This window comes from Amblyomma mixtum, chromosome 7, assembly GCF_055824585.1.
Source record: "Amblyomma mixtum isolate Tamu chromosome 7, ASM5582458v1, whole genome shotgun sequence".
Classification (NCBI taxonomy): domain Eukaryota; kingdom Metazoa; phylum Arthropoda; class Arachnida; order Ixodida; family Ixodidae; genus Amblyomma; species Amblyomma mixtum.
In genome coordinates, this window is record NC_143018.1 from 5,452,250 (window position 1) to 5,594,815 (window position 142,566).

Genomic DNA, 142,566 nt, shown 5'->3' on the forward strand with positions numbered 1-142,566 from the left:
GCAAATGGTGACTGCGGCTGGCGCACTAGTGATGCAAAACTATCGATAGTACTATCGATACTATCGATAGTTGAGTCACCATCGAACTATCAATGGTAAAAAAGACTATCGATAGTACTATCGATACTATCGATAGCACTATCAATAGTACAATCGGTAGTACTATCGATGGTTCCATTGATAGTACTACCGATGGTACTATCGATAGTGCTATCGATACTACAATCGATATCCATTGATAGTACTATCGATAGCAGTACCGATACTAACTGTTATATATAGTACTATCGATACTATAAAATCAGCTACGCGTACTCACTGCATGCTAAAGTTGGTTTCCCGAGTGGGTGGTATGGAGGGGATGGTATGAGTAACTGACAGGACTCGCCCGTTTTCGCGGCTTCCGCGTCACCGAGCTCTGCAGATGTTCCCTATGTAAAGTTGCTGGATAAAATGTTAGCGTGCGAATGTCCTAGTTGCGAAGCATGTGTGCGAAAACCATTTCTGCAGCGGTTACGTCAGCAAGCCAGCATAACTTGGGCTGTTTGTTCTTTCATCGGATGCAGTTCCAGGTATTTTTCCGAACTGTCCCAGTTCACGTTACAGAACCACAGCTGGTCGAAATTTACCCGGAGACCTCTACTACGGCATCCCTCATAGCTTGAGTCTCTTTGGGACTTTAAGCCACATGAGACCGTCAAACCAATCAGGTATCGCAAATGTTTTGTTTATATTGCTGGCCAACAAATGCATAATACCAATATTGTTACTATCAATAGTCTTACCATCGACAGTTTCACTATCTATAGTCTTGCTATCGATAGCGGTACTATCGCTAGTAGTACTATCGATAGCAACACCATCGATAGTAATACTATCGATTCTACTATCGATAGTATTACTGTCGATCGTAGACTATCGATAATACTATCGATAGTCTATCAATAGTAGAACTATCAATAGTTTTTTTTACACTATCGATAGTTTCCAAAAACTATCGATACTATTGATAGTCAATTTTCCAATAGTTTTGCATCACTATGCAGCACGCGTTGGCTCTAAGCATACGGCTCTAATTACAGGGCCCATGGAGGGTGGAAGAAACTATACGTATCCATATTCAGGTTGAAGTTGTGGGCAGTTTGTGAGTTGTCGCGAGACTGTACGATACGTCCCTGAAATCGGGGCATTCACCTGCAGCTCTGTATCCGCTATTATGCGGAGTCACTGAGCGTGTTGGAGTCAGGTTGGTGAGAAAAAAACGCCGCGCCTGGGCATTCCGCAAAGGTTGGGCCATCCTTTGAACCACAAAGGAAGTCTTGAAGATCAGAGGAATTTGACTGGTGGTTGATTTGGTTCACGAATTCTTGAAACAAAGCACACCAATGTAGAACGAAAGAAACAGACACAGACACGGCGCTACTACAGCTGAAGTTTTATTGCACGCCTCTCACCTGATATGGGTAGCAAGGTCCATGAAGAAAAAAGGCAAGGCGGAAGTTATTAGAAAACGCGTGGCTCGTTAATCGATGTCATCGCTATGGCGCATACTCAGCTAGATATGTGACCTCTTTTTTTCGTCAGTAAAACTGACGGCTTGCTCGCACAATTTTCGCCTGCTTTTTTGATCACCAATGCTTCGATGATCTTCCCCAGTCGCTTTTTTTCCTTGTGCATCGCAAAGACACGCGCGACTCATGCCGCACTGTCATTACCTCTCCCTATTTCCCATCCCCTCTTTCCTGGAGTGCTTGGCTTCACTCGGGCTCGGAGATCATTAGTGGGCCTTGGCGGTATTAAGATCGACGTCAGCGGGTCTCGTTTGGAGCCAGCCAGCACACCTGTTTCTACTGTGCATAGCTGCGAGCAACTTCAGCGTGATTACTTTCGGGCCTGCCGCCATGGACCGGACGCACAGAGAGGACCCAGGTGAAAGCTGACTTCAATTACGGAGTTTGCCCGATTGGAGTACAGGACCAAAACCAGACCCCCTTCACAAAGTGCCTGCACGTTGTGGGTTTCTACGTGGACACAGGCCACCACCCACCGCGGGTTCGAGCTTCGCGCGAGCCAAGGGCCCCGATCAGCCGTCACCACACACACACTGGGACACCGATGCAGTGCACTCAGCCTCCGCTGGGAGGAGAGCGATTCGCCGCAAAGAAATAGGCCTCCAAGTTCACAAAGGAGACGTTTATTCACATCGTCCTTCAGCAGGTACACACGCACTCAATAGTCACCCCGTCCCGGGGGCGCGCGAGGAGCAAGGCTCCGCTGCGCGCACGAAGCGACTCGAGTAATGCGCACCGCTAGCACGCCGCTGCAGGAGAATGTCCCCGCGGCAGTGCTGTGATCTCTCTCTCGTGTCGACCGTTGGGCCGGTTGCGAGAGAGAGTGGGCATTCAACGCAAGGTACGCCTGTCAGAGGTCGCTGGACCCCGCTGGACAGGCTCGAGCCGCTGCAGGTCAGAGGACACGTGCGGGCGGGCTCGAGTAAGCACTGGTCCGAACGGCAAAGGCCGGCACGGACAAACAGTAACGTACGCACCTTACGCTGTCTCGGAGGGATCTCTCTCTCTCTGGGCCCCGCTCGGACGGTCGCGCGGCGCGCGGCCGCCCAAAGCGGGGTCCCGAATTCCCGCCAAAAGGCGCCAATGGCAAAGGCCCTTGGGGAGCCGGGGCGGAGCTGTGGCTAAATGACAGTGATTAGTCACCCAGCCGCCTCTCCACCGCCTGAGGCGGGAGCAAGGGAAAGAGGAGAAACAACGCGGGCGGCCGGCACAGCCGCGCAAAGGCGACGGCGGAAAGCCAGATTCCCACATCCCCCTCTCCTTAAATGCCCTCCTACCCATCGGCAAAGCACGCGGCCAAAATAAAGAAATCAATACACAAAAAAACTACACTTCAGTTCCAAAATAAAGAAATGAATACACAAAAAAAACTAGCTACACTTCAGTTCCAAAATAAAGAAATGAATACACAAAAAAAAACTAGCCACACTTCAGTTTCAGCCAGAACAACGTAAAAAAAAACAACGCACAGACAAAGAAAAAACAAGGCAAACAACACTTGCATACGCTTCAGTAAATCAAAACAGCTTGCAGATTATATACACGGTACACAAGGAGATGTGAATACCACTGTACAGCTGTGTTACAGGTGGATGCCAGCCTCAAAGTTCGATGGCGCGGCAAATTGGGCCGGTCGGCGACTCACCGCTCGCAGACTTCCAAGTTGAACGGGTTGGGAGGGCCGACGACTGATGGCGGTCTTCTTTCCGTTGATGTATGGTGAGTTGATGACGACGGGGCCGCGGCAGAGCACTTACCTCGCGCCCTTGGACACGACATCACGTTCGGGCACAAGAAAGTTAGTGCACCCCTTTCACGCCGGCTGAAACGGGCGAGGACGTTCGGCGGCGTCCAGATGTGTAACCTTGTCCACAGCGAGGGGTCCTTCTCATCCTCGCGCTCACGCAGAAGGACACAACGGCACAACTCACAGGCGTCGCCTTGGCTCATGGTTACGCGCGCACACAGTCACAGCCACAACCACGCATACACCGGCACGTACGCGGACGCTGGTCGGCGACAACGATCCCCCTCATCAGAAGCGTCCAGAGGCGCCGCGGCGAGGGTCAAAGGGTGCACTTTCCGCCCCCCCATCGCCCCAAACGCCCCGCCAACTTCCCCTCCATACGGGCCGCACAAAACTCGCACCGCGACACACGGCTCCTTAACGAGCCAACCACCCACAGTCGGGCCGGAAATGAGAAAAGGCGCCGTACAAACGACAGGCAAACTCTGCGCTTCAAAAGATAAGCGCAAGAGAGAGCGGCTGAAGTATACATATGTACAAGTCTGGTTAAAAAAAACTGAACGCCAACGCAGACGCATGCTACCTATGTACATCTCGGTACGTTAGAACGAAAACCGACGAACAAGCTGGAAACGAAAGTGGCTAAAAACTGACTAAACAAAACAAATAAATAAACTGATAAACACACAAGGCTGGAACTGAGCATGCTGCAAAAACAAAACAAAAATAACACACCGTGCTTCGCCTAGGTAGGGCCTGACGAGAAAGCTCGCCAGCTAGCTGAGGCTGCGTGCCTTCGGTTGCGGAAAAAGTCCGCCGTCCGGCATTAATCACACCGGTGACCGTCGCCTCAGATTGTACCGGTGCTCCGTACGCTTGCGTTCCGCAGCACCAGTTGTGCCTTTGCGCTTGCCTTTGATACCAATGGGTATCGGCGCAAGCTCGTCAGACCGTGACGCGTAGGCCTTCAGGTCTGCGATGTGGGCACGGCTGGTTTTCCCCGTAAGGGGATCCTCCAGCAGGTACGCGAGTGGCGACCAGACTCTGACCACTCGGTACGGACCAAGCCACTTGGGAGCGAGCGAGGCTGAGAACCCCTTGCTGGCATCGCTAAGAACGTGGTTGCGCTTCAGGACAAGATCACCCACCTGAAAAGTCAGGCGGCGGTGCTTGCGGTCATATTGAGCCTTCTGTTGGGCTCTGGCTGCCGCCAAACTCTGCCTTGCTCTGTTGAGAGCCCGATCAAGCCGGTCCCGAAGCGTCGACGCATAAGCAGAGCAGTCTGCCCGCGTCTGCTCATCCCCGAGCTGGCTCTGCACGACGTTTGACATCGGATTCGCCAGCTCCCTCCCGAAATTGAGGAAGGCGGGAGAGAAACCAGTTGAGCGATTCTCAGCTGTTCGGATGGCGAACGCGAACTCGCTCAAATGGTCTGCCCAATCCTTTTGACACTCGGCAAAGGCCGCCAGCATTGGCTTGAGCGTTCGGTTGATTCGCTCGGTCAAATTGGACTGGGGGTGGTAGGGTGAAGTGGTGTAGTGCTCGATTCCGAGGGAACGGCACGTGTTACCGAACACCCGAGCGGTGAAATAGGACGCATTGTCCGTGATCAGTCTTTCCGGAAAGCCGAACCGACAGAACACTTCCTGGAGTTTATCCAGCACCGCTCGTGCTGACACTTTCCGAAGGGGGTACAACTCAACCCATTTGGAAAAGTGGTCAGCGACTACCATCAGGTAAATGAACCCCTGCTTGCTCCTGGGGAAAGGCCCCATCAAATCGCAGGTGGCCATCTGCCACGGACGCACACTGTCAATCGGTTTCATCATTCCAGGCGGCTTGCCGCCCCGTGACTTCACCGCTTGACAGACATGGCAGGAACGGCAATAGCGGAAAATGTCACGCTTCATGCCGGGCCACGTCACCGATTGACTCAGTTTTGCAAAAACTTTGGAGCCACTCAGATGACCGGCCAGTGGTTCGTCATGAGAGAATCTCAACAGTGCACCCCTCAGACTTTTGGGGATAACCACCTTGAACGGGTCGATGGACTCGTCATCGGTGGCTATGTATTTCAGCACGAGCCCGTCATTGTCCAGCAAATATGAATCCCCGGGGTTCGCCGCGACACACGCTGGCTTCTGCCCCCCTGCGCCCGCTACAATACAAGTAGCGTCACGGCGCTCCGTCTCCCTGAGACCGTCGCTCACCTCGCGACAAAAGGGGTCATTTTGCTGGGCTTTCAGTAGCTCTTTACGGCTGAAAACGATTCCAGTCATCCCAGAGGGGAGCATGGTCTCGTCCCCACTCAGGTTTGCAGCCAAAATTTCCGTTCGCGTCGGCACTTCCGAGGCGCTCACGAAGAGCTTTGCCTCTCGTCCGCTTTGCGAAGCGCTGCTTGCCTGGTTAGCGGAATGGGTTAACCCGTTTGCGGGCTCCCCCTCCTTGCCGCCCGGCGGCTCGTCCGCTGTTTCGCCCCCTCCGCCTACAGGCGTCAAGGCGCCGCTGGCGAGTGGGGCACGGGATAGCGCGTCAGCTACCACGTTTGTGCTCCCCTTTCGATACTGCACAGAAAAGTCGTAATGCTGTATCAGGAGAGCCCAGCGCGCCAGCCGACCCGCAGGCTCGCGGAGCCGCATCAGCCAACTGAGCGCACTGTGGTCTGTCTGCACCACGAATTGCGTTCCATCAAGGTAGACGTCAAATTTGCGCAGTGCAAACACGATGGCGAGGCACTCCTTCTCGGTCACGGAATAATTCCTCTCCGAGGGCAGCAAGGAGCGGCTGGCAAAGGCCAGCGGTTGCAGCACGCCATCGAATTCCTGTAGGAGAACTGCTCCTAAACCCAGATCGCTCGCGTCAGTCTGGACTACGAACTGTCTGGTCAGGTCGGGTAGCCTGAGCTGCGCTGTCTCGGCAATGGCACTAGACAGGAGGCGAAAGGATCGCTCTTGCTCGGGCCCCCATCGCCACGCTGCAGTCTTTCCCAAGAGCTTGGTCAAGGGTGCCTGCACGCGGGCACAGGACGGGATGAACGACCGATAAAAATTGGCCATTCCCAGAAAGCGGCGGAGGCCGCGTACGTCCTTGGGCGCGGGAAATTCGAGTATGGCTCGAAGTTTCTCCGCATCAGGCTCAATAGAGCCCTCGCCCAGCGTGAACCCTAGTAACTGAACCCGGGTCCGCGCTATTTGGGCTTTCGCAGGATTCAAAGTCATCCCAGCAGCCCGTACCCTCTCGAGCACGTCGGCAATGTGGCCTAAGTGCTCATCGAAGGTTCGTGAATAAATCACGATATCGTCCAGGTAGCACATGGCGTGGGACCATTTCGCTTCCCCCAGGACGCGGTCCATGAGCCTCTGAAAAGTCGCAGGACCATTGCAGAGACCAAAGGGCATACGAGTGAACTCAAACAGCCCTCTGTGGCACGTGAACGCGGTCTTGGACCGGTCAGTGTCAGCCATCTGGACCTGTAGGTAACCTTTGGAGGCATCTAGCGTGGAAAAATACCGCGCGCTGCCCAGGTTTCCTACGATTGAGCTGATCGTCGGGAGCGGATAGGCATCCTTGCGAGTCAGCGCATTTAGACGGCGATAATCCACACACAAACGGTGGCTGCCATCTTTCTTAGGCACCAACACCACCGGAGACGCCCAGGCGCTGGACGAGCGGCGGATAATGTCCGCCGACAGCATCTCATCCAGCAACCCATCAATCACCTGCCTTTTCGCAAGGCTGACGGGTCTAGGGTTGCACTTCAAAGGAAGCGCGTCTCCAGTGTGGATCTTGTGGCTCACTAAAGTGGTACAGCCAGGTTGATCCGTGAAGAGCTCATCGTACTGACGCAATAGCGCTGTCAAACGAGCCTTCTGTGTGTCATCCAATGTTACCGCACAGGCGGCCAGCGAATGTGGTGCCTGGTCGTGCCGCGCCGCTCGGTCCCAAAGGGGAGGCTGAACGACGGAACGCTCGACACAAGGGCGTGGCCCTGTCCGCTGAGCGTGGCACTCTCCGAACGCCTTCACTGCGCAGGCAGATACTGATGCCGGTGGGCTAATGAACGGCTTAAGCTGGGAAAATGGTCCGTCGCGATAGCCGCCATTCGCAATGTCCACCACGATCCCGGTTTTCAGGAGAAAGTCCCGTCCGAGAATCATGGGCACACTGAGCCCTGGGAGATGGATGAAACGCGTGCGTCTCGTCCGCTCTCCCCACCTGACAGTCAGCCTCGCGGCGCCAGCCGAATGGGCTACGCCTTTCGCAAGGTTGAATGCCGTACGGCAGTCCCGCAAGCGCACAGAGTGCTTTTGCAAGTGGGACAACACCTCTTCACCGAACAAGGAAGCGCTGGCTCCCGTATCCAGTAACGCCGAAAATTCGCGGCCAGCAATGGTGACCGGAATAAACGGCGCGTGCGCATTAGCAAGGCAGCTTGCTCTGTACGCAGAGGGAATTAGCAGAGATTGGGCCGGTGGTCCCTTTACGACCGACCCCCGCCGCCGTTTCCCTGCCTCGCAGGAGGCCTGGCTACGGTGCATTCTCTTGCTAAGTGGCCCCTCTCTTGGCAGCGGAAACAGCGCACACCGCCGCGAGCTTGGTCGCGGGACAATTGCGCCTCTCCCTGCCTGGGTCCGCCCGCTGCACGACCAAAGGGTCGGCCGAGTCGGGTTTCCCCCTCCGCTGTGCGTTGGAGCGCTTGGCGCCCCTCAGCACGCGCTTCAGAAAACGGTGCAGCGCAGGCTGCCCGTCTCCCGTACGAGTAGGGATCGAGAGCTCTGTCGCTCAACTCCCATGACTCGTTTTGCCCGCTAACAGCTGCAAAGGCAGGTTGTGCGGGTGGTCGCCGGTTGGGTAAGGGCAAGGCCCCTCTCCATGCACAGCGTGGCTCAAGGGCCTCGCTTGCCGGCGGTGGCGGACGATAGGCGCGCGCGGCGAGAATGTCGCCTTGAATGCGCTTTGCCTCGGCGGCCAGCTCCTCCAAATCTCGGAATCGGCCGCCGCGCAGGTAAGCCGAAAAGGTCGGATGTGCCTGCCTGATCGTCCTTTCGACACGCTCCTCGTTCGAGGCTCTGGGCTCGGCGATTGAGAAAAGGTCTTCCATCGCACGAACATACTCTTGCAGCGACTCATCCGGAGCCTGAGTACGGAGCTCCAGCTCTCGCCGCATCCTACGCTCGTAGTCAGCGGGCAGGAATTCGCGCAGGAATGCTGCACGGAACTCCTCGAGAGTCGCTGCCCGGTGGCCGGAAAGCCGATGCCACCGAGCTGCCGTGTCAGTCAGCGCTGCGGGGATGATGTGTGCAAGCACCACCTGCTCAGTGAGACCCATAGTTCTCTGATAATGGGTGAGGGACTCAAGGAAATCCCGGGCACTGAGTAGGTCATCATACCCGCGGTATGTTGGCATGGGCAACTTGACCGCGGGGTGAGACAACTTCGGCGTGGCCAAAAGTGTCCCAACAGCCCCTGACAGCGACTGGATCATCTGGGCAGCACTGGCTAGCAGCGCCTGCGCCCCGGCCTCAGTGGAGGCTTGGGCGGGCTGCACGAACGAGGGAGGCAAGGCTCCTAGTTCGATGAGCGGCGCGGTTTCCGCAGGGAACCGGGCCAGCGCCTCGCCGTTCCCAGAGCAGAATTGACTGCTCGCGGGGCACGGCTGCTGCTGTTCGAAACTGCCGGTTGCGGCAGCGTGACACGAACTGCTTTCGCACTGGGCGGAAAGCGTGCACAGCTGAGGCATGTGACCAGCGGATGCACCGCAGGGTGCCTCCGATACAGCTCCAATGGGAGCCGCGTGGTCGACATTTTGGGTTGTGGCGCCGTAAACCCCAACGGGGGCCGCGGCCAACCACGGTGTCTGGCTATTCGAAGGAACAGCAGCCAGCGGATCAAACGACGCTACAACTCCGTAGGGAGCCGACATGTAGCTACCGAGTGCCCCGCTGGGGGTTGACATGGTGCGCAAGCGTGATCGGCAAGGCGACCTGCTCGGCTAATGTGTCATCAAAGGCGTAAGCGCCAATGACTTATCACGTTGGGCGCCAGTTGTGGGTTTCTACGTGGACACAGGCCACCACCCACCGCGGGTTCGAGCTTCGCGCGAGCCAAGGGCCCCGATCAGCCGTCACCACACACACACTGGGACACCGATGCAGTGCACTCAGCCTCCGCTGGGAGGAGAGCGATTCGCCGCAAAGAAATAGGCCTCCAAGTTCACAAAGGAGACGTTTATTCACATCGTCCTTCAGCAGGTACACACGCACTCAATAGTCACCCCGTCCCGGGGGCGCGCGAGGAGCAAGGCTCCGCTGCGCGCACGAAGCGACTCGAGTAATGCGCACCGCTAGCACGCCGCTGCAGGAGAATGTCCCCGCGGCAGTGCTGTGATCTCTCTCTCGTGTCGACCGTTGGGCCGGTTGCGAGAGAGAGTGGGCATTCAACGCAAGGTACGCCTGTCAGAGGTCGCTGGACCCCGCTGGACAGGCTCGAGCCGCTGCAGGTCAGAGGACACGTGCGGGCGGGCTCGAGTAAGCACTGGTCCGAACGGCAAAGGCCGGCACGGACAAACAGTAACGTACGCACCTTACGCTGTCTCGGAGGGATCTCTCTCTCTCTGGGCCCCGCTCGGACGGTCGCGCGGCGCGCGGCCGCCCAAAGCGGGGTCCCGAATTCCCGCCAAAAGGCGCCAATGGCAAAGGCCCTTGGGGAGCCGGGGCGGAGCTGTGGCTAAATGACAGTGATTAGTCACCCAGCCGCCTCTCCACCGCCTGAGGCGGGAGCAAGGGAAAGAGGAGAAACAACGCGGGCGGCCGGCACAGCCGCGCAAAGGCGACGGCGGAAAGCCAGATTCCCACAACGTGTAGAACGCCGCCGCCTCCTTGGGGAGACGAACGTTATCTTCCCCATTTGCCGTGACCGTGCCAGGGAACAAAGGGCCTCGTCTCCGGCTGCTCTTTGTTGTGCCAAGCACCGCGACAAGCTGGCGGGCATCATCTCCGACTCAAGCACGAGGAACCACTTTCGGCCTTTTCGTGACCTCGCTTTCCGGCCTCGAGCGGCGGGTGTCTGATTATCAGCAGATGTCAGTGACCCGCAGAAACCTTCGACTGGCCGGAGGCCATCACCTACCGCAGTCAACGCTACTTCGACAACCTTCTTTCCCTCAGACTCCACATGTGACGGGGGCGTGGCCCTAAGTGCAGTGGTGTGTTTGTGCGCACAAGTTTGTGTTGTTTGTGGTCTGGGCCCCTCCCACCCCGGCGTGGGCGTCCTCAACCTAGGGAATTTAGGGAAGGCGAACAGTATAAATGTCGAGAACGAATGCGGCAGAGCAGCTGACTTCAAGCCTCTTTTCAAGCCTCCCATAGAGCCTCTTTTGGAGCCTCACTTCAGTCTCTAGCCATGTTGTAAAAAGATGTAAATAAACCCTCTTGTAATCTTCCTCCCATCACTTAACTCTTTGACTTGGCGGCACTCATGTCCTGGTGGTGGGAATGGGTGTCGAAGCTTGACCACGGTTCCGTCAAGCGAGCAGCAGCAGCAGCAGCGAGCTAGCAACGACCCCGAACCGACCCATCTTCGCCAACAACTGGTGGCAGCGCCAACAGCGGAGAAAGCGCTCTTCTTCACTGGCCCTTAGTGCTCCAGTTTTGTAGCGAGAGCTACATTGGCCATATTCTCGCCGTTTCGCTGAGGCCGGTGCCCATATCGCGAGCTGAGTCGTTGCCTAGCAACTGCCGCAGCTGCCAGCACCGCTCGCCGCGCCATCAGGCATGACGTCAGAGGAGAAGCCGGTGAAACCGCGTTGCAACAACAGAGGAGGAACCGGCGTTGCATCGTATATATAGAAGGGGCGGCTCGGTGGGATTCGTCGGTAGATATGGAAAGTTTGAAAGGGTGTGCGCTAAATAGACGTTCACAGGAAAAAGGATAGAGACGACAGGAAAGACTTAAGTTTCGACTTAAGTTTCGAAATTAAGGTTGAGGGCAAAACTGTGCCGAAAGTTAATCAAATCAGGATCCTCGGACTCTTTGTCCAAGAGGACGGGTATAACAAAAGAACTATCAAGAAGCTCCTTCGTTATACCCGTCCTCTTGGTGCATCAAGTAGCCCTCTGTGCCTGACATGTGGTGTGCGCGAGGATCTTCAGCACTTTATCTGCCACTGCCAAATCCTTAATCTTCATCGCAAGGCACTGTTAAGTGCCTTAGGACTCCGTCGGGACGGCCCCCGTGCATCGGGAGCATGTCTTTGGACCCTGGAGGGATACGGCTTCGGCTGTACGAGGGACAAAATCATTCTTAGTTTTTCTTAAGGGCACGGGTTTAGTGGACACCCTTTGGTAATCATGCGTGTTTGTGAGTGTGTGTGTGTGTGTGTGTGTGTGCGGTACGTTTGATGTCACCTTTTTTCCTCTTGTTCTTTTTCTCTTTTTCACCCTCTTCTTCCACCCTCACCTGGAGTAGCATGCTAGGCTAATAACCAGGCAGACCTCTCATTTATTCATTAAAGTCTCTCTCTCTCTCTCATCAAGAAGCACAGAAATTACGCCGCGCAAGTAACAGGGATATTCAAGAGGGTCGCGCTCAAGGGCAGATGCCTCAAAGAACGTAACCTCCCAAAACTGACGCAGGCGTATATCATTAGCAGAATATGCTACGTCACGCCGCTCCTCGATATTAGGGGGAATGAGGAAGATGAGATCGACACACTTATTAGGCGTTGTGTCAGGTCCCTGGGCCTACCCATCGCCATGACCGTCTGTTGGAAATGGGGGTGCATAATAGTAGAACTGAACTCGCCGAGGCAGTGCGAATCGCCCAGCTCGAAAGACTGAGTGCAACGAGGGCCGGAGAATTTTGTAGTGGGTCGGCCGGAAATTCTATAGGGGCATATGCGACAAGGTAGCCCTACCGCCACGATGTCGCGAGAATATCACTGTTCCCCCGCGACATGCACTCAGTGTGCAGTGACTTCACGGATGACGTTGCTGCAAAGCGCCACTCTGAAGGGCCCGAACGTCAGGACGCCACAAGTGGCAGCATAGTAATTTCACGCGCACTCTTCCAAACAAGAAGAGGAAAAATCACGAATGAATACACTCGCAAAGAAAATCGCGCTACACATCGGTAACCGTGTGACCCGTCCTTTGCTTGTTCGTCTGGATTGGAAAATTCGACAGCAGACGCCAGATAGACTTTGCGCCGTACTCAAGCAACGACGAGTCTTGGTTCTGCGAATGTCCCGGGTGAATTGGTCCGCCGTATGTATACACTCGTATACCCGGGCGAACAAGTGCGCCGCGCACCGTTTCTGCGCTGTTTGCCTCGTGACAAGAGTCGGCCCGGGCGAGCTGCGCCCACACACCCGGCGCCAGGCTAATTAACGAGCTACGGATGCGGAGTTCGACGCCGTGGTGAGGTTACGAGAAGTCAGGGACCGCGATCCATTTCGACAGACGGTCGGCTGTCGATCGGCTGCGCGTGTTGACAGAGTGACGGTCGCCGAGAGCGGAACGAGCTTCGCGAACCGCAACCGCGCAGCAGCCCCCTCTCCTGGGCGACTGGGGCGTTCTGGCTGTCGTGTTCAAGAGTGGGGTCCTGTCGCGAGCCCAAATGAGTTCGTGAGAAGCGCCGGTACAAGAGACCAAGCGCGTGGAGATGAGATGCTGCAGGTAGAGACCAAAGGGTGGTGGTGGTGGTGAAAAACTTTAATCAAAGAGAGCTTGAGGGTTAAAAAATAAAAAAAAATAAAAAAAATAACCCTGCTGCATGGTCGGTATCCTTAGTCCGGGACACCGCATGACGAGGCCCCGTCTCGCGCCCGCTTGACCAAAGCCCTTTGGGACTCCAGTGTGGAGCAGTTGAGGAGGGCAGTCTCCCATGCCTCTCGGGTGGGGGTGGGGGAGGGGGGAAGGTGAGGATTCTGAGTACATGCCCACACCATGTGAAAGATATCGCAGATCTCTCCACAGTGCGGGCAGCGCCCATCTGTGTTCGGATCGAAGTGTTTTGCTATTGCAGGACAGAGAAGGGTTCCTGTCTGCAGGCGCCGCAGAGTTCGCTCCTCCGCCTTACTCAGCCCCTTGGCAGGTGCCGGGTAGAGACGGTGGCTGTCGCAATAATAAATTAGGATTTCGCGGAACCGCAGAAGCGGTTTATGAGCTTCTGAGCCATGAGAGCTAGGATGAGGAGCCCGGTGTGTGAGCGCTCGGGCGGCCGCATCAGCGGCCTCATTGCCTCGTAGACCCTGGTGGCCAGGAGCCCAGATCACTTTTGTGCGAGTTGGATCGGCGAGAGCGCGTCTTAGAATTTGCGAGGCCAGAGGTGATATTTCGCCTGCAAGATAATGTTCACAGGCCCGGCGAGAGTCTGTGATAACCGTTTTCGATTTTGGATCGGCGGCAGCGAGAGCTATTGCGACTTCCTCCGCTCGTGTTGAATTTGGGGCCCGAAAAGATAGCCCATCGACATTCATTCCCCGGTGGACTACGGCAGCCGTGAAGAATCCCGCGGGCGACGGCCCTGTGATGTCCACGTAATAGACGCCCTCTTTATAACCATATTGCCTCTCAAGCGTGCGAACCCGCGCTTGTCGTCTGCCTTCATGTGAAGCCATGTCCATGTTACGCGGGAGCGGAGCGACCAAGAGCATGTGGCGCCACAGCACCGGGATGTTCTCCGTCCCCTCTGGTATGCATGTGTGTTGGATGTGTAAGCGGTTTAGCAGGCGGCGCCCAGGCACCGTCTGCGATAGCCGCGTATATTGGTTCACGAGGTGGGCCTCCCGCAACTCCTGATAGGAGTTTACCACTCCCAACGCCTTCAGTTTGGCGTTGGAGGTAGCCACCGGAAGGTCCAGTGCTCGCTTTGTTGCCTTCCGGATGATGGCGTCAATGCGCTCGTCTTGTTGTTTGGTGGTGCGTAGGTACGGCACGGCGTAGAGGATCCGGCTGGTCACGAAGGCATAGGCGAGCCGTAGCGCGTCCCTGCCCCGCAGACCACCCCGCTTGTTGGAAACACGGCGGATCATGCGCCCTACCTGTTCACCTATGCTCTTTAGTTTCGCTATAGTAGAGTCCGGCCTAAGTTTGTTATTGATGAACAGACCCAGGATCCGGAGCTCCGCCACTTCTCTGATGGGACCGCCTGACAGAGATATGTGTAGAGACGTGTTGTCCTTGTGGTTTGTCCTGACGTGTAGAAGCTCTGATTTGGCGGGAGCACATTGGAGACCACAGTCGGCAACATATGCTTCGACTATGGTGGCGGCCTGCTGAAGGCGGTCCTCTATCTCCCCAAGGCTCCCCTCGGTGGTCCAGATTGTAATGTCGTCTGCGTAGAGTGCGTGTTTTATGCCATCTACCTGAGCCAGTCGGCCGGGCAGGTGCATCATGGCGATGTTGAAAAGGAGCGGTGATAACACCGCCCCCTGTGGTGTACCTCGTGTACCCATAGAGTACGGGCCGTACTCCTCGTCCTCGATCCGGAGGAGTGCCTGACGCGCAGAGAGGAAGTCTCTGACATAGGCGAAGACCTTCGCCCCGCAGTTAGTGGTGTTCAAGTTAGAGAGTATGGTGCCATGTTTAACATTGTCAAACGCCCCCTTAAGATCGAGGGCGAGAATGGCCTTGTCGTTTTGTTGCATGGCTGTGGGTCGTATTATGTCCCTGCGTAGTTGGAGTAGGACATCCTGTGCAGACATGTGCGGGCGGAACCCGAACATAGTGTCTGCAAAGAGGCCCTTACCCTCCATGTATGGAGAGAGGCGATCCCGAACCATCGTCTCCATGAGCTTTCCCACACACGAGGTTAATGAGATGGGTCTCAAGTTGTCCGTAGTCACGGCTTTACCTGCTTTGGGGATGAACGTTACAAGGGATGTTTTCCATTCGAGTGGGAGCGGACACCCATCCCAGATCTGATTTATGTATTGTAGCAAATGGAGATATGCACAGTCGGAGAGGTTCGCCAACAGTTTCACTGTTATGCGATCCCGACCCGGTGCCCCACCTCGGCGCATTTTAGCCAGGGCCGCCTTAAGGTCATGCAACCCAAAAGGGGCGTCTAAATCCTGATTTGGCTTGCCGGAGTACGTGTACTCGGGCCCAACCGGGTCGTTTGTGCGGCAGAGATACCTGTCGCACAAAGTGTCCGCAAGTTGCGCCGTCGTACCTTGGTACCCGTGCAGAGCCCGCCGGAGCTGTTTTTGCGTCTCCCCTTTCGTTTGAGAAGGGTCGATGAGGCTGCGCAAGAGACGCCAAGTCCCCTTCGAGCTCACCTGACGCGCTGCCGAGTTGCAGCGTTCTATCCAATTGGTGTCTGTGAGCTGGGCGGCATATGCCGCAGCCTGCTCCGTAAGTTGTGCAATACGAGCTCTAAGCTTGCGATTCGTCTTGTGTTTCTTCCATCGTTTTGTTAAGCTCCGGCGCGCCTCCCACAGATGCAGGAGGTGATTGTCCACTGCGGGGATCTCGTCGGTGGTGTGAAGTGTTTGCGTGTGTTGTTTCTGTATTTTGGTGACCTGTGTTGCCCACTCCGCATAGCCGTCGGAGAATAGTACCGGAGGGACGTCCTGAATTCGAAATTGGTGCCAATTGGTTATTTTCGCCTGGCCCCATTTTTTACGGGCTGCCTTCGCCAAAAGCGTGATGCGGAGAAGGCAGTGGTCGCTGCCCAGGGTATCCCCCAGGTTCTCCCATGTGGCGTTTGTAGTGTTCCTAACCAGAGATAAGTCTGGACACGTGTCACGGGTGACCGAGTTGCCCACACGTGTGGGACAAGACGGATCCGTGAGCAACGTAAGACGAAGGGTGGAGATGAGCTCCGCCAGCTTGCGTCCCCTGGATTTCTCGAAGTGATAGCCCCAATGTAGACTGGGTGCGTTGAAATCCCCAATGATCACCAGGGGTTCATTGTCAGCCGACTTGAGAGCACGATAGAAAATTTCGCTGAAAGTAACACGCGGCTTATGCGGGGGGCAATACACATTTGCCTCTAATTTTCTCGCGATTTGCAAAGAGGGCAGGGACACCGAGAAGCTCGCTCTTCATTGTTCACACTTCTCGGCATTTTATTCACCCCGGCTGTTATCCTCCACAGTACAGGTATTCATCCATGGCGCAGTGCGTTCGCAGTCTCTATTTCTTCATTGCCGTTTCGAATCTGAGGTGACGGACACATAGGACTACGGCGTGCACTTAAGACTGCTAAAGTTGGAATCCTTGTCGCGAGCTAGCCTCCAACTTGACTGGCAGCTGTATGCTATGTGTGACGAGAAATCGCATGACGCCACCCGGAACGCCGTACGACTAACGGTTGCGTCACAATTGTGAAACTAAAGTTGGGGAAAGCCATACCATTTAACGTACCGTAATTTCTGGGCAATGAAGTGGCTCTGCCCAAGAACGCCGTCCCTTCGCCTTGTCAATTTTTTCCTAGTTTACGACATTACTGGGCCTTTTTTGGTGACGTTGATGGAAGTGGACGCTGTTGGACCTCAGTCCGGTGGGTCAGCCCTGCCACCCAGAGGAAACGTCTCGACCTCCCGAGTGACGCAAGCAGCCAGCCCACCATGGTGTACTCGACCGCTAGTGATTACTCTTTGGATGACGACGGCTTCATCAGAGTCATGAGCAAAAGGGCCAAACGAACGCAGAAATGCAAGTTCCGGCAAGCAAAGCTGAATTTCTGGGGCATCGTATAAATGTAGACGGGTTGTACAATGACCAAAGACAGACAACACTGCCGTAATAGCAAAGATGCCGAAGCCAACCTGTGTAGCGGCTTTCCTGGGATTCGTGACCGCGCATTTCTTGGAACTGTTCTAGATCGAGCCGCTGCTAAAAAGGGAAGAAAGCACGCTGGCAGTGAGGGGAGAGAGAGAGAGAGAGACTCTTTAATGAAATACAGAGAATTTAGCTGGCGTTTCAGTATCGCTGGCATGCCACTCTGCGTAGGGAGGGGAATTTGGGAGATAAAGACAGAAGGAGAGCAGCGTGGCAGAGGTAAAAAAAAACGAAGATAAAATGCGGCCATGAAATGAGTACTAAGGATGCAATGGCAAGTATTGATGTAACCTATGAAATGATGGAGTGCATAGTCCGACAAATGGGCTGACGAAGTTCACTGCATGAAGAATGCATGAAGGTAACGTGCAAGTGAATTTAAAGCTTATCGAGATGTCCAATGTCTTTTAAATATGTAAATAGCGAGACAAAGCTTTTCGGACAACGAAGAGGCTGTTAGAGGAAGCGTAGTTCTTGGCGAACTATGATCCAAGTAAGCCCCTTGTCTTAGAAACCGATGCATCGTCGTGCGACGTCCGAGTAGAGTACACAGAGTAAATTGGCGAGATCGACCAATCGAAATCCGATCGCCAACTCTTTCACCAGCAGGAGGAAATTACGCGCAAACTGAAACATTGGCTACTATCTTACCAAGTTCTTGGAATATCTGCTCGGGGATCATTTCACCCTCGTCGCAAATCACACCTCTTCTGAGCCCTTCCAGCCATGGCCGCTGCCCGGATTCAGCGTTGGCCTCTCTCGCTGAACGCCTATCACTGCAAAATTCAGTTCAAGCCAGGGAAGGCGTTGATTCCTGCCGACACCCTCAGCTGCTTGCCTGTGCGGCAGGAGCTGCAGAAGATGACGCTTGTATGTTTTTCTAACCAATCACCTATAGGCTCCGGTCCGCTGTCGGCGAGTGACACGATGACTGCTGATGATAGAGACCTCGTGCAAGTTAGCGAATGGCTGGCCACGATACTTGCAACCTGCTCAGGAGCCGCGCATACATGCACGGGAAAGAAGAATTGGCGTGAAAGTTGTGTACTGGGGCTATCGAGCGGTAATTCCAATGACTGAGCGGCAAGCAGTGCTGATGCGCACCAAGGAATGATGGCTATGAAGAACCTATGAAGAACGGCTATGAAGAACCTGGTACACAGAGATGGGAACATTGAGAAGCAGGTCAACACGTGTCCAATATGCATAGTACAAGCTCCTTTGCCTTGCCCGGACAGAGAGGAGGCGTGGTCAAGAATATATGTAGATTTTGCGGGTCCTATGGAAGGTCACATGTTGATGGTTGTGGTTGGTTCTCATACGAAATGGATCGAGGTTACCGCAATGAAGTGTGCTAGTACGGCAAAAACAACTGAAGCACTGCAGGCGCTGCTAAACCGGTTCGACTTGCCGAAGACCTTTGTGACTGATGATGAGTTGAAGTTTACTAGCGAGGAGTTCAGGGCATATCAAGCGCAACGGCGTCAGTCATTCGCGGACAGCTCCCTACATACCAGTCTAACTGGCGGAAAGGCAGGTACGGTCTGTTAAGCAAGGGTGAAACAACAACATACGCGGTAGTTTGCAAGGTCGTCTAGACCACATTCTTTCTCATTAGTAGCGTACTCGCCTCCCAAACGGGAAAAGCTAGGATTCGATGCTTCTCGAGTATCAGCCAAGCTCGTGTCACAAGCTTCTGCAGGTGTGTGCTGCAGCGGCTGTGCAGGTACATCGAAAACTACGGAGCAAGTGATAAATGGTGTGAAAAATAACAAGTTGTCTGTAATTGTACATAAATGCCTTGCTCGAATTGTTTGCCTCAATCTGTCGAAAATCTGAAACAGCTGATGAGCTGCGCTCAAATTTCGCATTAGGAAGTAGCGTAATCGTCGGCATTTTTTTTTTACTTCATTTCACCGGAATTCTACATCCTTTCTCTGCGAAACTTCGCCAACGCATTCATGAAAGTGAGAGGATACGTTTGACACCTTCGGAGCCTGATTCCGTCCACTTCCGACTATTTTGGCTCATTTTTTCTGCTGCCCTGAGCCGCCAACGCGCTAAGCCTAGCGCGCGACGCACTGCTGCGCTCTCCGCCACACCTGGGGCCATCGCGGCCCGGCTTCGCCGCCTGCGCCGCTGTCGTTCGCAAACCCCCAAGGAGCCAATATGGCCCACCAAGTCGAAGGCTTCTCCATCACCCCTGCCGAGCTTGCAGCCGACTCACACTGTATGTGCCGCCGTGAAGGCGCACAGTGCAGCCGCGGCACACCAGTCCAGCGTCTCGCCCCCGCCTGCCTCTAACGCATTCAATACCTCTCCTCCACCGCCCAACATCACCTCCTGTATTGGCACTCTACGTCGTCGCGTTCCCCTCCCTTGCCTGTGAGCGCAAGACTTCAAAATCTTCTTCAGACCGGGAGGGGGCTTGACCTCCACACTACTACCAACGGAGACAGCTGCAAATCCTCTGTACCCTTGCCAACATCGACTACGTCACCGCCCGCACCGCCGACCGCGTACGGATCAATCCGTACACTAACTCCCTCACTGTCAGCACCCCATCTGAGCCGCGCGCTCGTCTCTGCCTCCGGGTCTCGGAACTCCGCTTGGTTCCCATTGCGTATACCCCCTGCGTGCCTACATAGCCGTACCCGACAACGCCCTCCGCGGCATCATATACAACGACGCAGACTCCCAAACTCAGGAAGAAACAGTCCAAGACCTCTAATCTATGAATGTCAACACCACCCACGCCATCGCGCGTCAGATGGGGCGCTCCAAATCGATCCTCGTCACATTCGTCGGTACCACCACCCTCCCCAGCACCATCGAGATTAACTGCGGGATCTACTGATGCCACCCTTTCCGAACTAAAGCTGAGGCCTGCACGAACTGATGGGCTCTAGGCCACCGCGCAGATGTCTGTACGAAGCCCCTTATCACCGCTGCGGCCAGGGCCACAAGGCAGTCGAGCCCGCAACCTGCGTCTTCAGCTGCATCTTGTGCAAGGGGGCCCACATCACAGGCTCGCGCTCGTGCAGGCATCGATTCGACTGCAACGGCCCGTCGTCACCCACAGCCACCTCCAAGCCCCAACCTCCCTCAACAATGGCTCCCACCAGGCACATCCTCAAGACCTCCCAGCCTCCCGTGGTGGTGAAGAACTTTTATTATGCGAAGCATATTACTAGAGCTACACTACAGCCCGTCGAGCGCGACGGTGGAGCTACCATTGACCTTGAGCGTGACCACGTGACACCACGTGACGACATGACGTCACAGCAGAGGAGAGATGGGCTACCGGTACTGCCGGCTCGCGCGGTCGGCCGCGGCGGTGGAGGCTCCACATCAGAGGCGCGGCGGCTGACCACGTGACAACATGACGTCACAGCAGAGGAGAGATGGGCTGTCGGCATGCCGGCTCGCGCGGTCGGCCGCGGCGGTGGAGGCTCTACATCAGAGGCGCTGCAGCTGACCACGTGACGCTACAGCAGCGGTGCGACGCGCGTCTTTCCTTTTTTTCTCTTTCCTCTGCTCTTTTAACTCTCCTCTATCTGCACGTGGCAGCGGTGGTGGCTTGGCTCGAGCCAGTAGCAGGCCCGTGCTATTTCCTTTTCATCCTTCTCTCAGTCACAACAACAACAACAATCTCCGGGAACTTACGAGGCGGCCAGGTGTTGGGATGCCGCCTAGAAGCAGGGCTGATTTGAACGAGAAGCGAAAGCTTCAGAGTGCCACAGAGACCGATGAAGAGCGGGATGAACGTCTGGATAAGCGGCGTGCTCAATATGCGGCTCGGCGACAACGTTCTACAACAACTGAAGAACAAAGCGAGGAACTTTACCAAGCCTAGCCATCAATATGCTTCGCATTTGACTAGGCTTAACCTTAGCTAAGCCTCAGCCATTTTTTATTTGAAGGCCTAAAAAGAAACGAGTCATGCAGCAGCATTGCGGGCGGCTATCGGGCTGCCGGTTGTGGCGTCCGGGCCGTGCCTAGTCGCGACATCCTCCGTCCAGGTCACCAGCCGAAGTTGGAGATTCGGCCCGGTGCTGGGCAAAACAGCCTCCCACTGCTGCGGACTGCAGGTGCCAAGAGGCAGGGGGCAAGTGTGCCGGCCAGGAGAATGAATGTGAGCGTAGTCTGTTCTTGGGCTGTCACATAAGCGGCAGGCCGGCGAGTATGCTCCGGGGTGGAGGAGGGCAAGACGTGCGGGGCTGAGAAAGGTGTGGGCCTGAAGGTGGCGCCACAAGCGCTGGTGGCGCTGGGAAAGGGATTTGTGCGGAGGGGGGAAAGTGAGAGAGAGAGGCTGTAGTGTAAAGTAATATCATGGTATGTGAGGAGCGCGTCGAGCGCATCCATTCCCGGCGGGGACGGGCTTGCTCGGTCGGTCGAATCGCGAGCGATATAATTAGCCGCCTCGTTGCCAGGATAGCCCGCGTGAGCGGGCACCCAGATGATTTGGATGGGGCGAGAGGGGACGGTATGTGAACGTAAGATGCCGTTGGCCGGGGTCCTGTCGAACCGCGTAGTTATAGACCGCATGCTTGGAGTCACTGAAAATGTATTCCGCGGAGGTCTGCGTGATGGCAAGGGCCTCGGTTTCAACAGAGGTTGAAGTGTAGACTGAGGCAGTCAGAAAGAAAAAAAAGAAACGATTTTTATTTATTTTATTTACACAAATATTTTTGTGCGCTTTGTTGTTCAAAAATAACTGGCGAACGATATAGATCGTTATACCATTACTCATTCTTTGAATGTTAACGTTTACGCGAGCAATATTCATTTCGATACCAGGGGAAACAAGCCGACGGCTAAGATATCCCGCCACGGCATGTTCACGAAGGTCAAAGCACCTGCCCGGACATTTTACCAGTGGGAATAGCGGCCGTCATTACCCAGTTCTGGAAAGTGGCTTTGTTCCGCCCTCTCCGCTCCCCCCCCCTTAGGTCCGCCACTGGCACGTTGTGATACGTTCAAATCCTCGTTCTTTCCGAAGGCAATCGAAAGTGGAATGCGTTACCAAGTGAAATTCTTAACACTGCAAATGCTGATGTCTTTTGTCACAAAGTTGAAAGTTTTTTTCGGCCAAGCAAATGAGGTTACTTGACTGTGATTGTTATCGCTGTTCCTCTTTGCTTTTTACTCATGCTGTCCCACTCCTGAATGAGCCTGAAGAAGGCTCACAGTGTTACTAAATAAATAAATAAAAACCGGCGCAAACCGAGTGTGACCCCTCTTGTCTGCCACCGCCACACCCTCCTCCTCCACTTTCCACCTTTCTCTCTTGTGCCGCTAACCCCTCCTCCATCTTTTTTCTCGCCCTCTTTGTTATTGCTGCACTTTAATCCTTCGCCGATACGCAAGCCAGGAATGGGGGCCGAAAGGTTGAGCACTAAACTGTCTGAAGCACTGCAGTTTGTTTGCGAGCACGGATGGCAGTGGGGATACCTGCAATGCTTTCCGACTTCCAGGTAAAATACTGTATTTGTCGCTTGAAAGTGGCAATCTGTCGACTTCAGTTGGTCCTCAGTGTGCCTTTAATTTAACGCATAGGCATCAAAGGCACTTACCACTGCCTGCAAACTTAACATGAACGCATGGCTCAGACTAATATTAGTTGCTTGAAGAAGGCGGCACAAATAAATTCTACCACTACATGAGGCAGCCCTGAAGTGGCAATAAGCTGCATAATTTTCTGATACCCTCAGTAAGACAAGTAATCAGCAGTAAACAACACTTTATTTTCTGTACAGCCGCTGTTTGTGCTTCGTATGCAATAACTAGGGGTTGGACTTATCAGTTTTTATTTCAGAACCCAAGTTTTTTTTTTTATTCGACGTATTTTATTTCGGATGAATGAAATACTGACTTTTTTCGGCGACTCAATGCAGTAATTCTGTGTGATCAAAGGTCAACTGAAGTCTATCTCGGTGTTTTTGTCATCATGTAATTAGCACGCAAGTGGCAGTACTACGAGCTATGTAGAAAAAATTGCTGTCGTCATTGAAAAGAGTAACTGAAGTTAAATAAGACAGCCGGCAGAAGAAAACGCAAGTTGAAGCTTACTTCTAAGAACTAGGTTGACATGTTAATTAATGTTGCGTTGTCGCCCTGTGTAAAGCACGAGGGCAGGGCACCATATGTTTTGCGTGTTGATGGCAGCGCTCGAATTGCCACCCAGCTGTCGCAGTAGCCAGAACGTACTTTTTCGTTACTCCCATGCATGGTCTTGTGTTAGTGTCCTGCATGCAGCTGATTAACCTAATTAACCGACTAACTGCTCTAAGCAGGGGATGATAGGGAACGAACAGTGGTAAGCTAGCAGGCGACGAGGTCATGCTTCTCGGTCATCAGAGGTGTGTAAGCTTGCAGAGCAATAGCTCTAATCGCACCATCGTCGCATCATGCCCCTGGCTTTCCTGCTTTTTCAAATCTGACTGAGTCTAACTCGCATTCAACAGGCAGCTATTTATGCACTGCATGCCAAAAATACTGACCCCTTTTTCGGTTAAAACCGAATTTCGAAAACTGAATTCGGCGGACTTTTATTGGTTTTTTTCGGTTTAAACCGAAATGTCCAACCCATAGCAATACTAATCAAGTTTGCAAAAGAAATCTGGCCGAAGCATTCAAGCAGGATCAGCTACAAGCATTTTAGACATGTATGGGCCATCCAGTTCATAGCCCAATTTGCGGTAGTAGTTTCGTGTGCCCACACCTGCAACAAGACAGAAAAACCATTTTCTCATTAATACCTAGTCAACAACTTTTCAATATAATCAGGTCTTGATTCTTTTCGTTTCGTTTCTCTGTCCTCGTCTTTTTGCACTAGAAATGAAGCCAGATATGTGCCATGCAAGAATGCTCTCGCATCAAAGAACCACTGCGTGTCAATCATTCTGACTGTTCTTTTCCTTTCTTTCTCACCCTTTGTGTGTGCAAGTATACCTGGCATAAGCAAGAAATAAACAGTTGGAAGTGAATGTCAAGTTGAGAAAGGCCAATTGCACATATATGGGCATCAACCTGTTAAAACTATCATGTCATACCCTTAAAGGGGCTGCGAAACACTGCTTGGGGGGATACCGGCTATACTTCAAATGGATTCTTTATGTCACGCAGATGCTGACTTAAAAAGAATTACAGGAATCGATGCACAGGAACAGGAGTTATTCAGTGGAGAAATTTGAAAATACAAGCAAACAAAACGCTGCCCTCAACTCGATTTTGGCGGGGCTTCCCACTCCTATTTCGCTCTCCCAATGACGGCACCTGGCGCAACCAATCAAAACAGCCTGCCAGAGCACGTCGCAGAAGTTTGCACTCCATGGTTGCCTGCTCTCTGTAACGCGTTCTTGCTGAGACTGGCAGCGTCGTTTCCATGCCAGAGCCCCTGGTGGAGTATTTTTATTTTACTTGCCTTGCAGGGCTTTTATCTAAGACGAAGAAGTTGTTTTTGTTGATCGAATATAAAACACCGACAGGTGACATAATGTGCGTCTATTTATTCACACAAGTTGCAGTATATTTACTGTTTGTTCAATCATCAAGCTCGCGCCAGGTGATGTCATATCCGCTGCTGAAACCCGCCACTGTGTGGGGACACCATCAGAGCCATGAATTTGTTTTTGGGAGCACATTAAAATAATAAAAAATGGAATATTTGCGGTATTACCGACACTAATAGCACCACTGTAACTCACTGTTGACGATGCCTACCCCGTGACATCGTCAACATCGCTTCATCCTCTACTTTTCAAGAACATGTAACCGATCACCTTCAGTGCTAAATAATATTCGCTGTTTTGTTTGCTCATTTCATTAAAATCCCACCCCTTATGTAATACCCCCGATACAAGGGGGCCTTTAAGGTAAATAAACTGAACTGAACTGAACTGAACTAAGATTGTGTTTCTGGGCCCCTTTAAGGCAGAGGTTAAGTGTCCCCTCCCAGAGATCTTGAACTAACGAGGTTTCACAATCTACCATGGCAGGCAACAGGATAGCTTATGGTGGCTGGGGCAAAGCACGGTGCGGGGGAAGAGCTCACCAGAGATGACGGCCAGCTTGTGCGATCCGTGTTCCTCGCGGGCAATGCGCTCTGCTTCCTCCATGAGTAGCGTTCCAAAACCCTGTTGGCCAGAGAAGAATGACCACACTGAGATGGCCTACCACTGTCCAGGGAAAAGCAGCACTGTGTGCCCAACTACACATTGTGGGTAATTTTGGCCCCGGAGATACATCATGGCATCTTTCATGGGTTAAGCCACTGTCAAAGTGGCAGAAACAGAGCAGTTTGATTAAAGCTGTTTCATTCCTTCTGCGTCCCACCTTTTTGTCAAAGGTATTGCACTCTAAGAGCAGCTACTGGCAAAAGCTTTCAAGGGACACAGGACAACTGCTGCATATACTCGCAGCAACACGGCAAGGCAAGAGACACCGTCGCATTATGAAAGGCAATGCAATGACCCGGTCACTGCCACCAGAGAAGTGCTACGCGTGTGGCTGTCAAGTGACCCCACATTGCGGCATCTCGTTTGGGAGTGCGAGGGGCTTCAGACAACGCGGAACAAGCATCGCCCCACAGCAGAGAAGTTGGGGGGGGGGGGCTACTAGTTAGTGCATATTTCCAGAAAAGGGTTGTAGTGCCTGTTCCGTCTTGCTTGCTGTGTGTTGTCCTTTTCGATGCTACAACCCTTTTCTGGAAATACGCACCAACTAGCCCCCCAACAAGTATTCAGTTAAGATCTCAGTTTATATGAATTTGTAAAGTGCAACAAGGCTGTTTCTTGGCCCAGTTGGCTGCTGATAATTTTAGCGAAAACTTAAGCGCACAAGAAGCCGCTCTTCCTGTCATCTTGTGTGGTTATGTTTGTGTCGTAAGATGCCCTGGCCTGAGCGCACTGTGTGCAACGAGCAGCAATCCAGATGTAACATACAACCTTCCACCCCACTGCACGCGCGAGCTGCGACCACAGCATCAAGCATCAAGTATTTTCTGCCTGTACGCCGCCAACTCCACAACCGCACAGCGCCGTCGTTGCGAGCCAGCGATGGCAGACGGCCGTAAGCAGACCCTACCAGCCAAAAATAGATATGCGTAAATTCTGCAAACAAATTTAGTCTCTTTTGGGCGATATACGAGTATTTTTCGTGACCCCATGAGATTCGTATGATTGAGATTCACCCCATCCATACACATCAGCCGACGTTGCCACTATAGACCACATAAAACACTGTGCTTTCACCATGCATGCATCAATGATTCTTTACATAGTATGCACTAAAGGAGAAAAACTAAAGGGAATGTGCACACTGACTGAACACAACCACAAAGACATATGCCCCAGTAGAAAGAAGCCTCTTTCGCATTTGCAAACTTCACTGGTGCAGTCACTGGCTGTGACCGCTGCTCCTGTGACCCACAAAGAAGCACTGTGAGACGGTGCCACACACCTGTGAGATTCACAGGCTTCAAGCTTAGGCGGAACTAGAGATGAGAGCTTCAAGACACTGTTGCCTAATCACTGCTCATAAAGTGATTGCACTGGGATCGGCGGGAGGTACCTCTGTGACCCAGAGCGTCCGGCTACTCAGACATTCGAGTGCCCCGAGACAGCGATGAGTGCTCAAAAGAACCAGTTGGGCACATGAGAGCACCTTGAGTAAACTAATCAAAGACCCCTTACATAAATTTGTTTACTGACGAGTGCAAGGCAGCGAAACTGGCTTTTCTATATATCTTTTACAGGAGGTGCACACAACAACAAAAACACCAAACAAAGCACACAACTATGCCACTTCCTTCATGCAACTGAGTCTAAACGTGACTCCCATTAAACCATGAGCATGCAAACCTTACTCCAACTGAATCTCTGCCTAATAAAAGAGGTGAAAGAGGCTGGGAACTGTCGTGCCAAAATGAGGATTTCATATGTAGATCAAGAAAGGGCTGAACTCCATGGCTACCTCACTATGAATAACGCCATGCATGTTTAGCAGAAAAACTGTTCTGTCCTGTTATGTTAAGGCATGCAAATTTTGGTGACCGCACACAGCTATTGCCCTCAACGACGTGGATGGTCAGTAGCTCTGCAGCTCACCTGATGTTGGAACTTCGTGGGATCCCGGGCGCTCACTGGGACAACGCTGCCATACCTGTTGCTATTGGGTCAGGGCAAGCAGCACTCAACTTGTGAACAACAAATAGGGCCTTGGTTTCACCCTTACAAAGAATAAACGGTGAACTTTTGTGCCACAATTACAGCTGCATTACCATGCACTGCAACCACAGGAAGCTGTGTCAAAGCGACATGATATTTAGTGATAGGTCATCTAATATTTTAATCATTGCTGGTGGTTAAAGGTCCCTCAACCAGTGGGAGCAGTGACTCTCCTTCACTCCTTACCTTCCTATTCTACGCTAACTGTAGTGGCACTCACTCAAGCTGCTGACCACAATCGCGATGGTGTACTACTCGCAATATTAACGTTTGGCGGGCACGCGCCACTCTCCGCCTGCAAAAGTCCTAGCATCATCACCCCCAACAAACCCAAGCCCCCGTGGCAAGGGTCAGGACATCAGGAGCAATGGGAGGCTGTACTGTACAGCTCGCTGCCAGAGATATACAGCTTCTGACAGTGGGATGGGCCCGAGGGGTCGCCAAAGCACAACAGTGCCTGGCCATCTAGAGCGACTCGAGGGCCCACCGTCATCCTGCTTCCTCTTTTCCACTCCCCCCTACCACTTGGTTCCTTCATGAACCAATAAAGTTGTTACCTACCTACCTAACTCTCCTGCCAGCTCGTCCCGTCCGAACGTTCGCTCATAACCATGCTGGTGAGTCAGACGTCCCCGATTCCTTAGCGCATTTTGTTGCCAGCTGGCGTTACTGTTGTTGCAGCAACAAATGCACTTTGCTGCCCGCTCGTTTATATAGCCTCACACGAACTGAGCAGTCTCGTTCAACTCAAGAAAGGGCTTTGTTCACTCGAACTTTGCGTTTGCACAGCTGCTCGGTACATTTCACCAGCGAGTCAAGCAATGCACCATGAGGCCCTTGTGTACGCCATTTCCCCTCCCGTGACCTACGTTAAAGGCATGCGGAGTGTGTTTCAGAAATCTTGCAGATCCAGTGGAGCCCCCCAGGCTTGCTGCCCTGAGCACATCGTCACGCTGCTGCCTGCTGCGACGAAGCTGCCTGTATCCTGTTTAGCGCATCCATCCGGGCCAGCCGCGGCGAGACTAGTCAGCAGCCACCTTCAACTGCCGTCACCCTGGTGACTACAGCAAAATCCTGGCCTGCAGTTTTCAACCGGCCTTTTCTTCATGGGCCTGCGGACACGTAGTCCACAGGCAATGCGAGTCGTCTCAGTGGAGACCTTCACGCCGCCTTCGGAATACCGTGGAAGTCTGCGTGGATGCTGTCGGTGTGACCTCTGCTGCAAGACCTGCCTCAAGTGCATGAAGACCGGGAACTCCTCCATAGCATGTACTTTCAGGCGCGTGGGTCTATTTATGGTTGGGGGGACGTAGGGACTTTGCCCCCTCGTCTTCCTCTTTGGTTGGCTTCCCCGCGATGCACCCTCCTTAGCCATTTTAATTACCTTAACTAACAAGGGAGGGTGCCAGCGTCGCAGCGCCACGAGCGCCACGGATGGTGTAATTGCTGCGCGCATGTGGAAGAGACGGTGCTCTTCGGCTCAGGATTTTGCTGCATACAAACGTGTCGACGCGGCTCCGTTCTCCGCCAGCGGGCCCACGAAGTTATAGTTCAAGCGGAAAAGCAGCGTTCCACCCTGCTTCCACACTTGCATGTGGCCTGAATAACCAGTAGCGAACTGAACCACCAAACTGAAAACGATCCTGTAGTCTCGGATTCAGGTGCAACGCGCGCACTGGAGGTCAGAATCGAAAGTTTACCCTTGTGCTACCTATTGCTTGTCCGAGGAGGTGACTCCCAGCGCGAACATGGCGGCTAAAAGGCGCGCAACTTGAAATTTTTTACGGAACCTATTTGCATACGAATCAACGACTTCCTTTTTTTGCTGCAAACAGATTGGCCCCCAAATTTACGATGGCCGTTTATCTGAAGACAGGTCGACCTAAGCCTCTAACCACAGTACACTACTCACAGGAACGGTGTAGGCCAACATTCCGCGCAGTCAAACCGTCACGAGCACATAGCAAGAATGCTCGCATCACGGGACGACGCTATTAGGTGTGGGAGGTGCTTCGATGCTAGCGCCTCCAATCCGACCGTGCCTTGATGAAGCGCCGAAACCGGAATCCGCGGCCGCGCTGCAGTGAAGCACATCTTCTCCTCTGTGGGCGTATGCTTCGGCGGCCCGCAAGCCGCACCGATAAGTTTTTGAGCTGGGAGTACTTCGCATATGAAACATCAGAATCGCTCTGCAGCGCCACTTTGCGGCTCCGAGGAGTCATCGCTTCACCGGTTTGCGGCGAAATCGAGATTGGATGTCCACGCACAGCACCCCAGCTCTTCGAATTAACCGGTCTCAATTACGTACATTAGAAATTACGGGACAGCAGAAATTCTTTCAATCATCTGGGATTTCAAATTAAAAAAGTTTGGATTATCGAGGTTTCACTGTGTTTGCTTCGATATTCGAAATTTTCAAACATTCACACAACCCTAAAAACAAGCGTAGCTTTATGGACAACTCCGTCCACTCTTTGGTCAAGGTAAAAATCGACGCTGTAGCTTTTTCTGGGCATACTGATGTTTGTTTGGCAGCAAGAGACCCATGTGCTTCCGAGGGAAACTGGATTGAAACATTTTTCTGCCCCTGGGGGGACAGTGCAGGGCAAGAAGCGATTCAGTGGGAAAGGATACACGTGCAGCTCGCGCACGAGGGAGCACCCGTCGAGCAGCTCGGGGCGGAAGGTGTCTGGCGAACACTGGCGCAGACGCAGCAGCCCCACCAGGATGTCCTGACGGGGGTCCTCGTACGACAGGAACGTCTCCCAGCCCCCATTGGCGACGTAGTCCCGACGCACCAGTTCCACCTGCACAACCAGCAACAACAGCCGCATCAAGGGACATCTCTCAGACTACACCTCACATGCAAGAACAGACCGAAAGCTGGAACGCTGAGGAAAGTTTGGGAATGAATTTACAGTCGACGGCCGAAAGTTCAGTACCCTGATTTTTCGGACATGCGTGTCCACGGAGCCAATGTATAAGAGCTCCTGAAATTTTGGACACACTGCAACCAACTGCTCAATTTTTCGGACCTTGTTCGCGCTCGCCGTCAATACCCAAGCCACCTAATGCGCACAATGCAACCTCATTAATTCAAACTGCAAGGAAGATTTTTGGTGACACTGATGTGTTGTTTCGTCATTCTGACCAGCGCATTAGAAAAATTGCTGAAGCCTTTCAATATTATATTATCCCCAATATTATCCAGAAAGATATAGGGTGCGTGAGTGCGCCATCTGTAACATTATCTGTTAGGGAAATGAAAATGCTACACAGTGGATAGCGATTCTGCGAATACACATGTGCTTTTAAAGCGGTTTTACCTTTTTTAGTACTATGAGATTGTTGACATTGCGCATGTGCGCTATTTTTTCGTGTGTGTTGTTTTCGTGTGTGTATATTATGACATGCTTCTTCCTAATATCAGTTGTAAGTTCAGTGCTGTGTGTGTCTTGTCTCCTTCTTGGTCTGTGTGTTAGTTAGTTAGTTATATTGATTTTTATGGCGCAAAAGCAACTGAGGCTATGCTGCGCCAAACACAAGGTTAGAGTTTTTGTTAATGGTGAAGCTTTTTAAAAATACTTAGAGTTTGTTTAAAACGTTGGCTTCCTTGAGAAACCTAAAAATACATGAAATGTCAACCAGTGCTCGATCACCTAAGAGTAGCATGGGGTGTAATGGGATGCTTTCCCTGTAAAATGTTGTGAAATATTTCTTTCTTAGTTCTTCTAATTTTATGCATGAAATTAAAATGTGGTTCACAGTGAGTTCAGCACCACACATTTCACAGAGAGGTTTGTTTTGTTTGGCTAGCAGAAAGTTGTGCGTGAGGTGGGTGTGTCCAATGCGGAGCCGACATAAAATAACTTCGGTAAAACGTTCTTGATGCCTACATGATTGCCATTCCCCTAAAATTGGTTTCACAGAATGTAATTTGTTGTTTACGTGATCTTGCCATGCGGCCTGCCACTTATTTCTGAGTTTACTGTTGATAAACTTTAAGCAATCCCTGTGCGGTATGCTCACTTGTTTTATTTGGCCATTCCGGGCTTGTGCAGCGCATACATCTGCTTTTTCATTAGACAGTTTTAGCTGTGCGTCCGCAAAAGCTGTGCGTACGCTACGGGCGCACCTTACGCGCAGTGCCACCCGTCCTGGCAACGACAGTTTTAGTTGGGAGGGGCTAGCGTAGCGTCCGGGAAGCGCATGATACAGTGGCGCCATCTAGCGACAGCAAGTCAAAGCTTCTCAACTGTGTGCTGAGGAAACTTTTTCCTCTTTTATTAATGGCAGTGGTGGTTGCATTCGAAAGCTTTGTTTCTTTTTTAATGTAAATCAATTGAATCAAATGAAAATATAAATGCTAGCGCAAAGTTGGAGAAGTACTTTACCGGAGGTCGTTGCTATGACGACAGTGTACGCCGTAGATAGTTAGGCTTAACACCAAGAAATTCTTCGATTTATCTAAAAAACGATGACTATTTGTCACATATATTGTTACGGAGGGGTGAGAATGCACAAAATAAAAGCGAATACAACCGTTTAGAGCGAGCTATCGCGTCGAAAAATGCAGCGGCGATGCAGTATTTGGTCCGAAGCGGGCGTGCAGGGCGCCGCCATGTTGCCAACGTTAACCACGCAAGCCACGCAAGCAACGCAACGCAAAGTCCGCTGGCTTGCGTACGTACGCAAGACGCACGGATCGCGCTTGCGTTCTGCGCATGCGCACTACGGTCCCCGCAAGCTCCTTGCGTACGCTAAGCCCTTGCGGACGCACAGCTAAAACTGTCTATTACCTACGATTCCAACATGGCTAGGAACCCAGCAGAATTTAATGTTACGTTTTTGTTTTGTGATTTTAACAATGTTATGTATGATGTTACCTATTATGGGTTCAGCAGCATTTCTGGAGTGCAGTGCTTTGAGCATACTCAGGGAATCGGTGTAAATGATGCTATTTTTGATATTCTCTCTTACTATTTTTTCCACAGCTACAAAGATGGCATAACACTCAGCAGTAAAAACCGATGCGCATTCTGGTAGTCGCATTATCTGTTTGTTTTTTCCTTGGATTACTGCACTTCCAACGTGATTTTCTGTTTTTGAGCCATCGGTATAAAATTCAATGTAAGTGTCATACTTTTCTTGTAGTGCAAAGAATTCCTGTAATATGTACTCATTTGGCGTTTGCTTTTTATCTAAATGTGTCATTGTGAGGTCACATACTGAAGGCAGGCTGTACCATGGTGGTAAATATTCATTCCTTTGTGCAATATTCGGTAGGGCATCTAGTACTGTTAGCTCTTCACATTTGTCTTCAAAGCGCAGCAGTAATGGTCTGATAGAATGTGGTTTGTTGATGAATAATCTTTTAGATGGGCACTTGGTTACAACTGGATGGCAGAGATGTTTCGGAAGAGAACGGATTTTTAAGACATATGAGCATGTAAGGGCGATTCTTCGATCCTCAAGAGCGGCTTCATTAGTTTCAACGTAAAGGCTAACTACTGGTGATGTTCTGTATGCTCCGGATGATAGGCGCAGACCAAGATTATGAATGGGGTCTAATCTTTTTAAGTAGGATGCTCTTGCCGAACCATATACTATGCACCCGTAGTCCAGCTTGGAGCGCACCAGAGAGCGATATATTTGTAAAAGGCTTGCTCTATCGGACCCCCACCGCTTCCGTGAGAGAACTTTTAATATATTGAGGGCTTGAGAAGCTTTCTTTTTAAGGTTGTTAATATGTGGTAGAAATGTGAGTTTCTTGTCGAAAGTTACGCCTAAAAATTTGTGTTCTAGTTTAATTGGTAGCGCAGTGTGATTCAAGTATAGACTGGGATCGACCTGTAGGCCTCGTCGCAATGAAAAAAGAACAGCTACTGTTTTTTGAGGAGAAAATTTAAACCCATTTATGTCTGCCCAAGCACCTAGTTTATTTAGTGTGATTTGTATTTGTCTCTCACAGGTTGATATACTGCAGGACGTGCATGCTATTTGTAGGTCATCTACATAAACTGAATACATTATGGACTTGGGTATTACTTTAGCTAAGGAATTCATTTTGACTATGAAAAGTGTCGTGCTTAGAATGCACCCCTGGGGTACGCCGTTCTCTTGGGTAAAAGTCATGGAGAGAGTTGCTCCTAGGCGGACTCGGAATATGCGGTTAGTCAGGAAGTCGTTCAAGCAGTTCAACATCCTGCCGCGGATACCTAGCTCTGCTAGGTCACGGAGGATGCCGAACTTCCACGTAGTATCGTAGGCCTTCTCCAAGTCGAAGAAGACCCCAATACAGTGCTGCTTGTGGATGAACGCCTCCCGGATGATGTTTTCCAGGCGGACAAGGTGATCTGTGGTGGAGCATGTTTTCTTAAACCCACATTGGTGTTTATCTAGTAGTTGCCGAGATTCAAGTATGAAGGTCAATCTAATGTTTATTACACTTTCGAAAGATTTAGCAATGCAGCTGGTGAGGGCTATTGGTCTGTAACTGCTAGGACTTGTTGGTGGTTTTCCGGGTTTGAGAAAAGGTATTATGACTGCTTTTTTCCACTCGTCAGGTATATTGCCAGTTATCCAGATTTTATTAAAGAATTTTAACAGTGCCTCTACAGCAGCCTCGGAGAGATGTGCAAGCATAGCGTAATGCACGTTGTCTGGTCCCGGTGCTGTCTTTTTGCCAGAAGATAGTACCTTATTTAATTCTTCTAGTGTGAGAGGCTGGTTATAATCCTCATGAACACCTGCTCCAGATGGGAATCTTTGTTTCTCAGCTATTGCTTTGTGTTTTTGAAAGGTGTTTGTGTAGTTGGATGAGCTTGAGATCTCAGCAAAATGCTCGCCCAGTATGTTGGCCTGTTCTTCTAAAGATGTTTGTGTCCCGGGTGCTGTCAAGAGAGGAAGTGTGAAAGGGGTATGGTCACCAGTAAATTTACGCACTTTTTCCCACATTTTCTTTGATGTTATTGAACTATTTATTAAGGAGACATATTTCTGCCAAGAGGTTTTCTCTGCATTTCTTCGCACATACCGCGCTCTGGCTTTTGCCTTCTTAAAGGTGAGTAGGTTCTCTGCAGTGGGATATCGACGCAGAGCGCTCCAGGCTTTCTTTTGTTGTTTTTTTGCTAATGTGCATTCTTTTGTCCACCACACTTTGTGTTTCTTTTGTGCAAGTCCTGTTGTTTGTGGTATAGCGAGTGTTGCGGCCGATATTATGCATTCAGTAAACTTCTCATTAATTTCATCTGTGCTAAGGTCGTCACAAAATTCCTTTTCCAGAGTGGCACTTTTTGTAAAAAGTGACCAGTCGGCGAGCTGAATTTTCCAGCGCCGTGGCCTTGTGGGGATGATTGGAGTGGACGATGAGAGCCTGATGATGGTAGGTAAGTGATCGCTGCCCATGGGGTCATTTAAAACATCCCATTTAAAATCGTTAAAAAGTAATGGTGATGCGAAAGCTAAATCGAGAGAGCTCATTTTTGCTGAGCTTGGACAGCAATATGTGGCTTTTCCCGTATTTAAAAGACAGACATTATTAGAAAGTATAAAATCTTCGATTGTTTGTCCTCTAGAGTCACAGCGTTCGCTTCCCCAAAACGGAGAGTGAGCGTTAAAATCGCCAACTACCAGAAATGGCTCCGGCAGTTCATCGATCAGGCCTTCTAGATCTTGGCATGTCAATGTGATGTGTGGGGGGAGGTATACGGAACATATTGTTATGGTTTTGTAGCTGATGACGCTAACCGCAACCGCCTCAAGTTTCGTTTTCAGTTTGATTTCTTGAGCCGGGACACCGCTTTGGGTGATGATTGCGACGCCTCCCGACAGTCTATTTGCATGTTCGCGATCACGTCTAAAAGTTTTATAATGTTTTAAGATATTTGAATGTTGTGGACCAAGATTGGTCTCCTGGAGACATAGGGCTAGAGGCATCACTGACCCTAGAATATGAGTTATATCACTGTAGTTCCTCAACATTCCTCTACAGTTCCATTGTATTATGAAAGCCATCTTAGTTTTGTGTTTGTACTGATTGAAAAAACTAGATCAAGTTGTTTATGGCCCCGTGACTCGGGGCCTGTCTCTTTTTGACCGATCCAGGGAGCTCCGCCGACCATCCGACGTGGACGGCAAGGGGCTGCCCGGGGTCGTGTCCATCGCCTCTGCGGAGGCACTGGACGACCGTGCAGGAGGCACATTGATTTTCGAATTTGACCTCGACCTGTGGGAAGAGGTCTTTGGGCCCGCCGACCCGGGGGTCTGCGTCCCCTCCTTTGGGGTAGGCGGAGTAGCGTGAGCTACTCCACCAGACGGCGCGGATGGCCCCACCACAGGCTCACTACGTGTGGCCTGGACAGGTGCCGAAGCCTGGTGTGGTGCGCCGCGCCCACGCACCACATCGGCGAAGTTTGTTTTTGCAGTGAAGGTGAATTTGTTTGTTTGAGAGTATTGCCTTCTTGCTTCTTTGAAAGAAATGTTTTGCGTAGTCTTGAGAGTAATGATTTCTTTCTCTTTTTTCCAGGACGGACAAGCCCTGGAGTAGGCAGCATGGTCGCCATCACAGTTTGCACACCGTAGGTTAGCAACACATTCTTCGGATTGGTGGTCCTTCGAAGAGCATTTTGCGCAAGTTTTGCGGCCGCGACAACTCTGGGAGCCGTGGCCAAATCTCTGGCAGTTGAAACATCTGCGTGGGTTGGGAATATACGGTCTTACATTTATTTTCAGGTAGCCTACTTCAATGGATTCGGGTAATGTGCTCATGTTGAATGTCAAGATCAGGTGTTTGGTGTCCACTTCTTTGCCATCCTTCCGGATCTTGATCCGGTGGACATCTATAACTTCTTGGTCAGTAAGTCCTTCGAGCATTTCCTTTTCAGAAAGGTGGACAAAATCTATTTCAGAGATGACGCCTCGTACAGTATTCAGAGACCGATGTGGGGTCACAGAGACAGGGATGTCCCCAATGGATACAATTGTTGCAACTTTTGAGTGTTGTATGCTGTCGCGCAGTTCAAGAAGTAAGTCGCCACTGGCCATTTTTGACACCTTGTAGCCAAGGCCTAAGGCATCCGTCAAGCGTTTTGAGACTTGGAATGGGGATATTATCCTTGCTTGTGTTTCTTCTGCTTTACTGTGAATGACATGAAATTTTGGAAAGGATACTTTTCTTTTCTGGAAAAAGTCATCTGCTTCGGTCCGCCCTCTCTTGAGAGAGCGATCAAGTTTTGAAAGGGGGGGAGCCATAAAAAAATGTAGTTTTTCGGTCATGGTGCCAGCCACCCACCATGGAGTCCAACAAGGGGACGCGACAGGTACTTGAAAGAAAGTCCTGCCCACGCCAGCTGTACACCTTAACTATAACCTAATATGACTCAACTCAGGGTAGTTGGTCACACACGGTTAACCCTCGCCGCCAGGAAAAAGAAAAAAACAAAGAAGAGAGGAGGATACAGGAAAGTTGTAAGAAAGGAAATAGGAAAGTGAAAAGTAGAGGGGAGGACAGGAAAAGGCGACTGCCGATTTCCCCCGGTCGGGTCAGGCCGGAGGTGCCGTCTACAGGAAGCTGGGGCCAAAGTGGTGTGTTGCTTCCGCCGAGGGGCCTTAAGGGTCCAAACGCTCGGCATCGGCTCAACCACCAGGATCCCCTTTTCCCCGGACACGGCGATGCCACGCACGGCTAAGCGCGGATGCTCGGGTCCGTGGTGACGCATTGTTCACCATCATCCCCCTGAGGGGATGTCCCTGCGGATGCTCGGGTTAACCCCGTGGTGTCGCCACTCACCAACGTCTGCATGCTGCAGACGCCTCCCTGCGGGGAGGTCTGTGTGTGTTTGCGCTGTTGAACCATCACTATGAAGATTGAAAACTTGGTCAAACAAATGAAATTCAAGCCTCAAGGGAGCCTCTTAAATTGCGGAGCTGAAGTTGTTTGCGAGTCGGGACCCATCGGTTTTGAATTCGTACTGTACTTGGACGTTGGCCACCACACGACCTTCAACAGTAGTCACAGTTCGTGGAGCTCATCTCTGCAGAGTCTTTCGTCCAGAAAACGATGGATACGAGAACTAGCAGCAGCGAAGCGCGTGGGAGGCGTGCGGCTTCACGAAGACAGCAAGCGCGGAAAATGGTGATGCTTTTCAAAGCGAGGTTGGCGTGCCTACGGCCAAACGCACCGCAACCCTGCCTTTTATATACTGTTGCCTCAATGAGAGGCATGACGCGTCTCACTAGTATACGCAAGCCACTACAGAGTGCATATCGCTGGTTGCCATGCTCATTTTGGCTCTAATCACTAGTCCTAATTATGAAGGAAAACACCAATGGAGTGCTTGCTTCGGTTGTTTGTTGGCACTTATCATTTCACAATCTTCGCCTTATTTCCCTTACATGATCCGGATCTGTGGAGACTAGCTGTCCTAAGTAGACTTATTCCCTTACCATTTCCAGCACCTCGCTACCAACTGCAAACTGCTGTTCCCTTGCGAGACGGTTGAACATTACTTTGGTTCTCTGCGTGTTAATTTTTAGACCCACCGTTTTGCTCTGCCTGTATAATTCATTGACCATGCTCTGCAATTCATCTCCTGAGTGACTTAGCAAGGCAATGTCATCAACGAATCGCAAACGACTTAGGTATTCTCCATTAACTCTTATCCCCAACTGATCGGCAGCATGTGAAGAATCGAATAGTAAAGGCTTGAGCCTACGATGCTTAGTGCACTTTGATTTGGTGCTGACAGAACATTAAGTAACAAAACTTTGAAAGCATTTTTTCTGCTTAATTTTTTATTTCAGTTTTCTTAGTGAATTCAGCAAACCCTGTCTGCCTTTCAGCGCATTTCAGCAATTGCCTCTTTTTTTTCCTACTACATTTCCAGCCGCAAACTCTATTTGCTTTGATTCAAAAATATTCGTTTCACTTCTAAACTATTCGAACAGAACTACTATTCACTTCGCATTTGTTTCGAACTGGAAACTGACTATTCACACGTGCCTAATTAAGACTTTAAATGCGATTTTACGGCTCTCTCAGGGCAGCATCCAAGTGGTGCCATTACCCACAGGATGCAAATAAAAATTAATTTGGACTGTGGGGCCTCGATATACCAATGATGCTTCCCTGCATATAACGACATAATACTGTCCAAAGGCAGAGGCTAGAATGTGTCAGAAGGGGATATGCTTTGGCTTGTTGGTTCATATTTGAAAGGTGAAAAACGTAGCGCAAAGAGACGAGGACACAGAAAGACAGACAACACATGGCGCTAACTTCCAACACTGGTTTATTTCAGAAAGGAAAGGTGGTTTTATATCGACATCAAGACCAACACGCCGCTAGCAAAGTGTATCAGCCAGATATGCGAGCTCTTTTGCCAGCAATGAAACAGAGGCGGTACTAACACAATCATCTTTCAAAAGTGATACTATTCATTCCACTTCTATGATTTCTCGTGTCATGATAGGCGTGTAATGATAGGCTTCGAGAGCATGGGTGTGACGTAGATGATATGCGTGGAAAAGGGTTGTCAGCCCACTGCCGTGGGTGTCACTGCATACCGCTTCTTGAACAATGCATGGTTCTAAAAGTGCACAATAACCGGTTGACACGAGAAATCATAGAAGCGGAATGGATATCACTTTTGAAAGATGATTGTGTGTCAGTACCCCCTCTGTTTCATTGCTGGCAAAAGAGCTCGCATATCTGGCTGATACGCTTTGCTAGCGCATGGTTTGACGGCATGTTGGTCTTGATTTCGATATAAAAACCACCTTTCCTCTCTGAAATAAACCAGTGTTGGAAGTTAGCGCCGTGTGTTGTCTGTCTTTCTGTGTCCTTGTCTCTTTGCGCTACGTTTTTACCTTTCTAGAATGTGTGGGTACCACACTCTGTCCTCACCTGATCGGGCTGCACCCTGTGATGGATCTCCTGGATGCCCACTTCACGCGTACGCACATCGCGACACCTGGTGCCGAAGTCCTTCATACGCGCCAAAGCCAGCTCCCGCAGGTTGCCATGTTCCACACCAGAGGTCACCAGAGGCATCGGGATGTCCCTGCAAAGTCATACAGTGCACACCAGCGCTGCAGAGTGACTAGTCATGACAACCATTAACACTTTAAACACCAAATATATTCCTAAAAAACGAAGCAAAATCCCCGAATATTCTCGCAATTTTTGCCGAAAATGATTGTTGTCAGGCTTAAAACACACGCTAAAGACACGAAATGAGTTGTTCATGGGCAAATACTGCCCTCTAGTGTTCAAAACTGCAACCAATGTAACTGCTGACCGTAAATCGCGATGGGAGCAGCGCAACATCAGGCTGAACGAGTGTGACTCGTCACTGGTGATTTTGGTGCAATCTCCCAAGACGAGTAGAGATCGAGGTTGGTGGTTAAAGGGCTAAACAAAACCCCTCGTAGTGCCTCGAGCTGTCATTTCTTGGTAGGTTCAGGAAATTAATGTTTTCTGTTTCTCCTTCAGTGCTCTGAGGGTGAGAGAAATGCACTGTACTCTGGAACAACTTTTCCTGGGAATGATGTGGAAACTACAGAGCTGAAATGTGCCCTCTCTTCCTATGCAGCAGAATACAGTTGTTGAATTGAATTCATTTACATGGGACATGGTGGGGACGAGATAAAAAGCCGCATTTCGCAGCTTGACTTGCAATTATTAGTTATATTGTTAATATTTGTTATTTAAAAGGCATATTTCTAACATGACTGCCAACGTTCAACATCGGAAGTCACGGAAAAAACTATTTTCTTGATTACAATCAACGTCCGCATACAAGAAGCCCCCATGATGGCACCAGCTACCCCAGCAACGCAATGAATGTGTACGCAGAGACAGGAATGTGCCAGGCCGCCATGTGCACGGTCATGCGGCCTAACTACAGTCAAACCTGGATGTAACAAACCTCCATGTAGCGAATTCCTCGACATTACGAAGTTTCAATTCCCCAACGCCACCCCCATTGAAGCGCGTGTATTTGAGATTTCCGTGTAATGAAGGTGTCGCGGCGGTTGACCTTGATTTAACGAAGTGGCTACGACATCTATACGTTAGCTAGTGCCGAGTTATTTGAAATTTGGCAGAACCACGCAAAAGTTTCATAATGCTAAAGCTCGAACTGACGTGAGAGGAAAGTCGATCATAACGAGCGACCGCAGTTGATAGAGCGTGCTGTGCTCTAGCGCCATCGGCGTATCTGCGATACTTTCTCTTTTGGTATGTCATATCACGTGACGTTACAAGAGTTCATGCTCAAAAGCAGCGAAAAATAATAGGGCATAGCAAAAAAAGAAACAAAACCAACAGTGCACAGCCATCGCTGCCACGTGGTTGCTCATGTGATTCCGACGCCGATAGCTACCGGGCGTCGGGAGCGGGGACGGCACGGAGCACCGGTGGTGCAAGGTGGGAAGTCCGTTTCCTGGACCAACAGCGAGGGAAAGACCGAGAGAGGGAACATGCGGGTGAACATGTTTTGCTTTGTGTACTTTGCTGTGTAATTTGTCACCCCCCTGAGCAATGTAACAGGTGACGGGGCCACGTCAGGCAAAAAATGAATTGCCTTTTGTCCCGTCACCTCTGACAAATCGATGTCAAAAATAAACTTCACTTCACTTCACTTCAGAAGCACATGCCTCCGCAGTAGGTCTACGACGGCAGTGCAGCCGCCGCCCCCCCCCCCCCCCCCCCCCTACTCGTAGCAACGTTGCGTGAGCCGTGGCGGAGGTGGTGGCGGCTGCTGCCGCAGTCGCACTATCAACGCGATCACGAAACGCTGCTCCGCATTTATGACATCAAGTATCAAGTAACGCTGTTTTCTGTACACATTTTCAAGGTGATTTCACCAGCATTTATTTCTTACTTTGGTTTTAATTCCGCAATGTCCTTTCAACTCTTCTCGCAAAAACTGCATGTAACGAAAACTTGGATGCAACGAAAAATCTCGAACTTTTCTCAACTTCGTTATAACCAGGTTTAAATGTATATGGCAGAATGACATAGTTAAGGACGCTCTGCCCCTGAAGCCCTCTCTTCACTGCCAGTAGAGATGCAGATGTCGCAGAAGTGCCAGGTGATCTTTGAGGGCCACTTGACAGCGTTTAATGTGTTCCTTCATTGCTTTGCCCTTCCTGCTTTTACCTGAGTAAGCCCAGAATCCTACGTCAACACAGCAGAAGTTAACACATCTCTCAGCTTCACTCAAAGGGAATGACCGGTACAAATGCAGTTTGTCACGGGCAACACTTTATGCCCCGTGAAACAATTCAGTGTCAATCCTTGGCACGCTTGGAAAGGTGCCCACACTTGCCATGTTTGGGAGAGCCGAGCACCAGTCTGAGGAATGCTTTCACTCTTCAAAAGGTTCTCACTGCAACCTGGTTTTAAGGCGGAAGCCTTTAATGCCTCATAGTTGTAAGCAGGAGTTGTCGACAGAAATGTCATGCTTTTCAATTGGTCGGAACGGTCGTGACGTCACAGTGCACGAATTTCAAACGGGGCCAATTGTACTTAGGCTAGTAACTATGCAACCAATTAAAGGGATCGTATAGTGATGCTCCAAGTAAGTGCGACTGAGTTTAGTTAATTGCTCAATTACCCAATTAACCTTTCTAGTCAGGCCAGATAAATAAAAAACCAAGCAGGAATTTGGTCGAGCTTGGGAATCGAACCCTGGTCTCCGGAGTGCGATACGAGCATGCTGAGCATGCTAGCCACTCCGCCATGCCAGCTCGATGGTTTGGAATGAACAAAGGCGTGTCTAGTAAATAGGGTGTCTTCGCTCACTCCCATCTTCCTCCCTTCCAGTTACAGGGAGGTTTAGGTGTCCACCGAGATATGAGAAACAGATACAGTTCCTTTCCTCAAAAACCAATTCTATGAACTCCCTGGCACCATTGCAAGACGCTGTCGCGTTCCACTCTTAGAGGCGAAGCTTAACATCTTAACCACACATAAGCGACCCAAGCAGCAACACTGAGCTTAAGGCTTTCGCCTCACCGCACTTTGGGTCAACCAAGTGCCCCCCTTGAATTTCTTTTGAACCTCTCCACATGAATGATAGCCTGCTGCTGTGGTATCTGGGCGCGTACATAGGCATTTTCACGGCACACTGCAACCTGTCCGTGAGCACACACCTCTGCACGCGGTAGATGCGCGTCCAGGGAGGCACCAGGGCCAGGATGCGGGCAATGAGGTCCACCAGGAATCCCGGGGGGTAACTGCGGTAACGTCCCGTCTTCCACAACTCATACAGGCCTGTGCCCCGCATCACCAGCGTAGGGTAGATTTTGAGGCCGTCCATGCGGAATGCTGGGTTCTCAAACAGCTCCTGTCCCCAGGGAGAGGTCATTTTAGAGCTCTGTTAATTACATCTAACACACTGACAATGGCAGTGTTTAAGGGGGGACGAGGGTCTTAAAAAGAAAACTTTATTAATTTAGTCATAGTTATGAAATTTTCAGGGCACATGTATTTTTGTGCGCTGATCCTAGATATATCATTTAATTTCCTGTAAAACAATTCCTTGAGCACTTATGCACTTTTTATGCAAGCATTTTGCGAAGAGTTTTGAAGAAAATTTGCTGCGGGAAACTCGCTGAAATGTATGCCATTGGGTTCTCTTGACACCAAGGAATACAATAAGGGTAAAATTGTCTTCCTGCCTATCATAGAACTTAAGTTATAGAGTTTTGAAGTTGTCGCTTCAGAAATGAGTAGGAAAGTGCGTATTCCTGTTTCTGAAGTGGCAGTTTCAGTACCCTATTACTCAAGTTCTATGAGAGCCAGGATGATAACTTTACCCTTATTGTATTCCTTGGTGTCAAGAGAGCCCAATGACATGACAGTTTCCCGCAGCAAATTTTCTTCGCAAAATACTAGCATAAAGAGTGCATAAGTGCTCAAGGAATTATTTTACACGAAATTAAATGACATATTTAGAATCAGCACACAAAAATACATAATCCCTGAAGATTTCGTAACTGTGACTTCATTAATAAAATTTTTTTTTTTTCAAGACCAGTGTCCCCCCTTAAGGTAAAACATTCGGGGCAAAACTGAGCCGACTGACTTCAGAATATCAAACATTTTAGAAAAAATAACTTTTTCACAGCTTCACCTTAGCACAACAAGTGCCCTTATCACACCTTGAAAGGAAACAAACACGCAAATCTCCTCAATGGATATCTGCTGATGCACTGACGCTTTCTGAAGAACAATGCTCAGAGCAGTCCCCAATCCCAGCTATGTCCAGACTAGTTTCAACACTGCAAACCAAACCAGAGAAATTTCCAGGGTGCTTAAACGTACTGAATACTGCCTTTACTCGTGTAATGCAACCACTTTTTTTCCAGAAAAGTTGCGATCAATTTGGGGGGACAGTTCATTACGCGGGAAAGCAAAATTTAAACTTATTTTTTGTAAGCCTAAATTGCACATACTAGTACATCCATCTGCCTCCGTCCACCCACCTGCCTGTCTGCCCTTCCATCCATTATCAAGAAAAGTGTATGTTGGACAAATCGCACCGCCAAGTCACCCGTACTCGTGCCACAGGTGTTTAGCATCGTTCGACAGGGTCAGCCAATCGCGGCAAAATAAAGTGAACTTGCTGAACACTGACCCTGAAGGTGAGGCGCGCATTTTTAAGTGAGGTAAAAAAAAAGAAAGAAAGATTCTCAACAACAATAGTGTGGGGGGGGTGGTGGCTTCATTAAGCGAGTGGGTGCATTACACAAGTATAAAAAGTACCCTTTAGGTCTACAAGCTTACACTTCAGCGAGTCGATTAGATTTAAGAACAGTGGGAGTATATGTACTGATACCATGCATATAAAACAACAGCTCATAACTAGCATTTGACTATGCCAGCCCTCGAGCAGACACTGCAGAATAAAATGTTCCACACTACCACCGTCGGCAAGCTCACATACACGTTATGTGCGCCGCCGCGATGGCTCAGTGGTTATGGTGCTCGGCTGCTGACCCGAAAGACGCGGGTTCGATCCCGGCCGTGGCGGTTAATTTCTGTGGAGGAGAAATTCTAGAGGCCTGTGTACTGTGCGATGTCAGTGCACGTTAAAGTACCCCAGGTGGTCGAAACTTCCGGAGCCTACGGCGTCTGTCATAGCCTTAGTCGCTTTGGGACGTTAAACCCCATAAACCTAACCTAACCTAACATGTTACGTGCTGATAAAGCTGTGCCACAAGCAAAACTTTCTTGGATGCTCTAATTAGCTGTGCTAATCACACCACAAAATACAGCTTGACAAACACATGAAGACTGCCAGTCATTGTGGGAATCTGCTTTTCCCTCACCCGCTGGCATCGTGACTGCATTCCCCCCGCTGCTTTCTTTGCCCTCTTCTTCCTTGACAGCGGCCGCCCCCTGCTGATAGTTGTGACATCACTCCATTTGCTCTGCTGCCATCAGTGCTACCAAGCTGGCTGTTCCCCAGTGTGCTGCTCTTTCCAGCCACAGCTGTGATCGGTCGTGTTTCAGACCGCACTACAGAGCCCACATCCACTCAGGAAAGCCAACAGAGCTGGTATGACAGAAGCCAACAGCCACAGAAACCAAGAGGCACAGGGAATTTTTTTTTAATTATTTATTTAATTTGTGGTGTTGATCAGTTTAGAATATTACTGAATATGTTATCGCTTCATGCTAATTGATTAGAAAAGCAGAAGAAAAAACAACCACATGCCGCCGGTGGGATCCGAACCCACAACCTCCGAATTACGCGTCCGGTGCTCTACCGCTGAGCTACGGCAACGGCTGTCAAATCTTCTGCTTTCGGGGGTATCTATGTTTACAAGTAACCTAACCTTGAGAGTATTCATCAGTGCCACCCACGTTCATAAGCGGCGGACGTGGAACGTCCTGAGTTACCGCAGCTGTGACGTAGAACGTCATCGAACGGAGAGGGTGGAAGCTGCGTGAGAACCCTCTTATGCTTCCTATGGCGTCAAGGCTGCCAGAACCGAGGCCCTCGCTAAGCAATTAAGCAAACAAGGGAAGGGGTATGAGGGGCTCGTTATAAATATGACAGAAGCCAATGACAGAGCTATGACAGAGCTGGTAGAAATTCATGCTCTCTGGAGGCGCAAAAGACAGAGATAGGAGAAAATGCAACTGCCCTGTGTACAAGCGCATGTTGTCTGCCCGTGTCTTGCAAAAAGCATCCACTTGTAAAGACACATTAACTGCACGAGCCACTTTCTGTCACGCAACCCTCACCACGAACTGGTCAAGGTCGCGCTCCCAGTCGACATTGGGCAGGTTGGGCATCATGTGCGCCACCACCTTGAAGCCCGCATCCTTCGCCAGCTGGAACGACTCGCACACTGCTCGCACCGTGTGGCCCCTGGAGAGAAAAGGCATCCATAAAATGCACACTATCAGCATCAAAATTTGGCAACATGGACACCACAGTCATCAATGTGCACCGTTCCAATCTATGTGCAATCTATGCCCCATCAGCCATCATTACTGACCGAGGCAAGGCGTTCGGCTCCTACGGGACATCTTATCGCTTCGCCATACAGATCGCACAACAACAGCGTATCATCCACAAACAACCAAGTTGGCAGACATTATCTCGATGTATGTCGCCGCTGAGCATAAAATGTGGGACGAGATCCTGCCGACTGTCACCTCCGCACACAACACTGCGACACAGGAAAACACCCAGTTTACCCCTTTTCATCTCGTCTAAAGCAGGGAGGTCCTCATTATGTTGGACGCAATGCTCCCATGCGGGGATGAAGTGGTCCCAGCAGAGCAAGCCCATCAGCTGGTCCATTTGCTCATCAAAGACCAGCAATCTGCTGATGCCCGACACTATAAGCTTCGGCACAAGGAAGTGCACTACAAACTGGGCGACCAGGTGTAAGAGTGGACCCCCATGGGCCGCAAGGGGTTGTGTGAAAGGCTCCTTCATTGGTATTTCGGGCCGTGCAAAGCCCTGCGCCACCTCAGCAGCGTCGACTACAACGTTGTTCCCAATTGAACTGTGACCATCAGTCATCGGCATCAGCGGCCTGAAATCGTGCATGTGGTGCATTTAAAGCTGTATCTTTTCGCATGACTGAGTGCTGCTCATGCTGTGTTTTGCACCCTAATCACCTTCCCACAAGTGCAGACTTGACTTTCCCCATCTCCCAACTAGCACGGATTGTACAGTTCAGCTCACCCCTATTTCTTTTCCTTCTTCACTTGTACATAGCTCATTTCGCATCGAGACGATGCTTTTCTAATTCGCAGGGGGGAGAAGGCCGACCTCATTCTTGGGTTCTCTCCTACGGCTGCCTGCATGGCTCCTAGGGTCATGTCAATATTCATAGAACTAATTTATAACCATCCCATGGGTTAAAGATCCGGTTGCATTTTCTGTCACTTCCTCTGTATTCAAAACATTTCGGCAATAAAACTTTCCTTCTCACTAATAAGAAAAGCTTGGTTGGCAACCCTCACTAGCCGACTCACCGGTTGGTGTCCCGAGCCACGTCTTCGTGGACGCTCTGCACCCCAATCTCCAAGCGAGTACAGCCATACTGAAGCATGTCCCTGCGAGAACAGAAGACACCCGGCAATGGTAGATTCTACTTCTACCAACCCCTACTGCCTTGCTGCTGTGTTCAGGTGAGTGGCAACATCATCATCATCAGCCTGACTACGCCCACTGCAGGGCAAAGGCCTCTCCCATGTCTCTCCAATTAACCCTGTCCTGTGCCGGTTGCGGCCACCGTATCCCCGCATACTTCTTAAACTTACCCGCCCACCTAACTTTCTGTCGCCCCCTGCTACGCTTGCCTTTTCTTGGAATCCACTCCATTACCCTCACGCGGCAACTGCACCGCTTTTTTGAGAATTTTGCGATATTCAAGGATCCAAATCTATATAGGCTGTAGGTAAAGCATGCCAAGTGTTTTTGCACTAGCATTTAAGCTAGTGGCGTAATCAATGATTGAATTTCGCGCTTCTCCTCAGTGCACCAGAGGAGTGCAGAGAAGTTCAGCGTGACATCACGGAAGGTATGATTTCAAATTACCGCTGTCGTCAGCCACACCCTGCCCTGAATCACTGGACGCTGTCAAACAAATCTCGGCAGGATTTCCCTTCGGTGGCGCTGTTTTTTTCCTTCAAAGCAGGCGTTTGTGTGTTGGAAATGTACTGATACCTTCAATGACGTCATCATGCGCCCCCCACTTGGCGTTGTGCGCTGCGGAGAAGCTTGAAGGGCGTCGGAATTTTAATCGGTTATTACTTCCCTATTTCAAGGGCTAGCCCAAAAAGACGTCCCATGCTTTACCTGCAGGTTTCACACATTCAACCCTCTTAAGCTCGTTGATTTCTGAAACCTATGCAGTTTCCCTTTAAGGACCAGCGGTTATCTTGTCTTCGCATTATGTGCCCTGCCCAAGCTAATTTCTTCCCCTTGATTTCACTAGGATGTCATTAAAGAAAGGTGCCTGCTCACCCCAGGTGCCTCTTGAGACAATAGTCGGGCCGTGTCTCGATGGTGATGCCGATGCACTTGGTGCGTGAGCGCTCGCTGTAGCGCACAGCCTCAGCCACCGAGCTGCTGCTGTGCCCAGAGAGGGCATCGTGGAGGCTGCGGATGAACCTGTCCCGGTACTCATCGGGCAGGCACATGAAGGTGCCCCCCATCACGATGAACTCCACCTTGTCCACCGAGTGGCCCAGCTGCTGCAGCTGCAGACACCAGAACAACTTGCACTGCTCTCCCGAGGGCTGTGAACCGCTTTACTGTGCTTCTTTTTCACTGCCACACACACCTGTCATGTCGGACTGCATGTGCCCTTAAAGGTGCACTGAAGAGGAATCTGAACTCGTCTTTTTGCCGCGGGAACTCGATCTACAAGTTCCGAGCATTCTTAGAAACATCGACTTATTGTCCTGTGTGGCCGATTTTCCTAATTGAATCGAATTGACGTCCGGCTCCCGCCTTTTTTTTTAAATTCTCCCTCGTACGGTGGGCGGAGTCGACCAATGCGTGGAGTGCCTTTCAGCCAGCTGTGTGGAGGCTTTGCTTTCGCTTTATTTTGTTTTTTAGGTTTCCGTGAATAAATTGTTTCATTCGCAGACAATATAGCCGCAAAATAAGCCCGCAGAAATAAAAATACGCACTGACTATTTGCTTCTACGGACTACTAAGTATTACTCCGCCGATGGAAGAGAGGCAAGCCGCCACGGGACTGGGTGAAAGGCACTCCACGTGTTGGTCGATTCTGCCCACCGTACGGGGAGAATTAAAAAAATAAAGGCGAGAGCCGGATGTTAATTCGATTTAATTAGGGAAATCGGCCACACAGAGCAATAAGTCGCAGCTTCTAAGAATGCTTGGAACGTGTAGATTGAGTTCCTGCGGCAAAAAGACGAGTTCAGATTCCTCTTCACTGCACCTTTAATATGACATTCAAGAAACCATACAACAACACTAGTAAACAGCTGAAAGCCAGACTTGAGGGCAGTGCAGTGTATTATGGACAGGAAAATGACCTTGAAACGTGAGAACTAAGTGGATTACAAAAAAAAGAAAAGTGACAAAATTGTGGGATTTAATGTGGCAAACATATAACCTGTGACCTGTTACGGCTGAAAAGTGGATTCCAAGGACAGGAAAATGGAGAGAGAAGTCATAATGAGAGATGACATAGCCAGCCGGGACTGGGCCCATGGCTAGTGCAAGACGTGGCTGATGGGAGAGCATTACAGGGGCACTTTATCTCACAGTGGACACAACCCGGATGCCCATGATGACGAAAGTCAAACTTGAGAAACTCAAACGTGGTTGTCAGATGCAACACCTCCGGGTTCCTATTCCTGTTCTGTGGATGCAAGTTCACTCACAGATACTAATTCTTTTTTAAACTGTCGCATGTTACTCATTCTTTTAATTTTGTTGTGTGGTCAATTCCATGACTGCCATTAGAAAAATGCGAAGATGTATCCCTACATGACTGACATTTGCTCAGCCTCATCTGCCATCTTTGATTCAGAAGGAGGTATTCTTGAACATATCAAAGGACAGGCCAAACTTATCACGATATGACAAGCCGAGCCCAGTTCCAGCAAAGAACACACAAGCACAATTAACAGGCCAGCATCCGCGAGCCAGAACCAGGGCAATGCCTCCTCCTTTCATGGGTGCTTCACGCATCTACAGACTATTGCAATACCACAGAGGTCAACCTGTGACAATGCAAGCGTTCCTGGACTCACCTGAGGTGGCAAGGGCCAAACCACTCTGTGCACCCTCTCAAGGCTTACCTGTTCAACACGATGCCTGGTCTGAAGGAACGGATCGTACCGGGCCCTGATGGCACGCATAGAAGTCGGCTGCGTGGAAGAACACAAAACGGTATGCACGTACTGCTCGTAGTGATGCAAAACTAAAGGGAAATTTATTATCGATAGTATCAATAGTTTCTTTTAAACTAGCGATAAAATAAAAAAACTATTGATAGTACTACTATCTGTAGTAGAATCGATAGTATTGCTACAGATAGTACTGCCATCAATAGCAAGACTATCTATAGTGCAACTGTCAATAATGTGACTGTCTATGGTAAGACTATCGACAGTAACACTACTGATAGTAACACTATTGATATAATGCATTTGTTGGCCAGCAATATAGCCAAAACATTTGCGATACCCGACTGGTTCCACGGTATTATGAGGCTTAACGTTGCAAAGAGACTCAAGCTATGAGGGATGCCGTAGTGTCTCGGGATAAATTTCGGCCAGCTGTCTAGCCAGCTGTTCTTTAACATGCACTGGCATTGCACAATACACGGGCCTTCTGCCTCCATCGAAATAGAGCCGCCATGGCCAGGGACCGACCCCGCCTCTTTCTAGACAGCAGCCAAGTACCATAACCCCCGTGCCACCACGGCAGGATTTGCAGTAACTAACTACCAGCAATACTCAATTCATGCATTATCAAATATCTTGTGGACAAATGAAATATTTAATTCCGCAGTAAAAGAACCGAAATAAGTTCATCGGTACATTCGTACTCATAAACAGCTATACCATACCAACAAATTTAGTTGTTGATTTTTTATTTCGAAATAACAAAATGCAATATATATTTGTGTAGAGCAGTTTTGCAGACTTTCAGCGGCTTCCTGTCCACTACAGCTGCACAGGTCAACTTAATTACCGTGCATCAGCCAAGCATTCTAGTGAAGGAACACAAGCATGTCAACTTTCTTGCCCTTCAGCCTGCTCCTTCTGCCTGAAATGATCTGTCCAGCGATGAGAATAAGAGCTCTGCTGGTACCGACATTGCTGGAACGCACAAGTACTTCCTAACCACTTCAGAGAGCGATGCTGTGGAGCACTGCCGAGACCTCCTAATTCTAGTGGGTTGCTCGTTCTTTCCCGTGGCTGTAGCTCCAGGTACTGGCAAACCACTGACTCTGCGTTAGAGGTTGCTGTTGAGGGCCCCTGTTGCTGTCACTCAAGGAATCGCAGAATTTGGCTTCCTGGGATTTCCGACAACTGCCAGCTCAGTTCATAGTGATGGTTCAACAGCGCAAACACACACAGACCAAGAAGGAGACAAGACACACAAAGCGCTGTGTGTGTCTTGTCTCCTTCTTGGTCTGTGTGTGTTTGCGCTGTTGAACCATCACTATGAATCTACACCAACTAGCCCAATCTGCAGTTCTTCTACAGCTTAGTTCACACCCCCAAACAAGCACTAGCGCGGTCTACATTTTTTTTAAAGAGGTAATGCCCTCTCCTTCAGTCGTGGGTCCACCATTGTTGCAAGAGATGTTAGCTGTCTTTCTTCAAAGTGTCCATTCTTTTATGCAACGAGGAGACGCATTCCCAAAAAACTTCTTGAGCTTGCCCAACTTTGAGCTGTCTGCTCTCCTTTGTTTACTGAACTGTCACATCCTCATTGCAACATGGTAGTCTAGAATGTGCGCAGTCATATCTACCTTGTGTTGGTTGGTTTATGGGGTTTAACGTCCCAAAGCGACTAAGGCTACGAAAGACGCCGTAGTGGAGGGCTCCGGAAATTTCTACCACCTGGGGTTCTTTAACATGCACTCACATGGCACAGTACACGGGCCTCGAATTCCTCCTCCAAAGAAATTCAACTGCCGCGGCCGGGATCGAGCCCGCGTCTTTCGGGCCAGCAGCCGAGCACCATAGCCACTGAGCCACCGCGGCGGCCTACCTTGTGTTCAGTGCATGGAAATGAAATGTAATCAATGCTTATCAAGCATTTTGTCGATGATGAGATTGTAAGCACGGCAGCGGTTTGCCGCTCAAACCTCGGAAGTAATTCCACTAGAATACTAGATGAGAGGGACATCTTGAAACATGAGCTAGATAAAAGTTAAATATAAGCACAAAATCACAGATTACAAAAAGCCGTTTTACATAAACATATCTATTTATGTATCATATTGTAGTGAAGGCATTTGACAGCATGATAGCTGGAACAAGAAGAACGAACGTTAACTGCTGTGCATCTTATTATTTGTAGGCTCGGGATAGCATGACATATGCACTGCGCATGTCAAATGCCTTTTTATTCTATACGCCAACCTGTATACAAGTTAACCAATTTTAAAGATAACTAGCGGGGCTGTGAGAGCACACTAGAGTTAAAATAAAATGACTACCACTTTAAACTGAGACACAAAAGCGGGACAGTTCAGAAAAATGGCTGGAACTGCATCCAATGAAAGGACAAACAGCACAACAACTTGTGCTGGCTAACACAACACCATCGTGCACTGCAGATGCCATCTTGCTGATGTAATCATTGCAGAAATGCTTTTCATACACATGCCTTGCAACTAGAACATTCATAACACTAACACTTTATTCAGTAACTTTACGTAGGGAACGTCTGCAGAGCTCAGTGACGTGTAGGCTACGAAAACGGGTGAGTCCTGTCAGTTACTCATACCATCACCTCCATACCACACACTCGGGAAACCAAGTTTAGGATGCAGTGGGTATGCATGCTTGATTTTATAGAATCAATAGTACTATATTGCCGCGTCTACAACAATAGCCGCTCGGCGGCTGTTCGGCACGCAGCTCGTGCGCCACACTGTTCGCTTCTGAAGAAGGAGAAACTGGATGTTCCACCCTGGCCATCTCGGTGTGCTGTCGCATCTTCTCGGTGTTGGCATTGCTCTGCCATCTAGACGAGGCGCTACGAGTACCAACTGCTACGTGACACTGGTGGAGGTGCGAGCTCGACGTCCCATGCCCAATACATTGCTTATTTTCAGGCTGTTGACTTCCTCTGCAAACTGCTTGGCAGTTACAATAAGGCTTACTCAACTGCAGTTTACTTCAGTATACATGGGACGGCAAGACAAAGTGTCCGGCAAGCATCAACACTATGTGGCTGCTTTCTCGTGTCACATGCTTGTTCAGTTGCTGTATAAAGGGAAACAGAAGAAGTCAAAGCTAGGGCTCACTTCAGCACAGCCAAATACGGGCTTCTGCACAGGCTTGCACACCTATCTCACTTAGTAGAATGCAAGCACGTTACTCACACCAGGCTAAACCTCAGAGCCCTCTTTTCCACTCCCCCGTGCGCATCGCGCATTCTCCAGTTAAGTCTGCTGCTTACTAACACTTTCGAACTGGCAGGTTGCAATGACTGCAATGACAGCGTCCGGCCCTCGACCCAACCGTGCGCGCTGGAACTGGACAACAGTACGAACGACCGCTTACCTCATAGCCAGTATAGGACTGCGTGGAATACTCAAAATCCGAGTCCGGGCCGCCGGGACAGTACCTGCCAAAAGACGGTTCGAAGTCATTAACTCACTACGTAGGCCAGCCACGACTGTCAGAGAAATGCTTACACGCAAATGTTCCCCGTCATGTTGATGTGAGGGCATCGGTGGGGCTTGCACATGACAGCGACAACTGCGATCTGCAAAGAATCTCGTCTTAGAACATGCGATTACTGACTGCTCAACAGCTTCTTACGCCACTGGCCGTCCGCACGGGCTTCGCCTTCAGCTTGGGCAAGAGCACCTGCGGTATAAGGATGCGTAAAATGAACGTCTAGCTCCAAGACGTCGACACTCGCTTACCTTTTTGTATTCCGGCGGCATGGCAGCGATGATGTCGACGATCTTCGGCTGCGAACTGAGCCCGTACTTGGACGAGATCTGGCACTTGATGCTGCAAGGAAAACGCGATCCGCTGCTGTGGCTACCCCACAAGCCTGCTTTTAAGTTGCGCTCACCTGTTGAGATTGACATCTTTCTGCTCTTTCTGCGCTGCGAGAAGCTCCTTAATGATCTCCGAGATTACCTTGACCTTAAGCGCTTCCTGAGAGACGCCTGTAGTACGGGCAAGGAAATCGCGTGAGCGTTGAACCGGCCGCCACAGCGGCATTGCGTTTCACGTAGCCGTTCAATACTCACCTTTCTGCTTGACAGTCATCTTGAAGTCCCACTGGTCAAAACTACAGTGTCAGAAGTTCGTCTACGCACGCAAACTAGAGAAGGAACATTCTTGTCGAAACCGTCACTACTGCCAAATGCATAACGCAGCCAACGCAGCTGCCGTCACCTTTCGTCTGTTGAGTCTTGACTGGGCACTGGGGGCCGCCATTTACAGCGACGATGGCGCCGCCCTCCGTAACCATAGAATTTCTGAAATAGAGCTCTACTCTAAGCAGTAAAACGTAAAACTTTTGACTGCACTACTACCCTTGCCTTGAGGCTAATTTATTGCCATCCGGTTTTGGCTTCAAATATTGGTTTTTAAAATGTAAATGGGTAAAAATTGCTGCGCCTGATGAACCCGCCACTACCCCACTAACCGAAAGAAAATCCTTTTAACACTCGTAACATCTATCATTGCCTCCTCTAGCATCTATCCACCTGTCCTGCCGGTTGCTATTTTCACGGTGTCCGTCGGTATAATTTTACTTAAACCACCACGTGAAAAATGAGCACATCGTTGCAGTAAATTTATTCTGAATTGCAGCTCGAAACGTGTTTTACGGTTCGCGCAGGAAGTTGTTAATCCTATTGTGAGCGTTGCTGCTGAAGATTTAAACGACGGACTATTGTGAGAAACTTGGGAGAGGTGTCTTGTTTGCGTGGTTGACAGAAGGATGCCGAACATGAAAAGTGAGTCTGGCGTTAACTTCTCGCGTTGCGCGTTCGTTTCCCTTCTTATCTGAATCGCCATCGTATTACCCTTTCGCTCGTGTGTTTTCAGAGAAACAGAGTAAGCGGGTGTCATGCCGGCAGCGCTACAAAGTGGAGAAAAAGGTAGGTTTCCATGTCTGGACGTTGGCGTCGTGGCTGACAGGGGGTGCCATTTCAGGTGCGGCAGCATCTGAAGAAGAAACGAAGGGAAGCGAAGAAAAACCCCAGCAAACGTGAGTAGTGTACCGCCGGAGTCAACTACTCTTCTCGATGAAAGAGTTTGCTTTCTCCGTGGCACTCTGCGATGAGAGAAACAGAGGGGCTGCGCCATCGTGTGCACGTCGGTTTTCATCAGTGACCGACGGTGTTGCTCCTGCACCCGCTGCCTGAAGGAGGCCTTGATCACCTTCCGTTTGAATTCTTCGTCAACCATGCTGGGGTCTGTTCTTGCAGCCGGCTGTGGCATTTTAACTACCGCGTAAAGAGTACAGCGATAAGGGAAACCGACTGGACTAGCGTGTGCCCAGGAGGTTTCCTTTTTCGCTGTCCGTTGTGTTTTCATCGTGATAGTTGCAATGCCGCAATCGCTCACTCAGCACCAAATAGCCCAACTTTCCTCCCTGCTTTTGCTCTGATAACCATTGTATGCTTGGCTTTATGGCAGTGCTTCTAGAGGGGCCTCTATGAGTTGGATTTCGGTTCCTGTGAAGGCGGATGCAGGTACACTAACGAGGCCACCTGAAAAGCATGTCGTGTGATGCTGCGCTCCTTAATGAACAGCTTGATGAACATTTTGCACCCTTTTCATTCTTTCAAACATAAATGCTCGTTCATAGATGGCATTCTGGCAATCTTGTCCGGAAAGGAAGGGAGAGATGCCTCTTTATCTGTATGAGAGGTAAGTTGTTCATAGGGCACAAAAGAGTAGCCAAGAAAACAACAGTGAATCCAAAATTTCCACCAACCCTCAGGTGTCAGGGTGGCATCCCCTTACAAGTACTGGTCTCTAGCTTATCCTCAGTAATTGCTCGCTCTGCTCCTTTTGTGTTCAGATCAGCAGTGCGAACATGAGGAGCAGGTTTAAACATGTACTCGTCAGGGAAATGCACCGTTGACCCTTTGGACTTCACACTACCTCGAAAGCTGGTAGTAACCATTGGGGCTTCATCATCATCAGCCTGACTATGCCCACTGCATGGCTAAGGCCTCTCCCATGTCTCTCCAATTAACCCTGCCGTTTGCTAGCTACGCCCACCGAATCCCCGCAAACTTCGTCTCATCTGCCCACCTAACTTTCTGCCGCCACCAGCTACGCTTGCCTTCTCTTGGAATCTGCTCCGTTACCCTTAAGGACCAACGGTTATCTTTCTTTCACATTACATGCCCTGCCCAAGCCCATTTCTTCCTCTTGATTTCAACTAGGATGTCATTAACCCGCGTTTGTTCCCTCACCCACTCTGCCCGCTTCCGATCTCTTAACGTTACACCTGTCATTTTCCTTTCCATAGCTCGCTGCGTTGTCCTTAACTTAAGCTGAACCCTCTGGGGCTTTTGTCGTTGGAAACGCAGACAAGCCCAAGGACCCGGGCATTCCGAACAGCCTTCCCTTCAAGGGGGCCATCCTCAAGGAGGCGCAGCTGCACCAGGAGATGCGCGAGGAGCAGCGGCGTCGCCAGAGAGAGGCCCGCCAGGAACAGCACGCCAAGCACCGAGACCTGGGAGAGCTGCAAGACGACGCTGCCAAGCGCCAAGCGCAGTACGAGGGTGCTGTTGTCAGCGTGAGTTCTGCATTGCCTGCTAGCTCGTGACTGCACCCGTGGCTTGTGTAACCCTCTGCCCCAATGCGAAACTGACTGGATTGCTGCATATTGTGCACAAGTGACGACAAGTCGATTAAACGTGGGCACCTTCTTTCGTCATGCTCCATGTGCTACAAAAATGGTGGCCACCGTGACATCAATGCAAACTGCCTATAAGAGTATGTCCAGTTGGGCTGAAGTAATGATGAGTTCTAAGAGACGCAAAGAATGACTGAAAGTATTTGTACAGTCGCGAGCAAAAAATATTAGCACAGATCATTGGCGATTAGAATTCGTATATCTCACCACGCGGCGCTGCGGTAAGCAGACCTGCCAAACAGGCCGTTTCCATTTTTGCAGCGTAGAGGGGGATGGCATGAAGTAAGCTTTATCAAGCGTGCACCGCCTGAGCGTTGAAGTGCCGACCCTACGTGACCGTGCTTGCGGCATTTATTTTGGCTCGGTTATCATGAGCAAAGATGGCCTCTTTTTATTACTGTTTTTTATGTCCGCGATGGTTTGTCAAACGGAAATCGCGGGAGCAATAGATAATAGCGCTGCTTTTAGCCAGTAATTTTGTTGTCCGTGCAGTCCGCTGAACCCCCCTAATACTGTAGAATGGGAACGGCCCGGCACTCTCGTTATCAGCCTCTTCGCCACCCGCAGCGCCACGCGTTGTCATTCCAGCGCTCTGGTGTTCTGTCATGTGTGCTAATCTTTTTTACCCGCGACTGTACTAAGGGAGTAATTACTCATTGACATCCACCAGAGTGCAGCCAAACGGCTACAAAGGAAAGCTATACAGCTCCCTTATTACAAATCTACTCCACCTTGGGGGATTCCCCTAAAACATTTGACCAACACTGTTCCCACTTCGAGTTATTGATCAATTCGCTCTTGCCCTACCATAAGCTTGTCGTCCCGGTTAGCTCAATTGGTAGAGCGACTGCTCCGGTGAAGCGGTGGTGCCGGGTTCTAACCTCGGACCAGGACGAATTTTTCTTTAACTACGAAGTTTCTGAGAACGCTGTGTAGTTTTCCTTTGTAGCCGTAAGGCTGCACTCGGGTGGATGTCAATGAGTAATTACTCCCTTCTTACAAATCTACTCCACCTTGCGGGATTCCCCTAAAACATTTGACCAAAGTATTTGTACGCGGCAAAGAATAAAACAGTGCCAACCAAAGACAAATGCAAAGGTATTTTGGCTCATGCATACTTGTCTCGTGAGTCTCGTTCACAAGCCAAACTTATTGTTCGCCATGTACCATCCCGACCGGACAGGCTTCCATCGAACTCTCAACTTCTAGTGTATTCGTGCACTCTTTAAAGTCTCACTGTTTTCTTCTGGCACTCACTTTCCCGGGGACTAGACAAATGAGCCATTAGCCTGGTCTCACAAGGTGCCAGTGCAACCCCATGTGACCGTTTTGCTTGTTGTGTCAGAGTCGTGGGAAAATGGTCACAGACCTGGCCGACTCATTGCATCAAGTTTTGTAGTGCGTGGGGCATTAGGTTGGGATCACACCAAACAGCAGCCCTCACTACTTGAAAAAGGGAATGTGCCGGCTTGGTGACAGCACTTTTCTTTGGTTGTGCAGGGCGTACTGCGTGACCATCTGGTGCAGACCGGTCAGGAGCACCTGCTCAAAGAGCTGGCCAACCGGACAGGGTACCAAGAGCTGCGAAAAGTCGTGGAGGCTGCTGACGTTGTCCTGCAGGTCAGTGGACCGTTGTCACTCATACTGAGAAAACCCAAGGGGGCCCACGGCAGAGTCTTGGCACTCTGCCCTCCCCCGCTCGCAGCATCTTGACGCAGTGCCAAGGTCTGTGCAGCTGCAGACTGAGGAATGCGCTAAGAAAAGCTAATGCTTGACAAAAAAAAAAAAAAAAGTAAATTCTCACCAACAAAAGTGGGGTGGGGGTTCAGAGATAGATATCCTCTTGCACTTAGTTGTTCACAAACACGCAAATGCACAGATGGCACAAATGTGCGGAAAATGCAGAAAGTACGTTTGAGACAGCCTTGAGGCTTCACGCAACTCCTCCTCATGGACTTCGCCGCACTGGTCCGTTTGTGGAGTTTTCACATCATCGCTTCAAATTATTTTATTTTTTTATGAAACTTTCAAGCTAGTTTTGGTGATAAACTCCTTTCATGTGGCCAGAATGCTATCGTTGCATCCATTATTTCACCGATAATTTTATCGTTATAGACGGTTTATTTTTGCGTAGGGGCAATGGGAGAATAAGTCTAAAGAATTTGAATGTTATTTCTGAGATTGCTATAAGTCTATTACACTGTAATAGGAGAGCTCGAAGACTTCATAGACTGAAGCTTTTTGTTGGTTTTTAACACAAGAGCATTAAAAGACAGTAGCGCAATAGGCAAACACGGACATGGTGAGGGAACAGGACGAGTGCTTTACTTGCAACAGGCTTTATTTGACTAAGATCACTTATACCGTATTTACTCGGGGTGGGGGGGAATTAACGAGTGCCCAACACCATAGGCTTACACGGGTTTTGGCCAGGGCCGTGTCGGCAGTCCGAATGACTGGGGCACGAATTAACTTGGTTTCACATCCAGAAGTTGGTTCCAAAAGGGAGGAATTTTGCGGTTCTTTGTGGTCGCTTGTTGAATTTGAAATGTTTCTTCACTGCAGAAAGTTGGTGTGTTTAGTTTCGAGCAAAATAGAGGCAGTGTCTGGTGACCGTGGACTTGTGGTACCTGCAGGTCCTCGATGCCAGGGATCCTCTGGGCACGCGCAGTCCACAGCTGGAGCAGCTGGTGCAGTCTCGGGGCAAGCGCCTGGTACTTCTGCTCAACAAGATAGGTGCGTGCACTGCTGTGTTTGGACATCCTTTGGGTGATGGTAGTGGGGAGAAATCTGTTGCGTTACCAGTCACTTATGTGTAGGTAAGGCCCTTCCAGTTAACTCTTTCCTTACCGCGGAAAAATAGCCAATTTTGAGCGTTTTAAAATAAAAACTATTTCATCAAGAGTGCACTGTGCATTGTAATTCATCAAATTTTAGCTTATTGGTTATACTTCCAAACGAAAAAAAAATGCCAGAGTTGTGCGTGCAAAACTCTTCTCCGAGCACTTGCACACTCGCTTTTCATGACGACATAGACTGGCAGTCACGTGGTTGCTCGCGACTGAACAACTGAACTGCGGGTAGTGAGCTTCTGCCCAGTCTCGGCAACTTCACCGCAATGTACTGCGGCCGGATTCAAGTAGGCGTGCACATGCCTACTTGACATTCCTGGCCGTCGCTGCCAAGAGGGGGAGACTGAGAGGGGTGGGGGAGGGGGGGCTTAAAACCAGTCACCTCAAATTACAATTCCTAGCTCAAATGCGCGCGTAGAGCCCTACTTCTCTTTTAAATGCGCATTATAACGTCATGGCTGGTAGGTCCAACGTTAAAAGCATGATTTGTTGGTAGACCATGTCATGGCCCCCTTTAAGGCCCCTCGGCAGAGGCAACGCACCTCTTTGGCGCCCGCTTCCTGTAGGCGACACCTCCGGCATGACCTGACCGGGGGAAATCAGTAGTCACCTTTTCCTGTCCTCCCCTTTATCTTTCGCTTCCCTGTCTTCTCCTTTCTTATTGACTTTTTCTAGGCAGCAAGGGTTAGCCCTGTGTGAGTAACTACCCTGATCTATTTCATATTGGGTTATAGTTGGGGTGTACAGCTGGCGTGGTCAGGGCTTGCTTCCAAGTTTCTGTCCCATCCCCTAGTCGGGCCCTATGGTGGGCAGCTGGTGCTGTAACCAAAATTTTTATGGCTTCCCTTTCGTCTCCACAAATGACTGCCCTCAGAAAAGGAGTGCGTATCAAAGCGACAGCAGAATTGTGCTGCAGAATCTGATGCATGCGGCCATCCTGGCAACATTCACTTTTTGACGAAAACAATAGCGCGACGTCCCTGACTCACAAGTGTGAATTTGCAAGTCGTGGAGGTTGCACTCTTGTTTTGGTCGAAAAGCAGCAGTCTCGCGATGTTCACATGCTGATCAATTTTCCAGACTTGCGACCTTACTCACAGGTGGTTACATGCCCTTCACGACTCTAGTGCGGACAGCTTAGTTTTGAAAGTGAAGAAGAGGCCTTCCAATAAGTGTGGACTTTAAAACAGAATGTGTTGGCCGTTGCCTTCCAGTAAAAAAAAAAAAAGCAAAATGGGACGGCCGTTAACTTTAGAACAATAAAATAGGGTAATCTAACTACCCGACTGCTTCCCGATCTCAGTGTACTGCACGTTCTGTTAACTTTCATTTATTCCAACTTCGTCGGCATCCCCATGGAACTCAAGTTTAAGGGGCCAAACACTGACTTCAACGAGTCATGAGATTATGGCGGAAATGAAAAGATTGTGCCTCAAACTCTAAGAATTGAGCACTGCGGTGTCACAGAAACGAGGATTTATAATTTTAATTTGGCATCAAAAATCGCATAAAGAGCCGTCTTGCAGCGAAACCAGTCATTGTTAGTGTAGCCCACCACATGACCACACCTCAGTAAAATATTGCTTGTTCTGAGTGCTCAGTGTTTTTTTCTTTCGGAGATGTTCATCATCTTTTATTATAGTTTACACTCTCTCCAGTCGACCGTGCACTTTTAGCTTGTGCAACTGGATGGCGCCACAGGGTTGAATTTCTCGAATGAAGCGGCAACCACGGTCTGCTAAAACTTTCATCAGCGAGGCCTATGTCACTGCGCCGTAACAGCTTTGGGTGTGGAAACTAAACTGAACACAACTCTGCACTCAAAATGTCACTACTGTCTGGCGGGTATGATTTGTATTCGGTAGTTTTTAGTACAGCAGTTTTGCTGACATGCAATCGCTTTTGCGCTCACTGATCATGGTTTCCAGCATTGGGGTACATAAAAACAGGCTCATGCACTGGTTTAAAAATCCTTGCAATAAAAAACCGTTGCAGAATTCATCACAGAGAGCAAGCTTTTCGATTTTGCCGAAAAAAACTGGGTCCTTAAAATTTAGTGTTCTATCCCTCTAACTGAGTTCATCTGAACGGGAGCTGCCCGCAGATGGCTTTGATGCCTTCATAGTTAAAGGCTGCCGGAGACAAACTTAATTTTTTTATTCATTTTTGGACAGAGCGAGATGTGAACCTCACAGTTATGTTTGGCTTTTTATTGTCCTTTTCGGACACTCGATGAATGACATCGATATCAATACTCAGTATTGGAACAGTGTACTTTTCTCCAAACTGCATCAGGGCATCAGTAAGATTTTCATCATTTTTGAGGCGGAGTTCTTTGATTTCAATGTTTTGTCATCTTGATTACTGCTTTCATTTCACTATCTCAGATTCTGCACTTTCTGGGGCTGTTCTAAGATCACTGTTTTCTTTTTTGAGTGCCTGCTGTACCTGCCTCATGTTGTCAGTGGTGGACCTAAATTCCTCAAACTTGTCATTAAAGAAGGACAGCAACTGCTTGATGTCATGCAGCGCCATTGTGGCATTAGCTTTGTGGTTTTCAAACTTTGTGGTGAGTTGTGAAAGCACCTTCGTGCTTTCTTTAACGGCTGATGATGCTTTATCGCCCATCGCAAGGAAGAGGAATCCGCTGGGCAGCGTAGGGGCGTGGTAACCACAGGCGAACTTTTTGTAGCTGACACCTGCAGAGCTGCTGGCATGTGGCTTTTCTCTGTTGTGCTGTCATTGGCAGAGAGGATCTGAACAAGTGTGCAGAACAAAATGCTGCTTTCGTATGCAGACCTGATCCCCCGGGAGAACTTGACCAAGTGGCTGCGCTACCTGCGTCGAGAGCTGCCCACTGTGGCCTTCAAGGCGTCCACCCAGTCCCAGAGGCAAAACCTGGTCAGTGTCACGCCGACAGTTTTCAAGTGGCGCATGTTACCATATACACTCACGTAAAGACCGCAGCCTTTACGTAGGAGCTGGTAATGAAAAAAAAAATGCAAACTCCTAACCAACCCTTACGAAGCTGAACGCGACAGCATTAGAAATTCTTACAACTCCGCAAGCCTCATTAGAGCAGGCATGCATCTGTCGCATGCATCTGTCTTGGAGCCTCTTTTTCTTTGAGAAACACTCCTTTGCCGCTCCTCTACCCCCAACAGCCATGTCATGCACCCTGTCACTTGACTCAGTGAGCCAACCACAGAACAGCGGAAACCTTCCGCGCATTCTGGCTGCTGCGCAGCTCACACCCTGCCGACTCCTTGGCTCTCATTGGTTGCCTGTGTTGTAACATCACAACTTTTGCCGACCAATTCTGAAATGGTGTAGCAATACACTCACTCTTCTTCCGAACATCAGCTCAAACGCTGTCGCGTTGAAAGTAATATCAGCCAAAAAGCTGGTAGGGTTTTAACATAGTTCAACCGGGTAGATGTGTGAAATCTTGCGTTGAGCCTGATTGGCTCATGGTTTGGCTTTGCTGGGTCATCGGCACGTCTGGTGGTGATATTAGACTCAGGTTAAGCTCTGATCGAGGTTAAGCTGATCTGGTCATCTGTTCACACCCAAGGTGAAGTCGATGAAGATGACCACATACAATGCAAAGCGTGAGAGTGTGTTGCAGTTTAACTGAGGCATGATCGGTTGTGGTGATAGCATAGTGCTTTCAAGCACTGACCAGCGAAGCTGATCTGTTGGTGCCATGGCAGGTTCGAATCCCATGTCGCAGCAGTATTTTATTTATTTATTCAAGGTCAAGGCTTCAGCTATGGCCCAGCTTTTGCAGCTTTGGTTGTGAAGTATAACTTTAGTGATAGCTCTAGTAGGTTAACGGCCATGTATGCTGAATTGGTTTATTCTCGACTTTGCATTCATAGATCCCTGGGAGTCCTCATACCACTCCTGGCCCAGTGGTGTGGTGGTTAAGCGATGGCCTTGCAATGGCAGGCGCAGCCCAGATTGCTTTTCCTGTGCAATTCCTCACGACCAATCATTAATTTAAATGCCACCTGCCACAGTGGTCAGTTTGCTCACAAGTCAATGGGCAGGATCTGATGATGCCACAAATTCATGTGACCTAGGTTACTTCTCTGGGGATTTTTCGCTCACGCCCCGTCGCGGTGGCTCAGTGGTTATGGTGCTCGGCTGCTGACCCTAAAGACGCGGGTGCGATCCCGGCTGCGGCGGATGAATTTCGATGGAGGCGAAATTCTAGAGGCTCGTATGCTGTGCGATGTCAGTGCACGTTAAAGAACCCCAGGTGGTCGAAATTTCCGGAGCCCTTCACTGCGGTGTCTCTCATTCTCTCATAGCCCTAGTAGCTTTGGGACGTTAACTCTTTCGCTACCGCGCCATAGGCGATCGTTCGCATATGATCGATTCAAATCGCCCGCGCAAAAAAGCTCATTTTGGAGCGTTGTGGACGTGCTCCGCCATCTAGTTAGCGAGCTCAACAACTGCTCTTTCGATTTCAGCCTTGGTTTCAGTGTTTTGACATGAGGGGGCGCCGTGAAAAATAAAACTTTGAACGGCCGCAGCAGCGCCAGCCGTAGAAAATGGCGTCCGCGTCGCCGCGCGCTCCTCGAAAGCGAAAGCTGACACGGAGCACGTCGGCCGGTTTCGGTTTCGTTTTTTGCAACGAAAGCAGCGGTTATTAGTCGGGCAACAATGTACAAACGTCGGATTTCGGTTTCGGCAGCGAGACTTCGCCTCGGGAGCCTGGAAGGTCAGCGCGTACTTGCATGTAAGTTCTGTTTTCGTTCGCTGTGTGTTTTCTGCGGTGCATACGGTTTGTAATTGATGACAGTGGTTTATTTTTGTGCTTCAGGGTCTCGACAACGTATGGCGAAGACAGTTTGCCAAATGCTCAAGGTCGTGTCGCGTTTTTCAACCAAGACGACAGCTAGGTGTCCATATCGGCACATCGCTGCGGAGCGGCGCTCGGAGATTCGCTCGACTTCTCGACTTTTTTTTTGATGCTCTTCACGGCGGAAATGATTAAGATCGTGTGCGGAAACACTAATAAATATGCATGGATGAAGATTTTCAGTAAATTCGGCGTGACGGCTCATGGGAAGACGTGAATCTGTTGGAGATTCTGATGTTCATTGGAATCATCATATACATTGGAATTGTTGACCTGCCACGACTGTATCTCTACTGAAATACCAGAATAATCTATTCTGGCCCTCTGCCATCAAAAATCATTTCTCAAAATTGGTTTTTCGCTTTTTTTGTTTGTTTGTTTTTGCACGTAACGGACCCGGATGATTCAGTGGCGGCAGCATCTATTGGCAAGACTTGGAAAGTGTCCTGGCTTTTGAACCACATCGCTAAAACTTATTTCATCTATCTTGATGTTTTAGAGCTTGCCTAAAATGCCAAATTTTATCAGCTGGCTTTCAGGGAGCAGCTCATTCAAGAAATCTTCGGGTATGATGAGGGTAAAGAAGTCCACGCCCCCAATCCTCCCATAGAATCCATTCCACACCAACCGAAAAAAATGAAAAAAAGAAGAAACTGCAAGCTCGGCTATCAGAGAACAAGGGAGGAACAAAGATAAAACCTTATGTGAAGCACTTGTCAGTCTACCTCTGCTTCACATCTTCACCTCTGATTGCTCTTCACAGTGGCACCACAGTCATGACCCCTGACTTGACAAGCCATGGAAAGTGCAGTAAATTTTTCTCATAGCTGAAACTGTGAATAATGACAGCTATAAACATGTGCAACAGTTTGTATATTCCAGTTTTCCTCTAATCAAGTTCGGGCTTAGTGCAGCCGGTAATTTTCGTTTTTGCTATATACGTTTTTTGTGTTTTTAGCAAATTTCACAAATAAATGTTCATTTACTTTGGCACACACAACTCTGGTGTTTGTTTCATTCAGAAGTGTAACTAATAAGCTACAATTTCATGCATTGCAACATGTGCTGGGTGTATTAGTTCTTGAGAAAAAAAATTTTCTTCCAGTACGCTCCAAATCATGCATTTTTCCGCGGTAGCGAAAGAGTTAAACCCCATAAACCAACCAACCAACCGATTTTTCGCTCACAACACCAAAGACGACGCCAGATGTGTTGCACAGCTGGACCCTTAATGCAAGAATTGTTTCATGTGTGCATAATTTTACCCGGTGCGTTCCACTGGGAACTAATGAACGGTAACTGTCCGCAGCATTCAGTATAATGACGGATGCATCGTCCTGCGCACTGGACTAGTTCTGCCTGGAACTGTGAACACAGAGGGCTGTAGCACTGCTAATTTGTCTTGTGTATTCATGCCAGAAAGGGCAGAATGTTATGCTGCACAGAAGGTACAGAATGGGGGCATCCACACTAGCTGCATGTTTCCTTGTGGCGATGCGGCATCTGCTAGGCTTGGGTGCCAGCGGAATGTGTGCCATAGTAGCGCGCTGTTCACCTGTTGTCGCTAGGCCTAGCATGCTTCACATCGACACCGCAGTGAAAGCGACTTACCTTCACACGATGACCTCACAAAAAAAGGAACATATAATTTGTTTCCAAAAGACCTTCAACGATGAGCCATGCGGAAAAGCAGCCCAGGTGAATGCCACCTCACACTTCACCGTGGGTCTCGCATGTGGAGCGCCACTCGAAACCATTGGCCAAAACATCATTAGAGAGTTTTAGCACCGCTGCACAGTAAGCACGGTGACTGCGACCCAATGACAAATGTGGTAGGCCTCGCAACGGTTGGCTAGTTTGCATCGGGCGCTTTGTAGGATTTGCGGTTGCTGCGCTAATTCATTGTAAAAATACGTACCGCAGAATAAAAGGGGGACGGGTAATCAATGCTCCACTCTAGTTGGTAGAATTTAATGTTATAACCCCAGCCCCGTGTGAGGGCCTCGCCCCGTCAAAGCCATGAGAAAAAAAGTGCGGCCCTTACATGAGTATACAGTCGAACCTCGCTATAACGAACATGGATACAACGAACTATCGGATATAACGAAGTGAAAGAAAAGTTTGGTTCTATAACGAAACGAAAAATTCAAAATTTGACACTGTATCGGTTATAACGTATAACGAAGCATTTTTTGTATTCACGGGGCTCAAAATGCATAAACAAGTAGGAAAAAATTTCAAAACACGCTAAATTTTGATCTTTTGAAGCGCCCGCACCTAAAATCTGTTTGAATCACCCGCGCTTCCGCACACCACGCCATCTAGGGAGAGCGAATGAATCTAGCATCAACAGCTGCCTAGCACGTGATCGAACCGACGCCCGCTCCCCGGCCACCCCCGCCGTCGCAATTTCCGACCCGCGCGCGCTATCTCTGCAGTTCAATCTGTAGACGCTGTCGCGGAATGCGTCTTAACAAACAGCAGTTTCGCTTGAAACTAAGATAAAGATATTCAGGGCAGTTGACAGCGGGCACAAGGAAAAGTCATTGCCGTGGACTTCGGTGTTGCGCCTAGCACTCTATCAACCATCTTGAGTGCAAGGCAGAAGATTGCAAACACCCACTCTGCAGGTGCTGTGAAGAATGACAGCAAGACAGGATGTTGAAGATGCCTTTTTTGCATGGTTCAAGGACGTTATAGAGCGTAACCTGCCTGTGTCTGGTGCCATCCTTCAAATGAAGGCGAGAAGTCTCACTTCCGTCTGAGGCCACAATGACTTTCATGCAAGCAGTGGCTGGTTGCAGCGGTTTAATGACCGCCATCGGATTGCTTGCCACGTCTTGTCTGGCGAAAAAGCAGCCGTTGGCGCCGAGAACTGCGAGAAGTAGGCAGAAAGCTTCTGCATGCAACTGGGAGGCAAGCGGACAGTTTCGGCGAGATAACATGGCGTCAGCTGGCGGTTCCGAATGTTACGCTCGAGGAATTCATCTGTGCAGATGACAACTTGGCTGTGGCGCCCGAACTGACCGACCAAGAAATTGCTGATCAGGTGGTTTCTGCAGATGATGCTAGAAACAGCGATGCATGTGAATATGGCAAAGTGCGAGCTCTCAGCAGCGCAGAGGCCGCTGACATGGCCAGGAAGTTGAGGGGGTACCTCGAGAACCTACCTGTGGCCAAATCAGCTGACATCGGGAAAGCGCTGCTCAGTGTTGATTTTGTCGAGAAATATAACCTGTCAAATAGTGCCGCCGAACGGAGATTACGTCGCTTTTTAAATAAATCAGTTTTTGCACCTGGCCATGCATCCCCATTTGTGAGTTCGCTCTTGCTTTCAGTACGAAATGCAAGGCGAGGTTTGATATGCTTGTACCACGCGTTAAATTAAAAAATAGTGCATTTTTTAAACCCTGTGCTGTCCATCTTAAAGTACTCTTTACTTGGGTTGATTAGCGACCTTTTCTGCGGGAATTTGAGTGCATATTCTTATAACGAATATTGGATATAACGAACGAATTTCCGCGCAAAATGCGACTTCGTTATAACGAGGTTGGACTGTATCGGTATTGGTGCTCTGCACTAGGAGTGGGCTGAAGCAATGCGGGGTGTGGCTAGCTGTGCCAAACCTTTCAGGAAAGGGTGAAACGCATTTGTAGTGTGGAAGAAGAAACAAGTGTGATTCATATTCTGGTTTTGTTAAGGTTAATAATGAAGCAGTGAATTGTGGTACTTGTTTAACCACAATAGTCAAGTAGTGAGAGGGTCTTGGGGGGAAAAAAGTAATTTATTAATGAAGTCGCAATTAGTGTGAAATCTTCTGGGAACGTGTATTTTTGCATGCTGATATCAGATATGTGATTTAATTTTATGTAAAATGAGTCCTTGTTCACTTATTTAATACGTTGATTAATTTTTTGCCGAGAGCTTTCAAGAAATTTTGCTGCAGGAAACTTCCTAAAATGTGTGGCATTAGATTCTTTTACATCGAAGAATGCAATAAGGGTAAAATTATCACCCTGCCTATCATGGAAGTTGATGGTTTGGTTTTATCGGGTTTATCGTCCCAAAACGATTCTGGCCATGAGGGATGCCGTAGTGAAGGGTTCCGAGTAACTTCGACCACCTGGGGTCCTGGGGTTCCTTAACATGCACTGGCATCGCACAGTGCACGAAAGCTCCATCGAAATGCGACCGCCGCTGCTGGGATTTGCACCCTCGTCTTTGGGGTCAGCAACAGAGGGAGCCACCGTTAAGAAGTTGAGTTGCAAGGTGTTGGAAGTTGCCACGTCAGACATGGGGAGAGAAATTTGTATTCCCGTTTCTGAAGTGGCAGCTTCAACTTCTGTAACAGGCAGGGTTTGCTGCATTCCTTGATATCAAGAGGAACTACTGGTGTGCATTTTAGCCTGCAACAGAATTTCTTCAAAAGCTCTCCGCAAAAATATGAACTAGCATATCGTTACCGGTGAACTGGTTACTGAATAAGGGAACGAATCGTGAACGAAGAAGTGGCAGTGCGCTGGACGACGACGACGTTGACAGTGGGTAGTTGGGCCCTTGGAGTCTGAGCTGAGTGCTGGCCATCTGAGAGCAGCCGCCATTATAGACTTACCGTAACGGTAATACCATAACATCCCCGTAACAATATTACACCGGTGCATAAGGGATTGTTTTACATAAAATGAAATTACATATTTGGAATCGGAGCATTGAATGACATGTTTCCTGAAGGTGCCCAAGCACAAGAAGTCATAGTGTTGGTTGTGCATTGTTGCAGTCTCAGCAGAAGGCAGCCCCCCCCAGCGTGGAGACCAGGGCCTGCCTGGGCGCCCAGCTGCTGCTGAAGCTGCTGGGGAACTACTGCCGCAACCAGGGGATCCAGGGGTGCATCACAGTCGGGGTTGTCGGTCAGTCGCACCCTCCAGCAGGGCTCTCTTGATTTCATTTCATTTCATTTATTGAAGCCCTAAGGGCCCGTGGGCATTACATAGGGCGGGGGCAAGAACAGTGTGTAACAACATATGATACCAGCTCAACAAAAACAAAAAAGTTGCGAAAAAGCGCTCGTGTTGTGTCTTCTCTCTTACTTTAGTCCTCGTTTTTGGCGCTAACTTCATCATGAAAAACAAAAAAGCAAAAAAAAAAACCATGAAAGGAGACAGTAACACAGGATCAGATTATTTGATAAAGCCGAATACATCACGTAAGACACAGATGACTCGCTAAGTCAGTGCGGAAAATTGCTCGTTCTGTGCAAGAAGCAATATTATCAGGCAGGGCATTCCATCGGGCTATTGCATCTGAAAAGGATGAATCATTCATAGTTGACGCATGGCCTTTCATGGGAGCTATGGGATGAGTGTGGTTCAGGCGAGGGGATATTCTTGATGGCGGCTGCAGCAAAGGATGCCTGTTAATAGGGCGGTAGAAAAAGGAATGAAGGAGACATAGGCGTGATATGATGCGGCGTGATTGGAGACTTGGGAAGGAAAGGGCTCGTTTTAGTGCAGTGACACTACTATCACGCGCGTACTGTGACATGATAAACCACGCAGCTCGATTTTGAACGGCTTCTAATTCATTTGTAAAGTATGCTTGCGAAGGGTGCCAGGTGGATGAGGCGTATTCATACTGTGATCATATCATATCATAGTGTGGGCCTTTCCAGATGTCATTATGCATCTCGTGGTTCATACCTAGCTGTAGCAAAGTTTCTCAAACCAGCAAAAATCTCTACTATTTTATGTCAGTAAAGGTGCATGAATAAGTTTGAAATTTTGAATGCGAATCGAATATGTTTGATATTCGGTTCATATTCGTATTCAAGTAATTGATATTCAAACATTTTTCGAATATTCGCCAGTGGTCGTATACCACCGCACCAACTTCCATAAATTCAACCTTGGCAAAACCAACAGTATCTGGGTAAATTATCCAGCAGTCAAATGAAAAGTACCAGGAAAACGATGCAAATGCATTCTTTCTGCGTCTCCAGCATTTATCTTGTGGACCGACCACATTTGGACGCTGCTAGGCTTCCCCTCATGGGAAATTCTGCAAGTGGGCTTTCACACACAAAACACCTGATGTGAACAAGATGATGTACCACCCGCTTCGAACAATCACAGCAAGAATACGGGCTGTTTTTTCTTTGATCCCTCCATAGTGTGGTACATGATGCGCGCACCCATGACATTCGTCCTATCACCTCCATAACTCTGCTAGCATGAGCTCCGCCATCTCGTTTTGGTCAACTATGATATGCGGGAAAGCCCATCTGCGGAACTTTGGGTGAGGCTTCTGAAGGGGGCAAGTCGAGGTGTCACCGCAGGACAAGCGATCGTGTAAAAGTTGCACCATGCATGGTGCATTTTAACTTGCACACCTGTTAAGGGGGGACACTGGTCTTAGACCTATTTTCCTTATTTTTAGCCCAATCCTAATAAAACTGTACTATCTAGCTCAGTTTTTTATACTGATTTCAACAATGCAATTATCTTTCGCATAAATTAGTTGGTTCCCAAGATAATTAATTTTGATTAGTCATTCATTAGTACCTCGGTGCAAAAAAACTGCTCAATAAAAAATCATTTTTAAACCACGGCTGCATAGTATGGTGAGTAAAGAGTGCAATAATCAAAGCAGTTTTTCTGTTTTGCCCTCATTAGTAATTTTACAGCACTTGGAATATCAGTGTTCAAGGTGTGAATGTAGTGCATCGGTAAACTTTGCGAAATTATAAATTTTTGAAGTGTGATTGAACAAATCTGCTTCGATTATTGCACACACTGTGCCTTCAGCTTCCCTTAGCAACTAATACAACATCTTTATCTGTCCTATATGTTGAGATATCGACATACTAAGATAGCCAGATGCCCAAAATTTTCATGCTATTAAATTGTCAGCACCTGCATAAATTCAGCCCACACGATGATCTGAATTTAATATTATGGTCAAAATGATGACTTCTTAAAGGAAAAAAGTGGTACAGTTGGAAAATAATAGCTGTAAATTCCACAAATGTCATTTTTTGAAAATCGTTTTTTTGGTCATTTTTTGGTCTCAAAGACCAGTGTCCCCCCTTAAAGGTGCACTAAAGTGAATTCTAAGTTTGTCTTTTCATCACAGAGACTATCTACACACTCCGAACATTCTTAGAAACTTCGAATTACAGTAGAACCCCACTGTTACATTTTTCGTGGGACCACAGGAAAAAAAACCTACCAGCCAGGAAACGTCATCATCATTATTATCAGCCTGACTACCCCACTGCAGGGCAAAGGCGTCTGCTGTCTCTCTCGAATTAACCCTGTCCTTTGCTAGCTGCGGCCACCGTATCCCCGCAAAATTCTTAATCTCATCCGCCCGCCTAACTTTCTGTGCTGTGCCCCCTGCTACTCTTTCCTTCTCTTGGAATCTATTCTATTACCTTTAAAGGAGTATAGACTTCTAAATTTTGGGTGCGTGTTTTCTTATGAGGCGTAAGGCATTATTATACACAGATTATCATGTGGTATCCTCCTACGCCCACTAAATAATTTATAATCGAATTTCTTTCTCGTGCTGTTTCGGTTTCAACAGCCGAACGATGGCTGTGATGTCAAAGAGAGGTTATAGGTCACGTGAGGCATGAAAACTGCTCTTCTACATGCATTGTCATTTCGGCTCTTGAGAAAGACAGGCTTCAACATTGTAGGGAATTAAAACGATGAAGTAGCCATTATATCACAATTTTTCTGTGCCTCACATGACACATAACCTCCCTTTGACATCACAGCCGTCCTTCGGCTGTTGAAACTGATACAGCGTGACAGAAAAATTCGATTATAAATTATTTATTGGTTGTAGGCGAATACCACGTGGTGATTCATGCATAGTATTGTCTTCCGCATCTCTGTGGAGAAGAAAACATGCCACCAAAATTAGGTGTCTATGCTGCTTTAAGGACCAGCGGTTATCTTGCCTTCTCATTACATGCCCTGCCCAAGCCCATTTCTTGCTCTTGATTTGTACTAGGATGTCATTAACCCGCGTTTGTTCCCTCACCCACTCCACCCGCTTCCGCATTTTTCTTTCCATAGCTCGCTGTGTTGTCCTCAACTTAAGGCGAGATGAGGGTCTTGAAAACTATTTTTTTTTTTAATCATACCTTGCTGAAACTTGGCATGCAGGTATATCTTTGAATGCTGATTCCAAATATACATTCAAATTTTAATTATCTGGAACCGATGACATGGCAAATAATATTTCCCAAATAAGTGCTTGCTTACAGGCCATTATCGTAATTTGTTAATTAAAAAAGCTAGTTTTAAAAATGTGCATCCATTTTTTAAAGGTCCACTGTGCATCCTAAAGTTAAGGAAAGGCTTAGAGAGCCGTTGTATAGGTCATGAATGAATAACAAGGTTGTGGGGGGGAACAAGGTTTGCAGTAATTTGCTTACATCTGATCTAACATCTAGTCTTTCAATCTTAATGAAAGAAAGGAAAGCTTTTGGATGTAGCTGAGGTCTTGCTGAAAATATTGATGCCAAGTTCACTAAAATCTGTTCATGCAAATGTTACCAAAACTTCTGTGAGGCAAAGGCATTTGACAAAAAAAAAAAGGAAAGTTGAGAAAATTGCATTTGAAGTTTGACCATGTTAAAAGATGAACAGTCTTACTGCGATATTTTCTAGGAATGATGACATGACCTTCCGGTTTTCAAAACTGTCTTTGCATTCTGAATACGTTAACGAAAACTGAAGATATCTCGAGCTACCTGAGACCAAGATAGTGCAGGTCATTAGGAATTCAGCAAAATTTGTGGACTCCAAATTTAGCCAAGGCGATGCCAATGCTTTTTTACCGTATAGATGCGTGTAAGGGCCGCACTTTTTTTTTCCAGATTCGAGGGCCAATTTTCGGGGTGCAGCCCATACGCGCGATGTGCGAAAAAAAAAATTTTTTTTTGAAGTAAAAACACACCAATCAGGGAATGAGCGACATTTATTCTGCGTTCAGTCATCACTGGCGGAGTATTTCGACTCTGAGCTGGTGCTGTGCTCTGGTGCATGCTCATCCCACAAGAAGCCGCGCAGCATGTCCGCTGTCAACGCATGGCTGTTGCTCCACACTTCCATCACATAAGAGAGCAGCTCCTCTTCCAGTTCGGGAAACTCACACGGCTTGCCTCGGAAAGCACGCTTTTTGCAGCTTGTGTTTCTCAGTGCATCCTTTCAGTTGCACCAGTGTCGGACACACTTCTCGTCCACGTCAAAAGAAGTCCACTATTTTTTGTCACATCCGGGATTTTGTTACGTGCAGCTTTCGTGGGAAGACTCGAAATGGTGATGAACATCAGAAACGAATGTAAGGAATATATTTAGGTGAAATCACCTGGGAAATCTTTACAGTAAATCCTCAGTACTCGAAGTCATAAACGTGGAGAACATTTTCGAACGCGGCAGCAGCCGCCACCACTTCGTACAGCGCCGCTATGGGTGGAGTGGGGGAGCCTGAGGCACCTGCTCCTTCCCGTTGTTGGGTCTGCCCGCTACCATTGCCCTGGGTAATGGACTCTTCGCATTGCTTCGCCAACATTCCTTGTGCGTCCCTGCTCCCGACACGCAAGAGCTATTGGCGCCGGAATGACGTGAGCAACTGCGCAGTGGCGGCGGGCGCACACTGCACTTGAACGAGTACCTCACACTGCACAGTAGACAAATTACATTACAGGAACAGTTGGTGTTCCTGTAATGTAATGTAATGACCCGCATAGAGTAGGACATCTCAGATCAACAGAGATTTAACAGTCAAATTGGATTGTGCCGGCAGATTCTGAAGATGATCAAGATGGCTTAGCCACGAGTCTCGTGAGCTGAAAGGAGAAGCCAATTTTTTGGAGGCACTGTGGCTGTAAAAGCAAAGCGCAGCAGACACACACGGTCACTTGGGGGGTCCTTTGGGTCACGCTTTTGCAGACATCGACATGTTTATTGCCTTCACATTCTGCTTTATTACACATCATCATCGATATTAATTGGTGACACTAATTAGTTACCCTAATTAACTAACTAACTAATGTTCTCCGGGCCCCCGCGGTGGCTCAGTGGTTATGGTGCTCGGCTGCTGACCCGAAAGACGCGGGTTCGATCCTGGCCGCGGCGGTTGAATTTCTTTGGGGGAGAAATTCTAGAGGCCCGTGTACTGTGCGATGTCAGTGCACGTTAAAGAACCCCAGGTGGTCGAACTTTCCGGAGCCCTCCACTACGGCGTCTCTCATAGCCTGAGTCGCTTTGGGACGTTAAACCCCATAAAACCAACCAAACCAACCTAACTAATGTTCTCTTTGTGCAGGCTATCCCAATGTGGGCAAGAGCAGCCTAGTCAACAGCCTGAAGAGGTCTCGGGCCTGCACGGTGGGAGCTGTGCCAGGTGTCACCAAGTGAGTTGCCAGAGCAGATCAGTGTACACGTCCAGGTGGACCGGTAGTGTTGTGGCTCCGCTGGGAAGCCCTTCATGTGTGGCCTTGCGCAGGTGCTTGCAGCGGGTGCAGCTGGACAAGCACGTGTGGCTGCTGGACAGCCCCGGTGTGGTGCTGGCCTCGGGCGATGCGATCGAGGTGGCGCTGCGTAACGCCAAGAGCCCCCAGTCCCTGGCGGACCCCGCCGCTGCTGCCAGCTCTATCCTGCGGCGGGCATCGCGCGAACAGCTCATGCTCCAGTATCGGCTGCCTGACTACGGCTCTCCTGAGGAGCTGCTGCTCATGCTGGCCAAGCGCATGGGCCGCCTGCGACGGGGTGGCCTACCCGACGCGGCTGCTGCGGCCCGCAAGGTCCTCGCCGACTGGAACTGGTATGCCACTGGGTTTCTGGGGACGTGCGTCCTTTTGAGTGCGTGGGCGCCAGTGATTGGTGTTTGTGCTTTTCAGTGGCCGCATCAAGTACTGCACGGAACCCCCTGAGAACACAGCCAGTGTGGAAGGCAGCAGTATTGTGTCAGCCCTGGGCGCAGAGTTTGACCTGGATGCGCTCACCGAAGATGAGGAACGCGAGCTGCAAGGTGTGTCTCATCGCTAGTTAGCACCTTACCATTACCATCATTATTAGCACCTTATGAGCAGAATCAAATATACCCACTGCAATAAAATGTGCGCAAATAAGCCAGAGCAGTACTTGGGAGGCCTAGAGACTTTCAAATGTCGTTTACACATAAGGGCTTAAATGCAAATGCTAGAGCACCCCATGGAAAAAGATGTATTGCATGTGCTGTAAATCTTCACACAATGCTGGGGGCCAGTTGTTTTTGAACTGTGAGGAAAGCAGCTGTTGGCAGGTGCTTTCTGTGTTCTGTGTAGGCCCGTGAGATGGTGTAACCACAAGGCACCAAGATATATATGCGTTGTGGAATAAAGCCTATCGGTCTTTGCCCACGTGGAGGTGGCTTGTGTGGTTCATGTTTGCAGCAACACACCTCTCAACATGGTATCATAACTGGGATCGCTTGGCCACTGATTCGGGCACATGACACAACATCACAGCGCCTGTGTTGCCTTATCACATCCTTATCATTTGCGCTATTTCCTTCACTCGACTATATGCACCTACTAGCGCACCAAAAAGCCCTATTGGATAACATTTCATTTACATCGGGCCTGTCTTCCCCCTTCTACATCGAAGCCCCTCTTTAAGTGCTACCCTAACTGCAGGTGCCACTTGTCGGGCCCGTCTCTATACCTTCTATCAGCACCTGTGTTGTCGGGTTACATCCTTGTCTTTTGGTCAAATGTTTTAGGAAAATCCCTCTTGGTGGGGTAGGTTTGTAATAAGGGAGTAATTACTCATTGGCATCCACTTAAGCGCAGCCATACGGCTGCAAAGGAAAACTATCCAGCTTTCTCAGAAACTTAGCAGTTAAAGAAAAATTCGTCCTGGTTTTCCAGCCACTGGAATCAAACTCGTGACATCGATACAGAAAAGGACTCCGTGATGGCTGTTTGGAAGGTGATGGTAGTGTTACCAAGCCTTGGTGATGCGCTTGCAAAAATCCATCTCAATGCACTGCAGTTTGCAAAAATTTATATTGTTTTCTAGCTCACAAAAGGGTTGTTTTTAGTGATAGTAGCATCTTTGTTTTGTTGTCATTAGCACACAGGAATTTGTCACTGCAGGCCAACTTCAATTTGTCCCTTAAGGGGGGCCCTGGTCTTGAAAAGAAAATTTTATTAATCCAGATATAGTAATGAAATTTTCAGGTCACATGTATTTTTGTGTGCTGATTTTAGATATGTCATTTAATTTCATGTAAAACAATTCCTTGAGCACTTGTGCAATTTTTATGCAAGTATTTTGGGAAAAGTTTTGAAGAAAATTTGCTGCAGGAAACTCGCTGAAATGCATGCCATTGGGTTCTCTTGACACCAAGGTATGCAATAAGGGTAAAATTATCATCATGGCTGTCATAGAACTTGAGTAATAGGGTACTGAAGCTGCCACTTCAGAAACAGGAATATACACACTTTTCTTCCCATTTCTGAAGGGACAGCTTCAAAACTCTATAGCTCAAGTTCTATGATAGCCATGATGATAATTTTGCCCTTATTGCATTCCTTGGTGTCAAGAGAACCCAATGGCATGCATTTCATTGAGTTTCCCGCAGCAAATTTTCTTCAAAACTCTCCGCAAAATACTTGCATAAAAAGTGCATAAGTGCTCAAGGGATTGTTTTACATGAAATAAAATGACATATCTAGAATCAGCGCACAAAAATACATGTGCCCTGAAAATTTCATAACTATGACCAGATTAATAAAATTTTCTTTTCAAGACCAGTGTCCCCCCTTAAATGGACAGGCCTTGGAAGAATTTCAACATTTATGCGTGTCAGGTTTTGGTGGTGACCATTTCTTCCTCCCTAGGGCTTGCCACGGTGCGCCCAATGGATGTGGTCCCTTTGGAGTCCATGGGCACCGCAGACCTGGCACCTGAAGAAGAGGGCAGTGCGTCTATGGACACAGGGCAGGTGGGTGGCTTTTGGTGCCTGTTTCGCGCCATTTTAGAGATGCAAGTAACAGCAAGAAGAAGAGCTTGTGTTGTATGTAAGCCCTGGACAACCTGCTATGACACAAATCTCACGGGGTCACGACAGACATTCGTATCATCAAAGAAACTACCGAACTCCATATTCTGAACTACTGGGAGATGCCTTCGCAGGAATTATTTACTGACAGCATTTATTTACAGCTGCACACCTCCACTGCCTGACCGACTGGCGATCACAGTGTTCGCTGTGAATAGTCCGTGTGCCACCGTCTGGTGGTAACCGTGAGAAATAGTCATCATCATCATCAGCCTGACTACGGCCACTGCAGGGCAAAGGCCTCTCCCATGTCTCTCCAATTGACCCTGTCCTTTGCCAGCTGCAGACACACTAACGCCGCAAACTTCTTAATCTCATCCACGCACCTAATTTTCTGCCGCCCCTTGCTTTGTTTGCCTTCTCTTGAAATCCACTCCGTGGCCCTTAAGGACCAGCGGTTATTTTGCCTTTGCATTACATGCCCTGCCCAAGCCCATTTCTTCCTCTTGATTTCAACTAGGGTGTCATTAACCCGCATTTGTTCCCTCACCCACTCTGCCCACTTCCTCTCTCAACTTAATGTTACAGTAAAGCTTAGCAGTACAGTAAAACCTCGTTAATTTGGCCCCCGTTAATTTGGATAATTCAGACTGCCACCAGAGTCCTGCCAAATGCCCATACAAGTTTATGGTGTCAGAAGCTCGTTTATTCGGATGCCCTGGGGCTTACTTCAGTGAATTCAGACGTGCCTCTGATAGGACATCTGGGTAAGCGGAGTTTTGTGCGGAAAATTTGTGGCCAGGCTGCTAAAAGAGGAGCCAGTAATAATCGATCGGTGCTGCCAAGAAAAGCTCCATTGCACGAGGGGAGTTTTGAATGATTGGTCGTGAGAGGTTGCGCCACCTACTGGGGCAGTGACGCATTGCTTAGCCATTGCCCCATGAGTGGTATGAGGACTCCCAGCAATCTATGAATGTAATGTAGAGAATGACCAATTCCGCATATATGGGCATGAACCCATTAAGCGATTATCGCATCCGACAGAGCTATACAACAGAGTCAGCAACAGAAAATGCTAACACATTCAAACAATCCACCAAGGATTGCTTGTTTCTTGAGAAGCCAGAATTGCCATGCCGGTTTATGCTGGTTGCATTTAAAGCCCTCTGTTCTAATTTTCTGCAGTCTTGTCTTATTCACAAAGCTGGTGACTGTTAATTGCACTACAACCCGTACAAAGTGTGGGGCGTGACATATTTGAAGGAAGAGGCAAGCTGTGTTTCTGGAGGTGGGGGATGGGGGGGGGAGGGGGGGGGGGGTTTGAAGTGGAATTGCTCATTGTTGGCACAAAGTGTAGCCAGCTCCGAAAATCAGTAGTGCTGGCAGAGAGGAAAATTTGTTGGCTTCAATCTCGCCTGCCAGGAGCCTGCTGGGCCGCAGTGGACTGCAGAAGCACAACCCAAGAAGGCGGCCAGCACCAGACCTTCCAAAAGCAGGGAAGGTGCGCTCGATTCGGGGCTGCAGCAGAACAGGGCTCGCCGGAAGGAATTCAAGAGGATGCTCAAGAAGCGGAAGCGTTCTGGTGAGCTGTGGCAGCATGCTCCTCGCCTGCATTCTTCTTCTTCTTTCCGTGCTTTTGTGCTCCCTTTGCTCAGGAATGGGAAGGGTGGGGAAGTCTAGCTTGTATGTACTTTCCTCTCCTGTGCTGGCAATCTAGCTGTGTCGTTTTTACTTCACAGTCAAACCCTGCTGTAGTGAACACACCGATAGTGCAATTTCCACCTCAGCAATGTATATTGTCACGTAGTGGTGACTGCAGTCTGGCGGACAGGAAAACAACGAGGATGTCTTGAAAGGGAACTCTTTATTTGGGCTGACTTGCGCCCGCAAAGAACTGAATCACTCGGCGGCGGCGTAGCCACAAGCGTGCTCGGCGGTCGTCGAACAGAATCCCCGCTGCTGTCGGCTGTGCGCTTTTTAAAGCTGATAGTGAACATTCGAGATAAACCTTGGGAAGTTACTAGAACATTCTGGCACAAAGTAGAATCGGCTCCGCCTGGATTCGATCAATCGAGATAAATCTAGGTGCGTCTTGCGTCACAAACGAAGCGATAAAACGGCGTGCTGGAAGCCTTGAAGCATGAACAAATAAACACAACAAACAAACGCTACAATATATTTCCAATTCCCCATCAGCAAACCATGCTAGGCAGTGCAATCGCCCTTCCCCCCTCCTTCCCTTGCACAGTGAAGAATGTTCAGGGCGAGGTTCCGCTTCAACGAAATTTTTCCGAGTGTGTGGCCGTTTTTTTTTTCGTTTTTTTTTTTTGCACATCCACATGTGCTCGTATACCTCGTTAGGTTTCACCAGAAATGGCTGCCAAAAACAGTTTGCACTTTCAGTAGCGCAGCTGACATTCCCTGCTGAATCAGAATTGATGGGCAGACATGTGTGCATAAAGTTGCAGTGTGGTTTTGCCAGTCGAGCGCTTGCGAACCGCGATCATTGGTGCAAAGCGGCTTTCGGCTTTTTCGCTCGCTTCACTGGCAAAGGCATAGCAGAAGCATTCGTTTCAGTGTGAAGCTATTGCGACAAAGGTAACTAGCGAAAACGTTCCGCGTTTTATGAAAAAAAGCAGCTAGTTCCAAAGTACTTTTTCCGAAGCCTCATTGCGGAGCACATTAGACCTAGCGACACTGAGCAAGTGGGACGCAATGATCCGCTGTTGCCCGGCAGCATGTTGTTGCAATAAGGCTACCACCGGCTAGGGTGCATTTTAGTCTCACCTTTGCATCGCGATTATTATTTTAATTTTTGTTTTTCTGTGTCTGGCGCATCTGGCCACTGACCTAATACAGGCACTGTGCGTGACCGTGGTTCTAGCCAGAGACTGATGAGAATTACATTTCGCCGGTTTGTTCGTACTGCGTGTCGCGAAACATCTTCAGAGAATCGAGGCAACTGAATTTCTGGCGTGTCGTCTAAAGCATTGATTTCGTGGCACATGTGACCGCTACAGGACGCGGAGTAACGCGGGCACACGCATGCCTTGTCGAGGCTGAAATGCCTCCAGGCAGTGTCAACACGGGTTCTTGCAGGAAGGAAGCAGGAGCACTTTTAAAACACCAAATGTAGCAGGTGTGTTTATTGTACGAACACATCCTTTTCCGAGATTTCCGGAGAACCAAGAAAATCGCTTCACTTCACCATTTTTGAAACGCTGAAATGCCAAAGCTGCCACTCCGAGCCTCAAAAATCAAGTCAGGAACAAAAGCAGCCGCTTTTCTAGAGAGAGAAAAAAATGGTTGGCGGTTTAGCATTCGTAAGCACTAAATATTGTGCGAAAGCACAGTTTTTTGCTGGTGGACACCTCCACCATGTACCTCAAAGCCCAACTGAGGTGTCCAGTGGCCCTGGGAGCCACTTATATGCGCATGCCTTTGCTTTCCTCGAAACTAGTGTTGTCTAAAGTTTTAGAGTCCACCTCTCAAAGCTTTTACGAAAAGGAAAGGCGTGTAGCTGCCTCAGTTTTTAAGTGGGTGCTGCCGCCTATTCACAGCCCGATTGAGGTTCCCAGTGAGTCACACTTGGTATCACACACATGCATAGACGCACACTTCTGAAACCTGGCGAGTGTGGCTAGAAATGTTTTCGCACTGAAAGAGGTGGTGAAAAGAAGGAAACTAGACCAATGCTGTTTTCAGTTAGGATAACATGACTGTTTTATGCCTTCACTCAGCTTACTTCATGCATAGTGCTATATATGTGTGTCCCATTTGCAATTATCTTCTCACTGCAAGGTCATTTTATTCATTGTTTTGATGTAATGCATATTTCGATGCACATAGCGTGCTCACATATCTTTTAGTGTGGAAGTGCTGCTTCACTAGCAAAGCTGGAAAACTCCAGGTATGTGGGAAGCCTAAACCCTTGGCCTTTGGCAGAGTGCCAGAGAGGGAGGCCTTGCGCAGCTGCTCTGCTCTGTCAGTGCAAAGAGCCGGTATGCCCCCCCCCCCCCCTTCCCTCCCTGGGGTGGGCAGGGTGAGAGAAGCTCGCGTTGCCACCTGTAGACCGGCTGTGGAGCTGCCTCTGTCCACACGTTCCCTCTCTGTCTGCCCACCGCTTTTGAACCTGGAAACAGACTCTTCGCCTTGCGTTGCCAGCATGCTCAGCCGTCCCCGCTCTTAACGCATAAGAGCCATCAGCGCCTAATCACGCTGCGTCCTCGTGGCAAACAAACCAGCTTTTCAGTCACTGCGTGCAAACAAGGCGCACATGTAGCATGGAAATGAAAAACAAAGAAACGGAGAAGGAGCTAATCAAGTGCTTTCGCACGTCCTACTGGATACGTTAGAACCTTACAATTTTTTTTTGGAGGCACTTCTGTTTAGATGAATTGCTGATAAGGCGAACAAATTATCTGGTTCCTTCAAGCTCAACTAAAATGGAGTCTACTGTATTTTTGAGTGGATGGCTGTATTTTTTGCGTTTTGTAAGCACGTGCCTGCCTGCAAGCTGGCAGACATGACGTCAAGCCTACCCTCAGCAGCGCCGTAGGCAAGCTGGCTTGGCAGTAAGCAGTTCGGGAATTCCTTTCCAGTCGTTCCCCTGGTTGGCGCGAGATGGCGCTACCGGTACCGTCTCTGCAAAGTGCTTCTTTTTTGGTTCGTTGTCACTGCAAATGGTGGTGATTTCCGAGTGATTCTGACTGAATTATGCACAGAGTCACCCGAAGTATACAGCCATGAGATGTAGGCAGAGAATTTTGAAGCATGGAGCCAAGGAAACAACGAAATGAACTGTACAATAAAGCAAAAACACCTCAAACGTGTTCACTTTCGTGCAGTACATGCTTGCGACAGGTAAGCTTGACGTATTGTTGGAGCTTTCACAGGCAGCCGCTAAGTGCGGTGGTTTGAGACATATTCATTAAAATAATTTCTTTCTGCTGATTTCTGTTTCAAAATACTAGTTTTGGTCTTCGGTCTTTCTAAGTGCTACAGGTATCATTTGGGCAAGAACTCCTGACAGCAAATTTTTGTTCACTAACCCTTTAAATTCTCAAATCCTTTGCCTTTATGTTTGCCATTAGTTCTTTTAATTTCTTTTAACTAAAACGAGAAGAAACTTGTACTGTAGGCAATGTGCAATTAGTGAACTCACTTTGGTGCTTTGTGCTTTTTTGTTTTTCAGATAAAGTCGCTTCTGCCCTGTCGGACTCCTTAGAATCTGCCCTTGCTGGGTTTGCGGCAAGTGGTTGAACATTGTATTAAAGTGAAATTTGGTTTCAAATGAACCTCTGCACATCCTTTGGTTCTTCATGGTGCAGCTCCTTGGGGCCATTGGTCATCTCGAAGGTAATGATTTGATTTTGATGGCAGGGTGGCAGTTTGGCCAAAGAGGCACACATGCCAGCTGCAACTAAGTAGACCGGCGCTTCCCTCTCGAGTTCACTGGGAGGATGGAGTGATGACAATGCAGGCCCAGAGGCGGGGCCACGCGGGTAGCCATACCTGTGAAGATGATGCCACTCAGTGGAGTTGCTCGCCTGCCTAAGGAGGCCACCAGCTTGGGAAGTTCCCCAATGAACAGTATTGCCTGCTGGCTATTTATTGGTGTTGCATGTGTTCTTTGCAGCCATGGCCCCACAATATCCTTTGAGCAAAAATTACAGCCATCTACCCGAAGGGTACGACGAGTGATCGGCACTAGTTTGGTTGCAAAATGATTAGACACCTTTAGCATACCGTGTACCGTATTACCGCTACCGTTACCGGAGTACCGGGAGCCCGCCCACCGCCGGTGAGCACGCGCTGATTGGTCCTGATGCTGCAGGCGCGCGCGTAGCTGCCGGGTACGTGGCGCCATCTGGCGACATCAAAAAGATTTGCGCATGCTCATTGGCTGCGCGCGGGCTCCCGGTACTCCGGTAACGGGAACACACAGCGGCAGCGTCTCATAATATGTTGGTATGACAACTATGACATGGGAACTAGGGTTAGAATGAGTGCTTTATGGTATGCGGGCATGCGCGGCGCTTTACCTTCCCTGCATCCGTGTCCCTCCTCGCAACAGAACTGATGCATCACCTGACCGTTCACGCTTCTGGGGCTGCTGCCAGTTGATAGCGCCAGGCAGTTAAACCTGGATATAACGAAGCTGAAAAAAGGCCACGGTTTTTTGTTACATCCAGGTTTTCGTTACATGCAGTTTTCGCGAGAATACCCGAAAGGGCAGTGCGGAATGGAAACCAAAATAATAAATGTAGGTGAAATCACCTTGAAAATGTTTACAGGAAACGCCATTATTCGATGCCTGATAGCGCGACTGCCGCGGCAGCCACCGCTACCTCCGCCGCGGCTTGCGTAAGGCCGCAATACATGGAGCTTTCGTACGGCTGCAAGTCGGCGAGTGGGTGCCTGACGGTACTCACTCGATGCCTGGCGTCGAGAAAAACGCCCGCCGCTGGTTCCGCCAGATATTGACGCGCGGCGTCCGGTGAGACCGGAAGCGGCAGCTGAAGCGAGCCATTCATTAGCAGCTCAGAAAGCCCATTTTTCCGGTTTGGCTGCCACTACTGCCTGCCGTCTCCAGCATGGCCGACAAACAAGCGTTTGCGGGTAGGCAGGCTGGAAACGCTGATTGGTAAAAAAAATATGACGTCATACGCGTGACGTCATAGGTCACGTGATATTTAATGACGTCATGTCCGGTTGGGGACAGCAATGTTTTCCCTAGATTTTCCCCCGCCACCGCTCGTCAGCGGACGGGGCTGCTCGCGAGGAGCCGAGAGGCGAGGAGGCAGCGTGCACTGCAGCGTTGCCTCCTCGGCGTGTCCCCGTCATGTCTTTCGACCCGCCGCGGTGGCTCAGTGGCTATGGCGCTCGGCCGCTGATCCGAAAGACGCGGGTTCGATCCCGGTCGGGGTGGTCGAATTTCGATGGAGGCTAAATTCTAGAGGCCCGTGTACTGTGCGATGTCAGTGCACGTTAAAGAACCCCAGGTGGTCGAAATTTCCGAAACCCTTTCACTACGGCGTCCCTCATAGCCTGACTCGTTTTGCGACGTTAAAACCCCAATAAACCATAAACCCATGTTCTTCAGTGCGCGCGCGAGATTAAAAAGCGCACCTGTCGCGCTGCGCTGTCACACTGCATGCCTGCTTCCGTGCATTTCTTGCGGACTCCTTTCAGTCATACTTAGCTATACTTTGACCAAAAGGCTTCTTAAACAGTTATTTCAAGTTTTATTGCTATGTATAAAGAATATGTTTGTAGCAGGTGCGTGAGCCCGAACAAAAGAAAACTGTTTTTATTCCCCTTCAGTATTCCTGCTTATCGAGACTTGAGTATTTATATGTTGCAGTACATCTTTTTTCAGGCATCACAACTGATGTTTCGATGTGTTTGGTACATATTCATCTTCAGACATTTCATGTCTGAAGATGAATTCCTCTAGCTGTTGCACAGAAGTCTGTAATTGACTTCATTGTAGCTTCATACTTGCACCATTTAAACTCTGCACATAGCTCTTTTTTCACAAAAGGAAATGTGATTAGGTTTCTGAATAGAGCTGTGCACGGGCCGCAATTTCGAACCCGCGCCCGGCCCGCGACTTTACCTACCGACAGGAAGCCCGGCCCGACACTGAAGGACCCTGAGCACGCTCGTGCTCGGCCCGACCTGCAAAGCGGCGACGACACAAAAAGAGAATTTCAGGAAAATGAGTTTATTTCAATGACATTCAAATTTTGACCTCGCATTCCAGATCACAGTTTGGGATTATACACAAGACACAACGCATAAAGGTATAGATTTATCACTCTAAATATGCAAGTTGTTCATTGATGATGGCTTGATCGAAACAAGAGCGGCGCTCTTTCATTACGAATCCTGCGGCGCTGAAATTTTTCTCGCTGCTTGAATTGGTGGCCGCAACGGCTAATACTTCCATAGCAAGAGAAACGCTTGAAGTATGAAGGGGAATGACAGACGTGGTGTCGTAAGCCATGGATGGCGTGCCACAACAGGAAGACTTTTTGACTTGTTAGAGGATAAGCGAGCAAATAAGCGACAGGGCGGCGCTATACTGCGAATGCCGATGTGGCCGCGACGTCCCTGCTTGTACTATTCACGGGAAGGCACGGTGCTGTGTTCACTTTGCTGACAAGCGATTACGGCGAAACGCAGCACTGCGCCAGAATAGTACAAGCTGAGCCGTAGTGGAGGCGCCAGTGACATTCTTCTAATGCCTTTCATGTGGTCCCCCCCCCCCCTCCTTCGCTCTCGCCCGCGACTATTGTCCGTCTCCCCGGCCGGAACCTGCCGGGTAGGCGGACAAGAGAGAAGGCTGCCGGCTCTGCGGTGCGCTGCGAGTGGCGAGTGGAAGAATTTAACCTTTTCCCGATGTGCTGCTGCAGCGCGACTCCGTGACCCCGCGACCTCGCGTGCGCCGTACGCAGCCCTGCCTCCGCTTCCCAGAACCATCCTTTCTTCTTACAAGGCGCCCAAAACTGGTTGCTTTTCCCCAACGTTGGTACTTGCTAGAACGAAAAATGCGTTTCTAGCCCCAGCTAGCTTTTTTTTTTTTTTAGCGTTTGTACTATCCTCCCGTCCTTGTACATGCCCTCCTGGATGGTCTAGACACAAATCACTTCCTGCTGTGCATGCAAGACGCCCAGCGCACCACAGCCATATTCGCACTTCCACATATATGATACATGCTTTGCCAAACTTAGAGCCTTGGGCGTTTGGTTGTGAGTAACACCGTATGGCGCGTAATGCATTCCCATCAGGCAGAATTAAAATATGAGAAAATTCATCGCAAGATATATTTCCTTGTATTCTCCAAGTAAATTACTTCTATACTAACTCCTCCCTTCTGAGGTGACCAAAAGATAAAACAACTCAGCGTGTAAAAAAGGTGAATGCAAAAATACACTACTTTTGTGCAAAATTCACAGGAAGTGCACTTAAATTGCCACAAGTGCATGGCCAATTAAGGAAAAAAAAACAAGGGCAAAGGACGGAGACGCACAACAGGAACACAGGACGACGCTGTGCTCTGTGTTCCTGTATTCTGTGTTCCGAGTTCTGTGTCCCCGTCTTTTGCGCTGGTTTTCTTTCTACAATCGTGAACCAATTAACTCGCCCAGCTCTCCACTCTACTGGACCAATAAGGCATCAAGCTTCACAGTGCATTAGTGTTATATCTTACGCTACATATTTTCGAATTGTTTTTGCTCGGCATACACGTCTTTCATTTGCTTAGGAAGAAAGCAGCGCAGTCAAGAAAGTTACTCCCTCCTGCCAGCGAAAATTAAAAAAATGCGGTTTTTTCAGCGCCAGTATAAAATCTTTGCATGCTGACGGCATGTTGAAATTTTCGTTAACGCACCGTAATAATTATCTCATGAAGCCCCAGCTCTTGTGGCCCAGGACGAAGAGTACGATGATTTATGGCAATATTTGAGGTGCATTTATGAGCCAAGTTCTTATTGCTCTAACGTTCTCCTAAGCAAATAAAACTGAAAATTGTGATAATTTTGATAATGCTTTATGGAGCTAACACTACCAGGACGTGGTAAATAAACAAAAAATAAATTCTTTGATAAAGGCCTGTACGCTGCACTTGTGCTGCTCATTTATTTCATGCTGTCCATTTTCTCAGTGCAGTGTCTTCTTTGATATGCATATTTCTGGCTCATTACATACTTTGCTTCGGTTCACAATTCTTCTTTTAGCTATATTTCATCCACTTTCCTGCCATGATCTCTATTCAAACGTAATTTGTGTAATTTTGCTTTGCCCGGGCTCCTGCAATGTTCTAATATATATGAATGATGTGAAGACCTGTTTCAAGCTGTTGCACTATAATTCAGTCTAACCTCCTCGATCACGATCACCTAAGCCTTTCCTTATCTGTTGCCATACTTTTTTATGGAAACACTTAAAAACAAAGCACCATGATCTATTTCAGTATTGTTTTATTTGCCGATCTAATTTTTTCGAAGATAACATGGGATACCAACTCCCCTTTAATGTCCCCGTTCTCGTCTCGAAGTCGCGAATTTTTAGATGTGCGCTCAGTATTCTTGTTAGTGCATTTGTGCTCACAAGGGACTATAACAGCCAACGCGGCTAATACGCTAGATTTAATCCTGACAAATCGATCTGACATAGTCTCACCTATTACATACCTGCCAGGCATCAGCGACCACTTGCTAATGCACTATGACATTAATCTAGCCACTCCGAACACTAACAAAAAGAAAAAAAAAATAATAATACGAGACTACAATGGAGCAAATTTTCAGGCGATAAATAATGAACTATTTTTTTTTATCGATGCTTTCCCATAGCTTTGGTGTCCGCTGCATTCAAACCAACTGGAGCATGTTCACAGCTATAATCACCCAACTCACAGAACAATACACTCCTGAACGCACTGCTACCACCCACTCAATAGCTCCCTAGTGTAATAATCACATTAAACGTTTATCTAACAAAAAGAAAGCCTCTACCGCATCGCAAAGTTCTCGCCAACTAGTGAGCGATCGGACTTCGTATTCAGCGGCTTCCAACATGTATGTTCAGGCGCTCAAAAGCGCTAAAAGCACTTCCACTCACATGTAACCACCAATGTCAAAAATTCTGGCGGGTCATTAATCCTTCCACCGACGATAGTTTTGCGTTATCTGACCCGTTAGGCGACGTCATCCCTTCCGACGTTCGCGTCACGATTCTTAACCGCGTAATCACTGACAACTTTACACCCATATCTAATGTATACATATGCCTACAACTCACCACTTCAACTATGTTTTCATGCCACCTATAACTGTTGCTCCTACTGGTGTGAATAAGCTTATTGATGGACTCAGTGTTCATTCCGCTCCGGGTTATGACTGCGTTACTTAAAAAGCACTGCAGCTTATTCGCCCATTATACTAACCAAACTTTTCCAGCATTGACCAGTCAACGCTGCTACTGAGTGGAAGATCGGAAAGGTGGTTAGTCTACAAATCCGGCAGCAAAGCATCCCCTATTAATTATCGTCCCATATCCCTTACCAATACTTGACCCAAAATGTTCAAACATATAATATTCACCAACCTTGTTAACTTCCTTTCATTGAACAACTTTTTATGTCAGCGCAACATTGTTTTCGAAAACTTTACTCTTGCGAAACACAGTTACACATGCATTGCACTGTATTCTAGACCTATCATCACTAACTGGCTGTATATTTCTGAATTTTTCAAAGGCTTTCGACGATGTATGTCACAACCTTTTGGCTCACAAACTAAAACATCTTAATATTGACTGTAACTTATTGAAATGGATTGAATGTCTACTTAATCGCTCACAATTAGTTATTGGTTACGGTTATAACACCTGTTTTACAGAGGTGTCTTCCGGAGTTCCACAAGGTTCAGTTCTTGGACCCTAGCTACTGTTCCTGATCTAACATTAATGATCCCCGCTCTCTTATGGATTCTCATATTCACCTATTCGCTGATGTTTGCGTCATTTTTAGAGAAATAACCAACACTAACAACCTTACATTACTTCAGTCAGTGGCGGTCACAGAGAGTGGTTTTAGGGGGAGCGGACAGACTGCTGTATATAAAAAAAGAAAAAATAGAAACAACGATTTTTCATTTTATTTGCACAAAATTTTTTTTGCGCTTTGTTATTGAAAAATAAATGGCGAAACGTATAGACGTTATACCATTATTCAATCTTTGAATGTTAACGTTTACGCGAGCAATATTCATTTCGATACCAGGGGAAACGAGTCGACGTCTGAGATAATTGCCACGACATGTCCACTAAGGTCAAAGCACCTGCCCGGACATTTCACCAGTGGGGTTAGCGGCCTTCATTTATCAGTTCTGGGAAGTGGCTTAATTTGTTCTGCCCTCAGTCCCCAAGGCGGCTGGTCGGCGCTCCTTGTCAAGCCAGAAAGGGATGGTCCCCTCGCTTGCGTCGCTGTGTCCCTGGTGGGATAAAGACATGAATGGGTGGCTCCCCCCCCCCCCCCCCCCTCCTCCCGCCGACGAGGTTGTTGGCCACCGCAACCGCAGGTAAATGGCACCGCCGTCGCCGCCGCGCCGGCGGCATGGCAAGACAACGGTGGCGGGAACTTGATTACTTTTGTATTTTGTAAATAGTGTACAAAGCTCTCCCCTGTCCTTTCTTGCTGTCGCTCCCCTCTATACTTCTCCTTACTATCCTCTCCCTTTCCCTGTCGTTTCCGCCGGCTGCAGCTCGGCTGCTTAAGATATTAGATAGCAATTGCCGCAGCCGGCAACACTCTTTTGCTTCCTTTTTTTTTTAAATAAACCACTACCACCAAGGCAGGAACACGATACCTATCAACGTGTAGAACGTGGAATTGTGTGAAATAAGACAGCCGCTAACAAGGTGAACGTACAAAGCAGGGGACTACTTGACGAGACCGCCACTGACTTCAGTGCGAAGAATGGTGAATGCAGCTATATATGAACAAATGCAAAGTCATGCGTGTATCTAGAAAAACTTCCGTCCCACCTCACTACTACATCGATAACATTTCGTTGGAATCAGCCTCATCATATAAGTGCATCGGCGTCCACATTACTTATTATCTTAACTGGTCTCTTCATACCGAGAACATAATTGAAAATGCTAATCGCATGCTTTGCTACTTACGTCGAAACTTCTTTAACGTTCCGTCCAATTTGAAACTATATACTGCTTTATCAAACACTAATACGATAAAAACTCGAGCATGCAACACGTGTATGGCACCCTGCTCATGACTTCATTAATGATCTTGAGCTGGTGCAAAATAACTCTGTGCGTTTAATCCTTGTTAACTACAACCGCACAGCTATGAAGTCTAATATCTGCCTCCCATAACTGACATCGCGTAGAAAAGTGTTTCGTATCACCCTGTTCCACAAGCTGTACCATCATCCCGCTCTTCGTGATCACCTCATCCCCCGTACAATTTCTGTATCCCGCCGCATTGATCATGATCACAAAGTTGGAAGTATGTCATGCAACAGAAAATGCTGCTCGCAGTCATTCCTGCCGCGAACCTCATGCGACTGGAACCACCTTACCGCAGAAGTTGCCGGCACTGAAAATTACGAGCAGTTCCGCGTAGCACTAGCTAACATTGTATATTCAGGCGCTGTTTAATGTTCATGTAATCAACTGTATTTTTCTCTCAGTTTTAGTATATTTACCATTCCCCCTGTGTAATGCCACTAGCCCGTTGTGCTCTAAGCAGTGCGGGCCGGGCTCTATTATTTTACTTTCCTTTTAGACAAGCCCACCCTAACATCTGTGTAATGCCACTGGCCTTGAGGGGTAAATAAATAAATAAACAAACAGAGTAATATGCAAGCCTCTCACACAACATTCACTAATATTTCTTTCTTTCTGTAATAACAATTTGTAGACAGCCTAAAGGCTCATATTTCACTGACGTGAAGGTTCATTTTTCAGTCACAGTTCCATACTGTAGAGCGCAGGATAGCGCTTGTGCTGCATAGTTATTCTTCTGTGTGTGTCATTGTAGGCGCTATTGTTTGTTTTCTCAAGTACTATGCACCGTGTATCCCAAACTGAAGTTCTTCTAAATCTTCTTTGATATTAGCAGTTGCAAATTCAAGCCTTCTGCAGGATTTGAAGGAGGCCCAAGGAGACGAGGACTAATTTTATGCATATGCAAATGTAAACAGCTAATCTATCTGTACTATTGTAACTTGCATTCTCTTTTTTGCTTTATGTGCTGTTCATATATATTTCGTGCCATAATGCTGAATGTCGTGATTTTTGTATGTATTATAGTGTAAATTGATACTGTATGTCTGCTGTCAAAGTGTTTTCTTTTTCTTTACTGTAATGCGCGATTGTAATGTTTATCTCTTATATTGTTTGGTGTACTTTCCATGTTCTTTTAAAGTACCAACTTGTTTTTCCTACGTTCAAAACTGTCATCTAATGGTCCCCTGGGCCTTGTCAAGCTGTGTGCACAGCTTTTAGCCCAGGGTGACCAGCCAGATTTTTCTGGTAAATAAAGTGCATTGACTGATTTATTAATTCATTGATATGCAACTTACAAATGATTGGAAATGAGGGGAACATGTGCACAGGGCGGAAAGCGCGTGGTCTGCCAGGAAACACTGAGGTGGCCCCGAGAAGGGCCTTTAGTAAGGGCGACATCCGTTTTGTGCCTCTTCACTAAGCAGCGACGACACGGCGTGCGCAGTCCTCGTTTTGCACGAGCTGTCGAAGCAATCCTTGGTAAAAAAAAACACGAGGGAACAAAGTCGTGCTGTGTATGCAGATGCGATCGCCTCGTGGTTCCATTCACGGCGAACAACCATCCGGCAAGCCTGGCTCTTTCGACGGATTCAGGAAACGACTGAAAAGAACAAAAGTAAGGAGCGAAGAAAGGTGCACTGCTTACAGGTTAGAACACAAAAACAAAGCTAGGCGCTGCACTCGGTTAACCCATTCAACGAGGCGTGGCGTGAGCTTTAAATCCGATTTCGACAAGGCGTGAGAAGTCGCTAAAGAAGCAAAGGCACACTGCACTGAATGAATGATATAGATAGACTAAGCGCAAGTCATAACTTCTCTAAAGCCACACTGCACTCGTTTAACCCTGCAACGAGGCCTAGCGCGGGTTCTGATGTCTGGCGCCGATTTCGACAAAGAGAGGGAACACGGCCGCGAGATTGATGCCCGCAATCTTCCAGGAAGCAATGAAGCGGCCCTGAAAAGGGCCGTTTGGAGCAGCTCTTCAACGTCAACCTACAGCGGCGTGGCGGCGAGCAGTAGGCCCAGCGTCCGCGGCGAACAATGACATCGGCTTCCGAGAAGCATATCCAGGGAACGACGCTGCAAAAAAAAAAAAAAGTTTCGTTACAAGCACCGCAATTTGGTGAGTCCTCAATGCACGAGAAAACTTGCGACAATGTAGTTCAGTCCTTACCTCAGGGTTGAGAATGCGCACCCCCGACAAGCGCGTCAGCGTAGCTGTCAAACGGCGGTCCTCAAAGCGCGCCTGATGCGGATCCTTGTAGTGCCGCGGCAAAAACTTTAAATACGAGCACGACACTAGCCACGTGCTCCTGGGGAAACGGCGAAAGCCGCAAGCAAAAACTGCACAGAAATTTCAGCTGGCTGTCGCCGCCGAGCGCACCACGCACGAACGCCATAGCTGCACACGCCTCGAAACGAGCGCGCCGAGGATCACGAAACGAATGCGGCATGCCCGCTCACCACGCACGCGCGGCGCGGCGGGTGCACCTAGCGATTCCCCAGGCGCTCTAGGGAGAGGTCGAGAAAGGCGCGCCGACGCCACGTCCGGTTGTGAACGAGGGCTAAGTCAAAAAACGTCACGGAGAAGCGCATCCCATCGACCAATCAGCGTTTCCAGCCTGCCGTCCCGCAAACGCTTCTGGCCGACAAGCCACGCAGTGATTAGGGTGGCTAGCAGTGATTTTGGCACGGAAATGTTATCGTGAAAATACACGCTACATCAGACATTAAATGTTGCTGTTTTTTAGAGAACACGGCCGAATCTTTGACCTAGTGCCTGCACTAGTAGCAGGCCAGGGCCATGTTACCACCGGCCGACCTCTCCACCTTTTCCTCATTAAAATTTCTTTCTCTCTCTCTCTCTCTCTCTCCTGCATTTCCTTCTTGAAGCGAATGTGTCGAAGAAAACCGCAGCCGGAGGTGTCCGCGGCTGAGCGGGCGCCCGAAGGTACGCAACGCCATGCATTCGAGCACGCAAAGTCATACTTATGTACGCGTGCTAAAGCAAGTACATTGGTGTCGAAGTGAGCAGTTTCGTGATTTTAGTAGAAGAGTCAGCGTGGCTGCTCTCACAGCCTTAATTGCACAGTGCTATTTGCGACTTGTGGAACACAATTGTTTTCGGGTCGAGGAACAGGCGACGTTTTCTGCCGCGCGAATACCGTGGAAAAAACTTCGCATGTATCCCGGGCCACGTGAGCAACCGCGGGGCGGCGAAAGCAACGAAGATGCGCTGACGGACGCGTTGTCTCAACTGCGGTCGCTCGTTGAGATCGTTGACGCTCCTCTCATAGTTCATGCTTTACTTTTCAGCCCAATTTCGTTACTCAGCAAAAGCTAACAGACAGTCAGCCTAGCGAATTCTTTACATCAACGTCAACCCCCTCTAGGCGTTCGTTATGTGGAGGTCTCAATTGGGGGCGGCGCTGGGGAATTGAAAAACTTCGTAATATCGAGGAATTCGCTATGTGGAGGTTCGTTACATCCAGGTTTAACTACGTGCAGTGGTCACGTGATGAAGCGCACCGACTACACGGAACTTGGGAACGGCCACGGTGTAAGTATATATTTGCCTAGGTGCTGAAACTGCGCCTGACGACGCGACCAAATTTTGTTCACAGCTCCTTGTGCTTCTCTTGAACATGGACAGATGGCGCCACGCAACGGAGGCTTGTCTACGGCCGAGCTGAAGCAGGTCGGTGCAGGTACTGCGGGATCCCTCGGTGCCGAGGCGTGTGTGCTTGTTTAAGTGCGGCAATGGGTTTTTGGTGTGCACAGAATCTCGAGGACGTTTGGGCATTTCGCCTGCATACTGCCTCCGAAGCATGGAAGCGGCCGCGCACTCTCGTTCTCGGTAGCAGACTCCGACGCTATACGCGTGTGCTCAGGGAGCAAAAGGAAGCCATCAGTACGATGCGTGCGACGTTCGCGGTGTTTTAGTGGCTGGTGCAGTGCACATTTAGCTAAGCGACGCGAAAATGCCCCTGATGCTCCTCCAGCTGAGCTCATCTTTACATCGTGAATGCTGACTGGCTGACGATCTCTGGGAAAGCTAGACCGGCATGCACGCAAAAAGATAAAATACACGAGGCTGTAAACTGGACTTGGTGGATGTTAGTATCGAAGAATTGCAGTACGCCTGCTAAAGTGGCTATGTTGCCCCTAATAATGTTCTGTCATGAAATGCCCCACCGATCTTTCTAAAGTAGTTTTCAAATTATGCACCTGCACATTTGCTATAAACATATTTTCTGCCCTTCATACTACCGTGTGTTGCACCAAAATGCACAGCGGATGCAAATCGCTGGAGGCCGACCGAAATCGGCTGTGCTACAGTGCCTTCTCGCATCTAGTGTGCTTTTGTAGGAGATTCTTCGTAAAGTTAAGAGTGATGCACATAGACTATGAGTGCTCAGGCTGCCGTTAGTAGCACCAATTGTTTTGTTTGCTGACTTTGTGACCTCCATACTTTTGAACCTGGGATAGCTCAGTGGTCAGAGTGCCCAGCTGCTGTGCTGTAAGGCACGTATTCAGTATTGGCTATGGCGACCGTGTTTCAGTGAAGTCGCACTGCACAAGGCGCGTTCTTTAATGTGCACTCACGCGAAATGGAATCCGGAGCCCTTAAGCTCAATATAGCTATAATGAGGGAAGCTATATGCTTAAGGGCTCCGGATTCCAATCAGTTGTAGTGCGTGGTATGAATGAATGGGCGTAGATAAATGTAAGACATGGTACGCGCTTAACTTTAAAAAAGATGATTGCGCCGGTCAAAAATGAAGAAGGCAAACAAAAGAATTAAGTCGTTATGAAGTGCTGAGTAATGATATAGTTTATGAAAGAGTGGTAAACGTGCAACTTTACGACGGAGACATAATTCATGAAGACCTGCGCGTTTCTTCAAGACTGTGCATGCTGGTATGACGTGCATAGTCATTGTAAACAAACGAACAGCGTGGTTCTGCAATCATTCGATGTTATTCATTAAATATGCTTGATGAGGAACCAAAATTTATAGTTGAAACACATTCAATTTTAGGTCTAATTAGTGTGGCATAAGTGCGTATTCGAAGGTGGAACAGGCTTTAAGTTACCTAATGACCGATTAACGAATGCAAGAATGAGGTTAATATGGTGGTTCCAGCTAGGTTAGGTCCGAATGAAGGTGAAAACCGAGGTACTTGCACGTGGTTACCAACTCGAGTGGAGTGTTGTTGAAGGAATATGTACGCTGCTAGAATTCGAGACGTATTCGGTTAGTAAAAGACAGAAATTTTATTTTCGAAAGATAAAGTTGCATGAGCCAGGTAGAGCACCATGCTTTCACTGAGTCGAGGTCAGATTGAAGTGCTAGGCGATTATGGTTGGAATAAATTTTATGATAAATTACACAATCGTTGGCGAAAAGCCGAGTTTCGGAAGAAATGGAGTAGGTAAATCGCTAACAAATAATAAGAAAAGTAAAGGGCCTAGCATGCTTCCTTGTGGGACGCCAGAATGTACTTGGCTTAAAGGGGCCCAGAAACACAATCTTAGTTAACTGTTTTGCCTGTTGATTGCATACAGTGAGTTATAATGGTGCTATTAGCGTCGGTAACACCGCGTATATTCCGTTTTTTAATATTTTAATGTCCCCCCAAAAACAACTTCATGGCTCTGATGGTGTCGCCACACAGTGGCGGGTTTTTAGCAGCGGATATGACATCACCTGGCGCGAGCTTGATGACCGGACAAACAGTAAATATACTGCAAATTGTGTGAATAAATATAGAAACATTTTGTCACCTGTCTGCGTTTTATATTATATCAACAAAGACAATTTGTTTGTCTTAGATAAAAGCCCTGCAAAGCAAGTAAAATAAAAATACACCACCAGGGGCGCTCTGGCATGGAAACAACGCTAGAGAGCAGGCAACCATGGAGTACAAACTTCCGCGACGTGCTCTGGCTGGCTGTTTTGATTGGTTGCGCCAGGTGCCGTCATTGGGAGAGCGAAATAGGAGTGGGAAGCCCCACCAAAATCGAGTTGAGGGCAGCGTTTTGTTTGCTTGTATTTTGAAATTTCTTCACTGAATAACTCCCGTTCCTGTGCATCGATTCCTGTAATTCTTTTTAAGTCAGCATCTGTGTGACATAAAGAACCCACCTGAAGTATAGCCGGTATTCCCCCAGGCAGTGTTTCGCAGCCCCTTTAAAGACTTATTATGGTCATTGACAGTGGTAAACTGGAACCTGGAAGAGAGCTCTTTAATCCATCCTATAACAACAGGGTGAACGTTTGGTAATAATAGGTTGTGAGGCACCCTGTCAAACGCTTTAGAAAAATCAAGAAATCTTTCTTGCCGTTCGTGTTTCCGTTCCGAGCGCTGCAGACTTCATAAAGCACTGCAGTCGTTGTCATAGCAAAAGAGGAGATATTTCTTAGCAAAAGTAGCGTCAAACATTCGTGCAAAAGCAGTATCGTACGGTCGAAGCAAAAGCAGGCAGAATACTAAACAACAAAAGCGAAAGCAAAAAAAAAAGCCCAGGCTTAGCTTGGTTAAGCCAAGAATGCGTTGCATATTGCGCGGTCTTTTTGCGCGAGGGATTGCTTGGCGGCACTCGATTTTCTCAACAGCTTTTCCTCCGTGACGTATGGATGTATGGATGAATGGATAGGAGCGCCCCCTTTGAAACGGGGCGGTGGCAACCGCCACCATATGCTCAGCCGCCCTTTTTTTTTGTTTTCCTTTATTTTTTTCCTTTACTTTTTTATGTGGTTTGGTGAAGTCAAGTCACCACGTGACGTGACGTCACCAAACCACGTGACGTAACGTCACGTGGTTTGGTGGCTGCCCGGCCGCGCCCAAGGGCTGAACTGAGTGATTGCAATATGCTACGCATAAAAAGGCTAATAACAACAAAGCCATCAGAAACAACAAACAAGACTAATTCTTTCCGGCCTGAAAAGCCTGGCAACAGCAAACGCTGGTTTCGTAACTTGATCATATCATCGGGAAAAAGCTTCGAGAAAGGTAATTCTATTGCTTCGATGAGTGACAGAAGTGCTGCTAACACATGTGCTGCCTTTGTTTATAATCAAAAGGCCTCAAGTATTCACACGCCACCTGACTACTGCCTAGAATCTTGTTGCCACTTAGCATCGGTGACGGGTTGAAACCGTGCGAGGGGGTGGCGTGCTGTCAATCACCGTGTGACAACACCCCTCTGTTCGTCTTCCCTCTCCTCTGAAAGTGGATTCGCCCTCTCCACTTTGGCACCTGCCAACCGAGGGCTTCGACGGACATGATGGTCTCTAACGGCAACGCGTTGAGAATGCACTATGCGCACTATCCTGCATAAAACGACTCCGCTGGCCACTGCTGACTTTACGGTGTATACTTCCTCATTGTGGCAAAACTTGGCCGTTGTTGCTGCACAGTGCGTGCCAATGGCTCTAGGCCGAACAAGGAAAATCTAGATGAACCGCAATCAAAATGGAAGCTTCAGGTCACGATGTCGGTTTGCGCGAAGGCTGCTTGCCGTAAAGAAATCAGTATTGAGTAAAAGGAAATGAACAAATAAGAAAATGTAAAACAAAATGAACAAACAAGAGTTCTTGGGCTCCCACTTGCAAGAATTCGGTGACAGGCGCTAGACGTGTGTGATGGCAAATGTGGAGGGATGGAGACGCGATTTCTTATTACAGTTCCGCTGGTCTGCGACTGCTTCACTTGTTTTCTGCCAGCTGTGCGCTTCATTCGAGTTGCGCTGACTGGCCCAATTCGCGATAAGCAGTAAGAAAGAGCGGCAAATCATTCCTGCATCCGTTATAACCGCACCATTCTGTCGTTTGTGACACACTGCGTCGGTATAAAAAGTGGCCTTAGTTCAAAACTGCTCATCACAGTTTCCCCGCCGAAGCACAGGCTACACCGGGCGCTTCGCTGGCAAATACCCTGCAGGTACGCATTAGGCTTTCTGTAGCAAGTATGAGGGGGGGGGGGGGGGATATATATGAGTGAAGGCAACCCTTGTAGCACCCAAGTGGGTGGTGTCATAAAAAGTGATAAAATTATTTAGCGGGAAAAACCTATTGCATTTTACGCCAAGCAGCTATTGTGCCGTCAGGACAAGTTGTGTTGCCTGCGACAGTTCAGCAGTGAACGCTTAACGCGACTGGTGTTTTGCAGCGATAGATTCACGTTGCTATGCGAAGTCAGTGCACTCTTCTTCTTCTGCAGCAACAAAAGATGGCGAGGTTCCTCGTGGTGGCCTTCATCTGTGCCATGGTGGCTTCCGGTGAGATGCGGCACTTGTTCGCAGGCAGCCGAGCCTGCGCGCATGAGCCAACTTTCCTGCACCACACATTTTTTTGCTGGCGAGGAGTGGGGCCATACGTGTCTCTCCTTCTGAAATCACATGCATACAAACTAGTCCCGCGGCAAGTTGGAGGACATTTCTCCTGTATTTTAAGGAAGCTATACGAAAGGCTGCAGGGACGCATTCTTTTCCGCGAAATTGCCCCCGTGGATTTGAGTTCACAGCGGGTGTGGAGATAGGGTGCGTCTAAGCACATATTTTGAAGGCATGGCTGGAGTAGATTTCATCCAGCGTGTGTTGAGCCGTTAGCAGAACGAACTGCCGACATGCGCACAAGGATCCCTGTGTGCGGGTGTCGCGTATATCAACCAAGGCGTTCTCACAACTAATATCCGGAGAGTTACGCTATCCGCCAAACACGCGGTAACGATTTCAGAACGACGACGCGATTCTTATCGTGAATTCTCGGGGCCAAGGGCACGGACTAAGAAAAGCTTCATTAGCTGTTAGTATATAGTTTCAGCAATCTTTAGTAATTACAACAGGGAAACTCATATTGATTTCTCAAATAGCTAAGGCCAGCTACAGGTTAAATCATCAGTTATTCTAACTAATACCTGCAGTGTTTTTTCATGTGTTTAGTCTTTATTTTGCAGCCTTTTCATTAATCCATGCACAGTAGTTGTGATTGTAACGTAAACAGGCCTCTTCGCTGTCTCCTCATCTAACTTTTATTGCAAAAGGCATGCACTTATCTATTCGCTGATATAAGGATTGTGTGTCTGAGTAATGCATGCGTTAAAAATTAACCATATTTTAACACATTGCTTTCAAATGCGAATACAAGTACACGAAAAAATTGTCACGTTCCTGATAACTTGCTAAAACATGAATTTGTTCAGCATTTAACCCTCACAAAAATTTCTTTAGACAGTCTATACACAGTCTATAGACTTCTGTCCATAAATTTTATAGGCTCTCTATAGAAAAATCCTAGAGAACAGTCTATAGGCTATACAAATCCTATAGACTGTCTATAGACAATATATAGATTTATGGTCATACACTTTTAGTAGACTTGTCTATAGACAGACTATACACAGTCTATAGACCATGAATAGAGAAAAAGAAATATCTATAAGAAAGCAATAGAGTCTGTAAGAAGCGTATAGACTGTCTATAGGCTATTTTTGTAAGGGAACAGAACAATGAGAATGCAATAATACTGATATCTTTTTGTCATGTTTCTCAGTCCATTAGAAAAGCCAAAATGGAAATAGCACAGTGTGTCTACAATTAAAGAGCCTAAGCTACGCATCACTGGGGCTTAAATGCACGTCTTCGATCTGCACAACGACAGTGGGCCACTAGCTTTATTCTAGCAGTCATTCCTGAGCTCATATTTCGATGAAAATTGCACAAGCCGGAATGAAGCAGTGCAAGCAATCCTCGTGAATTGTTTTGAGAGCCAGTCAGTGTTGACCCATAAAAAAAAAAAATGTCTGTGCAACTTCAAAGCATTCTAAAGGTGCTCGGGTGAATACAAAACAAAGTGGCTGCTTAGTACTGTGTAAGAGGTCGCACATGCCATTCTGAGTAGAGTCGGTAATCTGGCTTACAGGTAAATGCCAGAACCAGTTCGGACGGTTCGCGTGCACTCTAAACACGAATAAGCCTATGTGGGAGCAAAAAAGTGAGTAAGCTGTCCTCTAGCGCGCTCCCTATTAAAGGGAAACTGCATAGGTTTTAGAAATCAATGAGCTTAAGAGGGTCGAATGTGTAACACTTGCAGGTAAAGCATGCGAAGTCTTGTTGAGCTAGCACTTGAAATAGTGAAGTAATCGCCGATTAAAATCCCGACGCCCTTCAAGCTTCTCAGCAGCGCACAACGCGAAGTGTGGGGAGCATGATGACGTCATCGAAGGTATCGGTACATTTCCAATGTACAAACGCCTGCTTTGAAGGAAAAAACCAACGCCACTGAAGGGAAATCCTGCCGAGATTTGTTTGACAGCGTCCGGTGATTCAGGGCAGGGTGTGGCTGACGACCGCGTTAATTTTAAATCATACCTTCCGTGACGTCACGCTGAACTTCTCTGCACTCCTCCGGTGCATTGAGGAGAAGCGCGAAATTTAATCGTTGATTACGTCACTATCTTAAATGCTAGTGCAAAAACACTTGGCATGCTTTACCTATAGCCTATACAGATTTGGATCCTTGAATATCGCGAAATTCTCAAAAAAAAGTGGTGCAGTTGCCCTTAACGCTGCTCAAGCGTCTGAGTAGGTGACATAAAATGCCTACTCTTGACAACGAAGGCATATGCAAAGCATAGTGATGACGCAGCTAGAAATCTAAGGAAGCAGCACCAGAGGTTTTGAGGTTAGCAAGGCTGAAACTTCGATTAAAGTGTTCGTAACTGAACTTCGCAAGATTTGAAGGGAGAATTTGTTTCCTTTGCAAACTATACTTCTTATTTTTACAGATGAAAATCGACCCCAGGGCTGGGACAGCATACGCTGCCCCTAAAAGGGAGTACACTAGAAGACAGCCCACTGCTCTTTTACTCTACTTCCATATAGGCTAATTTGTGTTCAGAGTGTGGTGACGGCTCCTGGCTGAGGCTGGGATATATATTGACCGTGCTTAATGGTTATATCAAGCAGAATTATGGGAATATAGACAATAATACGATACTCTTGCACCGGGACCGGTTCGCTCATATACTCTCAAACCTAGAGTTAAACTCTATCAAACCGAGGAAACAGGCGCCATCTTCCGCCAGACTGCCAAAACGCTGTGGAATGCCTTTGCGCCATGCACAACAAGCGAGCTTTGTAACCTCTCGGAGTGCTTAAACATGTGCGTGTCATTCTCCTGGAATTTTCGAGAAGTCGTCTGGGCACCACTGCGTAATTGTCTACGCATGCATTAACAGCGTACGTTGTTGGGCTAGCCGGTCAATCATGGTAAATAAAAGGGGCTACTGCGCACAAATAGACACGGACAAGAAGGTAACGCGCTGCGTTTGTTGTGTTACCTTTTTGTCCGTGCATTAACATCCAGACGTAAAGAGGCAGCTGGTTTGTGCAGCGCTTTGTGCGATGTGCGCGACGTGTGTCGACAGGCGTTAAAAATTCCCACCTGTATCAAATATGGATTTCTGCGGTGCACAGAACGAAATACGAGGCAAGTACGAAAGCACGAGTAAGTACTGTGTTTGAAACGGTCGACCTAACTGCGTGGCCATCGCAGTACGCTTAGCATTGAGTGACCGTGTTATGAGAACATGCTGGTATGCTCGGAGCATTCGGGATGGGGTGAATAAACGTCCCCTTTGTGGAGTTGGAAGCCTGTTTTCTTGCTGCGAGTCACCCTGCCGCTCTCCGCCCTGCGGAGGTTGCGTGCGACGCAGCGGTGCCCTAAGCTGCAGCGTTGGTTTTCTGCGTCCACTCGTTAGCGACATCGATTTATCCGGTCGCGCTGAATAGCGCGGTGGATTGCAGTATGACGGATAGTATCCAACTTATTTGACGATCCTCCATGAGCCCATTATTGGGATCTGCCGGTGTAATGCTTCGTCGGGGTTCCCCCATTTACGTTGTTTTTGTTGTAGCTATTTACTAGTAAATAAATTAAAAAATATAAAAATGGAAGGAACAGATGTTGCTAGCCGCGGCATCTGCCATCGAAACCTGAAGCTCCTGAGCTGCGGCTATCGGGAATAAAAGGTATACCTCGGATTTCGGAATATCGCGGCTGCGCACGTTCGTATTTCGTAGCTCGCAACAAGAGCCAGCCTCGGAGGGTTTAAGATGGCTTCACCAAACCATATCAAACCTGCTATCTGTACATGTATTCCCGCATTACCGCGCAGAGTGCAGGCATGCAGATGAAAAGTTTTTAGCAGTGTTCACAGCGTTATTGAACCCTGACTCGTGATTCGATTTGGTTTTATGGGGTTTAACGCGACTCGGGCTGTGAGGGACGCCTCATCGTTTCGCGGAATTCTAACAACACATGGTTCGAAAAAATCGGATGCGAAGTTCTTGTACTCCCCGGAGGCATATTTGCCCCGGTGGTGGACTAGGGGCCTGCGAAACCCATCGGCAGTGGACACAATGGCCTCGCTGAAAGTCGCAGAATAATGAACTCCCTGCAAATTATGTCTTCAGTTACGGCGCCGTGGAGCGCTTATGTAGTGCCGTTTAGCCGCCGCTGACGTGTGGGCCCGATGTCGTGTCCCCTTCCATGGCAGCCCAGTAGTCCGCGTTCAACAAATGGCGCCTCAGCGTTTTCAAATGGCGGCGCTCAGATTTATTTCGTGCTCTGGTCTATATTTTCAGGATGAAAGCTGTGATGTCGCAGAATACAATGAAATAAATATTACGCTTAGGTGTGCATGGGTCACACATGCATATGTCCTTTCGTATCGTATAGCTTTTCAATGTTTAAAAAAAAAAGGGGGGGGGGGGGGGGATAGGGGTGCTTGTAACAGTGATTCTGGTTGCCAAAGCAGCAGGTAAAAGTGAGCATTGTCCGCACCATATACAAAATTCTGGAATGTGCTTCTGTTGCTCATTAGCAACATCTTCAGCAACATATAGCTTGTTATAATGGAGTAATTACTCATTGGCATCCACCCGAGCGCAGCCATACGGCTACAAAGGATAGCTATACAGCTTTTTCAGAAACTTCGTAGTTAAAGAAAAATTCGTCCTGGTCCGTGGTTCGAGCCCGGAACCACCGCTACACGGGCTGGAGCAGTCGCTCTACCAATTGAGCTAACCGGGACGGCAAGCTTATTGGTAGGGCGAGAGCGAATTGATCAATAACTCGAAGTGGGAACAGTGTTCCTCCAATGTTTAGGGGAAACACCCAAGGTGGAGTAAATTTGTAATAAGGGAGTAATTACTCATTGGCATCCACCCGAGCGCAGCCATACGGCTACAAAAGAAAGCTATACAGCTTTCTCAGAAACTTCGTAGTTAAGGAAAAGTTCGAAAAGAAAAGAGAAAAAAAGCTTGCCGTCCAGGTTAGCTCAATTGGTAAAGCGACTGCTCCGGTGTAGCGGTGGTTCCGGGTTCGAACCCAGGACCAGGACGAATTTTTCTTTAACTGCGAAGTTTCTGAGAAAGCTGTATAGCTTTCCTTTGTAGCCGTATGGCTGCGCTCGGGTGGATGCCAATCAGTAATTACTCCCTTATTACAAATTTACTTCACCTTGGGGGTTGCCCCTAAACATTGGACCATACAGCTTGTTATTTTATTGACAGTCTGGTTTTCAAACTGCCAAAGTTCTCTTTAGGCGTCGTCATCATCCGGACTACGCCCACTGCAAAACAAAAGCCTCGCTCATATCTCTCCAATTAACTCTCTCGTGCGCCAGCTGTGGCCGCCCTATCTCCGAAAACTTCTTAACTTGACTTTCTTCCGCCCCTTACTACACTTGCCATCTCTTGGAACGCCGCGGAATGGTGGCTGTGCTTCTCTAGTCGCGGCAGAAAACAGCCGTGCAGCCAAGATCGTTTCGCGATAGAAGGTGTGGCAGCTTTCTAACGCCAGCTTTTGCTCCATCTAATTTTGGTTCTTGGTAAAATTTATTCTACGACTCTTTCTGGCTATGTTAATCTTTGTCCGGCAGGAAAAGACGCGTTCTCCGGGGGGAAAATGAAATTTGCTCGATTCAAACTCGAGTCGTCAGCACAGAAAAGGTGTGCGTGATCGTCGCTTGGAAGTGAATGGCGTGCAGGCTAGCCTCAGAGATCCGCGAAACAATTGCCTCGATGTCTGGCAGCTTGCTTGCGGAAGCCGGTGGTGGCGACGCTTGCAAGCAGCGTTTTCAGTGAACGCACACAGCCTATTTGTCATTGGAAAGCGGTAATCTAAGGGCATAACCCCTGCGGCAGAGTAGGTGCTGCCCCAGTAGTAAAATGGCGGTTTGGGCGAGTTGGTTATGCATCTTGTAATAAAACAGCGCAAGATGCATAACCAACTCTCCCAAACTGCCATTTTACTACAGTTCATTTTTAGTTCTTGGGCCTCTTTTACATGCCAGCACCTGGACTTGTCACAACCAGCTGTTTTGTCTCCGCTCATCGCCGTGTGCATTTGCCGTGCCCGCTCAGCCTCCTACCACCTCCGTTATGGAACCTGCCCTACAGATCGGCAAGCCCTCTGTGGAATCCTACGACCATCTGTGGGCCATACCAGGGGAATGTGCAAGATTATCCGGAGCGAATATTGACGACAGGCGAGGTTTTTCAAGGACATGATTTTGTTCACAGCGCAACAAGAATGGGAAAGACGAAAAAATTACGGGAACAAGCACTGACTATCAACTAGTTTTTACTGCGAGAGGGAATTGAGGTATCTGAACTCCCACGTGCCTTCCAGAAAACTTCTGTGTTCTTGATAAGTGTTTCTGTATATACCCCTTCTGTCCTTCAATAAAAACTAGTTGATAGTCAACGCTTGTTTGTGTTACTCTTTCGTCTTTCCCGTTCTTGTTGCGCCGTGAACAAAATCATGAATACTTACCAACTCGCCCAAATTTCTGCCTTGCTTTTCAAGGACATGCTTCTGGCAAGGTGCTGCTGCGAGGATTTGAACTCAGCGTCGTGTGTGTGTTCTCTCCGTTCTTGTGATTTGTCCATGCGCTGTTTTATTACAAGATGCATGTATTCAGAACGGCTTGTGGATAACCCGCGCAGGATGCCTCCACTGCTACGCTGACCCGGCGGCAGGGACGGTGGACGAAGGTGGCCGATGGATCACGGACGCAGTGAAGAAGGGGGTCGGACTCCTGAACCAGGCCGCCCAGACCGCGGGGAAAGTGGCCGGTGTCGCGAACGACGCGCAAAGGTGCCTCGAAAACGAAGAGCGAGGAGGGATAGCGGGCGCCGTCAAAAAGGGAATGGGCCTGCTGGGACAGGCCGCCGAAACCGCGGGAAAATTTGCTGGCGCCGCGAGCAGTGCCAGAAAACTCGTCACCGACAAGTGAATACGCGCGGGAGATTTGAAGCGGCTTTGGCCATTCGGCGTAGCTCCTCCTACGGAGCTTTCGACAGTCAAAGTTTTAGACAGTCTATAGAGTGTCTATAGACTTCTGTCTATAAAGTCTATAGACTCTCTATAGACAAATCCTAGAGAACAGTATATAGGCAATACAAATGCAATAGACAGTCTGTAGACAATCTATAGACTTATGGCCATACACTTTTAGTAGACTTTTGTCTATAGACAGTCTATAGACTATGATTAAAGAAAAATCAATATCTATAGGAAGTCAATAGAGTCAATAAGAAGTCTATAGAGTGTCTATAGACCATTTTTATAAAGGTTGAGCCAAAATGTCGGCGAGCGCAAACGGTTGAGTAATGGCAGTCTTCTTGCACACCTCGGGCGTTTTTTATGTCGTGACCAATTATGCGACTGCAATGAATTCCTTCAGATAATAATTAAATGAGCAAAGTGTACTTAAACGAGAGAATGCTAAGGAGAAATTTCTCCAGTATTGTGAATATACTCCACTTTGGAGGATTGCCCTAATTAGTGGACTAATAAATATTCAGCTCAGAAAATAACTGTTACGTGCAGTTGTTTCTGTCTCCTGTGTTCTTGCTTTCCTAAAATAATTAGTGGCTTTTAAAAATAAACCTGCTTCCTTCTCTTTCGCATAACAAATGGATCTTACCTTGAGTTTGGCGCATGATAGCCTTAGTCGCTTATGTGCCAATAATCACAGTTTTCTCTTCAGACTTGCTAAACCTCTGGTCTTGGTCTTAGACACATTTGTTTTCGTGATGCCATCCTCATTTTCGAATGGCAGAAACCTGATCCCATATGACATTCCATTGGTCAGTCTTTTTTCGAAGCTCTGCAAAAATATGTTACGTCACACAGGTCCTTGTACAATTACTGTTAAGATGCTCAAGAGAGAAGCAGGGTTCAATAAAACAAGAGGCTAATTACAGTTTTCTGAAGTAGCCAAAATAACCACTGGGCACGCACGTTGCTGGCACCTATGGCTGGCACAGGCAAACGGTGTAAATATCTAACCAGCCTACACTGACTTGTTCGCAAGAACTGATCTGACAAGCTGCCGCAAGTACTCTCGCGATCAGAAGCAACTCCGTGTTGCCCTCGATGAGAGCATTCATATGTTTTGGCATCTGTGCCACTTACGGTGACCATGACGCTTGATCGGGGTGGGACGCTCAATTGTTCATCCAAGACACTCAGGGCAACATGCTACTCCTTGATTGTTGGTTGGTTTATGGGGTTTAACGTCCCAAAGCGACTGAGGCTATGAGAGACGCCGTAGTGGAGGGCTCCGGAAATTTCGACCACCTGGGGTTCTTTAACGTGCACTGACATCGCACAGTACACGGGCCTCTAGAATTCCTTCTCCAAAGAAATTCAACCGCCGCAGCTGGGATCGAACCCGCGACTTTCGGGTCAGCAGCCGAGCACTCCTTGGTTGTCATTGAAGGGTTGGCTTCGTTCATCGAAAGCGTGATGAGCTTGGACTATTAGTGATTACCTTAGTAAATACCTTGTAGGCAACGGACGGTAAGCTGATCGGTCTTAAAGTCCTTCATGTCTTTCTTATCGATTAAGATGATGTCAGCGTTCAACCAAGCTTCTGGTACGCTCGAGGCCATAAGGCATTGCGTATGCAGTGTGGCTAGTCTTCCTAGCACAATCTCCTCTCCGTCCTTCAACAGACCTTCTGTTACCTGATCTTCACAAGCTGCTTTCCCCCTTTTCCTACAAGGGGTATGACAAAGTTCACTGCCTGGTCTGGAATGAATACCCACGTGCACAGCCTTCTCTGTCTCTTCAGGGAAGTCTTGGGTCCCAGTGGCTAATCCTTGAGGCAGCCTTATATCCCTAAAGTGTGATTTTTCTTGTACTCAGTTGAAAGAAACAGCACAGAAGACAGGTGCGTGACACAACACAGGCGCTGTGTTGTCGTGTCACGTCCTTGTCTTTTGCGTCCTTTCCTTCATTTGACTTCATGCACCAAATAGCCCGCCGAAAAGCCCTATTGGATTACTTTTCTTGCACTACATGTTATTTCGGCATTGCCACTTTGCGGTCGCTTTTGAGGATCCATTTCAACCATGTACTGGACTTCCGTCGAAAAATGGGATTCAGCATGGTTTTACTTTTACTTTTACGCCCCCCTCCTCTAAACTTGCCCCTGATAGTTATGGCACTTCGCACAAGCTTAAGAATGTCTGTCTAGTTCACTGATCTGGTAAACCGGATGTTCTTGCTGCCTCTGTTTTTGGTGCAGTATAGCTGTGTTCTTTTATCTGGAAACACGCAGTATTTTTCCTGCGCATTTTTCCTGCATTTCGTTGCCCTCAATAAAGTCGACGGGACGTCATGACTGCCGACATCACCCACTGGCGTCGGAATAAACTGAAACCATGTTGAACGGGGTGGCTGCTTTATTTCCTGACGTCGAAATACTCGTGCTCTGGCTGGCCGGCTCCCCCGCTGCTGCTGTCCAGGTCGTCCACATCCTCTCGGTTGGAGCGCATCCCGGCATCGGAGCCCCCTGCGTCCATGCGACGACGGCGCCGTCCCGAGCGGCTGCGCATGCGGGCAGACACGGCACCTTTGAAGACTTTCCTTTCGTTCTGCACGGCCTCCCCATATCACAACCTTCATCAGCTCTGTCCTAGTGACCTCTGAGTACTTTTTTTGCGCCCAAGCAGATTTCCCAAGCTGGTTACTCGACACGACCACCGGTTGCCAGTTTTGGGCATTACATGTCCACCCCAGCCTTGAATCCCGTCGGAAAATAGCCAGACTGCCTTTTCCACAGGTTTTATCATTCGCCCCTGAGTCATTCACTTATCACCCCTGCACGCCACCTTTCATTTCGCATCAGCCATCCGAAAGCTGTTCACACACCTCGAGCATCCACTTCTGCGCATCTGAAATCATTCTTTGCCCAGACCGCAAGAGATTGGAACGACCTGCCCGCTGAAGCTTTCATCCATCCTGGCCTGGAATCCTTTAAATCATTCATAACTGATTTATTCAAATGATATCTATGCCCACCCCTCATGTAATACCCCTAGTAGGGCTATGAGGTACTAATAAATAAAATAATAATAAGTTGCCCGTCAGAGCTCGGGAGTGACCACCCAAATCCGCTCGATCCCATATTCTTGTACCCCTGCTAATTTAGCTAATTTATATATAGGGGCTGACTGCAGCCGATGACATAGCATGCGCCTGACTCAGGCTGGCAGTGTGCCGAATGTCTGTTCGAAGCTAACGGCAAGTATGAAGAGGCCAACATGAGCCTAACCTGTTTCAAGCCTCTAAAGTATGGAGCACTGCAGGGGACCCTCACGTGCTCAAATCACGCATTCGCTAGCCAAGTGTGCCGTAGACTTCTGACGAGCAGCGCACGCAAAGTCGGTCTTTGACAAAAGACATGACGCAACGGAAGCATGTGTGAATATCCTCTAAAGCGGATGCCGTTTGAAACAACGTGGTTAGCATCAGTTTATGGCCTTAAACCATTTGTGAAGCCCTGCACAGTAAGACACCTTCAAAACGGAAGAGGCGGATTGACCAACGTTTAAGGACAAAAGAGGCTGGAACTGAACGAGCGCTCAACGCTTGAAGCTTGCATTGGGGTGTACACCATCACACCCAACTAGCTATCACAAGGAAATACGGGGCGCGGTGAACTCATCCACCCATATCCTTAACTTCGGCTGTTTTGTGTGTCAGGGATTAATCTTAGAGCAGCCCTTCCTGAGCTCGAGGCAGTTCTCTTGTGTAATTCAGCCGCGCAAACGTTAAATTAGCCTTTACGGTTGAGAGTTTATATGCAACCGTAGCGCAGCACTGGTGACAAGCGATAGACAGTTCAGCACGTATGTAGCCTTCTAGCTGTCTGTTCATTGTTTGTCCTCAGTGGTGCGTTACACACAGTGCGTTAAAGGGCAACTGCACCACTTTTTTTTTTAAATTTCGCGATATTCAAGGATCCAAATCTATATAGGCTGTAGGTAAAGCATGCCAAGTGTTCTTGCCCTAGAATTTAAAATAGTGACGTAATAGACGATTGAATTTCGCGCTTCTCCTCAGTGCACCAGAGGAGTGCAGAGAAGTTCAGCTTGACGTCACGGAAGGTATGATTTCAAATTACGGTTGTCGTCAGCCACACCCTGCCCTGAATCATTGGACGCTGTCAAACAAATATCGGCAGGATTTCCCTTCGGTGGCGTTGGTTTTTTTCCTTCAAAGCAGGCGTTTGTACATTGGAAATGTACCGATACCTTCGATGACGTCATCATGCGCCCCCCACTTGGCGTTGTGCGCTGCGGAGAAACTTGAAGGGCATCGGGATTTTAATCGGCGATTACTTCACTATTTCAAGCGCTAGCTCAACAAGACTTGGCATGCTTTACGTGCAAGTTTCCCACATTCGACCCTCTTAAGCTCATTGATTTCTAAAACCTATGCAGTTTCCCTTTAACTCAGTGTATGCTCCCATCTCGGTTCTCGTACCGCCTGCGCGAGTTCTTGCGTCGCTGGGGCTCCTCCTGGTCCTCGTCCTGGTCCCTGCGACTTCCCCGGTCGATCCTCCTGCTTCCCCTGGCCGGGGGAGGAGGCGGCGGCGGCGGAGGCGCGGGACGCTCTTCCTCTGAGCCGTTGTCGTCTTCGTCGTCGTCCGCCGGATCCGCGGCCGGCGGCTTCCCGCGGGCGTCGACGGCGAAGCTGCGCTGCTTGAAGGCGCAATAGTTGCCGCACCAGTCCTTGCAGCAGACGCGCGTGTCACAGTCCTGGTCCGACTGACACGGGCTCAGCAGGCGAATGCTGGTGCACGTGTCGAACTTGACGGGCTTGGGCAGGCACACGAACGCTGCGCTTACAAGAGCGCCTCAGGTGGACCATTCCATATGTATAAGGGCACTCGTGACATCAGCCAATCTAAGCTATGAAACTTTTTCGCGGGAGTTATTTGACGTCGAGAACGTTCACTACGGGTTTGTTTCCGCGTTATGCTTCGCAACTTGTTATCCTGCCGTAGCCTAGAAAAATCGTCATATTTGTTTGCAAGCTTTTCCATCGAATAACAAGCGCATCGGACAAAAATTCCCTTCCGACTCCGCGCCTCCTCTCTCCCGTGCTGGTGCAAATGATGGGGGCAGCCTGTGTCCAGGGCAAGCAAGGCACTAAGCTCGAGCGCCTCGGCAATGGCAAGGCCCCGAGGCTCCTCTGGTCCCCACAGCTTCGGAGCTGTAGCAGCGCTCAGGCCCCCCAGTGCGGGCTTGCGCGAATACTCGAGATAAGCGACGATCAGCTCACTGTTGTGTGCCGCGGCCATGGCGGCGGGCGCGAACGCCACAGCCAGGAAGGCCTCGACTCCGAGCAGCAGCAGCGGCAGCATCCTTCCAGCTGGAGTCACCTTCGTCGTCCTCCGTGCTCGCGCCCTGCTCGGTGCACGCTGGCCTTTTCTTCTGCTTCTTCCAGCGACGTCAAAGCAGAGATTTATCCAAGAACACCTTTGACCCAGTTACCCCCACGTACTCAGATATACTCGATCATTACAGGGGTCAGCGGAAACGCTACCCAGCCCCACACAAAAGGCTCACCAAAGAGGAGGCGGTAGACTGGCGCAGACTACAAACCCGTACCTACCCACACCTGCACAAACTACACAAGATTTTCCCTACACAATATGCAGACAAATGTCCGTGGTGTCAGGGTAAACCTACACTAGAACATGTCACATGGACCTGCCCTAAGGCAGACTTAGAACCAAGAATAAACAACCCGAGTGTGATGCAGTGGGAGCACTTGCTGGCCAGCGAGGACGAGGAAGCGCAACGATTTCTCGTGCGCCGAGCCACGATGGCAGCAGTCAAGTGCGGCATCCTGGACCAAGGATCGACCACGGCGCCCAGTGACCCGTAAGGGTCAAGAACACCAATTTATTAACAATCAAGTTTTTTCCATCCATCCATCCTATCCAAGAACATGTTGGGCGTAAAATATTCGTAGGAGTCGAAGGTCAAGCGGCTCGTTCGTTTCCCTCATCATTGGCCTCAGGCAGTATGCGTGAAGGTGGCCTTGTTTCAGTTATGGGTAGACCTTCGAGGTCTCAAGGTGCGGTTTTGTAGTGCAGGAGGAAATTTTAAAGCGGTGGCATTATGAGGGTCCCTTGTCGCAGAAAAGCCGGCTTTGTCCTCATTGGCCGCGAGCGAAAAAAATCGACGAAAAATCCCCAGAAGAGCAACAGAGGGGGCCGGCGGGCCACCTGGGTCACGTGACATTGCGATGTCATCACAAAATTTCCACCGGATTCTGAGCAAACTGCCCACAATGGCAGGTGGCAGTTCAATTAATGATTGGTCGCCAGAGGTTGCCCAGGAAGAGCGACCTGGGTCTCACACGCACCACAGACGGCAGCACCTGCCACCCCAGGGTAGTGGCGCATCGCTTAACCGCTGCATCACTGGGCCATGGGCGGTCTATGAATGTAAAGTAGATGTTGTGTCGTGAGTTTCGGTTTCATTTTATCGGATTGTATTTGTGCTTGTCTATGTGTTTGTGTGCTTTTTATTGGCTGTTAACTATCACGTGGTAATTGCCCTACATAAACCCACCTGGCCTTAATGAAGCGTCATTCGTAATATCATTCTGAATCTCGACTCAGTTCTTACGACTGCCCTGGCCGACACTGCACTGGAGGCCGAGGAAGAGATCCGTTAGCCTACTGGCCTAGCGCGGCGACAGTATGTTGCAGTTATTCAGTTCTAAAGTAATGTGACGACGTCCCGTCGTCTTAACTTCATTTCTCATGCGTAAATAATTCAGCTAGTAGTCCACGGCATATTTTATTTATTTTCACTCCCTGCTTTCCTGCAGCGCCGTGAAGACATTATTGGCGGGGGGATACATATACACGCAGAAGAGCAAGGTATCATCGAAAGAATTGAACGCGAAAAGTGACCAACATTTCGTCGTCTTAGAGAACAGTGTCCCGAACTTTTTCAGTGAAATCGCACGAGTTATGCACGTGCGTTCCACTTTTTTCCGACCAATGGGGAGATGATGCGATGCAGAGATTGTGTAGAGGCGAGCGGGTAAAGTCGACGATTCGCATCGGGGCGCCTGATTTGTGGACCGTAGGTGCATGTAATCCATACAAAACGGGCGGGGAACCGTTGTCCCAGAGAAGGAAAAAATAAACTTATATAAACTGTGGAGAAACAAAGCGGAACACGTGGCCAGTAGTTTCCGCAAGTCTCTTAGCAGTTTTGAAGTGGGATCGTGTTTCAGCGGTATGTACTATGTACCTTCCCTCATCCTCAAGCGTCCTTCTCATGTTACGTTCATAGTCTCGTTTGTCCAAGACGACCGTGGCGTTTGCCTTGTCCGCGGGAACTATTACGATATCTCCATTGTCACGCAGTTTTTTTAGCGCCTTACGTTCTTCGGACAGCAACGGATCCAGTGATTAATGCCGGTGTAGTTTGGAGAGCACGCTGACGACACGGGTGCGTGCACCTCGTCGCGGCGAGGTGGCTTCAGGCACTTGACCGCATTTTCCACGGCGCACACTATCTTCTTTACGTCCGGCTCTGGACCCAAGTTGTAGATCGGACATACGTTGTAAACAAGAATTAACCCAAATCCGGTAAAAAGTACAATTCTTTGTAAATGTCCGCTACCTGCAGCAACATTCGGCTAAAATGAATTCTGGGCGATTGAGCTAACCGAGACGGCAAGCTTACGGTAGGGCGAGAGCGAATTGATTCGTCCCGGTCCGGGGTTCGAACCCGGGACCACCGCTCGCTTTCGCCCTACCATAAGCTTGCCGTCCAGGTTAGCTCAATTGGTAGAGCGACTGCTCCGGTGAAGCGGTGGTCCCGGGTTCGAACTCCGGATCAGGACGAATTTTTCTTTAACTACGAAGTTTCTGAGAAAGCTGTCTCTCTTTCTTTTGTAGCCGTAGGGCTGCGCTCGGGTGGACGTCAATGAGTAATTACTCCCTTATTTCAGATCCTTATGTTTTCACTAGTCATTTTTTTGTTGCCTTTTCTTTCGTCGGAGACAGAGTTTGTGTAACACGGTGGAACTGTTGGGCGTAGCACGTAATTGGAATGTCGATTTTTGAAGAGAGTTTGAGGTTCTTTTTGCACTATACTTACTTTAGGGAGAAGGTTATGAACCTTATAGAAGTTGGAAGGTGTGCCATGCTGTTTGTAAACCAATCAAGCGGTGAGTTTACCCTGAGTAGGTGATGCAAAATGTGGGCCGGGCTCCTAGGTCTTCAAAACCGGGCCCTGGAGCCTGGAAAAAGTGTTCTGCTCTAGATTTAGACGCCTTGCACCTTCGGCTATGCCGACGAGGGAAGATTTTCCCTGTAACGAGTTCCATGTTATTGTGCTCAACCTGTTGTAAATACGTAAATTCATGTACATGAAGTACCGGTACCTTCCCTCATATTCACATCTGTTACCAGACATTGTGGCTACACCGCCTCGGACGGTGGAGCATCGCAGAGGAACGAAACGAGCCACCTTGACTGCATGTGTCATCACTTCCACTTCCTTCACCGCTATGTTCACCAATGGGAAGGGTTCTCCGCGAACTCCTCAACCGCGCCGTGGGGAGGGAGGGGGGAGTTGGGAGCAGAGGGAAAATAAAGGTGCCGTAATGGAGGGCTCCGGAGGAATAATTTCGACCACCCAGGGATCTTTAACGTGCACTGACATCGCACAGCACACGGGCGCCTCTTCCGTTTCACCTCCATCGAAACGCGGCTGCACTCTGGTATTCCGTCTTCGTACCCTGCCACGGCGACACGTTCAGGTCTGCAGCCGGACGTGCGATCACGCCGAGGTAAGCGAGTGTACGCATCGTCTCGTCCGCGGCAGCACACGGTGCCCAAGAGAGATGCGCGAGCATGACAACGGTAACAAAAAATGACATTTATTCGCAAGAACCTATGGTCGGTGGGAAGAGCACGCTGAGACCAGAAGATGATAAATAGCAATGTGTGCACTACACTATCTGCGCTGCCAGCGCCCAGATATGCGGCCGCCTACAGCGACCGGAAGAAGGGGTGCAGGTCGAAGCCGAAGTTCAATCCGGCGCTGTCCTCGTCGGCCGTGCGCAGGCTGAGCACGCGCTCGACGTGCTGCACGAGCCCGTTGCGGGCGGCGCGGTCGGCGCGGGAGACGCGCGCGCCGCCGAAGTAGACGTTGCCGCGCAGGCTGCGCTGGGTGGGCACCGCGGTGCCGTCCAGGCTGCGGTACTCGAGCCGGCTCAGGAAGCCGCTGTGGCCCACGCCGCTGGTGCACGCGATCTCTGCGGATGAGCACAAGTGCATACAAGTCAAAATACCGACAGCCCGTTAAAGGGCAACTGCATAGGTTTTACAAAATCGACGAGCTTAAAAGGGTCGAATGTGTGAAACTTCCAGGTAAAGTATGCGAAGTCCTTTTGGGCTAGCATTTGAAACGGTGACGTGATCACCAATTAAAATTGGGACGGCCTTGAAGCTTCTCCGCAGCGCACTACGCTCAGTGGGCGACGCATGATGACGTCATCGAAGGTATCGGTACATTTCCAACGCATAAAAGCCTGCTCTGAAGGAAAAAACCAATGCCCCCGAGGGCAAAGCCCGCCGAAGGTTGATTGCCAGTGTCCAACGAGGCACGGCAAGGCGTGGATGACGTCAGCGGTAATTTGAAATCATGCCTTCCGTGACGTCACACTGAACTTCCCCGCATTCCTCTGGTGCTTTGAGGACAAGTGCAAATTCAATCGTCGATTACGTCACTATTTTAAATGGTAGTGCAAAAAAACTTGGCATGCTTTACCTACAACCTCTATAGATTTGAATCCTTGAGTATCGCGAAATTCTCAAAAAGAAAGCAAGCGTTGCAGGGGCGGTCGAAAGTCAGGTGGGCGGATGAGCGTGCTTTCTAAATTACATCAGTGGTCTCTCGAAAAGGGTCTGATAATCAACACCAAAAAAAATAAATCAATGCCATACTTTTTCATCCAAAAAAAAATATGATTTTCGCGTTACCTGGACATATAGTGCTTAGCACCTGAACGGCCGGCCAAATATTTAGCTGGCGTGCGTGACGGCCGCGTGTTCCGTGCCCCTGTAGCTTGTGACGGAGCAAACTTTCGAAAATATCAAATTTAAGCAAAGCTTAATACTGAGCTTTCCGCAAGTTTGCTTCATCCCAAAGCGCAGGAGCACAGCAGAAAAAGCGGCCGGCAAGCACGCCAGCTAAAGATTTTGCCGGCTGAGTCCAAATGTTTGGATGTGCACTGCGATTACCATATATCCTGGCACTCCGTTATGAATTCCCTCGCTGGCAAACTGTCACAGGTGCTGGGTGTTCTCTATTCCGTCAGGTACCTGCCTCAACAAAAGTGCTCATTTATAATGCACTTTTTCTTAATCATCTTAATTACTGCTGTCTCCTATGGGGGACATCTTGAAACACAGACATTCACAAGCTGTTTAATTTTTTTTCCAGAAGAAAGTTCCTCGTGTCATATGCAATAACACTGCAATAACGCTGAGAGCTCAAAAATTGCCTGCCTTAATAAACCACCGCTCATAGCCAACTTACAGAATAGATGTCACAAGTATTCGCGGTCTTACCTCTCTCGCTAATCGAGCAAAACGCATGTCCCTTACACAACTCGTGCTCCCGAGGCTTTGTGTGTTCCTCACCTACATACTAATTATGATCAGCAAATGTTATGCCACCAGCTGCCCTGCTCACTGAATCATCTTTCCAGATGTAATAGCGATGTGCTCACTTGATCAGCACGAAATCTGTATGAAATGTTTTTGCGCTCATGACTGTGTACGGTTGCACTTTATTCCCTCTCCTTTCGTACGTAACAAACTTTGCGCTACTTTACTCATCTACCTATCAGGTTAGAGCCTAAGTAGCGCTGCGTTACATGCTAAGCATGGAGCCCCAGCTCAGGCTGGGCAACATCCGTTCACTCCCATTTTTAAACCCTTAATTAACAAAGAAATAGGGGCGATCATTTTCAGTGGCCCGTCCCAAGCATCAGTTCTCCAATCAAACACATTATGCGAAGTGGGGCCTACCCTGTGGGTTGGGCTCAGCCTCGAACCCAGGGTCTCGCTAAGAGCACAAACAAAATCAAAAACAAATACGACACCACACTCTCTTCGGTAAGGGCATGCACATCCTCTCCCGTCGGGGCTCTTGTTCCGACTTCCTCTCCACTGGCGTTGCAAGTTAAGTTCTTGACACTGATGCGTACCCACCCGTCATCAGTGCGTGTCATCCGTAAGCAATAATTGAGAGAGAAGCCGGCACAGCACAGACGGTGGGACGCTCGGATAAGAGTGATAAGGGACGGTTCCTGTTTTCCCCCACATTGGGCCAGGATATGAAAGATACGCCGTAATTGGCTTAACCGGCGCTCCTAATCACCGTCCTTCAAAGACGCCTCCGTTAGGCTCCGCGGCAGCGCAGGCAGCTGTGGGACATCCGGTGCCTTTCCGACGATAGCCTATGGCGTAAGGGGGCCCCCTGAAGATAGCGGCGGTGCGCAAACCAGCTCTCCATCGGCACCGTGCTCGGGGGGGGGGGGGGGGGGGGGCTTTTGTTTATTATAGGAACCCGCTTCCGCAGGAGCAGGGATCCTGCAAAGGGTTGCAGCTACAATGAGTGGCGGCGTACAACAGGGTTAATTGGAGAGATATGGGAGAGGCCTTTGCTCCCGCAGTGGGCGTAGTCAGGGTGATGATAAATACAGGAAGTCGACAGTATAAGGAAACTCGAACGCCGCGGACAGAAATGAATAGCGGCATTTCACTGGAAGGAGACTGTCGTGCAGGGTACTAAACTGTGGTGCCTGTGGTGACAACGACGCCAGATGGGAAATCATGCCCGACTCAACAAGCTGCATACACATAGGGCGCGCAAAGTATGGCAATGCAAAGACCAGGAGTGCATGCATGCAATGGCTAGAAAGCGGTTTTCAGGCTACGCAACTGGGAACAGATGTGAAGTTATACAAAGGAGCAAAGCTGTGCACGCTTCGGGTGGAACGTTCCAAGGAGTGGTGGTGACAAGCAACAGCCTCCAGCGGAGAACTTTGCTTCCAAGTATTAGTGGCTGATGTGCTTGAACTTGTAGATTTTGCTTGCGCTCTTTGTTCCCCTTGCAGCAAGGTATCGGACAAGAATGAACAATACTAACAGTCACGCACTCTCCTCACGGTTCTACAGGAGACGCTACAATCGGCAGCAGCTCACTGCCAAGTACGCGACTCACCGGGCAGGATGTGCTGCTTGACGAGCGCCTGCACCTGGTCTGGCTGCAGGGCATCCAGGGTGCCCCGGCGCAGTCGGCCGAAAGCGCTGTCCGTGGGCGCCAGCAACGTGAAGGGCCCCGCGTTGCTACGCAGCTGGTCGGACAGGCCGGACTCGCGGACCAGCCGCGCGAAGGTGCTCAGCTCGCCGTCGGACTCGAGGATGTCCATCACGTTGCCCGCCGGAGGGCTCAGCACCTGCAACAGTCCTCCTTTATTGAGACCCAGCGCTATGCAGAATTGCGGGGGAGGGGGGGGGGGGGGGGGGTTATGTGTGAATCGGGGTACGTCAAAAGGAATGCAGGAAAGCCATTAAGTCCAGTGTCCTGCAGGTGGCCAGACAAAGTGTTCAGCGCATATCAAGGAGCTTGCAAGATGGCTGTACCATATACGCCAGCAGAATCTTCGGCAGAGACCACACGCGAGTACCCAGAGCACTTTGAGAAGCCACGGTGGTCGACAGACCGGCCCTTGGGCGAGCCACTATTCGCGACAAGGGCAGCTTCTTTTACGCCTTCGCCCCTCGTCTGTGTGAACGAGAACCGTGTGGCCGCCACGTGGCGTCAGTTCAATTAACACGTGCGCGGAAAACAAAAAGCGCCAGACGGCCCGCGAAGGCCACAGACCATCGCCAACGCCGCGCTAACGGCGAACAAAAGAACATCGTACGGGAGCAAAAAGTGCTGCAGTGCAGTATGAGCTGGCTCCGTTTATCTCGAACTCCGTAAGCGCGACTTCCGCCCGGATCGTGCAAACTCCCCATCTGCGCTATTATCCGCCCCATCCAAGTCTGCTGTGCACGGATAGTAGAAATGCTGGTACCAGCCGGTTCCACAGGCAATGCATGACGAGGAAACTGCGAGAACTTGTGACGTCCAACGTTTTGGCGAAAGGACAACTATGTCTGTTCCTTATTCTTAGAAAAAAAAAACTTGATTATATGGTTCCATCTTGGTACGTTGAAGACAAATTTATGACTGAGAAAACTGCACTTCAAGACTTTCCTCCCACTCGGTTCGGATCTGTGACGTCTCGTGTGAGGGCTCGTTGATCACCCTATTGAAGTCAGTGGTAGTGTAGTCGGGCGGGCAAGTCACCGGCGATTAAGTTTGGGGCTAATCACAAATTATCGTGCGCTAGCACAGTTAGCCCTGGTTGTCCTGAGTCATAGTCATGTTTAGGCATGGCAAATTATGATGAGTCATGGTAAGTTATGTTAATCAGTAGAATTGGTCATTCTCTACTTAAAATTCATAGATCCCTGGGGTTGCGCGTACCAGTCCTGGCGCAATTGCCCGTAGATACCAGATGGTGTCACCTGTAGAGCTTGCGCGACCCTGGTTGCTCTTGCCGAGTAACCCCTCGCGACCAGTCAATAACTGAACTGCCACCTGCCATGGCGGTGTACACGTGGCAGGCTGTCCACAACCCGGCAGGCTGTCCTCAACAAACTGGCAGAAAACGCGGATTTTGGGCTGAGGGGGAAGCCGACGCTACGCAGTTTACTTGCGCAATCTGTAGACGGAGATCAATTTCATACATTTTTGTCCTTTTTTTTCTAATGAGACGACATTTAAAGTAGTTTTTTCGCTACAGTGCGAAAAACACTGGTTTAGATACCAGCCAACCTTAATTTGTCCGCACCGTTTCAGTCTCTGCTTTATTACAAGTGCCACTCGAGGGAGGGACCCCACCCCCATCGAAACGCGATTCGGAGAAAGCTTGTGTACGAGAGAGAAAATAACGCAAAGTGTTTTCGATGACCATTAGACGATATAAAGAATCCCCGCCTTTGGTCCAGGTAAGCCTGGCCCGCGTGCTTTGCAAAGGAACTCACCTTGTCGACGACGTAGACGGCTCCTCCGCAGACGGGGCTAGAGGCGCTCAGGAGTCGGGCGCACTGCGCGGTCACGGTGGGCCGCTCGAAGGAGAAGACACGCGGGAAGACGTTGACGCGGATGGGCCGCTCCTCCCCGAGTGCGGTGCCCAGCAGCATGTTGTTGAAGAAGCCCCTCGGGGTGAGCAGCTGGCCCGGCACGGTGTGGTAGCGCAGCGTCTCGGCCAGGCGGCCGCTCTTCTTGAGCTCCTCCCACTCGCTGAGGGACACCTCCTTGAGGGCCTCCTCGGAGGGCGCGAAGAAGGTGAAGTTGTCCAGCTCTTCGAACGACTCTGTCAGGTTGGCCGACTCGATGAGGTGCACCAGGTCGGCCATCTTGGCGTCGCGCAGCGTCTGCATCAGCGGCTTGCTGTCCTGCGACATGAGGATGTGGTCGAGCACGTGCAGCACGCCGTTGGTCGCCACCAGGTCACGCTCAGAGATGGCGCTGCCGTCGGCCAGCAGCCGGTCGCCGTCCCGGGTCAGAGTCACGGGGTCACCGTTCACGTTGCGCACCCGCGCCGACCCAGGAACCGCCGTGGTGCAGATCACGTGGTTCAGAAGGTGGCCACGAAGCAACTCTGTTCAAAAGAAGCGGGCGCGTTTGTGTGAGGCATAGTGCACACGACTTGGCACGCCACAGAGCAGGCTGTCAGAATGGAAGCTTATAGGGCCGCCAATAGCGCATGCGCAGATCGCCCTGACGGGACAGGTTCGCGTACTTCGCACCTGACCTGGGAACTATCTTCGCACGCGCTTTGGCGGAGAAATACGGTACCAGGCAACTTGGCATACGTGCAAAGAGCAAGGCATTGTACCAACCGATGTACAGGCTTCAGGAATACTTCACCGGCAATGGCGCCTTCATGTTCACAAGAGAAGAGCACATCGTCAAGCTATTGCCCCACACACTTGCTTGAACGGGTCCAGCAGCGAAGTACAACGCGTGGCACACGTAATACGCCCCCAATAGAAGGCATCACTGCACTCACTGCCGATACAGGCGTCGCCGTTCTTCCACTTGGCCAGCGTGTCCTTGTGCACCTTTGAGAAGGCCTCGTCGCTGGGTGCCAGGACGGTGAAGTGGCCTTGCGCGTTCTGCAACGAATCCTCCAGGTTGGCCATGGAGAGCACTGCGCACCACAGTGATAGATTAGGCCACCGAAGACAGGAAAGCGCGCTCAAGGGTGAACAATACGTACGCGATCGGAGCGTGCTGAAGCGCGGGTCCTCGGCGATGATCTGGTAGAGCGTCCTGTTGGGCGAGGGCAGCGTCTCGTCCACAACGTGCACCACGCCGTTGGTGGCCGGGTTGTTGGCAGAGACGATGGGCACGCAGTTGGCAGTCATCAGCTGCGAGGCACACACACCGATTAAACGCCCACACCGCTACATGTATATAAAACGCGTTTCACGGCGCCCTATTACAGCACGCAACTGAACCTTTGAATTGCTTGTCGAGTTAGCTATCTCTGTCTTGTACTGCGCTCAGCGTGACTGTTCGGAAGTAACGGCGGGAAAACACTTTCTCCTCCTGGACTTCGAGGCGAGTGCAAGGCGCATTGAGGTCCCGAGAAGAACGCAAATGCATGACAATCTTCGCCAGGACAGATTTTGGCGTGTACAGGCAAGAGGAGATGCGCACCTTGGCCGGGTTGTAGAATTCGTTGATGCGGATGCTGGAACGGCCGTCGATGGTCGGCAGAACCATCTCGTCGGTCATGTCTCCCGTGCGCAGCACGCCTTCCACGGTGTGCGCCCGTACGGCAGCCTGGCCATCGTGGGGGCTGGAAACCTCGTTCTGCACACAAGGACAGCAACGTCAGAGTTGTCAAACGAGTGCAACGCTACGAAACAATGGCGGACACTGGAGCCCGAGAAAAGTGGAAACACAAAGGTTTCCTCTAGGACACAATGAAAGCGTGCCACTCACAGTGTGCTCAAAATCCTTGAGCGCGATGTTGGTGGGCACGAAAAGGGTGACGTTGCCCTTGTTGATCTCATCCGCCATCTTAGACTCTTCGACGAGGTCGACGAACTTGGAGGCGCCCAGGTCCTTCATTGTCGTCACCAGGTCCTTGAGGCTCACTGCGCGGAGGCTTCATAATAAGCGCATCGAAGCGTCCACTGACATTACCTTACGTGGCGTCGGCTTCTTTCTAAACAAAGGAGTACACGGGTGAAAAAACGCGGTGATCGTGTCAAGCGGAGTAAACGAAATTGCCGCATTCTTTTTTAGAAGCAACGATCGCCCCCTTTCTGGGACTGCTGCCCGTCGGGCCATTCAGCTTCGCAGCATCGAAGTGAATGCACCGCACTCGGACAACGAAGACTTCCCGTGGATTACATGTCCGCCACGCGGTGCACAGCGCTCGACGCCAGTGGCTGACGCGAGTCAAAGGACGGTGCAAGCATACCTTGGACACATCCGGCGCGCCCGTTGCGGCCCCTGGCGAAGCCGTGGCAGCAGACGAATTTCTCGGTGATCGTCTTGCTCTCGTTCATCGTCCGGATCCTGCCACAGAGAGGAGGCAAAGGAGAGATGCCTGACGCAGTGCTCGGAATTGATGCCCCCTTCAGCAGCACAACCACCAAACAGCGCGACGCCGCCAGCAGACGTGCAAGCTGGTGTGGACAGCCAGAACAGTTTGTTTGCGGGTTAGGGGCAAAAATCGGGATATTGAAATGTGGAATTCATGGCAAACAAGTTTTGACGGTTTTTTTTTTCGGGGGGGGGGGGGGGGGGGGGGAGGGGGGGGGAGGGAAGTTTACTATAAGCGCTCGTTTTTCTGCGGGACTCGAAATGCACTATTTTACTCAATATTTCGCAGACTCAGAAGTGACAGATAGTGCAGACATACAACTACAGCTTAATTCCTCACTTCACAAAAACAAACTCCCATAAGTTATCATTTTTTCCTAAAACAATCAGTGATTGGAACTCACTACCCGAGGAGGTTTTTACGTGTGCTAACTTCAAAGAGGCCATTACCAATGTCTTTTAACCACTGAAAATGCCCTTCTGAAACTTTAATTTGTGACTATTTTAGATCTGACGAAGATGTATCTCGGAGTGCTTTTATATCTGCATGCATGAATTTTAAACATATGTATGTACGTAGGCTGCATTTGTTCAATGCTCTGTAACCATTTCTTGTACAATTTGCTTTTGCCCTCCCTGCTTGGACCATAAAGGTCTGCAGTACAATGTAAATATTTGCTGGGCGCACTTTTTGCAACTTGATCCGCATACGTGTTATGTGTTGTTTCCCTCGAGCATTTAAGTACTCCTAAAATCGCGACAATGAAAGATCATGATCACAAACAACTATCCCACTTTGACCTGCGCTTTTTTTTTATCGATGAAGAGGATTTCAATGTTTTGTCGGGGGGGAGAATCGTCTTAAAACCCGCCTTTGGCCATAATACAGTCACATTTCAGCTGCAAGTTCCGCTGTGGGTGTAATCGTGCTTGGCAACTTTGGGTGAACTGCATTAGGTTGGTTTATGGGGTTTAACGTCCCAAAGCGACTAAGGCTATGAGAGACGCCGTAGTGAAGGGCTCCGGAAATTTGGACCACCTGGGGTTCTTTAACGTGCACTGACATCGCACAGTACACGGGCCTCTAGAATTTCTCCTCCAAAGAAATTCTAGCCGCCGCGGCCGGGATCGAACCCGCGTCTTTTGGGTCAGCAGCGGAGCACCATAGCCGCTGAGCCACCGCGGCGGCTGAACTGCATTAAGTATACTAAACTATAGAGTCAAACGTTTAGGCGGAATGGCAAACGTGCGACCTTGCGGCTGCCGAAACGGCCTTCTATGCATCGCATCCTACTTCGGTTCCTATACGATGGTGGCCATAGAATACTGATCGCTGCCTAGGAAAACAACACCGTCCAGTATGAGCCCGTATGGCAAGTTATCATGACCGCGAAAGTAATGAACACAGTAGAATGAGCCCGTGGTGAATTCTTGATTAGTGCCGGTCGACACCGGCATCTAGGAAGGGTGGAGCGGCCGTCGTAATGTTAGAGAGCCACCCATTTCTGGCACCATCAAGAACACCTCAAGCGAATTAAGGCGCGTGCGTAGAGATTCGTGTGCGCCACGCCTGGGCGAACCTCGCGAATGATTCGACGGAAGAAAACACCACGCTTCGAAGATCGAGCGGGTTGTTCGACCGTCCTCGCGGGTGGAGCGATAACAGCCGTCTCCGCGGGCGCCCAGAAACAACATGCACACACACCTACGCCGCCGGCGTTTCCGAGGGCAAGACCTTCGCAACCATAAAATTTGTTCGCAGATGCCAGTGAGAGGAATAAACACAGACAGGTTCAATAATTTAACAACATCGCGTTAAATGACATTTTCTTTTCAACACCCTCGGTGCCAGAGCTGGTTGCATATGCGCAAGGATAAACGCCTAGACGCGCGGTGTATTCCGTCTCGGGTTGCCGCGGACGATGCGCGGAGAAGATATGCGCATATTCTGCGCCCAAAGCCAGCACTGCGCGAACTCGTGTGGAAAGGAGGGCGAAACACAGCCGCCTGGAAGACGCCCCGAAAAAGAAACATCCACTGCCGTCAAGTCGAAGCTAGACAGGAAGAAAAAGTATGCCAGGGGTAAATCTGCTTGTGTCACTGTTCCCCGTCTGCTGGTTTGTTTGACGACAGTCGCAGGAAGTAAATTTCAGCGCTGCAAGACACAAACCGGATCTTAATGGACGCAGGGGCACACCAGAAATGTGCATGCAGCGAGACCGCTCACGCGTAAGGCTGCAGCTTTATATCGCTGCCTAGTTGAGCGGGCCGTGATACGATATGCATGTCTACAGCACGGAGCAGAAATGGCAGCTCCTCCCGAGGATGCCCTTTGACTGCTGCCATGGCCCCCAGAAACCGCGTGCGCCGCGGTACGCAACTGTACGACTCGAGCAGTGCCCTGCTCTCGTAGTATAGTGTCGAGGAAATGCGCCCTGATGCGTACATGTACTCGGAACGGACACGACCAAAAGAAAAAAGCCACCAGTGCAGACCTGCCGCTCGAACGGTGGTTCCTCAAGAGAATGAAGACACTGAACTGTGAGCATGGTCTTCATGGACTGCTCACATAACCACCATTGCTGCCAATGCCTCACGATAATTAGGTTTCCTGCGCCACAACTTACAAAGCACTACTGCTAATGTGCGTAAACAAGCCTATTTAACTTTTGTTAGATCTCAGCTCGAGTATATGTCGTCCATTTGGTCTCCTCACCAGAAGTACCTAATTGACATGCTAGAAGCAATCCAAAATAGGGCTAGTCGATTTATTTCACGAAATTATAGTTTTCAATCAAGTATTACCCAAATAAAGCTAACTTTCTCTCCTTCCATTAAGAACTCGTCGAGACATAGCCCTTTTATCTCTATTTCACAAATTAATCCATGCCACTCGGTTACCTTTATCGCACCTGCAACGACCCTCTTATTCATCAACCAGATCGCACAATAACCTCAACTACACACGCATTTATGGCAGTACTCACGCCTTTAACTTTTCTCCGCTCCCACGTGCTATATGTCTATGGAATGATCTTCCAAACTGCATCGCATCGCAGCGCAACCACGGCACGTTTCATAATCATCTGGTCAAACATTATATTAATAACAGCTAGCACGTTTTCTTCTTTGCCCGAGTCATGCCTTATTTTTTTGTGACACCCTGTTTATTAGCCCATTTGCCTTCCTGTGTATTTGTTCAAGTTCTTTTTCCCCCGTTACTATTATGTCTTATTTATATTTTTTTTTTGATCCAATGTTTTTCTGCATGTATTTTGTACAGTCGTGATAATTTGTAATCAGCTTTTATAACGTAACAGTGTTTGTCTCTACGCATTTTTGGTTTTTTCTAGCTACTGTTGTGCATATTTATTGCTCCCCCCTCACACAATGCCTCCCTGGAGGCCTGTAAGGTATCTGTAAATAAATAAATAAATAAGACGGTCTTCGGGAGTTGAGCGCAAGGCAATTGTGTTCGGCAGAGTGGCTCACTTGGTGGTGCAGACGAAGGCGTCCTCGGTGTCCTGGCACTGCTTGGACTGGAAGTTGAAGGAGAAGGGCACCGTGCCGTTGCTCTCCTTGGCGTCGTCGACCTCCTGGCGGAAGTTGCACACGTTCGGCCTGCACAGTGACCATTAGGTTAGGTCGTCGCTGAAACCCCAAAGGCAGCGTTTACAGGGGGTGGCGACGAAACAAAACACAAGCGGCAGATTATGTCCGCCTTCAGTGGAGGGTTATTCTCACGGCTGTAGCCGCTGAAAAATTAATTACTAAAACAAAAGTCGTAAACCTCATGAAAAATAAATTGAGTATCCCCGACGTGCTGCGAGAAACTCCATCTCCATGTCCCTCGTGGTCTACTGCTGGTTATTCCCTTACAAAGTTTTAGACAGTCTATAGACAAATCCTAGAGAACAGTATATATGCAATACAAATGCCATAGACAGTCTATACCGCCTGTTCCGTATTTATCTGTCCGTGTTAGAAAAAATTCTCCTGCGCAAACTACTGGACTGTATGGGCTGAAACGCCGACTACAAGGTAGCTTATGATAGTCTTCGTCTTTCGATATGTAATTTAACATCTAAACTTGCCTACATTTTCAGGAATCGGCGAAAAACTGCATTCGGCTGCGGCAGAACTTTTCGTCCAGGCGAGCAAAGAAGCCAGTGTGACAGACTGCGCCATCTGGCGAGCGGTGTTAATTTCAAGGAGCAGACGACACACACATCCCAATAAACTGCGCGAGGTGCGCATTCCAGCTCCAAGCCGTGACATCGGTTGCCTCACCGCTCGCCAGATGGCGCAACCTGTCAAAGTGGCTTCTTTGCTCGCTTGGACGAAAAGTTCTGCCGCAGCTGAAGGCAGTTTTTCGCCGATTCCCGAAAATGCAGGCAATTTTAGATGTTAAATTACTTATCGAAACACGAAGACCATCATAAGGTACCTTGTAGTCGCGTTTTGAGCCCATATAGTTCAGTAGATTGGCAGCGGAATTTTTCGTAACAGGGACAGATAAATACGGAACACGCGGTAGACAGTCTATAGATTTATGGCCATACACTTTTAGTATACTTTTGTCTATAGGTCATAAATAGACAAAAAGCAATATCTATAGGAAGTCAATAGAGTCAATAAGAAGTCTAAAGACTGTCTATATTATACCCGAGCTTGTCAACCTAACTATCACTGACGCGCATCGCATATGCATGGAAAGACGAGCAGTCACGTTAAAGGTGCACTAAAGACAGTCCTTGAAAATTTCGGTTTCGCTTTTATAATGCGATAGTGCAAAAGCCCCCGTTGTCCAGAAAATGCGGTGTTGGCGTTGTCGGCGAAAAACTACGAGCATGACTAACAGGTTGTGTCCAGATAGCAACCTAGGAGGCAGGTGGGCCACCTAGGTCACGTGACCTTGCAACGTCATAACCACTTGCTCACCGCGGCAGGTGGCAGTGAAATTAATGATTGGTCGCTCGGGAAGAACAACCTGGGTCGCACAAAGCCCACCACTGGGAGCACCTGCCATCAGAGGGCAGTAGCAACCCCGGGGATCTATGAATGTAAAGTAGAGAATGACCATTTCCACATATATGGGCATCAACCCGCTAAAACTATCGCGCTATACCCTTAAGCCGCAGCTTAAGTGTCCTCTCCATTTTTATTTCTTCTCTTCAGTTTCCGTGAATAAGTAGTTTCAGTCGTAGACAACACAGCCGCAAATTAAGCCGGCGGAAGCAAATAAACGCGCGGACTATTTGCTGTCACGAGACTCAACCCCAACATTCTGTGATGACCAATGAAAGTAGTATAATCTGTGAAGACACTCAGAACAATTTTTATTGCTCTTTTTGGACAGGCCGCACGTAATAAGAACTGCTCCATATTTGTGGTTCAAAGAACATGTCACCGTAATACCAAACATGACCGGATTGCTTGCATCTCGTCTGCTGCCGCAGGGGTAATTCGCCCCACCGTCTGCTCCGGCTCATCATAGTCTGGCCAGCAAACCGCACATCTTCGAAGGTCATTCTGCGCATTACTCCGCCAACGGGGCAACGGCCACGAGATTGGCAGAAAGACACTACTCGGGCGTTTTGCGCCACGGCAACCACGTTGGTTGACTCCTACTCTCCGCGGTGGGTTTAAAAAATTAGGCGGGAGCCAGAACACTTAATGCGATTTAATAGGGGCATCGGCCATGCAGGATAATAATCCAAGACTTTTGAGTAAGCTCAGGGAGTGTAGATCAAGTAGCAGCGATAAAAAGACTAACTCAAATCCGATTTAGTGCACCTCTAAGTCAAGCTGGCTAGAGCTCCGAGGCAAAGTCTCCGAGGCAGACGCTGCCGAACTTTAGCGTCTGTTCGCGAAGGCCGAGGTGAGCGAATTTTCGTACGCTGGGCAGCGCGGTGGGAAGGCGCTTTGCGTTTGGAAGCGCATAAGGAGCTAGAAGGGTTAGAAGAAGTGGGGCCCGCATGCGTTGCTCAAAGCGCACCACAATGGTTCGACTTCCTGCTCGCCGCGAGAAGAGGCGGATGCGATGGACGGAACGAAACACACAAGGCGGTGTTTTGACGGAACGTGTTTGTCATCGCATGTAGTGCTCCACATAGCGAGAGATACGGGTGAAGAGCAACATTAGTTGGCTGCGGAAGTACTCGTACATCGTCAGGGCCGAGCAAAAACAGTGCATAATGCTATGGCAACGAGCCTATGCACAAGCAAGATGCAACTGTGACGCCAAGCGGCAAGAATTTAGTCCCCTGAAATTTGTCCTCTGCCGATTTGGACCAAAATCGATGTCCAACCATAATTGGCCTCGCCTGGCACGATGGCGACCTCCAAATTTCACTCTGATCATTTCCAAAAAATTGGGACCGGGCCGCTTAGAAATAAATAGGTCAGATTTAAGATTTGCGCTGTGTCATTGCTGTGCTGTCGCGTCGTCATTTACGTCACCGCGTTTTAGCACGTCACACGCCGGTTCCAAGCGCAGGTAAAGCCCGGCCGATTTTTCATACCACAAAGGGACGTCCTTTCGCGCTACAGATGTGGTAGAACGCGCTGTGCAAACTGTACGACAGGTAAAATTAAAACCGCGCTACTCGCAAGCGCTTGCAGTCAATCCGACCAGGAGAGGAGGAATCCGGATGGTGCAGAATCGCACAAAGCGTCCGTACAATGAGCGGCGTGGCGGACTTCCGCTTCAGAGCCACAGCGGTCGTCACAAAGGCTTCCATCCACAAAGGCGCCGGCAGTGAGAGATGCATGTGCAACCAGTCGGCAATGCTCGAAATGGCCAACAGCTATAGAAGGAAGTCGGCAGCGTCGCGAATAAAGGTTGCGATGCGTTGCATCGGATTCCCAGCAACGGACGACGTTAAGGTCGTTCGGTCGGGTATCAGCGCAGCACGCGCTTCGTTCGCTCGATCATTCGCACAGCCCGCTGATGTCACAAAGGACAAGGGCACTGCACAAAGGCTGCATGCGCGCTTCCTCCGCCGTCTTGAAGAGCGCGCTGGAACGAGCACATTCTCGGCTAACCACCCTTACAAAAATGGTCTATAGACAGTCTATAGACTTCTTATTGACTCTGTTGACTTCCTATAGACATTGCTTTTTGTCTATTCATAGTCTATAGACTGTCTATAGACGAAAGTCTAGTAAAAGTGTATGGCCATAAATCTATAGATTGTCTGTAGACGGTCTATGACATTTGTATGCCTCTAGACTTTTGTCTATAGAAAGTCTATAGACTTTATAGACAGAAGTCTATAGAAACTCTATAGGCTGTCAAACTTTTTTTCGTTTGATGCCGTCTTTCAACGATGCGCTCACGAACACGCTATAGCTTGTCGAGAGGGAAGACGGCCAGCAAGTCTTCCTGTGCGCGCTGTTCAGAGGCGCAAAAATACCGACCGGCCCAAAGCTCTCCGCTGTTGAACTCGATATTCGCAACGCGTGAACGGCGGGCTGAGAGGAAAACCAGCGCGCTTTAATTGTACGCCGGTTAAGAGTCCTTACCCCTTCCACCAGGGCTGTCGGGCCGGGAAGCCGAAGCCGAAGAAGCCGTCGTCCCTCCACGGCCGGGTCTCCACGATGACGGCGGTGGGAGTCTCTTCGGCGCTGCCGCCACCGTTGCTCTCGGCAGCGGGGCTCTGGCCAATCCTGTGTAGGAACGAGTCGACACTGTTACCCCGTACAGCTCCGTAGCATAAACAAAATCGGATATCAGAAGGAAACAAATGGGGAATACTCGTCGAATTGTGTAGGAAGTAATCAGCCAAGTAGTGGCAGGTCATGCTCGACGAAACAGCGAAAAAAAAATTCGCTGTGGCTTAGCTTGGTTAAGCCCGGTAATTGCGAAAGCAATATCCGTACCTACGCCATGGTACAGCTGGTAGTGTAGCTGGTGGTGGTGCTTGTGGTTAGACTTGTGGTGATGCATCGGTTATACAATCCAATCCCATCCTATCCCATCCACTCCAATCCTATCCAATCCACTCTAATCTAATGTAATCTAATATAATCTAATCCAATCCAGTCCAATCCAACTAATGCAATCAAGGTCAAATGAAGGTCAATGGTGGTTACCGCCGCGGCACGATGGTGGTCACCCTGCAAAGTGCAAGTAGTATTGCTTTCGGAATAAAAAAAAAAGCTGCGGCCGAGCTCTCCGGCTCTTGGTCAAATGTTTAGGGGAATCCCCCAAGGTGGAGTAGATTTGTAATATGGTAGTAGTTACTCGTTGACATCCACCCGAGCGCAGCCATACGGCTACAGAGAAAAGCTATACAGCTTTCTCAGAAACTGCGTAGTTAAAGAAAAATTCGTCCTGGTCCGGGGTTCGAACCCGGGACCACCGCTACACCGGAGCAGTCGCTCTACCAATTGAGCTAACCGGGACTTTTTCTTCTTCAACATGGTATTTATTACAGTGATGTAATGTTCTATGTACATGAACTATATACAAGCCATTATGAAAACAGTGGTAATCAATACATATTCAAAAGACATACACTAGAAAAGGGGCAATGCAGAGCACATCACTAATAGTGAGTGCCACTCCGGTTCGTACTCAGTCTGGGCAGCAAGCTTATGGTAGGGCGAGAGGGAATTGATCAATAACTCGAAGTGGTGGTGGTGGTGGTGAAAACTTTTAATTGTTGAAATAGAGTTTGGGAGCCACAGAGTGGCCCCGCTACATGGTCGGCGTCCCTAGTCCGGGACACCGCATGACAATGCCCCGTCTCTCGCCCGTTTCACCAGAGCCCTTTGGGACTCTAGCGAGGAGCAGTTAAGGAGGGCAGTCTCCCATGCCTCTCGGGTGGGGGTGGGGGAGGGGGGAGGTGGGGATTTTGAGTGCATGCCCACACCATGTGGAAGATATCACAGGTCTCCCCACAGTGCGGGCATCGCCCTTCCGTGTTTGGATCGTAATGCTTTAAGATTGCAGGACAGAGTAGCTAGAGTACCTGTCTGCAGGCGCCTTAAAGTTCGCTCCTCCGTCTTACTCAGCCCCTTTGCAGGGGCCGGGAAAATACGGTGGATGTCGCTATAATGCGTTATAATTTCCCTGAATCGCAGCAGCGGCTGGTTAGTCTCCGAGCCAGAAGAGCTGGGATGAGGAGCCGTGGGAACTGTGTTGGTAAAATGTTTAGGGGAATCCGCCAAGGTGGAGTAGATTTGTAATAAGGGAGTAATTACTCATTGACATCCACCCGAGCGCAGCCATACGGCTGCAGAGGAAAGCCAAAGTGCTCCGGCTCTTTATCCGCCCTTGCCTTGTGTACTCTTTTTATATGGAATAGCGCACACAGAGTGCGGTGACTGACTCGAGGAGTTCAATCAAGCTAGAGGTGGCGAGCCGTCGGAGAGATATGGGCCGCCGCCGCAGGAAGCCGCAATGGAGCGCTTCCTGGGCGCCAAGGCCAATTAGTACACGCGACAACGGTCGGGGGCCTCCGGTTAGGCGCCGCAGTAAACACGCACGAGCTCCTCTGTGAAGCGAAGCTTCCCGTGCGGAGCACTTGATCCGCGCTGGCAGATATTGGACGTAAGCTAAAAAGACAATGTCTGCCTAAAACCGCCGGCTGTGAGCGCATTTCTGCCGTGACCAGGGCAAAGAGAAAAATCCTGCGCTATTGGAACCACGCGTCTGCTAGCCAGAGATGGCCACTTCCCGGCTCGCCAGGATCAGACCTTTTCGATGATCTTGAATCAGCTTTGAGCCCGGCAAAGCTCTGCTCGTCTAGGCTCCCACTCTTTCATTGACTTTGTTTTTCAGACATTTTGCGAGCACCAATAAAAAGGCAACAATGTTTATGGGGGTTTAACCTCTCATACAGACCCTGGCTTTGAGAGACGCCTAGCGAAAGGCTCAGGAAATTTCGACCACCTAGGGTTCTTGAGCATGCACTGACATTACATTCTGCACGGGCCTCCGAAATTTCGCCTACATCGAAATTCGGCTGCCGCGGCAAAAAGGAAAAAAGGGGAATGGCGCATTCAAACCGGCGTTAACCTCCAGCAGGCGGGCGAAAACCGAACGTTCGCGTAAGGTTTGATGTCTTGCCGTTTTGTACGCGTGCACGGCGGGCGTGGTGCAAGGAAGCGCCGGCTGTCTCGCCACGCTTCGATGGAGGCGGAACGCAGAAAGGCGTGCTGTGCGATGCCAGGTGCTGCCAAGCGCCTGATTAGTGAAGCGGCCTGTTCGGTCTGTCTTTGCAAGAGCTAAAAGGTGGCCGTTGGTTGCATCGAGTGTGTCGTTGATGAGAAGGCAGAGAATCTTCACTTGAGGCACAATGGGCACTGGATTCCCGCACATGTGCAGTTGTCGGAAAGCGAGACCCTCAATATAAGCAGTGGAATAATCATTAGCCGCATTTGAAACCACCTTACTCAGTCAGCGCCAAACACAACCGGCGGACATCCTAATACGCGCGGCTCTCACCTCTGCCCTACGTCTGCCAAGGACAGTTAGCACGAAACGTCTCCTGGCCAATGGTACCCACGAAACCGTGATCGAATCAATAGAGGCTCAACGCACCAACCAATTAGCTGGTCTGAGTCATACAGACACAGGACAGCGCTTACTGCGACAGCTACGTTTCAGTTCATCGATTCCCGCCCCAACAAGTCCTACACCTTTCATGATTTCTCTGCGCACGCAGGATCACATATATCAGAAGCTCCTACCGTGCTATATGAGCGCTAGCCTCCATCAGGGTAGGCGGCAAGCTCGAGCGAGCTATCACACCGAAACAGACAGCAACCGCTCCGATATAATTTATGTCGACGCGGCAGAAAATTGTAAAGTGGGATTTTTCACGGCAGTCGCAGCCTATGAAGACAGCACAGTGGGGGCCGCCCCCACTATCCGGACTAATTCGCCTGCAGAAGCGGAAGGAGCCGCCATCGGACTTGCGTTGGCCCACTCCACCATTGACAAAAACAATCGAAATTTGCAGATTCCCAGGCCGCGTACCGCCACTGCCTAAAGTCCGTGGCGACGCCGGCCACACATCATATTCTTGCCACGGCCACCTCTCTCGACCGAAGGATTACTCTGTCGTGGGTCCCTGGGCATGTCTCGATCCCCGGTAATGAGAGCGTTCATGCGCTGGCCCGGGAACTCTCCTCCCGGACGATCAGACACCCAACTCCGCGCAAGAGGCCACATCGTCCCTTTCTACATATTATCAAATCATCACATTCGACAAACACAGCCGCATGACATTGCCACCACCCCACAGTACCTTGTCGCCCTTATCCAGCGCCACATGGCGACAATTACAGATGGGCTGCTTCAATTCACCCTGCCGTCTCTCACGCTTTCACCCCACCATCACCACTCATTGTAACACCTGCCCAAATCCACACACACTCTTGCACTACCTTTGCGAATGTCCTTCCCCGCAGGCAGTATCCCCTTCCTCAATCATATTCATTCTTCCTGGGAGGCTGCTTTACGAACCGCTGAGCCCCGCCGGCCAGAAATGGCTGGTGGAGGGGGGATTTGTGTGATGCTCAAGCTCGCGGACTCTTTGACCAGTATAGGGGACCACCCTGGAAGATTTCTCTCTATCTTTTTTTTTTTTTGTCTAATAAAGTTGTTTCCATCCATCCATTCATCCATCCAAGATCCCCAGATGGTCGAAATTACTCCGGAGGAGCCCTTCACTACGGAATCTATTACGTGACAGCGTACACAGCTTGTTCGGTCGAAAAGCCGTCGGCGTCAGTTGTAGTTGTGAGCACCACGCGACGGAAAATACCTTCGTTTGTCGCAGAATCTTCCGGAAGGTGTCACACGATTCAGCGTTTTGGCAGCATCAACTCAGTGGTTAAGTTAGAACCTAGCTCGCAGCAGGGATTCGAACCGGCGATCTATAATCGGAGGCGGCGTATCACGCGCGGTTCGGGAGTCCACCGAGATATACGAGACAGTCACGGCGTCATTTCATTTCCTCAGAAAACAATACGCAATATATTCCGGTCGGTGGCGACATGTGCCGTTACGCGACGCGGCGCCGAGTCGCCGTTGCGGCTCCCATTGTTCCGCGAGGCACGTCCGCGTCACATGCTGCGCGTTCCAAGGAGTAGTATTGCAGGCGAGAGAATCGCCGAAGGAAAGGAGACTGGAAGAATGAACGCGACGAGAGATTTTTTGAGTCGTTTGTTCGCCAACGACGGCGAGAATTTCTGCGACACGATCTCCTTAACGCCGTCGCGTTAGAAATAGCCCTCACAGGACCACTTTCTGAAGAGATTCAACGAGAGCGGTGGCGAAGAGAACATCGCTTCTGTCTACGATTATTGCTTACGAGGCAGAGACCTCGTCAAGCAAGCATGCCCCTTGTCTCTGCCATCCGCAGGAAGTCATTTCCTGCGAATAAAACTGAGCGATTCTCAGATAGTGCGTGCGTGACCGAAGTATGCCGTCACTCGCGACATCACTATTCAGACCACTCAGCGTGACGCGTTGCAGTAATGCCGTCCGTGACGTCACTCCATTCTGACCAGTAATAACCAGGAAACTTTGTGCTTTGACAGCTGTGTACGGGACCTCCCGTCGCAGTGCGTTTAACGTGTCGAGGTATGCCGAAACAGTCTTGCGGCCCATGCGAACTGTCCCGCGCGTGAAACACGAGAGGACGATATCTGTTCATATTCCGCCACGTCTTGGTCACTTCTTGAGAATAACCAGCGTTACTCGCAGCGCAGAGGAACTGCACAACGCACGGTAGCTGCCCGGAATAGTGTGGCGTAATAGTCGAACGAAATGCAACACGCATTGCGCGGTTGTTGGTTTACGACTGCCCCGTGCTTCGACGCACAAATGGAACTCCCGAGTGAGACAAACATCATTTGTTGGCTAGGCGACGTGGGTTAGCACACGTCAGCCACGTAAGGCTTCTAAAGAGTTGTGGCAGTCAGGAAATGATAATAGGGCTGCAGTGGATTCATTTACAGCAAGAAGAGAGCAGAGCAACAGACGAGGTGCTGACTACTGTCAACTCGCGTCAGCTTGTCTTGCGTCTGCAGTGTATGCCGACGAAAGGAGACGGGGAAAACAAGATTAAGAAACGAGAACGTGAAGCCAAGAGGGGACTATCGCTTCTGGTTTCACGTTCTCGACCAAAGCATCGTTTCGCAATCGCTTTTTTTTTCTCTCCTTTCCTTCCTTTCGTCGTCATGTGCTGCAGACGCATAATAAACCGATTGAGTTGACAGCAGTGATCCAGCTGCCGCTTGCTGGGTCAGGAAAAATAGGGGGCTCAAGTCGTGTGCTGCAGGCCTTTGTTGCGTATTGCACTTGCACGGGTGCAAAATCGCGCCTTGACATGCCTGCTTTTGAACTGAGAAGCAGTGGCCAAGCTTGCTTATGTCCGCAGAAAAAGATGGTTGCAGCTGAATTCCCAGAAGACGCGTCGCTCAAGCACGAGACACCCATGAAGGAGCGAAGGCCGACCTGCGCGGCCGATTTCTTCTCACGGGTTCGCGTGATCTGAGCGTCGATAGTGACGACACGCCTCCTGAAGAAGCGATATTCGAACCTTGCACTGGATGCCATGAACTTCTCTCCAGAGCTTTTCAGGTACGACATGATAGGGAGAACTGTTCGTGAAGAGGAATTCAGGGCGTCTTCTCCCGTCTCAGATCAGCCTATGTGCTCAAAGTTGTCCTGTACGAGGCCAAGCTCCGTAATTATCGAAACGTGGGACTAGATCGCAGAAGTAAGAAAAGGGAGCCCAGAAAGGCTTGTCTTGCGTCATTCTCCACTGGACACATACGGTGTATGACAGGGGATTCGCTGTACCAGGAGCAGTATTTTGACACGAAAGAGGCACACCAACCTCCTAGCAACAACGCGCGGTGAACAAATAGCTAGCTCCTAATCTACCGACCGCCCCCCCCCCCCCCCAAAAAAAAAAAAAAAAAAAAAACATGCTGACGGACGAAGAAGCCGATAGGACAACCGATCCGAGCCCCTACTCAAACCAAGGGGCGCGAACGTGGATGTCGTTGTAGCAGTTGAAATTCCGCACGCAGCAAACCAATCAGAAAAAAAACATGCCATGCCTAAATATCACGACGAGGAAGTTTCCGCTGTCGAGTCACCATAGGATACGCGGGTAAGCGGCCAGCTCCGGTTTTCCCCTCACTCCTTCATTTAAGCGAACCTTCCTTCTCCTCCTTACGCAATGTATTATACGCCAGAGGTCAGCGCTGTTTCGCGTCGCTTACAGATGCAGCCTCAATTAGCCCGCAAGGGCTCGTTATCTTCTGCATCGGCGAGTATGCCACCGCCGCTGAGGCATCGTTAGATTCGTCGGCTGCCACCCGCGATGATACAAAGAACACCTACACACAAAGACTCGTGCCCCCTCACTCACCGCAACGAGGAGAAACACATTCAAGGGCGCACGCGTCGTACCAGGAGCCACCAGAGCGCGCGTGGGAGGGTACAACACCCTCTCAAGAGAGGGCGTTGGAGGGGCACGCAAGCTCGACCCTGTCTGGGCAGAGGAGGCACCACATGCAAAGTACACACACGCCGCGAGATGCAGCAGTGCAGCTTTTGAAAGACGACACCCTTTGCGAACAGCTAAGCGCGCATCTGCCGCGTCCTTGAATGCTCGAGCGCTGCCACCGCAACTCATGGATACCAACGCCTCTGCGTGTAGTGCACGGCAAGAACACATGACGGAATTACAGGGTCCGCAAGATAACTGCTTCCTCTTTTCAAGACGCACCTCACGTTCCACTTGACCTTGCTTTGCTTGTAATTAGGATGCCTAACGGAGACGTCTGCTAACATAGCCTTTCTTTTTTTGGCCTGAAGAACGTTAGGGCGCGCGAAACATGCCGAAACTGTTGGCGCTACACAGACGATGTTTTTCATGCTCGTGTCGCGCAATTAATTTTCTTGACAGTGCTTCGCCCTCCACCTCGCTTTTCCACACTGTAAATGAGAAGGCGGCGTTCGAGACGCTGATTAACGGGCATCCACATTTTTCGATTGGCACGGCTTGTAACTAGTCTCCAAGGGGCAAAGGTCGAGGGCTCTTGAATGCGGGTAGCAATTAAAGTCCATTAATTGAGCTTTCCATCGGGCGACGGAAACGCCTTATCTCTGTCACAACTAACTGAGCGCACAAAAACAAGGACGTGAAAGGAACACAACAAGCGCAGGCTCGCGACTGATTTTAATTTGAAACATATTCATAAAGCGTCCAAAATGCCGCGTCACGGACTAATGGAGGCGAAACGCAAGAGGCGCCCGTGTGCTGTGCGATGTCAGTGCACGTTAAAGATCCTCAGGTGGTCGTAATTATTCCGGAGACCTCCACTACGGCACCTCTTTCTCTTTCTTCTTTCACTCCTACCTTCCTCCCTTCCCTTACGGCGCGGTTCAGGTGTCCGCCGATATATGCGAGACAGATACTGCGCATTTCCTTTGCTCAAAAACCAATTTATTTACTAAAGGCAGTTTCAAAAAGTGTTCTCTCTGGTACAAGTTAATGGGGGCACTCACACAAACGTCCCCTCTCTGGTTCATCTACCGCTTCCACTGTGCTACCGTCTGGTGCGCAGAACAGTCCAGCGAGCAATATGGAGGCGCCCAGGGAACCTTTATTCGTCTTACGCCTCAGGCGGGACCTTCCCGCGCATGCGCAAATGAGTCAGTCCCACTTCTCCTATGCTTTTTTTTTTTTTTTACAGTTTCTGCTCGTGTTTCTAAAGCTCCGAATCTGTATTCTGCCTGGCCAAAGCTGCATCAGTAAGGTGGTCATATAGCTGTGACCAAAAGAAAAACGCTTTCAGTTGCGAGTAATTCCTGTCGTCCGCTTTTTCGGTCTTGTCAGAATCGAAGAGTAACAAAGTCACGACATCTGCATTTGGGCACCGTCGCAACTATTAAAAAAAAAAATATGCCCTTGGCGAAACGGCACCTGCAGAAACTGTGCCCTCCTATCTCCAGCGGCTGACGTGCTTGCTCGACAACAAGTGGGTCATCTGGCAGGATAGCACCGAGGCGTAAAACAGGAATCACTGGAGAGCAACGCGTGCAATCTACGTCCATTTTATTCTTTGTTCAGCTGCTTAGAAACTAGACATATCAACCGATAGAAAAGAGCACGGGATATCTGCCTCGCTTACGCTCCAAATTTGGGGAGAGAAGAAAAGGCGAGGTGGAATGGAAAAAGAGAACAGAACAACACTCACAGTGACAGCTCGACTCGAGAGACCTCAAGAAAAGCGTGCACGTCAGAGATCGTGACAGAATCGAACCAGTGCTACAAGGACGCCCACACGCAGACCACCGAACAGGAGGACGCGTTAGCGCTTGCCTCCTTTGAGCTAACTTCGACCGCTCCTGTGCTCTCATTCCGCTCTGGCAGGAGATACTGATCGGTTTCATTCAATATATTTTTTTTTAACTAGGGTCAACATCCTCGCAGACAGCTTCGATCTGCAAGGAATGCGAACGTACTGAATCATTTGTCTCTTCCCTTTTTGCAAGCAGCCACGCAAAACCTGACCTGATCAAATCCAGTCAGAGGGTGCCAGGGAGCGCAACTTGAAATTTAGCCCACGGACATGCCTTCCTCCAGCCGACCTACGGTGTGTCTTGCCACAATAGGTCGATTGTCTAAATCAAGACATTTTCTCAACAACAGACTGCTGTTCCTGAGGACATTGATGGGACATGCCTCAACCAAGGCAAGCTTTACGCATGTCACATTATGCTTTTATCTTCTGCTCCTGCTTACAGCCTCGCCTAGAGGCCAGCAGTGCTGTATAAATAAATAAAATAAATAAATAAAAGCTGAGTCTGCTTAGGACACTACTTGACTCTCTGGTGATCTCCATCCATACTGGCATGCCGCACACCGGGTGACCCACGTCCTTTCTAAGCGTGGCCCTCGGCTTCCGGATAGTCCAGCCATCAGCGAATCCAGCAATGTTGGTGTCTTGCTCAAACGGCCCCACAGTTCGCTCTACAATTACGACACTCGGCGCCATGTGTACCTCTCCTAGCCGAATGTCCACAATCCACAGTCGTGACTGACACGCGTACCCAGCCAAATGCAGCACGGACGCGAGAAGAAAAGGGTGGCTTGCCTCGGCTGAACGTACGGCGTCCAGAAGGCATTGAAGAAGCGTCCTCCCCTCTCCCTACCGCCGGCACTGGATTCCCTCTCGGACTCCCGTTCCGACGAGTCGCCTTCCCTCTCGAAGGCGAGCGACGTCGTCGCGATGCACACAGAGCAAAGAAGCCACGCGACGCGGTAGAAACGTCCCATGTCTGGTCGGCTGGAAGCAGCGACGATCTGAGCTGCGGCGGCGGCGGTGCGGCCGCTTTTCAATGCGCGGCCGCCGCGAGAGAGGGAGGGAGAGAGAGCTCCAAGGTCGAGAGAGTGCGAAACTTCCAGAAGCGGGGCGCCGCTGTCTGACATGCGCCGGCACGTGCTCGCCGTGATCTTCGTCCGCTCCGGCGCATCATTCCCCTTTCCCTCTTTTCCCTTCCATCACCTCGTAATCCCGTGGAGCGGAGGCCAATGACGCGGCCTGGGCCGCATCATCAGTCAGCACTGAGTAGGCACGCTTCCGTTTAAGAACGGTGTCCGCACTGAGGTCACGGTGCTCTGGCTGCTGCCGCTGCTGCTGCTGCTGCTCAGCGGATGACGTCATTGACCGCTCCCGGAAAACCATGTGTAAATGTCCCGCAGTAACTTCGAGCAGTGTTGCGCAATTTACCAGGCGGTTAAGTAGAGCATAAACGGTTACGCTTTGTTCGTAAAATAAATCTATCAAAAGGCATCACTGACTTCGAAGCACCGTTTTGGATGGTTAAAACTCTCTTGGTATAAACACCTAGATCATGGAACCCTTTCGGAATGTACTGTACAGCTTCTCTGACTGCTGCCTTTCACGATTTGCCACAAGGCGTCTTATAAAGGGCGTAGCTAGGTCAGAGTTCACGTCGCCTTGTCTGAGGCCTTTAAACTTCGTTCAGCACAAGGCAGTCCTATCTAATGGCGAAGCTGAGCTTAGTGATGAGTATGATACTCCTCGAATCGTGAGTGCACTGGGAGCTTTCGGCAGAACCGGCTGCCGAAAGATTAGATAGTTCAGGTTACAAGCGAGCTCTGTGTGCTGTGAATAATAACAGTAACGACTCCTTTCGGTTTTCTAACGCCATGAAGGTATGTTCATCAAATAGGACGCTGCCAAGGAGACGTCGGTAACGCCAGCACAAAGTTGAAACTTGGTTCAGCGCAAAAGGCTAAGTTTCAAAACCAAACCAAAGTTTTAAATAACCAACTTTCAACTACGTCCTACCAACTAGCCCAGCACGAAGTTTTGTTAAAGCCAGCACAAACGTAGGTTCAACACGAGGTCAATGAATATATCCTCGCACATACGCCCGCGCGCGCGCGCGCGTGTGTGTGCGTGTGTGTGTGTGTGTTTGTGCGTGCGTGCGTGCGTGCGTGTTGGTTGGTTTATGGGGTTTAACGTCCCAAAGCGACTAAGGCTATGAGAGACGCCGTAGTGGAGGGCTCCGGAAATTTCGACCACCTGGGGTTCTTTAACGTGCACTGACATCGCACAGTACATGGGCCTCGAATTTCTCCTCCAAAGAAATTCAGCCGCCGCGGCCGGGATCGAACCCGCGTCTTTCGGGACAGCAGCCGAGCACCATAGCCACTGAGCCACCGCGGCGGCTGTGTGTGTGTGTGTGTGTGTGTGTGTGTGTGTGTGTGTGTGTGTGTGTGTGTGTGTGTGAGAGAGAGAGAGAGAGAGAGAGAGATGAACCACGAGTCCAAATTGTCAGTGGTACCACTCCATTTCCGTCATAACTACCCTCCGTTAATTGAGAGATACTCTTCTCCGGAAAAGAGCAGCCTGTACTCAGACAACTGAGCCAGTAAACAACGCTTGAGGCCATAACAGGAGAAGCGCGCCGCGGAACAGACGCAACAAGGGCACAAGGACGGCGCTGCCTCTCCCTACACCGCACTCTCCCCCCCGCGCTCTTTGGCAGGAAACGTTCCGCCGAACTTCGGCCGGCGAAAATTCTCGAAACGGCACGGACGCAATCCGACGCTCGCCGCATGCAATCGCGCTCTCGATGATTCACGACTGGCGGTCTGCTGCGCGAGACTAGCTGTCGCCCGGCGCCCTCCTCCGGGGTATCGCCACTGAGAGCGAGCGATCCGCAGTAGCGCTCTTCTACAATCGGATCGGCGGTGATTACTTGCACCGTTGTCAGTCGTTTACCAGGCTCCATTTTGACTGTTTTTCTTTTCAGCTATTCCCTGTATTCCCTGTTGTGGCGATGACGGCGACAATCATTCAGTAAGGTATCAAGTTGGGCTATAGTTAGTCCATAGCAAGCGGTGAAGAGAAAGTAACGCAGGCATAAAAAATTGTGCTTCAGGACGTTCAGTGGCTGCAAGATAAATCGTTACCTACATTTACAGTTAGGTTTAAGCAAATCTGATCAACAGGCGTGTGGCAATATTGAAATTTTTGTATAGCGGCCCGCTCCTATTCGGTCACCTGAACGTTGAGAGTTAGTGGAAACTAATCGAATACGACCTTTCCTTTACGGTTGTTTCCGACTCAGGGCCGACGCAGCACAGCATTAGTGGTTGTGATGTTCGTACAACATACGGCCTCCAAGATAGGACGACGCGGAGGTTTCAGCAAGGTTGAGGAAGCTCCGCCTACGCATCGGAAACCATGGCTGTCGTCCCTTCATCAACTGAGATATGGTCCCACTCTCAGTAGGAAGAGGTAGTCTTCCGATACGCATGACATGAAAGTCGCAGAGTTATTGTGCTCACTTCGTTTTCCATGCCCTCTAATGGAAATCAGAGTTGCGACTTTCGACAGCTACAGCTTTAACTCGATGAGGTATAGCGCCGCTGGTATAGCACTTGGCTGTTTCGCATGAACGTTCGTCTTGTACGAATATCCGCGCAAGTAGCGGATAATCGTTAAACTTTTTGATTCGTATTCGATTCGGTTCTTTCACTATTTGATTTGTATTCGATTCAGTTTTGAAAAAGTACTATTCGCATACCTATCCCTCATTCGAAAACCAAGCGGTACTTCGCGATTGTCACCGCTTCCTAACTTCTAGAAATCAAGCATTGCTTTAAAAAAAGATACAGAGAGAAGCTACAACGCAGTCAGCAAACATTTTTCTTCTTAACAGCGTCGTTAGGGACTATTTGCGAGAGCGGTCGCACTCGGAGCAGGCGCGCTCGTGCAGTGAGGTCGACCGCGACGTCCAGGCAATAATAGGAGCATACGCCATTGGTTGGAAGAGAGTACATCACCGCTTCTCTCTTGAGTTGTATCCGACGATAGTGGCGCATATCCAAGCGAAATGCAAGGCCATAA

General features: G+C 49.3%; 5 protein-coding genes and 1 long non-coding RNA gene across 6 annotated transcripts; 2 read left to right on the forward strand and 4 right to left on the reverse strand.

Annotated features, from left to right (window-relative positions):
• Window positions 1-22,831: 22,831 nt before the first annotated feature.
• Window positions 22,832-54,018, reverse strand: Elp3 (elongator complex protein 3). The gene is made up of 16 exons (XM_089551467.1): window positions 53,807-54,018; window positions 53,626-53,722; window positions 53,471-53,561; window positions 53,364-53,411; window positions 53,237-53,307; window positions 53,103-53,166; window positions 49,653-49,721; window positions 47,839-48,074; window positions 46,845-46,925; window positions 45,597-45,723; window positions 42,494-42,687; window positions 39,240-39,396; window positions 29,969-30,141; window positions 27,215-27,269; window positions 25,162-25,243; window positions 22,832-23,829 (listed from the first exon to the last, which is right to left on the reverse strand). Exons 1-16 carry the CDS (start codon window positions 53,823-53,825, stop codon window positions 23,741-23,743), a joined length of 1,653 nt encoding a protein of 550 aa, XP_089407593.1. The 5' UTR covers window positions 53,826-54,018; the 3' UTR covers window positions 22,832-23,740.
• Window positions 54,019-54,285: 267 nt separating this feature from the next.
• Window positions 54,286-82,517, forward strand: Ns1 (Nucleostemin 1). Its single transcript, XM_089551466.1, has 14 exons — window positions 54,286-54,520; window positions 54,612-54,664; window positions 54,720-54,774; window positions 56,111-56,319; window positions 57,940-58,053; window positions 59,070-59,175; window positions 62,089-62,192; window positions 68,939-69,068; window positions 74,500-74,587; window positions 74,680-74,997; window positions 75,074-75,204; window positions 77,060-77,163; window positions 78,643-78,802; window positions 82,415-82,517. The coding sequence occupies exons 1-14, from the start codon at window positions 54,505-54,507 to the stop codon at window positions 82,480-82,482; spliced, it is 1,656 nt and encodes a 551-aa protein (XP_089407592.1). The 5' UTR covers window positions 54,286-54,504; the 3' UTR covers window positions 82,483-82,517.
• Window positions 81,251-83,817, reverse strand: LOC149334840 (uncharacterized). Its single transcript, XR_016283971.1, has 3 exons — window positions 83,500-83,817; window positions 83,265-83,380; window positions 81,251-81,896 (listed from the first exon to the last, which is right to left on the reverse strand). It is a non-coding gene; the product is annotated as an uncharacterized LOC149334840 (long non-coding RNA).
• Window positions 83,818-98,131: 14,314 nt separating this feature from the next.
• Window positions 98,132-105,960, forward strand: LOC149334841 (uncharacterized). The gene is made up of 2 exons (XM_089551468.1): window positions 98,132-98,325; window positions 105,061-105,960. The coding sequence occupies exons 1-2, from the start codon at window positions 98,235-98,237 to the stop codon at window positions 105,348-105,350; spliced, it is 381 nt and encodes a 126-aa protein (XP_089407594.1). The 5' UTR covers window positions 98,132-98,234; the 3' UTR covers window positions 105,351-105,960.
• A 1,848-nt stretch (window positions 105,961-107,808) lies between these two features.
• LOC149334842 (uncharacterized) lies at window positions 107,809-110,855 on the reverse strand. The gene is made up of 3 exons (XM_089553699.1): window positions 110,696-110,855; window positions 109,895-110,249; window positions 107,809-107,953 (listed from the first exon to the last, which is right to left on the reverse strand). Exons 1-3 carry the CDS (start codon window positions 110,775-110,777, stop codon window positions 107,809-107,811), a joined length of 582 nt encoding a protein of 193 aa, XP_089409825.1. The 5' UTR covers window positions 110,778-110,855.
• Window positions 110,856-114,303: 3,448 nt separating this feature from the next.
• Window positions 114,304-139,505, reverse strand: LOC149334843 (transforming growth factor-beta-induced protein ig-h3-like). The gene is made up of 11 exons (XM_089551470.1): window positions 139,276-139,505; window positions 129,667-129,810; window positions 125,632-125,760; window positions 122,015-122,112; window positions 121,531-121,685; window positions 121,243-121,398; window positions 120,800-120,950; window positions 120,590-120,730; window positions 119,559-120,178; window positions 117,685-117,919; window positions 114,304-114,706 (listed from the first exon to the last, which is right to left on the reverse strand). The coding sequence occupies exons 1-11, from the start codon at window positions 139,455-139,457 to the stop codon at window positions 114,441-114,443; spliced, it is 2,277 nt and encodes a 758-aa protein (XP_089407596.1). The 5' UTR covers window positions 139,458-139,505; the 3' UTR covers window positions 114,304-114,440.
• Between the last annotated feature and the right edge of the window lie 3,061 nt (window positions 139,506-142,566).

Bases quoted from the DNA above. Each gene is read 5' to 3' on its own strand.
- Ns1 (XM_089551466.1), top strand. The intron at 56,320-57,939 runs GTGAGTTCTGCA...TTGGTTGTGCAG, and splicing joins ACGAGGGTGCTGTTGTCAGC to GGCGTACTGCGTGACCATCT. The intron at 69,069-74,499 runs GTCAGTCGCACC...CTCTTTGTGCAG, and splicing joins CATCACAGTCGGGGTTGTCG to GCTATCCCAATGTGGGCAAG.
- LOC149334843 (XM_089551470.1), bottom strand. From the start codon at position 139,457: ATGGGACGTTTCTACCGCGTCGCGTGGCTTCTTTGCTCTGTGTGCATC. The intron at 121,399-121,530 runs GTGAGTGGCACG...CCTTGTGTGCAG, and splicing joins TCAAGGATTTTGAGCACACT to AACGAGGTTTCCAGCCCCCA. The intron at 117,920-119,558 runs GTGAGTTCCTTT...GGACTGTTGCAG, and splicing joins CCGTCTACGTCGTCGACAAG to GTGCTGAGCCCTCCGGCGGG.
- LOC149334842 (XM_089553699.1), bottom strand. From the start codon at position 110,777: ATGCTGCCGCTGCTGCTGCTCGGAGTCGAGGCCTTCCTGGCTGTGGCG. The intron at 110,250-110,695 runs GTGAGCTGATCG...TTGTAAGCGCAG, and splicing joins CATGGCCGCGGCACACAACA to CGTTCGTGTGCCTGCCCAAG. The intron at 107,954-109,894 runs GTACGAGAACCG...CCGCATGCGCAG, and splicing joins CGCAAGAACTCGCGCAGGCG to CCGCTCGGGACGGCGCCGTC.
- LOC149334841 (XM_089551468.1), top strand. From the start codon at position 98,235: ATGCGAAGTCAGTGCACTCTTCTTCTTCTGCAGCAACAAAAGATGGCG. The intron at 98,326-105,060 runs GTGAGATGCGGC...TAACCCGCGCAG, and splicing joins CTGTGCCATGGTGGCTTCCG to GATGCCTCCACTGCTACGCT.
- Elp3 (XM_089551467.1), bottom strand. The intron at 53,412-53,470 runs GTAAGCGAGTGT...CTTATACCGCAG, and splicing joins TGCCGCCGGAATACAAAAAG to GTGCTCTTGCCCAAGCTGAA. The intron at 53,167-53,236 runs GTAAGCATTTCT...GTCTTTTGGCAG, and splicing joins ATGACGGGGAACATTTGCGT to GTACTGTCCCGGCGGCCCGG.